Source organism: Dipodomys merriami, unplaced genomic scaffold (genome assembly GCF_024711535.1).
Source record: "Dipodomys merriami isolate MVZ:Mamm:240054 unplaced genomic scaffold, mDipMer1.0.p SCAF_718, whole genome shotgun sequence".
In the NCBI taxonomy this organism is placed as follows: domain Eukaryota; kingdom Metazoa; phylum Chordata; class Mammalia; order Rodentia; family Heteromyidae; genus Dipodomys; species Dipodomys merriami.
The window spans coordinates 293,883-402,688 of NW_027206311.1; the positions used below are offsets into that span (position 1 = coordinate 293,883).

Below are 108,806 nucleotides of genomic sequence, written 5' to 3' on the forward strand. Positions count from 1 at the left end.
GGGCCTGGGAACTGTCCCTCAGCTCTTCAGCCCAAGGCAAGTGCTCTACCACTTGAGCTACAGCGTCACTTCCGGTTTTCTGGTGCTTTCCTCCCCAGGCTGGCTTTGAACCGCGATCCTCAGATATCAGCCTCCTGAGTAGCTAGGATTACAGGCATGAGCCACCAGTGCCTGGCTTTTTCCCTAATACTTTATACACTCCTCTCACTGATCTGACCTATGGCCTAGCAGTGGACAAAGGATGAATGCGGTCCTCCTACTTCTTAAACCCCGTGACCAGTTGACTATTGCCTTTTTTTTTTTTTTTTGACACATAACAGAACTCAGCTTTAAATTCTAGATCCTGCCGGGCACTGGTGGCTCACGCCTGTAATCCTAGCTACTCAGGAGGCTGAGATCTGAGGATCGCTGTTCAAAGCCAGCCCGGGCAGGAGAGACCGTGAGACTCCTATCTCAAATAAACCACCAGAAAACCGGAAGTGGCGCTGTAGCTCAAGTGGTAGAGCGCTCGCCTTGAGCTGAAGAGCTGAAGGACAGAGCCCAGGCCCAGAGTTCAAGCCCCACGACCGACAAAAAACAAAAAAAAAACAAAAAAAAAAAATTCTAGATCCTTCCTTTATCTTTTCCCCTTTTTTGGTGTCGGTTATGAGGCCCTTACAATCTTACTTGGTTTTTCATTCAAGACAACTCTACCACTTGAGCCATCCCTCCACTTCCAGCTTTTTGTTGGTTATTCACAAGTCTCTTGCAAATGTCTGCTCAAGCTGGCTTTAAAATATTAGCCTCAAGTAGGACTACAGACATGAGCCACTAGCATCTTGCTTAGATCTCAGTTAATCTTCTGTAAAACCAAGAAGTTATCTTCAGCTACCTCCTCCCCTGCAGAAAAATAACCACATACTCTCACAACAAAGACCACGCCATTTATTTACAAAGGCCAGTGTGGGAGTTGGAGAAGGGAGGGAGGGAAAGGCAGACATCTTCTCTGGACTGTTTGAAACCTATTCCCACTTATGAGTGTATTCTGCACCTCCTGCCTCTGTATTCTCAACCAGGGAGTCCTCCAAGCAGCTGGGCCATACAGATGGGAGGGAGGTGACAGAGCCCCCTCCTGTGTTCCAGCAGGGCAATATCCCATTCCAGATTAAAGGCACCATTGCTATCCTCCCCTCTCCTTCCTCAAATAAACTTTTCAGCCTAGAAGGAAACTGAAAAAGTTCCAAGGCTGGCTCCAGAGGAGAAACTTCCCTATATTTCTCTAAAGAAGTGATGGTGTAAGGGTTCCAGTCATAGCTGCAATAGCTTCAAAAAGGGCTATCCATCTTGCCTTGCAGTTACTCAGAAACAATAGGTTCTAGGCTCACAGAAAAAATGTATGCGCATGTTTAAAGGAAGGCAGCCTATATTAGGTGCCTAGCTTCATCATTGGGCCTCATTGTGCTGGTTCATCTTGAATTCAGGGTTGGGTGCTGTCCCTGAGCTTTTGTGCTCAAAGACTGAGCTCTACCACTTGAGCCACAGCTCCATTTCTGGCTTTTTGGTGGTTAATTAAAGTCTCACAGTCTTTCCTGCCTGGGTTGGCTTTGAACTGCTATCCTCAGATCTCAGCCTCCTGAATAGCTAGGATTATAGGTGTGAGCTAATGGTACCTGACAAACCCCTTTCTTCAACTAGAATTCCATCATTCTCTCTAGTTTCCTCTGTCAAGCCTGGGCTCCAAAGAGCTATTAGTACACACACACACACACACACACACACACACACACACACACACACACACACACACCCCTCAGCTTACACACACCCACACCCACACCCACACCCACACCCACACCCACCCCTCAGCTTCCATGATGTGCTCAGGCTGGCTTCCTGATTCCTTCTCCAAATCTCTCTCATTTTTTTTTTTAATTGTAGGTGTGAGACCGGAACTTGAACTCAGTCCCTGACACTTTGGCTTATTAGGTGGCGCTCTACCAACTGAGCAAGGCCTCCAATCCCTTAATCCCTTCTCTTCTGCACCAGTCTCCATTGGATTGATCTAATCTGTCTTGTTTTTGTCAGTTGTGCCACTTGAACTCTAGGCCCGAGTGCTGTCCCTCAACTCTTCAGCTCAAGGCTAGCACTCTACCACTTGAGCCACAGCACCACTTCTGGTTTTCTGGTGTTTTATTGGAGGTAAGAGTTTCATGGCCTTTCTGCCCCGGCTGGCTTTGAACCGTGATCCTCAGATCTCAGCCTCCTGAGTAGCTAGGATTATAGGCATGAGCCACAGGCGCCGGGATTTGATTTGGTCTTGTTGATTCCTATCCAGAGTGCTGTGTCTCATCTCTTGCTTTGGACATGAACAGACATCTTTCTCCTTGCCTTTGAAGTCCCAAAAGAGCCCATGAAAGAACAAGCCCATGAAGAGGGGTTGTAGAAGAAAATCACAGCCTGTTTCACCTGCCCCTTACCTTCAGAGTATAAAATTCTAGCACTGGCAGGGCTGGGGCTGAGGAGGGGGAAGAACAAGGAAGACAGTTACCAGAAATAAATGTAAGGCAAGATGAACCCTAGCAGTACTGATGGAAGACTTTTCCAGTAAACCAAACAGCTGGGTCCTCTTTTGACTGAGATATTTGCAGATTGTAAAAGATGGTTGTGTGTGTGTGTTGGGGGGGAGCGGGGCAATCAACAGAACTGTGAAAATAGTTTAAATAGTTCTGCTCAAGAAGCATCAATAGAGAAGGTTCTGTGAGATAGCAGTAAAACCTAAATTCTTATAACTATGGGATTAAGGCCCATTCCTTTAAAGTCACCCAGTTGTTGGCAGAGAACAAGACAGAGGGACAAGCTGCAGAGGGGAAGGGGCTGACTGAGGAACCAAGGCTGGCCTTGAGTAGTGGGAGAGGCAGGAGGCATGGGCCTAGACATCAGGAGAGCTGGGAGCCCAGGAGTCTCTCAATAGCTGCATTGATGTCCCCTCCTGTGGCAATCAGGGCCTGCAGGTTGGCCTCACGATTGATGAAACCCATGGAGTTGAGCTGCTCCAGTTGCTGCTGAAATCTCACTTCTGGTGTCTGCACCTGGAGGAGACAGGCATTGTGAGGAGGGCATGGGACCCACTCAGGGGGACATTGGTTTTGTTTTTGGAGCTTCAACCTATCAATCCCTCTGCTTCAGCCTCCAGAACGTTGGGATTATAGGCGTGTTCCAACACACCTGACTCCCAGGGAGACTCTGTGAAACTGAGGTTTTATAAAAGACTAGTAAGACTGGGTGCCAGTGGCTCATGCCTGTAATCCTAGCTACTCAGAAGGCTGAGATCTGAGGATCACTGTTCAAAGCCAGCCGGGGCAGGAAAGTTCGTGAAACTCTTACCTCCAATAAACCACCAGAAAACTGGAAGTGGCACTATAGCTCAAGTGGTAGAGCACCAGCCTTGAGTTGAAGAGCTGAGGGACAATGCTCAGGCCCAGAGTTCAAGCCCCACAACTGACAATAAAAAACCCAATAACCAAAACAAAAAAAAAACTAGTAGGTCTTTAATGTCCTCTGTATCAATCAGTGGGACAGGAAAAAGTGCAAAACAAATGGACAGGGATCCCAAGTTCCAAGGTCATTATACCTGTAATTAGGTGATCTTTAAAATGTCAAAGTTGAGCTGGGAATGTGGCTTAGTGGTAGAGTGCTTGCCTAGCATGCATGAAGCCCTGGGTTCAATTCCTCAGTACCACAAACAGAAAAAAAAGCCAGAAGTGGTTCTGTGGCTGAAGTGGTAGAGTGCTAGCCTTGAGCAAAAAGAAGCTCATAGACAGTGCCCAGGCCCTGAGTTTAAGCCCCAGGACTGGCAAAAAAAAAAAAAAAAAAAAAAAAAGTCAAAGTTTCTGATAGGTACAGTGAAGCTTATATTCCTTATTACCTCCCATAAATACTCTGGAGATGTTAACAGGTGCTTCACAAGCCAAATGATCTGTGATCAAATAAGATGTATGCTAACCATGCCCCTCCTGACAGTTATCACACACAGCTCTTGTCAAGGCCTGAAAAGGGTCCCAGGAGAGAAATGATCTGTTTAATTTTGTTTGACTGATCAACACACACAATTTACAAAAGAGAAGGCTTTTCATTCTCCACACTCCTATAAACATCTCCTGGAAACATTTTCCTAAGGGATGCTTGAGCTCCTCAAGGCTAGTGCTCCACTAGCCTCAATCATGAACAAAACTCAGAAGAAGGTTGGCAATCACTATCTGCCTGGCTGTTGAGAAGAAAGTGTACTCCAAAAGTATATTCCAGAGAAAGAAAGGACTTGCCACCTAGGGTCAAAGAGCAAATCGTTCACCCAGACCCCAGGACCCACTGTATCAGGGGCACCTTCCAGTGTTCCATGTTGCTTATCCCATCCACAGTAGATCTTGGAGGTCATCAGACCAGCTTAGTGCTCTACACAGAGCCAGGAACCTGTGTGTGTGTGTGTGTGTGTGTTGGTAGTGGGTCTCTCCGGGAACAGTGTGTGTGTGTGTGTGTGTGTGTGTGTGTGTGTGTGTGTGTGTCTCTCCGGGAACAGAGAGAGAGAGAGAGAGAGAGAGAGAGAGAGAGAGAGAGAGAGAGAGAGAGAGAGAGAGAGAGAGAGAGAGAGAGAGAGAGAGAGAGAGAGAGTGTGTGTGTGTGTGTGTGTGTGTGTGTGTGTGTGTGTGTGTGTGTGTGTGTGTGTGTGTGTGTGTGTGTGTGTGTGTGTGTGTGTGTGTGTGTGTGTGTGTGTGTGTGTGTGTGTCCTTTACTTTGTTAACCAAAACTTTGTTATCCAAAACCTGGCCTTTACTTTGTTAACCAAAACTCTAGTCATTTTACCTTCCAGAATCCTTTCCAATCTTACATATAGAATGTGCTTTATCAAAAGAATCCTTGCAGGGGTTGGGGAGGGAGTTCCATAGTAAGGCATATGTTTAGTATATGTGAAGACCTGGGTTCAATCTCCAGCACTAAAAACAAAGGATCCTTTGCTAGAAATAGAATGATATAATACAGGATTTAAAGTGTAAATTTTTTCTTTTTTTTTGTTGGTCATGGGGAATGAACTCTGGGCAGGGGTGCTGTCCCTCAGCTCTTCAGCTCAAGAAGAGCACTCTATCACTTGAGTCACAGTGCCACTTCTAGTTTTCTTGTGGTTAATTGGAGATAAGAGTCATAGGGACTTTCCTGCCTGTGCTGACTTTGAACTGCAATCCTCAGATCTCAGCCTCCTGAGTAGCTAGGATTATAGGTGTAAGCCACCAGCGCCCAGCTTTTTTTTTTTTTTTTTGGTCGGTGGGGGGCTTGAACTCTGGGCCTGGGCGCTGTCCCTCGGCTCTTCAGCTCAAGGCGAGCGCTCTACCACTTGAGCTACAGCGCCACTTCTGGTTTTCTGGTGGTTTATTGGAGATAGGAGTCTCACAGTCTCTCCTGCCCGGGCTGGCTTTGAACCGTGATCCTCAGATCTCAGCCTCCTAAGTAGCTAGGATTACAGGCGTGAGCCACCAGCGCCCAGCTAATGCCCAGCTTTAAAGTGTAAATTCTGAAGACTGAATGCTTGGGTTTGAATTTTAGCTCTACCACCTCTCTAGGCCTTGATTTTCTTCATCTGTAACGCAGAGGTAATAATAATAGCTTTCTCTTAAGATTGTCCTGGGAAATAAGGGAAATGAGCGCTCCTATATAAAGCATTCACAACAGTGCTGTTACATGGTAAGTACTATTAATGTTCTCATCTCCACTTTACAAGCATAGAAATTGAACTCAGGAATGATTGGCAACCTGCCTAAGGCTAGTGAGTGGCAGATCAGGACTTAAAAGTGTTTGGCTGCCTGCAAAGCCTATCTTGGTGTATCTTCCCTCTACTGCTACCTTTGACACTGTCCAAGATGGAAAGGGCAGTCCTGGTCGCAGTTCCCACTGTCCCATGTACCTGTGAGTTTCCACCTCCAGCTAACAACTGGATCATCTGCTGCATGAGGTGCTGCTGGGTATTGGAAGCCCCAGTGGGAGGAGATGTGGCTGGTGTGGCTGGTGAGGAGGAGGGAGCCTCAGCTGTAGATCCTGAGTTGCCGCCTGAGGGGGCTGTGGTCCGGGACATCCCAAAGGAGCCAAGACTGTAGGCAGGAAAGATCAAGAGGTGAGAGACAGCATTCAAGAAAGGGAAGAGCCAGGCACCCATGGCTCAATTCTGTAATCCTAGCTACTCAGGAGGCTGAGATCTGAGGATTGTGCTTCGAAGCCAGCCCAGGCAGGAAAGTCCATGAGACTCTTGTTTTTGTGCCCATCCTGGGGCTTGAACTCAGGGTCTAGGAAAGTCTGTGAGCTCTTGCCTTCACTTAACCACCAGAAAACTAGAAGTGGTGCTGTGGCTCAACATGGTAGAGCAGGAAGTGGTGCTGTAGCTCAACATGGTAGAGCAGGAAGTGGTGCTGTAGCTCTAGTAGTAGCGTGCTCAAATTGAGCTGAAGAGCTCAGGGGCAGCACCCAGACCCAGAATTCAAGCCCCATGACTGACAACACCAGTGGCTCAGTGGTAGAGTGCTTGCCTTGCATGCATGAGGGACTGGATTTGATTCCTCAGCACCACATAAGCAGAAAAAACTGGAAGTGGCACTGTGGATCAAGTGGTAGAGGGCTAGCTTTGAGTTGAAGAGCTCAGGGATAGTGCCCAGGGCCCTACAACTGACCAAAAAAAAAAAAAAAAAAAAGTGGTAGAGGACCAGCCTTTAACAAAAAAAGCTCAGAGACAGAGCCCAAATCCTAAGTTCAAGCCCTACAACTGCCGCCCCCCCTCCAAAATAAAAGAATGGACTCTGGTGCAATGCTTGTAATCTCAACAGTTAAGAGGCTGAGGGAGAATTTTGAGTTATGAGGACGGGGTGGGGGGGGAAGAAGAGAAAGAAAAGAAAGAGAAAGAGAGGACAGAGGGAGAGGGAGACGGAGAGGGAGGGGAGGGAATGAATATCCAGAAGGAAAAACAGGAAGACAGGAAAGGAGATCATCAGGAATATGGGGGCTGCTCAGTGGCAAAGAGATAAAGGGGATAAAGGAGTGGAGCAGCCAGCCAAGACCTTGTTGCCCATTCCCTCCTCACCTGGGTACCAAACCAGGAGCCTCAGTCTGCAAGGTCTGTAGTCCCTGCTGGATCTGCAGTAAAGCCTGCATGGCCCGGGGATTAGTGAGGATAGAGAGGGACTCCGGATTCTGCATCTGATGAGAGAAGAGAAAGGGAAGGGGCAGAAAGGAGGAGGCATCCTAAAGCCAGAATCCCTACCTCCACTTCTAATCAAATGAGTCCACCTCTTGCCCTTCCTCTGCAGCCCTTGAGGCTCCCAACTTACCTGTTGTAGAAAGACAGGGAGTTGTAGGCGGAGCTGCTCCTGCAGCTGGGGGTTCCCAGCAAAGAGCGGCACATTCACCATCATCTGCCAAAGGGAAGTTAGGAGAGGGAGGCCTGGGTCTTCCCACCCTAAGAAACACCCCCAGCTGGGTGCTGGTGGCTGAGATATAAGGATTGTGGTTCAAAGCCAGCCTGGATAGAAACTCCCTGTAATACTCATTTCCAACTGGGAGCTATGGCTCAAAGAGGTAGAGCCCTAACTTGGACCAAAAGAGCTCAGGGATAGTGCCTAGACCCTGAGTTCAAACCACACAACTGACAAAACAAAAAAACCCACCCCCATCAGCCTCCCTTGATATCTGTCCTACTGTAAGAAATCTGGCCAGCATAACTATACTCGGAGCAGTGAAGAGCATCAGGAATCATACTACTCTATTAGGGGGAACCTCTTCCCCAGCAATATTCCCCTTATGAAAGTTTGATACCTGAGCAGCAAAATCAGGGTTCTGGGCAAGTGTCTGCATCATGCTGCGCATGTAGGGGGCTGAGATCACATTCTGCATCAGCTGGGGGTTCTCAGAGATCTGTTGGAGAAGTGCCTGCATTTCTGGGCTGTTGAACATTCCTAGGACAAGGAAGAAAAAAGACAGGAGAGAAGGGGTCCAAATGGAAACCAGATGCCTCACTTCAATCATCCTCACTCCAGACACTGAGTGGTTAGAAAACTCAGAAGGCACCCAAGTTCTGAGCCTGAGTCTAAGTCTCTTCTGACTCCAAAGTCAGCTCACCATCTATTTTGCTAAGGATAAGTCAGTTAGAAACTGGGTCCAATTTATGCCCCTCTGGCCTGTTGCTGCCACAAGGTCAGATAATATCTGAGTTGGAAAGGACTGATTAAACATACCCAGGCCAATGATTTTCAAACCTGTGCAGCTGCAGACACTCCTTCTTCAAGTCAAATCTTACTCCAAAACCAAGTATATCAATAGATAGTCTGGTTGGAGCTGGGGCAGGAGGCAGAGAGCCTCTTCTATAGCATCCCTCCTCATTCTAGAGATGGTTCCAAACCCCCAGGACTCAGGAATATAATTGGAAAGCCTTGAATCAAGTGCTAGTCCATATTTTGTAATAAGGAAGCTGAAGCACATAGAGGGGAAAGGACCTTCCCAATCAAGGTATCTCCCATGGTGCAGTGAAATCAAGACAGCTACAAAAGACATTCCCAGAGCCATGTGTATAGTCACAATCCAGATAAAGCATTCCCTAGGGTTGTGCAGTGAATAACTTGCACTTCTATACATGGCAGCCCTGTACATCCTTCTCGCCCTGCTTCACATCTGCCTGTCCCTGGATCTGCCCTGATTCTTCCACAACAAACCCTCCACCTCCCCATCTAACCCATTTATACTGGATGGTACCAAAGACACTCATGAACTTGCCTGGTTTGTTCATGAGCTATTACTCAGGTCACTCTCAGGGATAGCAGGACATGGTGAAAACAAACCTTCCACCTCTGAAGGGTGGGGACACTACCTGAGGCTGCTGAGCCTCTGTCCATAGCTTTAATAATCTCATCTCTAGCTTCAATGTCCTGAAGCAGTGTAAGCTCTATTCAGCAGTATAGCAGAGGAACTGCCCTAGTGACCCTACTAAGCTCCTTCCACCCTAAGACATACCTGACCCCAGGCTAGCCGCATTGATCCCAAAGGGGTTCGAGACTGTCGGGTGCACCTGGCTCGTCCCCGATCCTCCGGTGCCCTCCCCACCGGACCCGGGGGCCTGGGAGGTGGGGGGCGAGGGGCTCCAGGGGTTAGGGAGGGGCTCTCGATTCTCAGTCCGAAGAGGCTGGGAGGACGAGCTGTCGGAGTTCCCGGCCAGGGAAGAGAAAGGATTGTTGCCAAACTGGGAGGAGGGAAAGGTTTTGGGTTAAGGACGGAAACAAATCAGGGATAAGAGCTAGGCCCTTTCTCTCCTCTTACCTAAGAGCCTCCCCTTCCCCAGAAAAGGGAGAGAAATCTAAAATTCTGGGCTCAGTTCTTTGTCCACAAAGGAAGGCTCCACCCTCAGCCCTCACAGTACAGACCCAAGTGAGAGTCCTAACTTCATCACATGAACCTGAAAATCTCCTCCCTCTGGCCCCTAGAAACTAGGACAGAGCCTTGCCCAAGTGATGTGTTCGCTAAGGGAGTCCTGGACCCTATTTTACTTGCTCAGCCTTTCTCAGAGGCCGAAGCCAAGGAGCATCCCTTCTTGAGTTCCCAGGTAATCCTGAAGCAGGCAAGTAGGAGATATCTAAGCAGCTTTGGCCCCTCCCCATGTGGGTTTTTCACTGCTAGCCACTTTCCTGTTCAAAGTGGGCCACAAAACAAGGCTGATCAACCACTTGCCCACTCTGAGTTTAGTTCCTTCCATCTCAGTAGACGTTTATTCAGATAACAGGATTCGTAAGCCAGGGTGCGTGTACCAGTTTTAGTCTTAGTCCCTGCTTTAGATTTCTTGTTCTGACAGCATGTCCAGCATGGTCACCCCCATCTAGCTTTCAGCTCTGCTTTTTCTTACAGGTATATCCTAAGGGTTAAATCTCTTCCTGAACTCTCCAGAATGAGAGCAGCCATTATTCATTGAGTGCCATTGTGCCTAACACATTTATTTTAATACTTAGAATATTCCTTTAGTACAGTAGTTCTCAAAGTGTGGTCTTAGGATCCCTGCAAAATTTAAAATGTTTTTCATAATTCTAAGATGTTAATTGCCTTTTTCACTCTTATTCTCTTATGAGGCTATAATGGAATTATCCAAAGGCTACATAACATGACTAGAGCTTGAACTCAGAACCTGGGTACTGTCTCTTAGCTTTTTGGCTTAAACTGGTACTCTACCATGTGAACCATGTAACCAGCACCTGGCCTAAATAAAGTATTTAAAAAAACAAACAAACTCTCAAGCTGGGTGCCAGTGGCTCATACTTTAATCCTAGCTACTCAGGAAGCTCCCAGTTCAAAGCCAGCCTAGGCAGGAAGACTCTTATCTCTTAATCACAGAAAAAACTGGAAGTCGGGCTGTGGCTCAAGTTGGAGAGGGGGCCTTGAGCAAAAAGGAGCTCAGGGACAGTACCTAGGACCAGAGTTCAAGCTTCAGGACTGGCAAAAAAAAAAAAAAAAAAAAAAAAAAAGGGCTGGGATGTAGCTCAGTGGCAAAGCACTTGCCTAGCAAGTGCAACATCCTGGGTTCGATCCCCAGTACCAAAAAAGAAAAGACAAAAAAAATACAGTTAAAAAAAAAAAATCTTAGCTTTAATTTCTGTCACAGCAAATATTAGTAAGTATGACTTATGAAGCAAAAATGCCTTACAGTTTTCCCGTTTCTTTTCCTTTAAAAAAAAAAACTTGGGGTTTTACTAGGCACCAGTGGTTCATCCTTTTTTTTTTTTTTTTTTTTTTGTCAGTCATGGGGCCTGAACTCTGGGCCTGGGCGCTGTCCCTCAGCTCTTCAGCTCAAGGCTAGCGCTCTACCACTTGAGCCACAGTGCCACTTCTGGCTTTTTCTGCTGTACTGAGGAATTGAACCCAGAGCCTCATGCATGCAAGGCGAGCATTCTACCACTGAGCCACCTTCCCAGCCCCATCCTTATAACTATTCAGGAGGCTGAGATCTAAGGATCTTAGTTTAAAGCCAGCCTGGGCAGATAAAACTGGGAAGCCTATTTAAGGTGGAAATGGAAGTGTGGCTCAAGTGGTAGAGCACCAACTGTGAGCTAAAAGGCTGAAAAAGAGCACAGGCCTGAGTTCAAGACCAAGTACTGGCAGGCAGGCAGGCAGGCACGGGGGCACACACGTGCACACAGACACACATATTCATGGTTGATTTCTACTAACAACTTCTAAGAAAGCAATGCCTAGTCCAGTGTGTTGGTATGCAAATGTAATTTCAGCATTCAGGAGGTTCAAGAGTATGAGAAAGTGAGTGCCTATCATCCTAGCTACTTCGCATGCTGAGACCTGAGGATTGTGGTTTGAAGCCAGAACAGCAGAAAAGTTTATGAGACTCTTTTTTTTTTTTTAAATCAGCAGTGGGGCTTGAACTCTGGGCCTGAGCACTGTCCCTCAGCTCTTCAGCTCAAGGCTATCACTTGAGCCACAGCACCATTTCTGGTTTTCCAGTGGCTTATTGGAGATAAGAGTCTCATGGACTTTCCTGCCCAGGCTGGCTATGAACCTCAATCCTCAGTTCTATGAGACTCTCATCTTCAATAAATCACAGAAAAATCTGGAAGTCAGCCAGGAACCGATGACTCACACCTGAAATATTAACTACTCAGGAGGCTGAGATCTGAGGATCATGGTTCAAAGCTAAGCCTTGTCAGGAAAATTTATAAGACTCTTATCTCCAATTAACAACCAGAAAACTGGAAGTGGAGCTGTGGCTCAAAGTGGTAGTGTGCAAGGCTAGCCTGACAAAAGCGCTCAGGACTGTGTCTAAATCCTGGGTTCAAGCTTAGGTCTGGGGGGTGGGAGGAAGCAGTGTTATGGGGCTTGAACTCGGGGCCTGGGCGCTGTCCCTCAGCTCTTCAGCTCAAGGCTAGCACTCTACCACTTGAGCCACAGCACCACTTCCGGTTTTCTGGTGGTTTATTGGAGGTAAGAGTCTAATGGACTTTCTTGCCCTGGCTGGCTTTGATGGGGATCCTCAGATCTCAGCCTCCTGAGCAGCTAGGATTACAGGTGTGAGCCACCAGTGCCTGGCCTAGGATGTTTTTGTTTTTGAAGAATGGGTTGGTATTGTGTACGGTGGTTCAAGTCTGTAATCCTAGATGAAAACTGGGGAGTCATGATTCCAGGCCAACTTAGACATAAAAGTTCTCAAGACTTCATTTCATTCAATGACTGGGCATAGTGGTACACACTTGGTATCCTCAGTGATACAGGGAAACACAAGTAGGAAGACCACAGCCCAGGTCTGCCTAGGCAAAATATGAGATTCTACTTCAAAAATAATGCAAAAAAGAGCTGGAGGTGCCAGGCGTTGGTGGCTCATGTCTGTAATCCTAGCTACTCAGGAGGCTGAGATCTGAGGATCAAGGTGCAAAGCCAGCCCAGGAAAGATAGGCTGTGAGACTCTTATCTCCAATAAACCACCAGAAAACCTGAAAGTGGCACTGTAGCTCAAGTGGTAGTGTTCTTGCCTTGAGCTGAAGAGCTGAGGGACAGCTTCCAGGCCCAGAGGTCAAGCCCCACAACTGACAAAAAAAAAAAAAAAGAGGCTCAGTTCAAATGGTATAGCAGCTGCCTTGCAAGTACAAGGCCCTGAGTTCATTCCCATTACGACCTCAATAAAAAGAATGGAGCTGAGCGTGGTGGCTCATACCTGTAATCCTAGCTACTCTGGAGGTTGAGATCTGAGAATCTCAGATCAAAGCCAGCCTGGCAGGAAAGTCCATGAGACTCTTATCTCCAATAAACCACTCAGAAAACCAGAAGTGGCACTGTGCTAGCCTTGAGCTGAAGAGCTGAGGGACAGCACCCAGGCCCAGAATTCAAGCTTTTTGACTGACAAAAAAAAAAAAAAAAAAAAGGAATGGAGTGGAGAATTCATTATTCTACAGATACCAAGACTACTTAAGACAATGTGGATTCACCATAGGGACAAATCAACAAAACAGGAAAATAGATAAATCAGTAAATGACACTCATCTGGGAAATTTAGTATCGGACAAGACAAGAATGATCTGTTTAGCCGGGCGCTGGTGGCTCACGCCTGTAATCCTAGCTACTCAGAAGGCTGAGATCTGAGGATCGCGGTTCAAAGCCAGCCCGGGCAGGAGAGATCGTGAGACTCCTATCTCCAATAAAACCACCAGAAAACCGGGAGTGGCGCTGTAGCTCAAGTGGTAGAGCGCTCGCTTTGAACTGAAGAGCTGAGGGACAGCGCCCAGGCCCAGAGTTCAAGCCCCACGACCGACCAAAAAAAAAAAAAAAAAAAAAAAAGAATGATCTGTTTGTTAGGAAAGCATGGGCCACTCTGAATATAGTGTTTTCCTTATCTACTAAAGTGGAGTAAAGGAGATCCTGCCCTCACTTCACACCCAGTGGGTTGTGAAAATTCCTTAAGCTGTACAAAGTCTATAGTCACACATTAGTCTTCAATAAAACATTTCAAGAAGAGCAAGTTGAAGTGATAGAATCAGCACGATACCACTTCTATAATGTTTAAAAATATGCAAAACAATACTACAGATGTTTATGGACATACACAAAGGTAATAAAACAATCAGGATGATAAACACTAACTTCAGGATAGCAGTTAACTCTGGCAAGGGAATGAGGAATAGGACTAAGGAGGGAGATGTGAAGGCTACTACATTACCTATAATGACTTAACTTGCACATATATATGACTAGGAAAATATATAAGGCATAACATTAGTAACCAAGGAGAGTGTGTGTAATGGGATATAGCTTAGTGATACGAACATCTCCCTACTAGAAGGCTCTAGACTTGATCCCCAACACCACACACACACACACACACACACACACACACACTTAACTTGCACATATATATGACTAGGAAAATATATAAGGCATAACATTAGTAACCAAGGAGAGTGTGTGTAATGGGATATAGCTTAGTGATACGAACATCTCCCTACTAGAAGGCTCTAGACTTGATCCCCAGCACCACACACACACACACACACACACACACACACACACACACACACACACACACACACACACACACACACACACACACACACACACACACACACACACACACACACACACACACAGAGGGGAGGTGGCTCAGTGGTAAAGTGCTTGCATGCATGAGGCCCTGGGTTCGATTCCTCAGCACCACATAAACAGAAAAAGCCGGAAATGGTGCTGTGGACCAAGTGGTAGAGCACTAGCCTTGAGCTGAAGAGCTGAGGGACAGCACCCAGGCCAAGAGTTCAGGCCCCACAACTGACCAAAAAAAGAAAAAAAGAAAGAAAGAAAGAAAAAAAAAAAAAAAGGTAGAATAGAGATGTCTGAAAGATGGTAACTAAAAGATACCTTTTGTATATATTTTCAGCTTAGATAATGTTCTATACTTTTCAATTAGCTTCTGAAATTTGAAACATATAGATATATGTGTTTAATAGAAAACTAAATTTTGAGCCGGTGGCTCACGCCTGTAATCCTAGCTACTCAGGAGGCTGAGATCTGAGGATCGCGGTTCAAAGCCAGCCTGGGTGGGAAAGTTCGTGAGACTCTTATCTCCAATAAACTGCTAGAAAACCAGAAGTGGTGCTGTGGCTCAAGCGGTAGAGCGCTGGCCTTGAGCTGAAGTGCACAAGGACAGCGCCCAAGCCCAGAGTTCAAGCCCCACGACCAAAAAAAAAAAAAAAACGAAACAAAAGAAAACTAAATTTTGAGTAAGAACCAAAAAAGGCAATGAAATTATATAGGCCAACATGTTTAGGGCAACATGGGTAAAGGAGGATGCCCTTGAACTCAGGGCCTTGAGCTTGTTTACCTTTTTTGCTCAAGGAACTCTACTACTTAAGCCACATCTCTAGTGCTAGTTTTTTGTTGGTTTAGTGGAGAGAAGAGTCTCAAAGGCTCTTCTGCCTGGGCAGGCTTCAAACCATCTGAGATCCTCAGATCTCCACCTCCTGAGTAGCTGGAAATATAGGAATGAGCCACCAGTGTCCAGTCTACATTTTTTTTTTTTTGGGGTCTGGTTGTGGGGCCTGAACTCTGGGCCTAGGCACTGTCCCTCAGCTCTTCAGCTCAAGGCTAGCGCTCTACCAGTTGAGCCACAGCGCCACTTCCAGCTTTTTTCTTTTTTTGCTTATGTGGTGCTGAGGAATCTAACCCAGGGCCTCAGGCATGCAAGGCAAGTGCTCTACCACTGAGCCAACTTCCCAGCCCCCAGTCTACATTTTTTTTTTTTGGGGGGGGGGGGGTCCGGTTGTGGGGCCTGAACTCTGGGCCTGGGAGCTGTCCCTCAGCTATTCAGCTCAAGGCTAGCGCTCTACCACTTGAGCCACAGCGCCACTTCTGGCTTTTTTCTTTTTGCTTATGTGGTGCTGGGAATCAAACCCAGGGCCTCAGGCATGCAAGGCAAGCGCTCTACCACTGAGCCACCTTCCCAGCACCCCAGTCTACATTTTTATCTATACTTTTTGCTTTTAAACTACTAATCAATACTTTTTTTTTTTTTTTGGGTCCGGTCATGGGGCCTGAACTCTGGGCCTGGGCGCTGTCCCTCAGCTCTTCAGCTCAAGGCTAGCACTCTACCACTTGAGCCACAGCGCCACTTCCGGCTTTTTTCTTTTTGTTTATATGGTGCTGAGGAATTGAACCCAGAGCCTCATGCATGCAAGGCAAGCACTCTACCACTGAGCCATCTTCCCAGCCCCTACTTTTTGTATTTTGGAATAAATTCATTATTCATAAATTCATTATTCATTTTTTCTTTATGCGGAAGGGGGGGGTGTCAGTCATGGGGCTTGAACAGGGCCTGGGTGCTATCCCTGAGTTTTTCTGCTCAAGGCTAGCACTCTACCACTTTGAGCCACAGCTCCACGTCTGGTTTTCTGGTGTTTAAGTGGAGAGGACAGTCTCATAGATTTTCCTGTCCAGGCTGGCTTCCAATTATGATCCTCACTCAGATCTCAGCCTCCTAATTAGCTAAGCTTACAGAGCATGGGCCACCAGCGCACAGCTCATTAAGCATTTTTAAAAGTACATAATACTAGGCCATGACCTCAGAGATTTAATTTAAAATGCAGGTCAAATATGAAGTAAGAAATATCATTAACAAGATTTGTAGGTGATTCTGATGTGTGCAAGCCATGGACCACACTTGTGGCACACTGTACTAGGGCTACCTTTTGACTACAACCTTTGAGCCAGTGATACAAAAATGGATACTATGCCTCGTTCACTTTTCTAGGTACCTCTGCCATAATCTGCTGGCATGCCTCAGTCCACTCAAGTTGGACCATACCTGGATCTGCATTGTTGGGAATGCTTTCAAGCTAAGGCTCACTCTTCTGGGAGACAACACCCTGGGCTTGCCTTGGCTGAGGGCAGGGAATAACGAGACCAGACAATTCCCCCACTGTCCCCACCTGTTCCCGGGCAGCAGTGAACATGGGCTCCTGGATGTCAGTGTACATTCGGCGGAGGGCATTATATCCGCCGGGGATGCTTTCCAGGTTGCTCAGGGCCCGGTCTTGATTTCGCATCATTTCTTGCATCATTGCTGGATTCCGAGCAAGTTCCATTGTCTGGTGAAGGAAGAGAGACGGGATGGACCCTGAAACCAGGAGACCAAGATAGAAAAAGGACAGGCCCTGAGGAGAGGGTCTGTGTCAAAAATGCAGGATCTGCCCCACAGAGGCAGAGAGTAAGGCAAACCAGACTTCCTTCCTCTCCTGTAATCTAGGCCCCAGCCCTGCCTCCCTGTGGTTATTTCCGTTGGCTTTTCCTAGCAGAGGACCATGCTTCCAGATGGGGGGAGGCAGTAGCTTTTCTTTCTTAGGCTCTGAGGGTCCAGAGAGAAAATTAGTATCTATTGAGAAGCTACTACAAATAGCAGTCTACAGAATTCAAGTCATGCCATCCTCACAATGACGAGTAAGTATTCCTGTTCCTATTTTGTAAATGAAAAAAACAAATAACTAAGCTTAGAGATATTCAAGAACTTGCTGCCTAAGACACATAACCAGTTAATGGTAGAACAGGTTTCAAGGCCAGGTTGGCCTATCTGACCAAGACCACATTGTGACTCCTGACCTCACATCAGATAGGGGAAGGATCAGGCTGAGACAACGCTGACATCCTCAAACCCAATCCAAGGTCTTTAGCCTGACTGAACTTTGAGTAACACCAAAAATTGATGACAGTCGTCAACAACATCTTCTCCTCTCTCTCTTTACCCCTTCTTTGTCTTTTTCTTTTTTTGGTACTGGTACTGGGGCTTAAATTTAAGGACTTGTGCTCTTACTTGTCTTTTTCTGCTCATGGCTGGTGCACTATCACTTGAGCCATAACTCCACTTCTACCTTTTTTTGTTGCTTAATTAGAGATTAGAATCTCACAGACTTTTCTGCCTAGGTTGGCTTCAGATCTTAATCGTCTGATCTCAGCTTCCTGAGTAGCTAGGATTACAGGCATGAACTACCAGTACCTGGCGAAGCTTTTCTTCTTTGTAGGTAATGCAAACTTTTAATTAGGAGTCAATGGTATCAAACCTCACCAAGTTCAGGAGGGAGAATGTGAGCATAGCAGCATAGTAACTTCTTGTTCCCATCCCAATTGGCCTACTTCCTTCTTCCCAAATTTGTTTTATAACACTTGCCTCTTCTAAGATGCTTGCTTGCCTGCCTGCCTGCCTGCCTGCCTTCCTTCCTTCCTTTCCTTCCTTCCTTCTTTCCTTCCTTCCTTCTTTTCTCTCTCTCTCTCTCTCTTTCTTTTTTTGTTGGTCATGGGGCTTGAACTCTGGGCCTGGGCGCTGTCCCTCAGCTCTTCAGCTGAAGGCAAGCACTTTACCACTTGAGACACAGCGCCACTTCTGGTTTTCTGCTGGTTTAATGGAGATAAGAGTCTCACCAACTTTCTGGCCTGGGCTGGCTTTGAACTGTGATCTCTATATCTCAGCCTCCTGAGTAGCTAGGATTACTGGCATGAGCCACCAGTGCCCAGCAAGATACTTTCTTAAAAGATAAAAACAAAACAAGATAAACCCTCAAAACAAAACTCCACACCCTTTTGGACTGAGGTGCCCAGCGTCTTGGGACTCTGATCTCATTTCATATTCATTCATCCAATAACAATTGTGTAATTACTATGTATCAGGCACAGCTCCAGATAAGGCACTAAACACTCAAAACCCCTTGCCCAGCTGGGTGCCAGTGGTTCATGCCTGTAATCCTAGCTACTCAGGGGAGCTGAGATCTGAGGATTGTGATTGGCAGCCAGTCTCCACAGAAAAATCCCTGTGAGATTCTTATCTCCAATTAACCTCCAGAAAACTGGAAGTGGAGCTGTGGCTCAAAGAGGTAGAGTGTTAGCCTTGAGCAAAAGAGCTCTGAGTACAAGCCTTACAACCAATCAAAAAAACAAACAAACAAACAAACAAAACACTTGGGCTGGGAAGGTGGCTCTGTGTTAGAGTGCTTGCCTTTCATGCATGAGGCCCTGGGTTCAATTCCTCAGCACCACATAAGCAGAAAAAACTGGAAATGGCACTGTGACTCCAGTGCTAGCCTTGAGCTGAAGAGCTAAGGAACAGTGCCCAGGCCCAGAGTTCAGGCTCCACGACTGACAAAACAAAAAACAAAAAACACTTGCCCTTAGGGAAGTTGCCTTCTGGAAAGTCCAGCTCTGATACCCACAGCTCTGCTAGGAATACCATCTCTCCTTATCTCTTGGACTGGTCTGAGTTGAAGCTCCCAAAAACATCAATGGCAAAATGGCATCTGCTGGGCCTTCTTCCCCACCAGGCCTGCCCAGTCACAATGCTCCTCAAAATAACTTATTTTTTACTCCTAGGTCTTTGCTTTTCTGTCCCTTAGCCCTGATTTTTTTTTTTTTTCCTTTTCTCTGGCTCACCTGCCCTCCCTTTTTGAGTCTCAATTTGGTGACATTTCTTCTGGGCCCGGTATGCCCCAGGACCTCTTTTTTTTTGGGGGGGGGGTCCAGTCGTGGGGCCTGAACTCTGGGCCTGGGCGCTGTCCCTCAGCTCTTCAGATCAAGGCTAGAGCTCTATCACTTGAGCCACAGCGCCACTTCCGGCTTTTTTTCTTTTTGCTTATGTGGTGCTGAGTAATCGAACCCAGGGCCTCAGGCATGCAAGGCAAGCGCTCTACCACTGAGCCACCTTCCCAGCCCACCCCCGGACCTCTTACCCTCCCTCCTCTGTGATTCTGTGATATCAGGATCGTATACTGTATCTACTTGTTTACTTGTCCCACTTCCCTTTGAGACCAGAAGCTAGTCCTTCATCCTTCTATGACTCTGCCTCAAATATTCAAAATATAGCTGCTAAGTGAATGGATGAATGAATGAGAAAAACAAACCAATATGGGACAAGGCAGGAAAGACTGAAGAGGGCAGGGCATCAGGTGTTTTTCACCCTTCTAGCCTTTTTCTCCCAAACCTACCTGCCTCATAAGCTCAGGGTTGTTCAGCATGTGGCTGATCTCAGGGTTCCGTTCCATCAGCTGCTGCATCTGAGGGTTAGCCATGATCATGTGGCGCATCAGGTCAGGGTTAGACATCATATCCTGGACCAACGGGTTCTCCATGATTTGTGACAACATCTCAGGGTTGGACATCAGCTGCCTCTGCATCTGTTGCTGCAGCTCCATGAAGTTGGCAGAGCCTAGGCCCAGGCTGCCCAGCCCCAGGATGCCCCCAAAGCCAGCTGTGGGGAGGGGGCAGGGTCACAGTCTACCCCAAGAGTCCTTCCCCCATCTAGTAGAGCCAGAATTTGGGTCTCCAAGATGGGCCCAAACTACTTTTCCCATCTCCCTTTCCAGTCACTCCCACAGCCCCAGGTCTGATCCGCTTCTGGCAAAAAGGTGAGCTCAAAGGATTGAGACCTCTTTGACAGCAGAGACTGAGCTAAGTACAGAGTCAAGCAGAGGTATGACAATCAGTAGTGGCCTGTTAAATGAGTAAATAAACACTCCACATCTGCATAATTTTGGGAGTCACCTTTTCCCAGTTCACAGGCTCTTCCAATCTCCATGCCCAGAGCTCATATTTGGCTTATACTCCCCTCCTCTAGGAAATTCATGGACTCGTTTCCTTCCCAGCTTGGTCAAGCACTAAGGTCTGGAACCCTATGTCCAGGTGTCCCCAGTCACATAGAACCAGGAGTAGGACCATGTTTTTCCCTCCTTTTTGGCTTTCCCCCACTCCCTAGCCCAACACAAAATTGTGTTCTCCTTTCCAAGGGCTTACAGAGAATAGATGCAGTAGCACTGGGGGGTCCCTCCCCAACCCCTGGGGAGGGACCCCCCCCACTGCTCCTCCGGCTTCCACTGCCAGCATCTGAAGCAGCACTGCCAGAAGTGGAGGGCTGGGCAGGGGTGGCAGGTGAAGCAGGTGTGGTAGAGGGTGCTGAGGCCGGGTCAGGAGTAGAAGGGGAAGAAGCAGTGGCAGCAGCTGGATCCTGAGCCCTGGGGAAAGAGAAAGGAGAATGAATCCTGGTTGGACTAAGTACCAAAGAGGGAAGGTACCACAGCCATCTCTATGTGGGCTGTGCAGCTACTGCTAGCCCAAGCCACCTTCTGAGCAACCCTGATCCCAGTCACCTCAGGCTGAGGTGAGGCGATGCTGGCGGGTGGGCAGTCAGTAAACAGGGAGAGGGAGGAAGTCATTAATGTCATCTGTCTTCATCCAGGGCATCTCCTAGAGGAAGATGCAATTGTCTCTACCCAAGAGCCACCCACCTAGGCCTGGGCACAGGCCAGCTAGGTGTAGTGGAGGAAAGGCGAAGGAAGTATTGGACTGGGAAGTCCCAACCAGAAAACAAGGTGGGTTCCTCTCCTGAGCTTACTTCTGAGGGGTCTTGATGACCAGATGGACAGTGAGCCCGTCCTTGATCCCGTGCTGATTCAGTGTGTCTCCATCCTTGAGGATCTTGCCTGCGAAGATCAGGACCAGCTGATCCTGCTGAGCCTTAAACCTCCGTGAGATTTCCTCTTTGAACTGTGATCAAGAAGCAAAGAACATTGTGGAGGCTGCCTAGACACCACCCACCGGGGACCCTGCCACTTCTTCAAGAATGTCTGCATTCTCTTGCTCTGACCTCTACTTGTGGGAAGTCCTTTCTGCAGTCTCAACTCCCTCCCTCTAGCTACAATAAATAGCTTCTTTCTTAATTGCTTTTTCTTTTCTTTCAGCTCTGGAAATAGAACTGAGGGTCTGAGTTGCTAGACAAGTCTCTACCATTTGAGCCACACCCCCAGCCCAGTAGGTCTCTTAATTCTCATTCAAGGAGACAGACCAACTAGTTCTCACAGCTCTATCCCAGAGGCTCCTATCCTCACCTCTTGTGAGAATACTACTCAGGCAGCCCTCCCATTCCCAATCCCTTCAAATTGCCTTGAACCCAGGCAGAGTCTTGTTTCAGTCTTCTCTGGCTCCTAGTTTCCCCTTTTCTTCTTTATTCTTTGTGCCAGTCCTGGGGCTTGAATTCAGGCCCTGGGTACTATCCGTGAGCTTCATTTTGCTCAAGGCTAACTAATACTTTACCACTTGAGCCACAGTGAGACTTACTGGAGATGAGTTTAACGGACTTTCCTGAGATCCTTAGAGCTAGGCCTCCTGAGAAGCTAGGATTTCAGGAGTGAGTCACAAGCACCTGGCCTCACTTCTTTTTATTTCCAGCTTTCCCATAACAACTACCACAAATTCAGTAAGAGTCCTAACCATTCACAAGTTAGCAATTTAGTGCACTATCTTCCTCATCTCCTAAAGATTAGAAAACGGAGGACCAGAGAGTTTAGGTAATTTGTCTTGGGAAGACTGGAACTCAGGCCTTGATACAAATGTCTAGGCTCTTAACCAAACACATGTCTCTCAGTTAGAGCTGTTTTCAAATTCAGCCTTGCAGAGAACACTATTTAAATTCTGAGATTTAGTAATCTGATATGGAAGTGAGGAAAGAGATGGCACTGAGGGCTACTTTGGAGATAGTAAGACTCTCCAAATTCTATTGCCCTCCCCCCCACCCCAACACCACCAAACACACCTTTGCAATATAAACAGTGCACTTGCTGAGCAAAAGCAGCTTTCAGGTCTCTGGCTTTCAACCAGACAGCCTATCTTAGGCCCCACCTATGTGAAATTCTGGAGCAGTGCAGGAAATAAATAGTTCCTCATGCAACGAAATTTTATTGAGCACCTACAGAACTATAAATCCCAGAAGAGAGCAGTAACCACCTGCATTTGAGAGAGTGGGATGCCTCTGGGCAGAGGGGAAAGCGCCCTGGGTCGCCCCAGCGCTCAGAGACGCCAGGGCTTCCTCCTGGAGACACACAGCGGGCGCTGAGAACTCCGCCCGCACCACCCCCCACCCAGTGCGCTCCGGTTCAGCACCTCGCCCCAGTCCTACTCCGCCTCAACCCCCCCGCAATAAGTGGGACATAACTCCCCTCAAGCCCAGGGTCCTTCCCCGGTCCCCACTCTCCACCACCACGCCCCCAGCTCTGGCCACACAGCCAAACCCGCCCCCCCACCCCCCAGCACGCGCCGCGCTCCCCCATACCCACCCTCGCAGGGCGCCCCCTTCCCGCCTCTCTTCCCCTGCCACACTTTGGAGTGCCCGCCGGCCCCCACTCTCCAGTCGGGGACCTTGCCCGGGGCCAGGCCCTCACGGAGCGCCCCCCCTCCGCTGACCCCTCCTCCGCGCTCCTCCCTGACCACCCCCACCAGCGAACCGTGCTACCTCCTTGACCGAGGCGCGATCGCAGATCACGATTTCCTCCTTGTCCTTGGGGGTCTTGACTGTGACCCGAATAGGGGGCCTCGTCTCGGCCCCGCTCGGCTCCGCCATGCCGCCGCCGCCACCCGGCCGCCCGCCAGCCCGCCCGACTCCTCCTCCTCCCGGGCCGGCCCGGCTCGGCTCCGGCGCCTCCGCCCCCCCACCCCGCCTCCGATCCCCTCCCTCCCCCTCCCCAAGGCTTCGCCGCCCCCTCCGGACCCGCCGCAGCCACAGCGCCCCGGGCGGACTGGGGGGGCCACTGCAGCGGGGTCGCGCCTGGGCCCGGCCCGACCACGGGGCTGGGCCTCGCGGGGTGGTGATCCCGGCGGGGTGCGGGCAGGGGCGGGCTCGGGGCGGAAGACTCGCGGGTCCCTCGCAGCCCGGAGCAGCGCCACGTTCCCTGTGGCCCGAAGCGCCCCCGCCCCTCCGCGCCAACTCCCGCTCCGGGACAAAGGACTTTCTGTGTCTCCGCTTTTATCTCCGTTTTCCGAGATAACCTGGTCGCTTCCAGGCCTCCGGCTTCCCCTACTGCTAGCCGCCCGTAAACACCTCTTCGGGACTGAGTGTGTTTGTTCCCCGCGAGCTCTGGTCGGCTGGTCCTCAGGCATCGTTCTTAGAACGGGGCTTTGCCTACGTGGCCTTTCTGAGCCTTGATTTCCTCAAAATAACACTACCCGTCGCCTCTCCTCAGAATTGGGCGTAATGTAGAAGACCTGCTTTGAAAAGTAACCACAGGTGGAGCCTAACAAATACGGAGGGGGCTTGTAAATGACAGATCTCCAGGCCGACATGATGACTTTGCCCTCCCCGAAGGGGTTAAAAGTCCTTCCAACACTGCCACGATCCTTTCACTCCCGCTCTTTTCTCCCAAACCGCGTGGTCGCAGTGGAAAGCCGAACTACACTTCCCAGGGTAACTTGCGAGGCCCTAGGAACTACAATTCCCAGCGCCCTCGCGCAAGGCGGGGTTAAGTCAAGCCCGAGACTACAATTCCCAGGGCCAAGTAGGGTTTAGGGAAGCCTCAGTCAGGACCCGGCTGGTGGCGGCAACTCCTGTGATCTGGCTGCCCAAACCCGGGGCGAGGATCCGCAGGAATGCTGCGTCCCAAGGCTTTGACCCAGGTGTTAAGCCAAGCCAATACTGGAGGAGTCCAAAGCACCCTGTGAGTGTGCACCAAGGGCCAGAGCGGCGGCCTGGGGGAGGCTGGGGGAAGGATCGCCACGCCGGGAGGAGGCCTCCGAGGCGGGCGGCAGCAGAGGGAACCGGCCGAGAGAGGCCCCTCTCGGAAGGGGAAGTCCGCGAGATGGTGCTTAGGGCACAAGCAAGAGTTGGGATTGGAGCCCTGGCCTTTCACTCCTTCCTCTGAATGTGCCGCTGCCTCTCCCCGCGCTAGGCTGCTGAATAACGAGGGATCGTTGCTGGCCTACTCCGGTTACGGGGACACAGATGCCCGGGTCACCGCAGCCATCGCCAGTAACATCTGGGCTGCCTATGATCGGAATGGAAACCAAGCGTTTAATGAAGACAATCTCAAATTCATCCTCATGGACTGCATGGTATGGAAAAGGGAGCCAGACTTCCTCTGCTTCCCAGGGGGGAGACCAAGGGGCAACCTGGAACTCATCCTGGATGGTTGGAGGGGTAGGGACAGGATCTCCTGAAGATTACGAAGAATTGGTCAGCAGCAACATTTGTAATAGTCAGAACCCCATGTGCATCAAGTGGTGGTGAGGAAGAAGCCCTAGACTGAGGTCTAACTTGGGTCTCATTCCAGCCATCCACTTGTCAGTTGTGAACACTTGGGTAAGTCACTTAACCGTCCTGAGCTTCCTAACTTCATCTTCAAGGAAGAAACAATCATTTCATTCCACATCCCCTTACAGGTTGTGAAGATTAAATGAAAAAATTGTGGGGTCCAAACACAGAGTTGTCATCTCACCTTTACTGATTCAGAGAACCGTGGCAGAGTTTCTAGACTCCAATCCAGTACCTTCAGTTTACAAAGAAAGAAAATGAAATTCAGAAAGGGGAAAATTGGGTCAGGCTCACACCTGTAATTCTAGCTCAGGAGGCTGAGATCTGAGGATCATGGTTAGAAGCTAGCCCCATCAGGGAAGTCTGGCCCAGAGTTCAGGATCCACAACCCACAAAACAACAACAACAAAATAAAAAAAAAAAAAATCTGAAAGTACAATGAAGGAAAAAAAAAGAAAGAAAAGGAAGTGATTGACAGTGGCATAGGAGTCTGTGTTAGAAATATCTCACGGAAAAATTGACATTTTTATCCAAGATTTAAAGGAAAGTGGAGGATAAGCCCTGTGACCATCTAAAGAAAGAACATTTGTGATAAAACAGCAAATGCAAAGGCCCTGGGGCAGGTGATTTTTAAAAAGTTGGTACGACTGATATCATAAGAATGGGGGCTTGCCAAGCATGCATGAAGCCCTGAGTTCCGTTCCCCAGTACCACATACACAGAAGAAAGCCAGAAGTGGCACTGTGGCTTAGGTGGTAGAGTGCTAGTCATTAGCAAAACAAGCTCAGGGACAGTACCCAGCCCTTGAGCTCAAGACCCCAGGACTGGCACAAAAATAAATAAATAAATAATAAAGAGGGAGGATGGAAGGAGATGAGAGGGGATCAGAGAGGCATAGAATAGAGTGCCTAGTTCCTAGCACTTGGTAAGTGACCTAATGAATATGTACAGAGCTAAATTGAATGGGCCCTGAGGCTGAACTCTCCAGGAAGAATGGCTCCTCTAACTCAGGGTACCAACTCTCCCATCCTTTGCCCAACCAATACCATTTTGGTTCAACAAATAACACCTACTGGGTAGCTAGCCTGTCCTGGTACAATTAGACAATAGCTTCAAAAAAAAAATTTTTTTTTTGGGTTCAGTCGTGGGACCTGAACTCTGGGCCTGGGTTCTGTCCCTCAGCTCTTCAGCTCAAGGCTAGCGTGCTACCACTTAAGCCATAGCACCACTTCCGGCTTTTTTATTTTCTGCTTGTGTGGTGCTGAGAAATTGAACCCAGGGCCTCATGCATGTAAGGCAAGCGCTCTACCACTGAGCTACCTTCCCAGCCCTCAATTGTTTTTCTATAACCTAGTCAAACACATTTTAGGTTAAATCCTAGTGTGTATATACATGAGTGTGTACATTGAAAAGTTTCATGAAACAGTAGTTCTCACAACATACAGTGCACTTCATTCATTTTTTCATTTACTACTGTTCCTGGGCCTTGAACTGAGGACCTGTGTGCTCTCCCTGAGATTTTTTTTTCCTTTTTGTTTGGTCATGGGTCTTGAACTCTAGGCCTGGGACCCGAGCACTGTCCCCAAGCTCTTCAGCTCAAGGCTAGCTCTCTACCACTTGAGTCACAGGGCCACTTCTGGTTTTCTGCTGGTTAATTGGAGATAGTCTCACAGACTTTCCTGCCGGGGCTGGCTTTGAGCCGTGATCCTCGATCTCAGCCTCTTGAGTAGCTAGGATTACAGACATGAGCCACCAGCATCCTGCTTTTCCATAAGATTTTATGCTGAAGGCTGGTGCTCTACTACTTGAGCTACAGCCCCACTTCCAGCTTTTTTGGTACTTAATTGGAATCTCACAGACTTTCTTGCCCAGGCTGGCTTTGAAATGTGATCTTCAGTTCTTAGCCTCTTGAGCAGGATAATGAGCCACTAGTATACCCAGATTATTTTATTTTAATCAAACCTCTTAATTGATCTCCTGCTATTTAAAAAACAGCCATAAAGAAAGTGGAGAAATAAGTTGGGACACTGACCTCAAGCCCTGTCAGTGTCTCTAGTCTCTAGGGCAAACCCATAATAACAGTATACATTGGGACAACTCTTGGCAGAGCATATGTTAGAGCTTACAGAAGAGGAAATTGAATTTCTGGAAGACTGAATTTCCCGAGGGAAAACTTGTTTAGAAGGTGGCTTCGTCGAGGCTGAAATATAGACTCAACCTTACATCCAGGTCTGTGGCCAAAGCTTCCCATACCTCCTGTATGCCCAGAATGTAGAAGGAAGAGTCTTAGGGCCAGAGAAGGCACTGGGGGAGGAGAGGACTAAGTGTCAAGCAGAGTTTCCCATCATGTCATATCACCCCCCACCAGGAAGGTCGCGTAGCCATCACCCGAGTGGCCAACCTTCTGCTGTGCATGTATGCCAAGGAGACTGTAGGCTTCGGAATGCTTAAAGCCAAGGTGTGTATGTGCCCAATCCCCCCCCCACCTCCCCTCCCCCCCAGCCCTGGGCTCAGCTCCATCACCAGGTCCATTTTTCCCTTTCTTAAATTGTCCCTCCAATCCATGTCTGGCGTGGATTAATTCAAGAGCAGGGGCTGGGTGGTGGCTTGTTTAGGGTGATGTTGGAGGAGGCAAATGTGTGGTAGGCCACAAGTTACTTGATTTATGTTCCCCTTTTGCAGGCCCAGGCCTTGGTGCAATACCTGGAGGAGCCCCTCACCCAAGTAGCGGCATCATAATGGTATTGATGGAAGCTGAGGTCAGAGAAGAGAAATGAGCATTTGGAGGGGCAGGGTCCCTCAGAAAAACCCTGCTGGACTGTCTGGGTTGCGGGTGAGGGAGTTTTGTTTCACCCCAAATAAATTTCAGCTCCTGCCTTGTGTACCGACTATTTTTTTCCTTTCTTCCTTATTTCTTTGCCTTGTTTTTTGTTTTTAACTTTTCTTTTTTATTTGAGGCTGGATCTCACTATATATCCCAGGCTTGCCTTGAACTTGGCTATTTTCCTTCCTCTGGACCTCCAGAGTGCTGGAATTACAGGCATGTACAACCACATCCGAGTTAGCATCTTTCTCGGATGAGAGGAATCAGAGGACATGGGATGGTGTGGGGATGACTCAAAGGATTCTTCCTATTCACTACATTTTTTTGTTGTTGTTGTTGATCGTGGGGCTTGAACTCTGGCCTGGGCGCTGTTCCCTCAGCTCTTCAGCTCAAGGCTAGCACTTTACCACTTGATCCACAGCGCCACTTCCAGCTTTTTCTGCTTATGTGGTGCTGAGGAATTGAACCCAGGGCCTCATGCATGCAAGGCAAGCACTCTACCACTGAGCCATCTTCCCAGCCTGAGCACTGTTGGCTCTTCAGCTCAAGGCTAGCGTTCTAACACTTGAGCCACAGCTCAACTTACAGTTTTCTGGTCGTTTATTCATCCCTGCCTGGGGTGGCTTTGAACCACGATTCTCAGATCTCAGCCTCCTGAGTAGCTAGGATTACAGGTGTGAGCCACCAGTACCAGGCCTAGTTTTTCATGGCAGTGAGATTTCAGTTCCCTTGTTCTTTCCAGTGGCATGACCCCCACCCCCGCCAGCACCTGCCACTCACTTGTTTGGTGAAGCCTTGGGAATAAGCTCAAAGAGCAAAGTCTGATCCTGTTGAAGGTGGTATATCTTGTAATCCTTTCTCCTCTCAGGCATTCATAAATCAAATTATCTAGACCCTCTCTGGATCCTTCTTTTTTCCCCTCACAGTACGGAGGAATGAACTCAGGGCCTCTCTCTTGCTAGGCAAGTACTCTATCAATTTATGCACACCCCTGAACCTTTATTTATTATTTTTATTTTTGCCGGTCGTGGGGCTTGAACTCTGGGCCTGGGCACTGTCCCTCAGGTCTTCAGCTCAAGGCCAATGCTTTACCATGTGAGCCCACAGTGCCACTTACAGCTTTTTCTGCTAATGTGGTGCTGAGGAATCGAACCCAGGGCCTCATGCATGCAAGGCAAGTACTCTACCCCTGAGCTACCTTCCCAGCCCTTTATTTTGCTTTTGAGATAGGGTCTCAGAAGCATAAGAACTATGATCATCATCTCCACCTTCGAGTGCTAGGCTTATACAGTACTTCATCATGTTCCACTCTCCCTCTTTAATAAATCTTGAAGCCCATTAGCAATAAGAAACCTTTGCTGTGAGGCCTCAGGTCCTAGATAAAGAATAGACAAACCCCAGGAGACCTTTCAGGGCCTTTATCTCTAGATCCTGCCCCTGTATCCAGCCCAGCTGGCTCTTTCTGACCCATGCTTCCCCCTGCCCAGTGTCCTTAGAGCAGGTCTGTGTAGGGAGCTGCTAGCCCTTGGCTCATGGTAGAAAAAAGGATCCCTGCCAGCTGGGTAGGCTTAGCTCCACCCAGGGTGAGAAAGCTGCCCATCCCAGGCTCTGGGTTGTCAGCGAAGGGCAGAAGCTGCTTTTGTACTATAGCAGGGCCACCGGCATCAGCCCCCACCCCTTTTCCCAACAGTCTTTCTCTGTGGCCCCAGACTTTACTGTAACACTTTAACAGAGCCGTTGAGGGAAAAATAACAAGTCAAGTAGGTTTTTGCTTCCCAAGGGGCACTGGTTAGAACCCCACCTTCACCACAGGTCCTGGGAGCCAAGCATGGCACACTGGGGCTTTAGTGGGCTCTCTCCTAAGGTTCAGTACCCCAGGTTCCCCAATGTTACCCGCTGGAACTGGCTTCCTTGCTCTCAGGAGCCCAGGCTCATAACAGACACCCAACCTGTCTAACCTGTATGATGTCATCATCTCTCCACCCACCTGGGCCCCAGGTCCCCAGCGCTTGCTCTTCCTGTTCTCCGTCGGCTTCCGTCCTCTCAGCTTCCATACAGACAGCACCCCCACCTGCCAGAGCTGAGAGTCCCTAGGACCTGCTCTGCCTTGAGTTGGCCTTCATTCTCTCTGTCTGCAGAAGTCTCTTGGCCCCCAATGAGAGAAAAGGTGGGTGAAGGTCTCAAGAGCTGAGGGTTAGGGGCATTGAACTAACACACAGACTTGTGATCTCTGCCCCCGTAAAGCCACCTGCACCTTCCATGTGGAGCCAAGATGGGGAATGGAAACGAGGATGATTATAACTTTGTCTTCAAGGGTAAGTTGGGGAACCCTGAAGAGAGAGAGGAAGCCTAACAAACCTGAAAGAAAAAAGGGCAAGAGGGTACCCAGCCCCCCCCCCAACTTGCTTTTTATCTCTTATCAGAACCCCCTAGGAGCTGACCATTCCCTCCCCTAAGAAAGGTAGCTGCAGGGAGGGAGGGGAGAGCGGTGGGAGGGCAGGTTGCAGGGCAAAAGTTCTACTATTGTAAATAAAATGCTGATCATTCCTTTCTATTTGGTGTTAGACTCCCCTGCCTTGTTGCTAATGGAGGCCTAAATCCCTGGAAATAGCCACTGCAGTATAAGAGATGGAGGTCAGACTTGAGAAAGGACTTCCATTCTTGGGGAAAGAAACAGATTTAAGAGAGGGAAAAAAAAAAATCATTGGAGCTGGGAATGTGGCTTGCCTAGCCTGTATGAAGGAAGCCCTGGGAACTATTCCTCAGTACCACATAAACAGAAAAAGCCAGAAGTGGTGCTGTGGCTCAAGTGGTAGAGCTCTAGCCTTGAACACAGAGAGGCTCAAGGACAGTGCCCAAGCCCTGAGTTCAATCTCCAGAATCAGAAAAAAAAATCTTTGTAGGTTGTAACCCTACTTAAAAAAAATTAAATCTTTCTGAGCAGGTGTGCAGAAATGGACTTATCAGGGGCTGGGAAGGTGGCTCAGTGGTAAAGTGCTTGCCTTGCATGCCTGAGGCCTTGGGTTTGATTCCTCAGCACCACATAAGAAAAAAGCTGGGAGTGGCGCTGTGGCTCAAGTGGTAGAGTGCTAACCTTGAGCTGAAGAGCTGAGGGACAGCTCCCAGGCCCAGAGTTCAGGCCCCACAACCAGACCCCCCCCCCCAAAAAATGGACTTATCAGACATAAGGAAGATATAATGAATTTGGACCAGAATCTGATAAAATCCACAGGATTCTTGGCCCTGGAGCCTTGTTTGCCCGTCCCTGATCAGAGATATCAGGCACTGGGTTCAGCTTGGTCCCTGAAAGTGGGCATGTGCCCTTCCTGCTTCTTTGCCTTGGCCCTGTGTTTGATTCTTCTGTGGGTCCCCAAGCCAGGCTCCACACCTGCCTGAGGTTGAGGCAGACTGCTAGGCTCTCTTTTCCCACCCCACCCTACTGCCTCTCCCAGCCACAGCCTCACCCTCACTCAAGCTGGGGAACCTGTACACCTGGCTTCTTCCCTAGATAGGAGAGACAGGGTAAAGGTTGGCAATAGTCTGCGGTAATAATACTACTAACTGCCGTTTATTTGAGCTCCTGTTAGGTGCTATTAACATAGTACTCCACAAAGATGTTTTTGGTGATTTTTTTGGTGCTGGTCCTGGGGCTTGAACTCAGGGCCTGGGCACTGTCCCTGAGGTGTTTTTTTTGCTCAAGCCTAACACTCTACTACTTGAATCACAGCTCTACTTTCTGCTTTTCAGCGATTAATTAGCAATAAGAATCTCACAGACTTTCTTACCTGGGCTGCCTTTAAAACTCGGATCTTCAGATCTCTGTCTCCTGGCGGGTATGAGCCACCAGTTATGGAAAACTTATTTTTGTTTGTTTGTTTGTTTTTGAGATAGTTTGACCATGTAGCTCAGGTTAACTTTGAACTTCCTGTCTTTGTGTCTCTGAGTGCTGGGATTGCAGGTGTGAACCACCACTTCCAGCCAAAAGTCTTTCATTTCCAGAGGCAGCATAGATAGCATTGTGACCAGGTACCAGTTCAGAACTTAGCTCTGCCACTTACATATTAGTGGAGGTGGGGGTCTCTGAGTTCAATGTTGATTATGTAAAAGTAAGAGGAAGAAAACAAGATTGGACAGAAGCTAATTGCAACATAGACTCCATAAAGCCTGGGTATGTGGGGGTTGGTGGGGTGGGGAAGGGTTGAGGGTCTGGGATGGCCTCACTTAGGCACTGTGTAGGACTACCTAAGGACAGGTGTGACTGAGTGATATTGGAGGCAAGTTGGGAGCTGTCCCTGCGGTGAGGCAGGTAGAGCAAGTCCTTCCCTGAAGGTGGATCTGAACAGTTTGCCACATGTTTAGCATCTTGAGTTAGTCATTTGACCTCCCTAGTGCCTACCTTGACTATAAAAACAGTAATAGTGCATTTACCTCCAGACATGGTTGGGAAGATTGAATGAATTAATGTGTAAAGTTTTTAAGATGATACCTAGCCCTTAGTAAGCACTCAATAAATGTTAACCATTGGAATTTATCTCCATTTTACAGATGAGGAAATTAAAGCTTAGAAAGTAAGTAGTTTACAAAAAGCTACAAAGCCAGTAGTAGTTAAACCTGTCAGTCTGATTCCAAAAGCCCTTGCCCTGACCAACCTGAGCCTTTGCACTGAGAGGAATGGGATGGGGATGGGGAAAAGATGCCTAGTAGATTCTCTCTGTCTGTCTGTCTGTCTGTCTGTCTGTCTGTCTCTCTCTCACACACACACACACATACACACACACACGTCTTTTTTTTTTTTTTTTTTTTTGGGTCCGGTCGTGGGGCCTGAACTCTGGGCCTGGGCGCTGTCCCTCAGCTCTTCAGCTCAAGGCTAGCACTCTACCACTTGAGCCACAGCGCCACTTCCGGCTTTTTTCTTTTTGCTTATGTGGTGCTGAGGAATCGAACCCAGGGCCTCATGCATGCAAGGCAAGCGCTCTACCACTGAGCCACCTTTCCAGCCCCTAATATTGTCTTCTTGACAGTACTGGGGTTTGAAGTCAGAGTTGCTTTAGGATTTATTTATATATTTATGCTGGTACTGGGGTTATATGGATGGCACACTTTTTTTGTTTGTTTGTTTTGTTTTTAATCTGGAACTGGAGCTTGAATTCAGGGCCTGGGCACTATCCCTCAGCATTTTGTGTGTGTGTGTGTGTGTGTGTGTGTGTGTGTGTGTGTGTGTGTGTGTGTGTGTGTGTGTGTGTGTGTGTGTGTGTGTGTGTGTGTGTGTGTACACACCAGTCCCGGAGCTTGAATTTGGTGCATGAGTACTGTTCCTGAGCTTCTTTTGCTCAAGGCTAGCACTCTACACTTTGAGCCACACCTCCACTTTTGGGCTTTTTAGTGGTTCATCGGAAATATGAATCTTATGGTTTTGTATATCTGGGCTGACTCGGAGCCTTGATTCTCAGCTCTCAACCTCAAGAGTAGCTGGGATTGGGCTGGGAAGGTGGCTCAGTGGTAGAGTGCTTGCCTTGCATGCATGAGGCCCTGGGTTCGATTCCTCAGCACCACATAAGCAAGAAAAAAAAGCCAGAAGTGGTGCTGTGGCTCAAGCGGTAGAGCGCTAGCCTTGAGCTGAAGAGCTGAGGGACAGCGCCCAGGCCCAGAGTTCAGGCCCCACGACCGGACCCCAAAAAAAAAAAGTCTCACAGACTTTTCTGCATGGGTTGGCTTTGAACCTGGATCCTTGGATCTCAGCCTCCTGAGTAATTACAGGCCCCACCAGTGCCTGTCTGGCTTTAGTTATTTTTCAAATAGTTGCATGCTTTTTTTTTTTTTTTTCAGTCGGTTGTAGGGCTTGAACTCTGGGCCTGGGCACTGTCTCTCAGCTCTTCAGCTCAAGGCGAGCGCTCTACCACTTGAGCTACAGCGCCACTTCGGGTTTTCTGGTGGTTTATTGGAGATAGGAGTCTCACGGTCTCTCCTGCCCGGGCTGGCTTTGAACCGCGATCCTCAGATCTCAGCCTCCTGAGTAGCTAGGATTACAGGCGTGAGCTACCAGCGCCTGGCTAGTTGCATGCTTTTTTGCTGGACTAGTTTCTGCTTATGCTCTTCCTACCTTTACCTTCCTAGTAGCTGATATGCTATTATCCCACTAATCTAGACTACTTTCAGCCCTTTTTTGCCCTACACAAGTAAGTTGAAAGAGGACTTTCTAGACTATATAAACAAGGGAACTGAAACCCAGAAAGGGTGAGCAATTTGCTTAAATACAAACTGCTAGTTAGAACCAGGGACCAGAGCCCAAAATATGTGATTCCCAATTGTAGGTGCCAGTCTATCAATCCAGAACTATTCTGGGTGGCCTCCTCTAATTCTGATTCTCAGACCAATGTAGTATAATGTATAAGTGATGCTTACAGCAGCTTCTCATGCTCACTCACAGGGGGAATGGCTGAGTCTTAGGCCCACCAGGCTAAAGGGTCTCAATAACACATCTGGTGTATACTAATTCTTGTAAACCCAAGAAGCACTTGTTGGCCACAAACAATCAGATACATACCTCCTTCTATATCCTGGGCAGTATCTCATTTACTTCTTACCATAACCTATAAGGTAATACTATTGTCTCTCCCAATTTTCTTTCTTTCTTTTTTTTTTTTTTTTGGGTCTGGTCGTGGGGCCTGAACTCTGGGCCTGGGCGCTGTCCCTCAGCTCTTCAGCTCAAGGATAGCGCTCTACCACTTGAGCCACAGCGCCAATTCTGGCTTTTTTATTTTCCGCTTATGTGGTGCTGAGGAATCAAATCCAGGGCCTCATGCATGCAAGGCAAGCACTCTACCACTGAGCCACCTTCCCAGCCCCTCACTCCCAATTTTCATATGAAAAATTTATAGCTTGCTGAAGGACAGAGCTAGTCCAGCACCTCATCTCAAGATCTTTTATATATAGAACTGTACCTTACTGACAATTGATCCTAACTTTTACACACACACACACACACACACACACACACACACACACCCCTTCCTCTCACCCTTAGAAGACCCACAGGTATCTCACACCTGCTAATCAGGAGGCTGACATCTGAGGATGAAGATTTGAAGCCAGCTCAGGTAGACAATCCTAGAGGCTCTCCAACAAATCTCCAATTAACCATCAAAAAGCCAGAATTGTAGGTGTGGCTCAAATGGTAGAGTGCTAACTGTGAGCAAAAAAAGCTAAGGGACAGCACCGAGGCCCTGTATCCATATCTCTGTTCACATGTTCTCACCTCTTTCCTATTTGAATACACTTATCAACCTCTTCCCCCAGCTGTCTCTCTCTCTCTCTTATACACACACACACACACACACACACACACACACACACAGAGTTCTGGTCCTCCCAGATCTCCTATCATCTCTGTCCATTTTCACACTCCTGTCACCTCTCCACATAACACCCATACTCACACAGCTTACAGATTTCCTCTCTGTCACCAGCAACTAAAGCTGGTTCTGCATCCATGTTTCATCAGAGCAGGCCTGTAATCCTTACAGCCCCTTTGTTTGTTTTATACTTCTGGCCTTTTTTCCTCCAGGGCAGATGCATTATGTATCCAGAGTCTCTGCCAGGAGAGCTGGAGCCCTCTTGGTTTTCTGGGCTCAGTTCTCTTTTCTGTTGAAAAACCCTCTAAGCTCAGGTGGGCTTGGAGCCACTGTGCCGGGGTGCTCAGTCTTTATCTCTCCACTCCTTCAGTGGTGCTGATCGGTGAGTCAGGCGTGGGCAAGACCAATCTGTTGTCCCGATTCACACGCAATGAGTTCAGCCACGACAGCCGCACCACCATCGGGGTTGAGTTCTCAACCCGCACTGTAATGCTGGGCACTGCTGCAGTCAAGGCGCAGATCTGGGACACAGCTGGCCTGGAGCGATATCGAGCCATCACCTCAGCGTGAGCCTGGGCTGGGGGGCTGGGGGGTTGTGGAAGCCCTGGGAAGTCAGGGAGAGGTAGAAGAGGATGGGGAAACAGGGACTCAGCAGTATGCTCCCTGGGGGAGAGCACTGAAGCACTAGTGCTGTGAGCAGCAAACAGAGATAGGATATAAGAAGTAAGACTAACTAGTAGGACTAAACCAAGAGTCATTGCTACCCCTTACTAAGCTTTTGCCATATGCCTGGGAAGATACAAATCATTTGGCACATGTACTATAGTAGTAAGGTGCTCTAATAAATCCCTGTTTAAATACAAGCAAGGTAAAATCTAGGTAGAGCTGGGATGGGGCAGGCTGTGTGGGTTGAGAGTGCCCCTTCAGTTTGGCCCAGTGCTCTGTGCCTGGTAACATTTATCAAATGCCAAGAGCTGGACCCAGAGTGTACATTTTATAAAGTCTCAGAGAATACATAGGAAGTCTAGGCCTCCGAAAACCACATCCAAAGTGTCCTCTGGTCAGTTTCAAGTCCACATGTGTGCAAGATGGTCTATGCATGCATGTATGATGGGGACAGACTGGATCTACTAGGAGGCAGGAAGCAGTATCTACTCTTAGACTCACAAAGGCCATATACATTTCACTCTGTCATTTGACCTCTTATAAGCCCTGATTGCTTCAGCAATAAAACTTGGAAATAATTACACACCACCAGCCCAAGCACAACGCTTTCAACTCTGAGAAAGAGTCTGCCTGCTGGCAGGGATGCCTTGATGGTCAAGCCAGGTACTAGTCCTAGAAAGATGGCCACAGGGGAGAAGATGGCACTGGACTGAGGAAAGATCTCAGAGGTGGAACATCCAGGAGGCACATTTGGCCAGAGTACATAGATGGACTTTGGTGGGTAGTGGGGACTAAAATTGGGACACAGGAGAATGGAAGCAAAAGGGCTTTGAAGAGCTGGTAAGAGGTTGGGAGCAGAGAAGTACACCTTGGGGGTCCCAAGACCAGTGTTCCTAAATTGCACAGGAGCCCTGATCTTCTCAACCAGATTGGATGTCCTCAGTTTCTTTATTTACTAAAAATTGATATACTTTGACTCAGTCATTTTTGGCATGATGACTTTGCTTTGTGGCTGAACCTAATACCTGATCTTTGTCTGCCCACCTATCCTACTCCCATTCAGGTACTATCGTGGAGCAGTGGGGGCCCTCCTAGTGTTTGATCTAACCAAGCACCAGACATATGCCGTAGTAGAACGCTGGCTGAAGGAGCTCTATGACCATGCTGAAGCCACTATTGTCGTTATGCTGGTGGGGAACAAAAGTGACCTTAGTCAGGCCCGGGAGGTTCCCACTGAGGAGGCCCGAATGTTTGCAGGTGAGTACCCAGCCACACCCAATCTGACTCCTGCAAACTTGCCCACACTCAATCAGCTCCAGTTTCCTCAGAGTCTGCTCTACACCCAGCTCCCCTGTGTAGACTTATCTCCACTTCTCTAAGACATGCCTTCATCAGCAATCATAGCTGATTATAAGACAGGCCTACCAGGCACCAGTAGCTCATGCCTGTAATCCTAGCTACTCAGGAGGCTGAGATCTGAAACGTGGTTAGAAGCTAAACCAGGCAGGAGAGTCTGAGACTCTCTCTCTCTCTTTCTCTCTCTCTCTCTCTCTCTCTCTCTCTCTCTCTCTCTCTCTCTCTCTCTCACTTTTCTGTTGTTGTTGTTGGTCCTGGGGCCTGAACACTGAGCCTGGGCCCTGTCCCTAAGCTCTTCAGCTCAAGGTCAGCGCTCTACCACTTGAGCCACAGTTCCACTTCCAGCTTTTTCTGCTTATGTGGTGCTGAGGAATTGAACCCAGGGCCTCACGCATGCAAGGCAAGCACTCTACCACTGAGCCACCTTCCCAGCCCCTGCAAAACTTTTTTTTTTTTTTTTTTTTGTCGGTCATGGGGCTTGAACTCTGGGCCTGGGCGATGTCCCTCAGCTCTTCAGCTCAAGGCGAGCACTCTACCACTTGAGCTACAGCACTACTTCCGGTTTTCTGGTGGTTTATTGGAGATAGGAGTCTTACGGTCTTTTCTGCCTGGGCTGGCTTTGAACCGCGATCCTCATCTCAGCCTCCTGAGTAGCTAGGATTACAGGCGTGAGCCACCAGCACCTGGCTGCAAAACTCTTATCTTCAATAAACCATATACACACACACTCACAAAAGCGAGAAAGTCAGCTGTGGCTCAAGAAGTAGAGCATTAGTGAACACAAAAACTCAGGGACAGTGCCCAAGTCCAGAGTTCAAGTCACAAGATTGGCAAACAAAACAAAACAAAACAAAGCCTCAAACAGTCCCACCCCACAATTCTCCAAGATCCTGTTGGGTTCCACTTGGCTATCTCCTGCCCCATTTGCCCCAGGAGTTCTCTAGGTTTAGCAGTAATACAATATGGTGGTTTTGAGGGTAAACTCCAGAGCTCAGCTTCCCACTGCCCCTTGGTGAGTTCTTAGATATGGACCACAGAGCAGATTTCCTCTTCATTTTCTCTGCTTCTGGGTTTCAGTTTCCTAACGGAACATACTCATACACAGCTTTAAGTATTAAGTGAGTTACTACAATGTTTAGTACTTAGTAATGTATATAGTAAACATTAGGTAAATATTATTATTAATTATTGCCTTTGATCCCTCAATTAATGGTGTTTTTCTTCTTGGCAGAAAACAACGGGCTGCTGTTCCTGGAGACATCAGCCCTGGACTCCACCAATGTTGAGCTGGCCTTTGAGACTATCCTCAAAGGTTAGAGCCTGCCTCCATTTGGCAGTCCCTTTCATCCCTAGGGTCAGAAGCCTAATAGACACCCAGCTCTCTTCCAGCTGACTGCCTACCACACTTTCCCTGTGGGCCCCCAGCCTCCTTCTCAGCCACCATTGCCTGTCCCACTTTGGCACAGTGCTCTGCACTTGGTAACTTTCATCTAACTACAAATGCCAAGGAATAGACCCCAAGTATACATTTTGTAAAGTCTCAGGGAGCCTTTATAAACTCTCAGCCTCCCTCAGCCTGATGACAACTGGAAGATCATACTACCCAAAGGTGTGAGTCTTGGTTCCTTCTCCTCCCAGGTAAGTAGAAAGGACCAGATGCTGAAATTTCACTTCTTTCCAGTAGAAACTCCCACCACTGGGACCACTTCTAGTGCTTGGACAGGGCATGATGCATATATGTAGAGGTGGGAAATGGGTGCTAAACCATCTGATCTGATCACTGCCTTCTACTCTCTCAGAGATCTTTGCGAAGGTGTCCAAGCAGAGGCAAAACAGCACCCGGACCAATGCAATCGCCCTGGGCAGTGCCCAATCTGGGCAGGAGCCTGTCTCTGGGGAGAAAAGGGCCTGTTGCATCAGCCTCTGATTTTGACCATGGTCAACCCCGCTCCTCCAACCTTCTGGTACCTGCCCTCCAAACACTACAGGACATTTTCCTGGCCTTTAGTTCCTTGGTCACAGACACTCAGAGCCCTAGGGTCTTCATGTCCCACCACACACATTCATCATCTGTCCATGCCTTCAAATAAAGTTGTTTTGTACCCATGCCTAGCCATCCTGCTGCCTCCCGTCTGTTCTTCCTCTTCTGTCTCTGCCACCCCTCACCCCTCCAATTTTGGTCCCTCTTTTGAGTCCCTGATCCCCTTCTCCCCCTCTCTCTGTCTTCCCTACCATATCCACTGTCCCTCAGGGCCACCTCCCTCTGGAGTTCTGTGGTCTGGGGACAGTGCCAAGGGGGCGGAGGTGCCCATCCATCCCTCTGCCAACCCCTAGGGCAGGTGGGGGAGGTAGTACTACATGGAGGGAGGGGAGGGGTATGTGGAAGGCAAGACAAAAGAAACCATCGGTAGGCACCATCTGGTGCCCAAGGCCCTGGTGCCAAGAACTGAGGTCACTCCAATGCTGGGGCAAGAGAAGGAAGCTGGGGAACAAGCAAGGGAGAAGAGGTGGGGCCAGCCTTGTAGTATGCTGGGGTCCTCCAGCAAGTCCGTCTCCTGGTGCCTTCTTTGGGACAGTATTAGAGTTTTGAATTCAGGGCCTCACACTTACTAGGCAGGCAGGTACGCGACCACTTATGTCACACCCTAGTCCTTATCTAGTCTTTGTCCTGTCTTCAACAGGGATAGATTGATCTTTTTTCGCCTATGCTGCTGAGAGGGTGGAAGATGTCAATGCATTTCCAAGGAAAAGAAGGAAATATATGGGGAAGAAAAATAGAATTGAGTTGGGGGCTGGTGGTTCATGCCTGTAATCCTAGCTTCTCAGGAGATCTGAGGATTGCAGTTCAAAGCCAGCCTGGGCAGAAAAGTCCATGAGACTCTTTATTTTTATTTTATTTTTGTCCATTGTAGGGCTTGACCTCTGGGCCTGAGCTCTGTCCCTCAGCTCTTCAGCTCAAGGCTAGCACTCTACCACTTGAGCTACAGCACCACTTCTGGTTTTCTGATGGTTTATTGGATATAAGAGTTTCACGGACCTTCCTGCCGGGGCTGGCTTTGAACCTCAATCCTCAGATCTCAGCCTCCTGAGTAGCTAGGATTACAGGCGTGAGGCACCGGTGCCTAGCTTCTATGAGACTCTTATCTCCAATTAATCACAGAAAAAGCAGGAAGTGGTGCTGTGGTTCAAGTGTTAGGGTGTTAGACTTGAGCAATGTCCAAGCCGAGTTCAAGCCCTAGGACGGACAAAAAAAAAAAAAAAGGAAAAATAGGATTTAGTGCTTGAAGATTCATGTGGGAAACTGGGTAGAGCAGAGGGTAGCAAAGAACTCTGGAAACACCCACTCAGTTAAACCAGAGAGAACCTCAGACCACAATTGCTTCTACTTACCCCAAATAATATGAACTGACACGCAGAGACAAGAGTCTTAAGTAATAATACTTTTAATAAAATTAAGTTCTTAATAGCACATTTAATACATTAACCCTCCCCCTTCTTGGTTTCTCTGCATTTTGTGCAACATCACTTTGACTTGATTATTCATGGGTCAATTTCATTTCCCGCCTTTATTTTGCTTCTGAAATCTTTCCTTGCTGGATTTGTATGTGTCTTCACTAGATGCCTCAAATTAAGTCTGACCACAATCCTATTCTACTTTCTACAGTGGAGAGACCATCCCCCCCTGCCCCAGGGCTGTCTCCACCCACCTCCCCTACCCAACCTGCACCCTCGAATGGGCAAAGCCCATCCCAGACACTACCATCCCAAACTATCGAGGGTTCTAGGACAAAAAGAGCAGGGGGGTGGGTGGGGGGGTGGGAGTGTTTATCTGTCCCTAGATAGGGCAAGAAGAGTAAATTGGGAAGAGGGAGATGTGTTTGGGGTCTAGGGTCTGGGAGGGATGAGGCAGTCATTGATATAATGGAGCAGGCATGGCTTGCTGAAAAGAGAGCCAAGGGGCCTCTCCTCCCCCCAATAGAAGGGTTTGATCTGACTGCCAGCTGGGGCTAGAAGGCAAGTGCTTAAAAAAATGTGCATTCCTCACATGCAGAAACCAGGTTCCCAATTTTCTGTGAGGAAGGTGAAGTACCCTTGGGTGACCCCAATTAGAACATCTACAGCTCAAGGTGAGATGGAATAGAAGGGATCTAATAGAAGGGCTACCCAAGGCCTACTGTCCTTCCCCTACCTCTGCACTCTTGGGGATCTATTCCCCAAAGCCTTCAAGGGCAGTGTCTTAATCCTACCTCCCAGTGAAGGAAGTCCTTCTTGGAATCTAATTTCTATGAGATACCTTGCAAACCTGTGAAGCACCATACAGACTTAAGAACAGCTTCCAAGATTGCTACTTTCAACTGCCTCCATGGAGGACAATATTGACTGGAGTGCTGGGTGGGAGCAGGGATGAGAGACCAATCCCCTCAATGCTCATGAAGATCTGAGATGGGAAGCATGTGTATTTATTTGTATAATGGCTAAGATCTTGAACCAATCTATAATGAAGTGAATTGAGGTTACATTTCAAGGACTTAACTTACACAGGCCAAGGAGGAATTGGCTTGGAAAGGTTGGAGCTAAGCAGTCTCCATCCTCCCTGAGAGCCCCAGTAGAGGCTGGATCACATTAGAGTAGGGACTAGCTAACAGATACAATGGTAGCTGGGCCCCCAGCTCAGCCCCCAGCCCTGGTTGAGATGATCAGCATGCATCCTTTCAAAGACCTTAGGGACTGAGTTTCTCATTTACATATCCCACAGTGAAAAACTCAAGAATTCTCAGAATCAACCCCAGCAGACTGGAAGCTCCCAATCTTAACCTGCTCCATGACCCCTGAAGATGGAGTGGCTCAGGGTGGACTCAGCCACTTCCCTCCTCTATTCTTTTCCATACTTTTATACATTCTACTGGACCCAGGGGCCCTCAATGCTACTAAACTTTAAGCTATCTGAATATCATCTACTAAGTAACTAGTAATTCTTTTTCTTTCTCTAGGATTATATGAAATAAATTTGAATTATTATTATTTTGTAGTATTCTCTTCTTTTAAACCCCTCGGTTTCTTTTTCTTTCTCTCTCTCTCTCTCTCTCTCATTTTTTGGTTAAAAAAATCTATTTCTCTTAAAATCTCACCTCTCTGAGGGTTCCCATAGGCCTGCTAGGCCTCTGTTCTGGATTCTCCCTCCTCACTTACCCCTGTGGACAGGGCAGGGGAAGGGGAGGGGGGACACCTCAGGATCCTCAGTCCTTAGTCCCACAGCTTCTTTCTTTCTGGTTAATCCCTTTCTTTGTTTGGCTCTGCCGGCTCCCCTGAGGGGGAGGGGGAGAAAGGAGGAGGAGCCCACTGAGTGAAATCCAATCTACTAGTGGGGGCCCCAGAAGGGACCAGGTTCCCCCAGCCCCTCTCCACCATCCATCTCAGGATGCTCCCCGAAGAAAAGCAAATGACATTCCTCCCCAAAAAAAAGTGGGGGAAAAAAGGAACGTAAACCCGAACATATATTAAAAACACTTTTTTTTTTTAAGATTTAACTCTGAATACAAATGTATTTTTTTTTCTTCTTCTCTCCCTACATATATTCTAAACCTTCTAAAGTTTTTTTATTTTTTTAAGGATCACTTTATCATAAAATAAAATATCCTTTTCATATAATAAATTACCTAATAAAAAGTCTTTTTTTCATATTAGCCCAGGTTCTTTGCTACATTTATATGGTAATAAACGCCTTTATTAAAATAGAATATTAAATTATAAAGAACTGTTTTTTTCTTTTTTTTTTTTTTGCTATTTTTATTTCCTCTCCTCTGTGTTGGTTGCCAATCTTGCGCCTTCTCCTGCTCTCTGCTTTCTCTCCTGTTTTGTCACTCACTGTTTTGCGATTGTTTCTAGGTCTGGCTCACCCAGTAAAGGTGGGATTGAATCTGCTGAGCCCCCTAGTGTAACAGTCTTTTGCCTTTATGGGTAAGGACTGGAGAGGGGGAGGGGGATTGACAGACAGACATCCCTTCTTCCCACCCCCCCTCCCACTGAGCCTCTGGTAACTAAGGGTGCCCATTTGGTTTGGTTTCTATTGTACAGACATCTCAGGATGGATCACATTGGCAAGAAGGAGGGAAGTTGCCACAGGCCAGTTTTCTGGGCTGTGATCTCCTTCCTCTCCCCTCCCAGGCTGGTGGTCTGGAGGGGAAGGTTGAGGAGAGGTGAGTTAATTCACAACCGGTGGCAGAAGGAGTGGGGAATCCCCTATGCACCTCCATCCCTGCACCCCAGCTCCATCCAGGAAGAATGGGACTCCTGAGCGCTAAGTGCTCAGAGATCATGAGAACAGTTCCACCCCATTATATACAAGCATCTCCAGGGCCCCCTGGGCCTTCCATCCCCCATCCTCTCCTAGCCCGGCCAGCAGAACCAGGAGGGTGAGAGGCTGGTGGCAACCCCAAGTGAGCTGTAGGGAGGCAACACTGGGGGAGCCAGGCCTGTCACAATACAAGATTTGTGGAACAGGCCCTGCTGTACCCCAGTCCTGCTTTGCCCTGGTCTGACCCCTCTCTGAAGACCTGGCCTCTCTGCTCAGCCACAGTGGATGGAACAGAGACTTCATGATTTGCACACTAATAAGGATTCAATAGCGGTTCAGTTAGGTCCAGAGAGGGGTCAGGGAGTGGGTCATTGCAGGGGAGGGAAGTCCTTCTAGTCATCGGTCTCTCTTGTCCAGGCTTTCCTGCTTCTGGCTCCCCCCTCCCAGAGCCAGAAAACCAGGCCAAGAACTGCTCCCTAAATATAATGCCCATAGATGATGAAGGTAGGGGATTTGACCCTTTATATGTCCAGTTTTACTTCCTTCTCAAATCACCACTGAAAATGGGGATACATTCTATCAGGAATTGGAGTTGCTTCTTTGGGAAAGTGGGGAGAGGGCTTGCTGTCTAATGCCTGAAGAGGAACTGGGGGAGGAGGCATCAAAAACTTCTTCCCTCAGCTTCTCCACAGGAGATAGTGCCCCCAAAGCTGGGCTGGAAGGGTCAGGAGGGAGGCAGAGAAAAGGAAGAAAGGCAGAGAACAAGGGGCTGGAAATAACAAACCACCCTGGGAAGCAAAGAAAAAAAGAGCAGGAGGAAACAGAAAAAGCAAAGGGAGAACCCAGAGGAAGGAAAGACAGGGAAAGAAGAGTGAAGGGGAAAATTGCAGGGGACACAGGAGCCCCCCCTCTCCTGGTTCCTCTAGCCCAGCTTTGTGGGGACAATGAGTTTGAGCCCTTTATTGACATGTTTTTCCCACACCACATTCCTTAGGTGATCTATGCAAACTTCTGATAGGGCCCCAACTCCCTTATACTATTGGGAACTCTTAGTTTCCCAAACAGTATAAGGGGGGAGGGGGGACACTATAAAGGGTCATGTTAGGAGATTGGAGGTCAGGACCAGAGGGCTGGGAATCCCAAAGAGCACCTCTAGGTACAAATGGCAATTCTCCCTTTCCCTTTCCCCCACCCCCCACAAGGAAGGGATCAAGCAACACACAGTTGGGGAGGAGGGCAAAGGGGGTCAAAACGCTTTAGCGGCCACTTCTGGCATAACAAAAGTTTCTCTTAGCTGCTTCCAGATTTAAGGGTGTGTTGAGGTATCAGAGTTGTAACTCTAGTAAAATTTTCGGTCTGGCCCCCTTCCCAATCTTCCCAAGGCAGGGTAACCAGAGGCTCTGAAAGTGGCCCACCCTCCAGCCACCACCGCCTCCCTGTCCCCCCTCCCCAGCGAGCGAATATCTCCAAGCACACTGCCCCTCACAAATCATTGATTTCCAAAAGGCCCTAGTGGCAAACAAGTCCTGCGGGGAGGGGGCCCCAGGAAACATGAGGCAGGAGGCTTAGGAGAATATTCGGATGGCTTGCGTGGCTGTGATGTGGCAGACGGGACACTCTGGGTCCGTCCTCTCGCAGATGCGTACTGCACATTCCATGCAGAAAAGGTTGTGTCCACAGGGCACAAGGGCGGCAGTTACTTCACTCTCAAAGCACACCATGCAATCCCGCCCACCACCAGGGCTCCGCAGGCCGCCTCCACCAAGTTTGGAGAAGCCTTGGAGCGGCTCTCCCGGCGGGCGCCTCGGGAGTCCGGCCAGCTCAGGGCCTGCAGAGGCGGCAGGAGAGCGATGAGAGCCGGGAGGCCCAGCTCGGGCCTTCGAAGAAGAGGAAGAGGAGGAGGCCGAGGAGAAGAGCACTGAGGTAGGCGTGGCATTCTCCTGGCCCGCCCACAGAGGGGGGCTAGTCTCGGCCACGCCATAGTACACGTCCTGCTTGCCCACGCCATAACCCGGAAACAAGTATCCGCTGTAGCCAAAGTCTCCGCCCTGCTCGCCCAGGCGCGGGGCCTCAAAGCCGGAGTCCACTCCGCACTCGCCGATGCAGCCCAGGCTGTTCTGCCGGAAGGTAGACAGGGGCTTGCAACCAGGCGGGTGTACCCGCCAGGCATCCGAGTAGCGGCTATCTAGCGCAGCTTCGGGGCTCCCCGCCAGGAAGTCGTTTTCATTGTTGTATTCGAGGATCTTGCCGGTGCGCACAGCGATGTGCGTCTCGATCTCCTCGCGAGCCCTCTCCACGTTGCCCGGGGCACCCGTGATCTCGAACACTGGGTCACGGTCACGACTTGGCGTGATAATGTATGTGTTGGTCTGCTGCTGGATGCGCTTGATGGTTGCCCCCTTAGGGCCCACCACCAATCCCACCACGCGGTAGGGCACTCGCACACGGATGGTCACCTGGCCGGGCAGAGCTGGGGCCACACCAAAAGCAGCTCCTGACTTGTTGCGGGAGGCACGGATCATGGAGAAATGCTCAGCCGCGGAGATGATTTCCCGTCGGGCCGTGGCCACATCCTCCCGCCGCCCTGTAACCATGAATACTGGCTCCTCACCCCGCACTGGCGTCTTGATGTAGGTATTAGTCTTGGCCCTCAGAGCCTTAATCTTGCAGCCTGGGGTAGAGTGGGAAAAGGGAGAGTGGAAGAAATTCATAGGACAAGGAGGTTTGTGCTAGAACCAGTAAGTGCTTGATCCTTACCCAGATACCCAGCTTTCTAGGAACCCTTCAGTGGGCACAGTGAAACCCTCAGCCCACCTGACTTAAAGAATCCACTCATCTGCCCGTGTTGTTATCAACCACAATTTCCAAACGCACCGACTTTTCTGATGTTATATTCAGGACTTTCCAAGTCCATTCATTCCTCCAAAACCTCAAATAATTAGACCCTCCCAAAGAAGCTGCTAAGTTCAAATCAGTTCCCCAAATATTTGCTGTTCCCTCAATTTCTCTGACTACTCAAAAATTTCCAGATCACTTATCCCCACATCTATCAGCAATCCTGCACAGAACCCCAATGTACTCATAAACCCTACAATCTACTCAATTAATTTTCATTCATTAAGTTTCTTCTAGTGTCTTAGGGACACTGACCTTCATCTCTCTGTGATCTGCTCTATGCCTTATAACAACCCACAGTGTCTGGGGGGGTCCCCAGATCAGCAACTAGTCCAATGCAGTAGAGTGAGGAGAGTCTGACAATCAATTTCAAGGGAGGAAGAAAGAATAAGAAAATAAGGAAAATCACACGTGAAGGAGCATCACCCCACCCATGACACTCCTGTCCCCTCCAGTCCCTTGGGAGAGAGGTGAGATGGTCTAAGGGCTGAGCAGGATGAGGGAGAGGGCATTCTAGACCCATACTCCTGCTTTGAAGGAGGAGCTAGTTAAAACTCTGAGGTTGGAGAGGGAGGCAAGAAAAAAAAATGAGACAAAGAGACAAAGAAGAAGGGGAGAAAGAAAAGTGTGGAAGACTAGGGTGCCACATATTTTATCTAGTCAGAAAAGGCTACTGACCTTGATGGCTTACTGGACAACCTTCTTCCCATATTCCCCTTTCTTGCCCCTAGTTTCACACAGAGCCTGAGACTCACACCCTTCTTTAGTGTGAGTTTGCACATAGACACCTAAGAGCCACTGCTCTTTCATCTTTCATGTGTACATGGGATCCTTGTATTCCAGTCTTGCTTCCTCATCCTGCCCCACACACAAACTACACATTCCTATACATACCTACAACTTTTTTTTTTAAGATAGTCTCTGTAGCCCAGGCTAGAACTCATTCACATATAGATGCTCACATTTATATGTGACCAACCTTCTTCATCCTCCACACATACTACCTATTCACAAGCATAGTGATCCATTTTTCTGATTCAACCCCATTCTTCCAACAACAGGTCTGAGTTATTTTACCTCCCACCTCCCCCTTCTCTACTCCAACCCCAGTAGTTTGGAGCTGGGGAGATGGAGTAGGTTGGACAAGTCTTTAAAAGATATCAGGAAGGAAATTTTGCTCTGCCTCTTTGTCTTTGGACCTCTTGGCAGTTAAGAGGTGCTACCTGTTGTCCACATCCTGGGTGCTTTAATGTCAGTAAACTATTGTTTTATTTGTGTGGCTTGTGGAAAGTAAAATGTGCTTTCCTTCCACCTCTACATAACATACAAGCTCCCTGATAGGCACCTGGGTTCTGGCTCTTGAGTTTTGGGTCCATAAACTTAAGTGGAAGCTAGATAACACTGAGGGCCAGGATGAGGATGTCAGACTACAGCATAAGGCTAAGAAGAAAAGCTGAGGCCTGTGGGTGAACCTCATCTGGGGCTCTGCAACCCTGAAGCATCTCTTGAAGGAAGACCAGTGGGTCCTCACCTTCCTAGAGGTCAAACAGAAGCACTAACACTGCAGCAGGAGTGGGGAGGTCAGTCAAGAAGGAGGACTTCCAAATACTTAAGGACCAAGGGGAAGGCACATTTCTAAATAGGAAAAAATCCCCCTACTTTATGAGGGACAGGACCATCTGATGCGGAGGCAGAAGACTAAAGAATGACTCCATTACATTCCGGGACCTCCCAAGGCCACCCCCACGTCCAAGTAAAGATACTAGTGCCCCCACCCAATTCCAGGCTCGGAATCCCCAGTGTCTGGCAACCAGAGGAAATCCAACTTTCTCAATCAGAAATCTCAAGAGAGCCAGCGCCTTGGGATGGAGGGCCGCACAGGGGAGTGGCATCCTCCCCTCCTCCATTCTGTTTCCCTTCATAATCCCCCAACACCTAGACTCCAGTTGGATGAGGTGGGATGTGGAGCAGGGCCCCCCCAGTCTGCCTCCCCTCCTCCTTGGCCAGGAGCCGTCCTCCTCCCTCACTCCAGGCCGGAATGCAGCTCCTCTATTGTTCCCCACTGTGGGACAGCTCCTCCCCCACTCCTCCCCCACCCCCCACCTCCCCAGCCCAGTCCCTTTGCAATTTCTGAATCCAACCCCCCCCACCCCTTGGGAAACCAGGAGAGAGAAGGGTCGCTGAGATGCCATCTGCTCAATCTGGACCTTTACCCAGCACACCCACCCACCCAGGGATGCTGGGCTGAGGGTGTGGTATCAGACATACTACACTGAATTAATTCTACACCCCTCCCAACACATCCAGACACACACCCTCCACCAAATTTCCAAGTGATGTTTTCTCATCTTCCAGCTTTATTGCCTTCTTGACCTGTCCCACTCACTCACTCACTCAAGAGACCCCTCTTCAAGCGCCTGGCCCCAGGCCGTGGCCAGCCCAGAACAAAAGCCAGAGAGGGAAGAGGAGAGGTCCACGCCAGGACTAGTACTTCCTTGGAGACAGTCTTTCCAAAACCCCACGGACCCTCCAACTTTGGCGTGTTGGTGACCACAGGACCCCCTCTTTCAACAGTTCCCCCTTACTACCTCTCCCCCAGGGCTGGGACCCTCCCCTGAGCCACACCCCCTTCCATTCCTACACTCAGCCCAACAAAGAGACAAATACTCAGTCTGGCTTTACGGACCACGTCTTCCCCAAAGTCTGTAACTCTAGGAGACTGGGGGGTCCCAGTGGTGTCCCCTCCCCAATCCTCAAGCAGATACTGGAATAGAGGATTCTGAGTAACTCTGTACATTCCATCAGTTTTGCTAGCTAGGAGTAGACACCCCCTCCGGACAGCATCCCAGGATTGGAGACTGCTCCCCCTCCCCTTTCCCACTCTCAGTTCGAGGATATTTCTTTGTTTAACCGCAGAGCCCTGGGGGAGGAAGGGTCTGGAGAACAGTCCCGACTTAGGGTAGCGGGGAACTTTGTGGCACTTGGAAATCAAGAGTAGGGGGGCGGACCCTTTGTGGAGAAGGGACCGAGCCAGAGGCGGGCAAAAAGGGAAGAAATGAACTTTCCGCGCTGGGGACGGGGTGCCCCCCCACATCCCCACTCCAGCCCGCTCCGTGGTCCCGGCGCCCGCTTACCTTGCCTGCCCACGATCTCCGCCACGTGCTCAGAGGTGGGCACCGGTACACACTCCGTGGTGTTGCTGCTGCCCTTCAGGCGTAGCTCGGCCTCTTTGTAGAGAGCGCAGAGCTTGGCGTCGCTCGCCCCTTTGGGGGCGGTGGGGGGCTGGGGCGTCTGCGCCGCGGGGGCCGCTGTCGGGGCGGCCGGGGGCGCCGCGGGCGGCGGCGGCGGGGCCGGCTGCGGGGGGGCGGCCGGCTGCGCAGGGGCGCCGCCCCCCCCACCTCCCCCGTCCTCGCCCGCCGTGGGGGCGGGGGGCTCCCCCAAACCCAGGAGGCAGAGTTGATCGAGAGCCAGCTGAAGGGCGCGCTCGTCTTCCAGCAGTCCACGGTCCTTAGCGCTTCCCCCGAAACATCCTAGTTCTCCAAAGCCCCCATTTCTTTCCATTATTCCAGATACCACTAGACTAGGCATGGCGAAACAAAAGCTGGGGGAGAGAGAGAGAGAGGGAGAGAGAGAGGTGGTGGAAGGGAAAAGAGGAGAGAGGAGGGGAGGGGAGAGGAGAGGAGGGGGTGTGTGGGGAGGGGGAACAAAGAACTGGGGAGGGGGGAAGAAAGCGAGATAGAAAGATAGACCCTCCCCCTAAGCCCCCCTCCCCAAGCACCCTGTAACCCGACTCCCCTCGCCCCAGCCCCCGGGGTGGGGGTGGGGGAAAAGAGAAGCAAAACCAAGAAAGCAGATCTCCTCTCCTCTCCCGGGGTGACGGGGGGCGGGGGGCTGCAGTATCTCTGCCCCCACCCCTCCCTCCTCGGACCGTGAGTCTCTAGCCTCCGCTGTCCAGACGCCCCCTTTAGGCTCCCGCACCGAGCCCCAGTCCTGGAGCGGCGCTCAGTGGCCCCCAATAGAGCCCAGCCCCTTCCAGCGCTCAAACTCTTTTGTTTTAAATGAACTGGATGGAGCAGCATGGAACTGACGGGAGGGGGGCGCGCCGGGGGCGCCCGGGGCATGCCGGGAGTTGTAGTTTCCCGCTCTCGGGCACGGGGACGAATTCCTTGACCCGAAGAGGGTCGGGAGGTGCCCTTCCGTATCTACCCACCGCTCTCGGGCCAAGCTAAGGGTAGGATGGAAGTCGAAGTCCCTCTTTTTTTTTTTTTTTTTAAGAAAAAAATTATTTTAAGCGGAAGGATAGGCGGAGAAGGAGCACCGGAAGAAACGGAATGGGTGTTGAAAGGGCTAATGCAGCACCCCCCTCAGGAGCCGGCTCCCTCCCCAGCCCGGAGGGTCCCGAGGCCCTCTTTCTTATGGTAATGAGGGGGCCGAGGCGGGAGGGGCCCCGATCGGTCACTGCGGCTCCGGCCCTCCCTCGCGGCTCCCCGCGGCGACGCTCGCTCGCTCTCCGCTCCCCCTCCCGCTCTTCCCGGAGTCGGTCGGGCTCCCGGCCGTGGGGGAAAAGGTTCTCTCTCGGCCGAGTAGACAAAGCCCGCAGCCGCGATGGGGGAGGAGAACAGTCCTTCCCGCTTCGAGGGGGCCGGGGAGGAGTATCGCCCTTGCAAAGGATGGGGTCCCCCTAAGCCCTAAGCAACAAACCATCTCCCCACTCCACCCTTAGCCGCCCCCCCCTCGCCCCCAGCTCCCCGATCTGAGAGGCACTGACTGGGAGGTGAGTTAGTTCGCGTAAGGCGACCCTTGGAGGGGGGCAGGGAGGGCTTCGGAGGGGTGAGGTGAGGAAGGCGAGGCGTGGAGGGAGGGTGGGCCAGAGTGGAAGGCAGAAGAAGTCTTAGGGGCGTGGTGTGACTTAACAGATTGGGGTGAAGAACTTGAAGTTAGGTGCGATCCGAGGGAGGAGAGACGAGATCGGGAGGCCAGGCTTCCTTCAGGCCTGCGCTGCGAGGACAGTTTGGAGGCGCTGTGTTTCTTAGAGCTCATCATTCTCCTCTGTTTCACTCACCCCTTCCGTTGGACACTCCTATTAATTCAGTCCGTTAAATGATTTTGGTGAGTGTGAAAATGCTTGTAAAGCTGGAGTTGAACACTTGGACACTTGAGTAAGCTGGAGGTGTGTGCATTCGTTTCTTTTTCCCTTCTCCCAAAACTTGACGTTTATTTTTTTACCCTTTTTATGCTTGTGTTTTTCCCAAGAGAAGGAATGACCTGCATTTTAAGGGTTTGAGGTCAGACTTGACATTAAAAGTTTGAAAACAATGTGTGTGTGTGTGTGTGTGTGTGTGTGTGTGTGTGTGTGTGTGTGTGTGTGTTTGGAAAGGATTTTCTTGGAAAAGGAAAAGCTGAGCTAGTTTTTAAGGTGAAGTACTATTTGGAGGCAGGGAACAGAAGTCCACAGACAAGATGAGACCCTTTGAGGCAATGAGGGTTGAACTTAAGCCTATTTGGTTCCCTAAAAGTGATTCTTGGTAGGAGTGAATTTGCACACCAATGGTGGGTCTCTGGAGCGAGTGAGGGTTGGCATACTGACACACTCTTTTCTTTTCTGGGCTGATTTGGAAGAACCTTAGAAAGAGGTTCTTCTCCTTTTTCTCCCTCTCCCTCACTTCCTCCCTCCCTCCCCTCTCTGTCTTGGGGCTTGAACTTGAACTTGAAGCCTAGGTACTATCCCTGAGCTTTTTTGCTTAAGGTCAGCCCTTTACCACTTTGAGCCACAGATACACTTCCTGTTTTCTGGTGGTTAATCGGAGATAAGAGTCTCGTGGACCTTCCTGCCTGGGCTGGCTTTGAACCTCTATCCTTGGATCTCAGCCTCTTGAGTAGTTAGGATTAAGGCATGAGCCACCACCAGTGCTCAGCTGAAAGTGCTCTCTTGAGTCCTTGCCCCATCCAGAGTTGGAGGAGTGCCCTGTAAATCAAGGATTTAACACTGGAGTAACAACAAAATATTGTGAGATTGGGTGTTACTATCACTGAGCAAGAGTTAGGAAGAATTGGAGAGATGGAGTCCTAGAGAGTGGGCTGTTTGTGACTCTTGTTCCTCTTTGTTTGTCCCAGGAACCTTGGTTGGAGGATCTGTGCTACTGGGGCTCTTTTTGAGAAAGAGTTCCTATTGTGGACAAGGTGATTGCTTTTCATACTAATAGTGATGGCAAACAGTTGCCTAGGATTTATTCTGGGCCACACATTTGTGGGCCACCAGCTGGCCTGAGCTTTCCTATCTCCATGAAATGAGATTCCCCCCAGATACCCACCTTGAATTTGCTAGGGCTCTGCTTTCCTCCACCACTAAGCCAATTAAAGGAGGAGGTTAATGACCAAAGAAACCTTGGGGATTTGGTCTGGGAGGAAAACAAAGGGCAGAAACAAGTATGTGTTCATGGGGAAGGGAGCAAGCTGAAGACGTGAAGGATAGGGTGGGCAAGGTGAGGTCCCTACTGGACCCATATCATAATGTAAGAAGAATGAATCAGCCCTCTGGCGGTTAATGTCCATTCTCAAGGTCACAGTACAGCTCCAGACAAATATTCTCCAAGTCAGGAGAGGGCACATGTGAACCTGGCACTTGGAGGGCAGCAGTATGAATGTGAGTGTACTTAGGTGTAAGGCTTTGTGCATGCATGAGAGTGTGTGCTTGCCGATCTGGTGGACAGGTGCTTATTTTTTGAAACTGGGACTATCACTTGAGCCACACCCCTAGCCTTTTTGTATGTATGTATGTATGTATGTATGTATGTATGTATGTATGTATGTATGTATGTTGGCCTGGCTCAGTCCTCAAACTTCCTCCACTTTGCTTGTTCATGGTTGATATTCTACCACTTGAGCCATACCTTCAGCCTAGCTTTTTGCTGGTCAGCTGGAGATGGATTTCTAATTTCTGCCTGGGCTGGTTTCAAACTGTCATTCGCCAGATCTCACTCTTTTGAGTAGCTAGAATTACAGGTGTTATAACCCTGTCTCTATTACACCTGTAATATGCAAGGTCTCTATAACTTTTCCTGGGCTGGCCTTGAACTCCTGCCTCTGTCTCACAAGTAGCTGATTACATTTGTGAACCATTATCCTCCAACCTGGCTGCTCATTGCCCAGCATAAAAGCTACCTGGAGCAGAGACTCAGTAAGGGAAACTTCCTGATATAAGACAAAGGGGAAGGCTTCTGGAACCAAACAAGCTGCCTGTTAGTTTTGCCACCTTAAGTACTCATGTACCTCTGAACCTCAATTTCCTCATGTCTAAGATGGAAATAATATGTGAAGTTCCTAGCATAGTATCTGGTTCCTCTAAGGTGTTCAATTAGTGTCAGCATGCTGGCCCTGGTTGTTCTCTCTTTGCAGTTGATTTTAGCCAGACTGTGGCTAAATTAATTAATTTTCATTTATTCCTGTAGCTAACCAATTCCTATTGAGCTCCTAGGATGGGCTGAGTAGCATAGGAGAGAGTCGGACTCAACATGTGTCACTCAAAGTCACTTCTAGGTCAACTTGCTGAAATAAGATGATCCAGACAAACAGCAGATAATTCCAAAAATAATTCCTGCTAAGCATTGGAATGCAGCCGAACTTCCAGCTGAACTCTCCTCTCCTCTCCTCTCCTCTCCTCTCCTCTCCTCTCCTCTCCTCTCCTCTCCTCTCCTCTCCTCTCCTCTCCTCTCCTCTCCTCTCCTCTCCTCTCCTCTCCTCTCCTCCCCTCTCCTCTCCTCTCCTCTCCTCTCCTCTCTTCTCCTCTCCTCTCCTCTCCTCTCTTCTCCTCTGCTTCCTTCCCCTCCTCTCTCCTCTCCTTCCCTCTGGACAGCCCAGGTGACTGTGTGGAAGGTGGAGGTCAGGACACTGGAGGACAGGAACATGGTATAAAATCTAGACTATATACTTGTATCCTTTCTCTCCTTTGAGATATCCTGAGCACCCATCATGGCTGTCTATACATTGAGTGCCAAGGAATGAGGCTATATCTAACACTTGCCTTTCTCCAGCCTCATTCTCAGAGTCCTAGAGAACAAGGGGGTCGGGGCTGGGAAAGAGGCTCAGTGGTAGAGTGCTTGCCTTGCAATGTATCAGCCCCTGGGTTCGATTCCCCAGCACCACATAAGCAAAAAGAAAAAAGCCGGAAGTGGCGCTGTGGCTCAAGTGCTAGAGTGCTAGCCTTGAGCTGAAGAGCTGAGGGACAGCGCCCAGGCCCAGAGTACAGGCCCCATGACCGGACCCCCTCCCCCCCCCAAAAAAGAGAACAAGGGGGTCACAGGAGGCCAATACCAAGGCTGCTCTGCCAAGCAGGCTAGCTTTAAAGAACTTACCTCCTTCATCACCCTGTTCCTTGTACGATGCCTTCTCCAACTGTCCAAGTCAGCTGAGCCTCCTCCCCATTGAAGGACTTGCCTCTCCCCTCTTGCCCTGGTCATTTTATGTATTTAAAGATGGAATATGAAGGATTGACTCCCCCCATCCTATTGTCCCAGGCCCATAGAGATGCCAGGCAAAATGTCAGTTATGTGCGAACTTGTTTGATGTGCTGGCAGGGCAATCTACCTAAGCCCAGTTGTAAACATCACATTGTGGGCCCAACTCAAACTCCCCACCTCCCTTGACCTAGTGGCTTTTTCATTAACCCCTGTCTTCTTGCTCAGACCTCATATAAAAACCCAGCTCCAGTCCCAACTCTCTGGCACCGGAGGGAAGGTCTGTGCCCTTGCTGTTCCTCAATAAACAGTCCCGCCTGTTGATGATGGAGTCTGGCCTCTTCCTTTTCCGTTCTCCTCCATTTTCCCAACACCCATGTTTATGGCCATTTTCTTTTCTTTTGGTTGGTCATGGGGCTTGAACTCCAGGGCCTGGACACTGTCCCTGAACTCTTTTGCTCAAGGTTAGTACTCTACCACACTGAGTCACAGCTCCAGTTCCAGTTTTCCGGTGGTTAACTGGAGATAAAAGTCTCACAGACTTTCCTTCCCAGGCTGGATTTGAACTGTGACCCTTAGATCTCAGCCTCCTGAGTAGTAAAATTACAGGTGTGAGCCACCTGTGTCTAGCCCCTTCCTTCCTTCCTTCCTTCCTTCCTTCCTTCCTTCCTTCCTTCCTTCCTTCCTTCCTTCCTTTCTTTCTCTCTTTCCCCCTCTCTCTTCCTTCCTTCTTTTCTTTTTTTCCCCAGCAGTAGTGGAATTTTGCTTTGCTGCTTAGCCATGCCTCCAGACTCGCATTTTGCTTTTTTTTGGGGGGGGTGTCCGGTCATGGGGCCTGAACTCTGGGCCTGGGTGCTGTCCCTCAGCTCTTCAGCTCAAGGCTAGTGCTCTACCACTTGAGCCACAGTGCCACTTCTGGCTTTTTTCTTTTTTGCTTACGTGGTGCTGAGGAATCGAACCCAGGGCCTCAGGCTTGCAAGGCAAGCACTCTACCACTGAGCCACCTTCCAGCCCCTTGCTGGGTTTTTTTTTTTTTTTTTTTTTGGTGGGGGGGGGTCCGGTCATGGGGCCTGAACTCTGGGCCTGGGCACTTTCCCTCAGCTCTTCAGCTCAAGGCTAGCACTCTACCACTTGAGCCACAGCGACATTTCCGGCTTTTTTTCTTTTTGCTTATGTGGTGCTTGGGAATCGAACCCAGGGCCTCAGGCATGCAAGGCAAGAGCTCTACCACTGAACCACCTTCCCAGCCCCCTTGCTGGTTATTTTTAAGATAATGTCTTGCTTCCCATCCTGCAGGCAAGAACCTGAACCACAATCCACCTATTTTAGGCTTCTTGTAAGATGTTGAGATGACAGGCACAGACCAAAGTCTCAAGAACTTTTCTGTCCAGGCTAGCCTCAAACTGTGATTTTCTCATTCTCAGCCTCTCACGTACCTGGGATTACAAGCATGGGCACTGGTACTTTGGCTCCATTTTCCTTAATACCTGTTCCTTGTGACAAGTTTACCTAGCTGTCTGACTATTCTTCCTGCTGACTATGCAGTCAGTTTTCTTTCTTTCTGGAATGCATTCAACTTTCTCATTTTAAATAATGAGAATAAATGGGGCAGAATTCTGTAGACCACACAAAATAAATATTCCTACCCTACTGAGACATAAAACTAGCCTACATGACCCAGAGAATGTGGCCAAGAGGACAAATGTGAGAGCAGAGTCATCTTTGGTAGAGAGCCACAGAGATTGAAGGAGAGCGTAGGCCACTGGGCCTCTCCTACAGTGCATCTATCTGATTATCCAAGGGCTTTCGAGGCCCAGTCTGGGCTTTGGACCTGGACAGACAAACATCACTAATCCTCCTTTGGGACCACCCCAGCACTACCCCTACCAGGTCTTCTCCACTGTTTGATTTCCCCAGGGAAAGCAGCTCTGAGGGGTTGGGGTGGAGTCTAGGTCCCCCAGGACAGCTGGCTGACAGGGCCCCTCTGGGATCCAGGGCTGGACCCAGGCGTCCAGGAGGCGGGTGATACTGGAGCTGTGACAGTTGGTCCCTAGATTCCTCACCTGGTGGCGCCAGCTCTGGTTTCGGGTTGGGTTGAGGGAGGGGGAGGGCTGCTTGGTGCCAGCCAGCGCTGGGTACTCTCTTGGGGCAGAGAGGGGAGACAGTAAACAGGCCTCTAGAAGGATGTTCAAAAGATTTCTCCACCATTCTCCTTGGGCCAGGAACTGTGCTAGGTGTTAGATAGAGATTAGAAGCACAATATAGTCTGGTAAGGTGAATTGATGGGTATGGTGTGTAGAATAGAACACTGTATAGAATACCAGGACTGGAATGGAAGTTGAATGAGTGAGAAAGTGAATGAATAGTTCATCTGTTAACCAATGACCTCATTTTACATAGAAGGAAACCCCAAGCCCAGAGAACCCAGGTCTTATGACTTCTACTTTTGGTTCCACCATACTTCCTTTTTCAGGAAAGGGAAGAGGAATTCAGAGAGAAGGGTGGGAAATGAATTGCCATTTCTTTATATATATGTATATATATATATATATATGTATACATACACATATTTACATATATATGCATATATATAATTTTTATTGAGATTAAGTGTTTGCATAAATTTCACAAATTTCACAGTATTGTGAGATAGTGATACTTAAAGTCATAAACACATTTTAACCTTCATGAGGGAATTGCCATTTCTTTTTTCTTTTTTTCTTTTTTTTTTGGTTGGTTGTGGGGCTTGAACTCTGGGCTTGGGCGCTGTCCTTGCGCTCTTCAGTTCAAGGCGAGTGCTCTACTGCTTGAGCCACAGCACCACTTCCAGTTTTCGAGTGGTTTATTGGAGATAAGAATTACAGACTCTCCTGCTGGCTTTGAACCGTGATGATCCTCAGATCTCAGCCTCCTGAGTAGCTAGGATTACAGGCGTGAGCCATCAGCTCCTGGCTTCTTTAAGCCAGATTTTTTTTTTTTTTTTTGTCAGTCATGGGGCTTGAACTCTGGACCTGGGCACTGTCCCTGAGCTCTTCAGCTCAAGGCAAGTGCTCTACCACTTGAGCCACAGCACCACTTGGGAATTGCCATTTCTTAAGAGCCTGTTTTATGCAGACTCTGTTCTTGATCTTTTTTAGACTTGGTATCATTCAATCTTCATGATTACTTGAAGCTGGAATTGCTGTCTCTGCCTACCATGACACACCTGAAGGTTCCGAGAGAATAATTTGCTCAGGTAACACAGCTGAGAAGTAGAAACTTGAGTATTCAAAACCAGAGCTCTCTGATTCCAGAGACTGGATCCCAGAAGTGGACAGTGGCACTCTGAATGCATAAGGGCTGCAGAAAGAGTGATTGCTGAGGCTGGAGCAGTTTGAGGTGGCTTCCTGGATAAAGTGGAACTAATAGGATGTCCACATATTGAGTAAGGCTTATTTAAAGGGAGATATTGGAGGGATATCTGGAGCTGGGTGTTGGGGGTCGCCAGGGAGGCTTGCTGGGTTAGCAGGTTGTCAGCTTTTACAGATTCTAGGAAGCAGATGATAGGTTTGAAGAAACTTGTCTTTGAACTGTGGCCACCAGGCGGCGCTGCAGGCCATTTGCCAGGAGATGCTCCAGGCCAGGCATTGACTGACCTGAGGGCTCAGGTACTTCTCCCCTGCTAAGCCAGGGCTCCATATTCCACCCTAAACTACTTGGTATCATCTCAAGTTTCCACATGACTCTTCAGTTTGGATGTAGCATCCAAAACGTAGGGGACAATAAGGCTACCAATGTACTCCTGATTCAGGATGAAAATATGAGTAATTGAGACCTGGGAATTCCCATGGGTCTGACCAGCTCCTCAGATCATCCTGAATACCCTGTGTGGTGCTTATACTGGCTTCCTGCTGAATTTCTGGAGAAAATGGTCAAGAGGTAAGGTTAAGGACACATGCCCAGGTCTGAAGGGGAATAATAATAATATCTGGCTAATATATATTTAAAACATTTCATCCAAGCCAAATGACTCACATCTATAACCCTAGATCTGAGAATCTTGGTTCAAAGCCATTTCAGGAAGAAAAGCACCCAAGACTTTTTCTTTTGTCACTTGTGGGGCTTGAACTCAGGGCCTGGGCACTGAACTTTTTCTCCAGGCTAGTACTCTACCACTTTGAGCCACAGTGCCATAAGAATCTCATGGACTTTCCTGCCTGAGTTACCTTTGAACTATGATCCTCAGACTTCAGCTTCCTAAGAAGCTAGGATTACAAGTGTGTGCCACCAGCACCCAGCTGTCCCTGAGACGCTTATTTCCAATTAACCACTAAAATGCCCAAAGTGAAGATGTGGTTCAAGTGGTAAAGTACTAGATTTTTTTTGTTTGTTGTGGGGATTGAACTCTGGGCCTGGGCACTGTCCCTCAGCTCTTCAGATCAAGGCTAGTGCTCTACCACTTGAACCACAGCACCACTTCTGGCTTTTTCTCCTTATGTGGTGCTCAGGAATCAAACCCAGGGTCTCATGTATGTGAGGCAAGCACTCTACCATTGAGCCACCTTCCTTGCCCTAAAGTACTAGTCTTGAGAGAGAAAAAAAGTTCAGGTACAGCACCTAGGCCCTGAGATCAAGCCCCAGGACAAGCAAAAAGAAAGAAGGAAAGGAAAACAAAAAAACAAAACCAAACTCTTTTTATTCAGTAAGGATAATTTAGTTGCTATTTTAGACATGGGGAACACACCAGGAAAAAGTCAACATGGTCCCTACATCTTGTTTACTCTATGCCTTTCTAAACAAGTAGATGATGTCCTTTCTGGTAGAGATAACACTATGAAGAAAAATAAAAGGGATTGAAGGCATGGCTCAATTGGTAGAGTGCTAGCCAGTGAGTGAAAGCATCAGGTACTGAGACTGAATCCGGTCTGAGACCTAAAAGAAAAAAAGCCTGGCACCAGAAGCTTGCATCTGTAACCTTAGCTGTTCAGGAGCCTAAGATCTGAGGATCAAGGTTTGAAGCCAGCCCAGGCAGGAAAGTCTGTGAGACTCTTATTTCCAATTAACTGGCAAAAAAATCCAGAAGTAGAGCTATGGCTCAGGTGGTAGAACACTACCCTTGAGCAAAAGAAGCTAGGGAAATTGCCCAGGCTGAGTTCAAGCCCCAGGACCAGCAAAAAAAAAAAAAAAAAAGAAAGAGAGAGAGAGAGAGGAAGAGAAAGAGAGGAAAGAAAAGAAAGAAAAAGAAAGAAGGAAAGAAAACAGGATATGTAACCCCTATACTGAGGGAAAAAAGAAAAAAAAAAGATGGTCATGTTGTAAAAATTTCACTGGACAGGTATAAAGTCTGTATCACTAGCTAGTGCTAGCTAGTGCTGCTACAGTTTGTTCCCTTCTTTCTGACCCATACCCCTTTCCCATATCCTTCTTCCTCCATTCTGAATTCTCTGTGCCTTTTCCCAGTAGTCTCTACAGAGAAAACAGGTGCTGGCTTGAGAACTAAGAGCCCTGAGGTTTTAGTTCCAGCTCTGTCCCTCATAGTTCAAACCATTTCTTCCTCTAGCTTCCCAGCTTCTGGTAAATGACATCACCATTCACCCAGTTGCTTAGGCCAGAAGTCTGGAACCATCTATGATTCTGCCCTTTCTTCTAACTTCCTCCCATCTGCTCTATCAACAGTTCTGTCTATTAAACCTTAAAATATTTCCCAAATCTATCAATTTCCCACCGCCTGCTACCATCCTGATCATCAACTCCTGCTGTAATAATTTCTATTTGGCCTCCCTGCCTGTGCTCTTGCTCTCCCGGTCCCGTAGCCAGTGAAATCATTAAATACACACACACACACACACACACACACACACACACACACACACACACGTCATCCCCTCCCCCAAGTCACTGCTGGTAAAAGAAAATTTGTACAAAGACTTAAGTATGTCTCCATGTTCCTGCCACGCCCTCCCTTTGCACTCCTGGGCTTTTGCATACACACACACACACACATACACACACACACACACATACACACACACACACACATACACACACACACACACATATGAGCACCATCAAGAGAGCTTCAAGGTGCGCATGACCCAGCAGCTGCGCCCCATCTTCTAAGGGCCGCTCCGGTTCCCCCTTTTCTGCCCGTGTTGGAGGAAGAGCGACCAGCAGCCTCCCTTGGGATCCCAGAGGCCGCCGGCCACCGTGGAGATGACTCCATCCTTGCCTTTGAGCCTGTTGTTGTAAGGCAATCATGTTCATGTGTTTGAATTACTGCCAGGTTATTAAAAACAACATGATTTGAAAGAGAAAAAAATATATATATATGCCAAGAGTGATGGCACACACCTATAAACCCAGTACTCGGGAGGTTGAGGCAAGGAGAATAAGAATTTTAGTCCAGGGGCTGGAAAGGTGGCTCAGTGGTAGAGCGCTTGCCTTGCATGCATGAGGCCCTGGGTTCGATTCCTCAGCACCACATAAGCAAAACGAAAAAAGCCGGAAGTGGCGCTGTGGCTCAAGTGGTAGAGTGCTGGCCTTGAGCTGAAGAGCTGAGGGACAGTGCCCAGGCCCAGAGTTCAGGCCCCACGACTGGACACCCCTCCACCCCCCCCCCCCGCAAAAAAAAAAAAAAAAAGAATTTTATCCAGCCTGGGTTCCATAGTGACACCTCTCTCAAACAACAATTTGGTCATAAAATTCTCCTGCTTAAAATTGTGTTAGCTCCCCGTTGTCAGTAGATTCAGACTTCTTGGTAAGGTTATAATATCCTTTGTGGTCTGGCACTTGTCCACCAATCTCCTCCTATTCTCTACCCTACCCTTCACCTGAATAACACTTGTTCATCTTTCAAGACTCAACTTGTATGTCATTTTCTCCCAGAAGTCTTTCTTGGTCACATTGAGTGTCCCTCATCACCCATCTTGCTGTACTGAAACTGTTTACATTTCTGTTACCACAATGTGCTGGAAGCTCCTTGAGCACAGAGACTGGAGCTGGTCTACCTGTGCATTCTCAGAACCTGGCTCCACAGCAGGTGTTTGCTGTTTGGAAGCTGTGCATGTTCATCTATACTTCTGTCTCATACAAACACACTGCCAAATATTTCCCTTCCATACCATACCTCTCCATTCTCCAAACCCATACCTGGGCCCTCTTAGCCAGCCCTCCTTTGACCTCTAAAGGGTTGTTTTCTGTATGAGGCTTGGCATATACTAACTAACCTTGGGTTCCTCTGCCCTCCAGCACCTAGACTGGGAATCATATACAGTAGGAATGCAGTCTCACCGCTATGGCTTTTGGCTAATGGCTCAGAAAGGATCTTTTTTTTTTTTTTAATATAGTAATTTTTTTTATTGTGATTAAGAGATTACATAAATTTCACAAATTTCACAGTATTGTGGGATAGTGATACTTTAAAGTCACAAACACATTCTAACCTTCATGGGGTAAATTGTCTTTATTGTGGTCTATAAAGTTTATGAGTTCTTTAAGCTTTGACAATACAGTTATTTCTTCCACATTGGGTGATACTTACATTTCTTTCTTTCAGAAAGGATCTTAAACGTGTCAGCCCCTCCCCCAAGTCACTGCTGGTAAAAGGAAATTTTCACAAAGACATAAGCATGTGTCAGGTGTTCCTGCCACTCCCTCTGCACTCCTGGGCTTTTGCATGTGCTTTCCCTCTGACTAGAGCACTCATTTTGGCCAGCTCCTACACATCCTTCAGACCTAGGTTAGCAGCCATGAGAAGCCTCTGGTTATCCTAATGGACTTAGGTGAATTTCCCCAAGGCTGCTGACATTATGTTTGCCCTTAGCTCCCAGTGCTCAAACCACTTCACATGTTCTGTATGCTACAGAATTGGAGCAGTACAGGGATGAGTCTCTCTAAAGCTTAATACAAATTAAATAGGGCTTATACAAATTAGTTGAGTGACTGAAATGGAATAAAATGGAAAAAAAATGATCATGTTCTCTAAACATGTCATTCATGTTTGGATTTAAGTTTCCTCTTCTGTACAGTGAGAACAGGAGCATGTAGAGCAATGGTGTGCTGGTAAGTCTTTGATAACCAGGAGGGAAAGAAGCCCTGATCTCTGGTATTTGTGAGTTTCCATGATGTATATCCTCCCTCCCTCCCTCCCTTCTTTCCTTTCTATCTTCCTTCCTTCTTTCCTTATTTCCCTCCCTTCTTCTCTTCTTTCTGCCTTCTTTCTTCCTTTCTTTTTTGAGACATGATATTGCTATGTAGCCCAGGTTGTGCTTGAACTCCAAATATTCCAGCCTCAACTTCACGATCACAGGGATTACAGGTAGTATCACCACCCTGGCCTACCATGATGGATTTTAGTGCAGACAGTAGACTCTCACCAGCAGATACAAGCCACCTTTAGCTCACCATTGCAGATGAAATGGCTTGAGCTAGAGATGGTCTCTGATGTACTTTCTGTCTAGCTCCACCATCCTTTCATTCATCCCCTTTGAGGAACCCCCAGTTACTTCTGCCTATAGTCCCAGAGTTGTAGAGGCTGCCTGATGCTCCTTATTTCCCATATCCTAGAAGCATGTGCATACCCTTCCATCCAGATGGTTAACTATATGTGTTTCTCCAAGGCAGTCTTCACAGGCCTGTTGGTTGGCTCAAGTCTTGCTATTCATCCTCATGCAGAGAGACCACCTCCTTTAGTCTCCCTGGGTCTGTCCCCACCTGTCCACACTATCTAGGGCTCTCTACCAGTAGAAGCAGTGTCCATTTTCAGTTTTTATCTCCTTTGACTTCTGACCTCTGACCCTGTAGGTGTCTGTCTCCTTTCAGAATGTTTTATTCCCTCCATGACAGTCCATCTTCCTCTCTACTTTCTTCATTTTGGTCTCCTTTGCCTATTTTTCCTTTTCTGCCAAGCAGGAACTGATAGATGAGGGCTGGCCTGCCTACTACCCATGAACCCTCTGCAAATTACTTGGCATCTCTGAACCTGTTTTCTCCATCTATAAAAATGAAGATAATAGTAGCAATTACTTCATGGGATTGTTGTGCGATTAGTGGGAAGGAAGCATGTAAAGTATTGACATAGTGTCTAGTACACAGAAAGTGCTTAATAAATGCTTTTTTTAAAAAAAATGTTGGCTATTCAGTACTCAGCTTAATCACTTTTCCCCAGGGAGGCCTGTTCCATACCCAGACTGTGGCAGGCACCTGGGTCTCTGCTCCCGGCCACCCTGGGCTTCCCCTTAGGAGAAATTTCCCCATTTGTATTACAAGGACACACAGATTATTGAGTAAACACTTGTGAATGAAAAAATGATATGAATGTCTATTTCCTGAAAGGACGGATACACACAATCTGGGCTATCTGCCATTCAGCTTTGACACACCCAATGGCAAAAAGGTGGGGCTGCTCCCTGGCCCTGGACAGCAGGTGGCGCCAGTGCCTGCTATTCTCTCCTAGTGGCCACCTCCCTTGCCCTTGCTCTTTCTCTCACCAAGCATGGTGGAGTCTCAACAAGCTCAGGAGAAATGAGGCCTTGAGGCTGGAGGAAATCATAGGCCCTCGATAATCAGAGCTCACTCCTGCTCACCCCACCTGGAAAGATGTTTTCCAATGGGGTGCCTAATGAACTTGGCAGGGAGCATGGGGACTGCTGAGGGAAGTAGCTTGCCAGAGGGGTTTGGGGCACAGATCATGAGAGTCATAATGTTGTCTTGGGGACAAGATATAAGAAACACTTAAGTCAATCAATGAGTCAAAAGCTGAGATCTAGGAACCAGACACAGTGTGGGAGACCATGTGGTGAAATCAATCAGCCAAAAAGGAAGGGGAGGCCCGGTTTCCATGACAGTGGTAGTGTTTGTGGCAAGCTGGGGACTCCTGGGTCCCCAGGGCCCATAAGCAGTGATTCACTGCAGAAAAAGGAAGGCTGCAGAGGGACCAAGTGCTGGGACCGGATGCCCTGTGTTTTACATACTCCCCACTTCTGGCCCTTGGGCTTTTTATCTACCTGGTAGAGGAGGGGACTAGCCCAGGCAAGGGACAGGCTCTCTGCACATCACACTTTTGGCTCTTGATAGCCTTATGAGCTCACACATTATACAGAACTGTTACCCTAACCCATGGTGGCAAAGCCATAGTGAGTAGCAGAGTCAAGATTTAAATGAAAGCTAGTCTGGGTAGCCTTGAGCTGAAGAACTGAGGGACAGCACCCAGGCCCAGAGTACAGGCCCCATGACCGACCAAAAAAAAAAAAAAAAGAGCTAGTCTGACTCCAGCCATGATTAGGAAGACTCAGAAAGCATAAAAGGATGAACAGAGTCACAGGAGTTAGGAATAAGACTGTGGCTAAGACCTGGAATGACATGAGGAAGGGTTCTTTCATCTCTCCAGTCTCCTTTGCCCATTTGCCCTGTGTAAGCCCAACACAGATAGGGAGGGAGGCTGGCAAATTGTGTGGCCTGATGTGGGCCAGAAACTGCAGCTAGCCCACTTCTAGGTGGGCTGCCAAGACAGCAGGCCCTAATTCCTGTCCTTCTACATCCCCTGTCTTTGCCCTGGTCTGGGGACAGAAATAACGTGTATGTATTCTATCATGTCAGCACATCTCCAGTCTCGTAGTCCTTATCAGAATAGTTTCATTTTGTCAGCTGTGAGGATCCCCAGTTCAGTACAAAGGAGTATCACAATTCCACCCTAGGCCTTGATGTCATGCAAGGGGAAAGTTCAGCCTCTCACCCTGTCTCTCCCACAGAAGAATGGATGGAGGTAGGGAAGGGCCTTACAAATATTCCACCCTGGCCAGGTGCTGGTGGCTCATGCCTGTAATCCTACCCACTTGGGAGGTTTGAGATCTGAGGATCTTAGTTCAAAGCTAGCCTGGGCATGAAAGTCCATAAAACTTATCTCCAATTAACAACCAGAAAAACAGAAGTGGGACTGTGGCTCAAAGTGGCAGAGTGCTAGCCTTGAGCAAAAGAACTCAAGGACAGAGCTCAGGCCCTGAGTTCAAGCCCTATGATCCATTACAAAACAAAACAAAACAACAAATCCCTGAGTCTATTATCTTCAATTACCCCCCCCCCCCCCCCCCCCGACACACACACACAGAGTCAAAAGTGAAGGTGTGGTTTCAAGTGGTAGACCTCAGCCTTAGATAAAAAAGCTAAGACCTCCAGTTCAGGCTTTGAGTACAAGAAAGAAAGAAAGAAAGAAAGAAAGAAAGAAAGAAAGAAAGAAAGAAAGAAAGAAAGAAAGAAAGAAAGAAAGAAAGAAAGAAGGAAAGAAAGAAAGAAAGAAAGAAAGAAAGAAAGAAAGAAAGAAAGAGAAAGAAAGAAAGAAAGAAAGGAAGGAAGGAAGAAAGGAAGGAAGGGGAAAGAAAGAGAAAGGAAGGAAGGAAGGAAGGAAGGAAGGGAAGAGAAAAAAGAAAAGAAAAGGAAAAAAGAAAGAAAAAGAAAAACCCTGGATTGGGGATTTGGCTCAGTGGAAGAGCACTTGCCTGGCAAGTGAGTTTGATCTTCAGCTCTGCAAAAAAAGAAAAAAAAAGTTTAAAAAAATCCATTATGGCCAGGTACTATTGGCTCATGCCTGCAATCCTAACTAAGAGGCTGAGATCTGAGGATCACAGTTTGAAGCCAGCCCATGCAAAAAAGTCCATGAGACTCTTATCTCCAAATAACCACTCAAAAACCAGAAGTGGAGTTGTGGCTTAAAGTGGTAGAGTGATAGATAGCCTTGAGAAAAAGAGCTCAGGGACAGAGCCTAGGCCCTGAGTTCAAGCCTCACACTAACAAAAAAGAGAAAAAAGAAAAAAAGAAAAAAAATCCATTCTAGGCCTCTTGTCTTACAAGATTAGAAACTGAGGTCTGTAGGAAGTAAAAGATTTTTTTTCTGAGATCACAGAACAAGTTAGTTAGTAGAAGAGTGAACTAAATTTCCTGTCTGTAGACCCCAAGTTCTGAGAACCCAGAAGGAAATTTGGTGATGGATTCTTGGAAATAGAAGCAGACAGATTACCAGAGTGAGAGAATGCAGATTAAATAGGACAACCTAGCATGTGGAAAGGTATACCATTCACACTTACCTGTCTATCCTGTTCTGTCTGGACTCATGGAGGTGAGCTCATTGGAAAACTTATCATGTATGTACATTTGGGAGCAAAGTGGGCTGTCTGATTTCATTCAAATTATTTATCTTCTTTCAGTACCCCACCTCCAGGCTTGCATGGAGACTGAATGGTATGGAGGCAAATACCTTGTGATCTCTGAAGTGACATAAATGTCAGTTGTCACAGGGAACCAATCTTTGATACTGGACCTGGGAGACACCTGCCATGTGTTACAAAGGTTGGGGAGAAATCAAGTTGCTCATCTTGTGGTTCTTGGAAGATCCAGAAAGGAATATGCAAATAAACTTTCAACATGTTCCATATACTCAGCAATTCTCTCTGGGGCATAGGGAAGGTGGGCAGCAGGTGCCTGCGGACCCCAGGGGTGCCCAGAGGCTGTGGGAAGCTGAGTAGTAATTAGCACTGTCTCCCTAATTGGACTTAATCACCTCCTTGTGATAGGCAATTAGGAAGCTGCATCATTTCCAACAGGGAAGTGACAGCTCAGCTAGGGCTGGTCAGGACTGTGTGGGAGGGGAGGGAGGTAGAAGAAGGATAGCCACAGGGAGAGGCCACCCCTCTGCCCAGCCCTTGGAACCTCTAGGCCTTCAGTGGACTGTGGTCTCTCTGACTGTGGTTAACCTGATTTCACCAGCTCTCTGCTTTTCTTCCCAGAGAAAACCTAGTATCCAGGCCTAGCTCCATCACTTTCCCAGTTGCAACTTAGATTTGATAGGTATGGAGTTAAAGTTGGGAATGTGGGCTTTGAAGCCAAGTGTCTAGGGTTTGAACTTCAGACCCACCCACCATTTATTGTTGTGATTCTGGACCTATCTTGCTTTGTTTTCTCATCTGAATCATGAAACTAATGACAATCCCTGCTCTGAGCTATACTCTAGTCCCCCCTTTGGTAGTCTTGAAATCTACCTCCCCCAAGCAATTTTGATGCCCAACAAAGGTTAAGGATCCTGAATATATGGTCTTGAAGGATTTCCTCCATCCTGGCACAGTCTTCCCTGCCCTAGGCCACACAGGTCCTTTCTCTCTAGTCCCTGAAGGTCTGCAGTTTGGAAAAGAGCCCATTACCACCGGTGCACTAGAGCTGGGTTCTCCCCACACCCCTGGATGGCATGGCATCCTCCTCTATAAAATGAGAGTAATCACCTTGTCATTTTTACCTCCCAGGGCTGCCCGGAAATTATGTTTTATAGAACCTGCTATAAAAGCAAGCAATTATATTGTTCCTCCCCTCGATAAACATTTATTGAAGGCCTAGGATATACCCCCATCTCCTTTACCCACAGTGATTATGGAATTACAACTTGGAGCACCTATCTGAACCATCAGAGAAATTAGGTCCTTGGGCCAACCTTATTTTTCCCCTCTTTAAGCTCCTGTCAGGAATCAAATGAGCCAATGAATGAGAAGCCTAGAACAAGCCCTGACATATAAGAAGCGTTTGTTACTATTGCTACTGTGACTATGCCCCAGGCTGGGTGTGGACTGGGGCCTAGTTGCAGTACACCCAAATTCAGGTGGGGGAAGGCAGAGGAGGTGAGGTGGGGCACATGGGCAGAAAGTAGTGAAGTGTAGGGTACATGGAAAACTGTAGAGGAGGGAGAAGCTGAACATTTTGAGGGTACTTGTTCATCAGGGTCATAGGGGAAGATGCTAGCTCAAATGTGTAAAGAATGGCTAAAGACATGGACCATGCAGTAGCGCATGTACCTAGCAAGTGCCAGGCCCTGGGTTTGATCCTCAGTACTGAAAACCAAACAAACAAACAAAAGCCAGACATTGGTGGTTCACACCTGTAAACCTAGCTACTCAGGAGGCTGAGAACCCCACAACCAACAAAACAACAATAATTCATGTACTGAGTAAGGACTGTTCCAGGTACTGAGAATACAGGAGTAGGCCAGACCCATTAAATCTCAACTCTCAAAGAGGTCCCCGAATGACAGGAGTATACAGGTAGTATCACTGTCACATGGCAAGGATATTGGCTCAGTGAGAACGCCTAACCCAGATTCTGTGGCATTTAGCTGAGCCTGGAGGATGAGTGGGAGTTGATCAAAGAGAAAGTATGTGCCGAGTCCAAGAAGGTTGGCTAGAAAGAAACAAGAGGCTGAGATAGCTGGCAAATGGCGAGGCTGCCGATGCAGGCAGAGCCCAGGTCACAGAGGGTTTTGCAAGCCAGGGCAAGGAATTTGGGCTTCATCCCAAATGTAGCAGGGATCCATTGTTGGTTTGAAGTCTTGTGGAAACATGAAGAGGTTTTCTCTTCTGGACAGATCATCACTGAGGTTTAGGGAGGATAAAGGATGGGCAGAGGCTTGGCTGGAAGGAAGCAGGAGGTGGTAGGATGTACCTGTGGGCACCCAGGTAAGCCAATGGTGAGCAGAACCAGAAGGATGAAGGCAGGGCACAGAGGAAGATAATGTCTGAAGAACCATAGGATGTGGGGGTTCCTTGGCTGAGAGAGATGGAGGGGATGGGGCCGAGGGAGCAGCATAGTGTTGAGGAGACATGAAGAATTATCTGGGGCTGGAGAGTTAATGCATTAGTAGAATATTTGCCTAGCATGGATGAGACACTGGGTTCCAACTTCAGCACTAGAGAAAAGAAATTAAAAAAAAAAACTTCCGGGTGAGGCAACAAGGAGGGATGGCAAGGTGGGAATCACTCTTGGCTTGGGAATGTGTAGGGTATCCTCTCAGAATTCTCAAGTGGAAAGACATTCAGCCTTGGCCCAGTGCCAGCCTTCCCAGCCTGTCTCTCAGCAGTTGGGAATTCCTGGCTCAGAGACACCTTGTTGAAGCAGGCTTGTCTGGTTCTTTTCTAATCCACAAGGACAGACCACCTGTGTGCCCACTCCATGACACATGTTGGGGGGCAGTGGAGAGGTGAGCAAGTTCAGAGAAACTTCCTGATGTCAACTTCTGGAGTCTCTGGCCTCAATTGTGGCTTGGGGAATGAGGTCCAAGGTGGAGGGCAAAAAAAGCAAACTCTCTGCACTTGGGGCACACAGGAAAATAGGGTGTCATGGATATACTGTAAAATTGCAGGTAGAACACCCAGGATTCACTCCTGTTCCTGACCTCTGGTTAGGAGACTGAGCTCCATGGTGTCCATTCTTGTCTTACCACTGGGTCTTCAAGGTGGTTTGATTTAGGTGGTGGTCATGTGACTGAAACTTTTACTTCTGCTCTTTGAGGGGCTAAGTGAAGTTGGTAGGCAAGTCACCACATATATGTACTGCCCAGTAGGCACCTCTATTTCCAGCCTTTCTAGGCGTCTCTCAGCCTCCTTTAGCCAGATCTTCGCCCTCCCTCATCAAGCTCTGGTTTCTGTGAGAATGTGCCTTGAATTAACTCTGGGAGAAAAATCACAGAAACCAGGAAAGCAGGGCCCTGGGGGTGGCAGGCGGTGGGGGGGGGGGGAGGAGGGGGAAAGCAGTGAGTCACATCTCCATGTGTATTTTTCAAACTTTCCAATGAGAGTTTGAAAAACAACAGCCTTTTGGTTGCCAGCTTAGACCTGCCTTTCCCAACAGAGCCAGCCCTACATTCTTTTTCTATAGGTCCTACATCTGCAGTAGCTTGGCTTTGTTTCTTCCTGGGATCCTCCCTTACTTTTTTTCTCTCTGGGCATGTGCTGATGTTGAGTTGTTGGGGAAGTCCCTCCTGGGTCTAGTTTTCATGTCTCCTTGAATCATTTCAAAGTAATAGCCCTTCATCTATTCCTGCTTCTGGTGGACCATGGAGGCTACAGTGGAGGATAACTTGTTCCTCTAGTCACTCTGGCCAACCCTCTGGGGCCTAAGAACCTCCATTGGCACCAGGAGCCCTGAGCTGCTGGGGCTTGTTCTCCCAGAAATTTCTTCCTTCTCTGTGTTCTTCCTAATTCTTTCCTCTGCTTCCCAATGCCCACAGGCCTGTAGCTGTGGTTGAGAGCCTTCCAACCTCTAGGGAGTAGCCCTGCAGAGCAGAGGTCTCACTCTGAGGAAGGAGTTAGGCAAGGAAGAGAACCTATCTTATGGCCCCCTTGGGTGCTGGACACTGAGCCAGTTCTTTAGCACATCATGGCACATTTTGTGCCAGGGACTCTTCCCACAGGCTCAGCCAGGGAAACAGTGGGATCAGAAGGTAGCGGGAGGAGGCCTATGCCCACTACCCAATCCCTCCTTGAGGCCCTGAGCCCTCTGCCCATCCCTTCATCTTCTTTGGGGAGGGTCCTAGACTAGCTGTCCCTCTCTTCATTGTCCATTCTGGGGGATGCCTCCTCCCAGCTTCTGACTAATCCTTTCCAGCTGCTGTGGCACATCCTGCCCATGTTGTGCCCAAGCCAACGACAGCCCACATCACATGGGCCACATCTGGCTCCAGTTGAGCACATCCTGCCCTCCCCTCCCTTGTTCTTCCCCCTCTTCTGCCCAGGGGCCAGAGCAGGGAAGTGCCCGATGTGACTCTTTCTCTAGCTTCTCCAGCTTCTCCCTGCTCCTTTGAAACTCTAGTGGAGCACCATGTTTTCTCCCACCCAGCCTCATCCCTCAGACATCTTGGATCCACCCATCAGCAGCCCCTCCCTCACTATATGTTGATGCTGCCTTTCTGGCAATCCCTTCCCAGTCCCCACTGAGCAATGGATTGGGAAGACAGTATTTTGCAAGCTCCAAGTCCCCAGAACTGTCCTGGCTCTAGGGATGGTTTAGGTACTTCAATTCCCCCTAGCCTAGCCCTCTGGCCAGTTGCCAGCTTAGGAGGGGGCAGGTAGCAGAGGTAACCCTCTAAGATGTATGTACATGGAAGGATACAGTGGAGCCTGCAAGGTGGGGGTGTGGGGCCTAGAAGAGCGGGTGGCACAGCCTCTCTAAGCTCTTTTATGAGAGATGGGGAGGATCCTGGAAGGGCCTCCAGCTACTGGCCTTGCTCCTCCTTCCTTCCTGCTTAGCAACCGTTGTCATCGGGTAAATATTTGCCCCACAAAGATCTGGGGCTGAAGCTTTGGCGCCAGCCAGGGTAGTTGCCCCTCTCCTCTCTTTGGTGCCTCTCTGCCATCCCCACTCCCACCTGGAAGCCAGATGGAGGTCCATCCCTCACAAGAGATTTCTTCCCCAGCCTTCCCCTACTTATACTTCTCCTTCATTCCCACTCTTGACTCTTCTGGTACTCAGCCTTCTGGTCTATCCCCTGATCCATCCACCAAGGCACCAGAGTGGGCTTCTACCCCCAAGCCAGGCTGGAAGCACAGCCTGGCTATGGTGCCTAATACATTGTCAGTGCTCACTGAGCCCCCAGAACCTCACCCATTTTCTCCAATAGGGTACATATTCCCTCCTCTATAACTCAGCTCCTCTCCATGAAGCTCCAGGAGAAAGAAGAGAGAATATAGAAGAATATGTTGCTGGACCCCATCTTCCATCCCCAGGCCAGGAAACTCCCCATTAGAAATCTAGCACCATTACCTCCTCTGGGAGGGGACCATGGCCAAGAGGAAACAGCCTCTCACCTTGCCCTGAGCAGTCTTAAGGCCAGAGTAAGAGCTAGTGAGCCAGGACTTTCATTCTACCCCTCCCAGTCAGGCCCATCACCTCTCTCCTTCCTCAGTGACCTTCTCATTACCTGTTACAGTGATGAAGAACTCCTCAGGGATCAAGACCAGGATGAAATGTATTCTTGGGGTGCTCTGTAAGCTTTGAGCTTACTGGACAATGTGCTAGTGGGGTGTGTCTAAGGGGGCAGGCCTGTGGGCTGGCTGAAGGACAGTGGATAGGGAAATCTGGGGAGTTGGACTAATAGGGAATCTAGAAAGGGGGGAGGGGCTGGGCTTCATAATCCCCTGACTCCTCCCGGCGCTGAAGTTCCTTTTAACTTCTAGGCAGGGAATGTTTCCACACTGGCTCAAGTACAGGCATCCTCATGCCCATGGTCCTGTTCATCTTGAAGAGATCCTACCCGTCTACTGAACCTGCTTGGCACTGTGCCTACCCGCTTCTCCAGAAAGCGACCCTTGCTCCACTCAATGGGTCAGGAAACCTCCATCACCCTCCTCTTTGCTGAGTACCAGGAGAGTCTTTAAAGGGAACCCTGAGGAGTTTAGAGGGTATAGGGGCTGGGGACAGCAAATGTACCCCAGAGATAAGAAAGCAAAGCCTTGGGGCCTTGGAAGGAATTGAGACATAGTCATATGTCAGTGTGACATTTGTAAACCATATGGTTGTATTTCTTAAAGAGGGCCTCCCCATAAAACTGCGTGCGTTAGGTAGGATGATGAACAACCATTCCAAATTTAACACTTAATGTCCCCTGTCCTAGGAAATCCCTCGATTACAAGCAGACCAGGGCAATTTTGCACCCTAGTTTCAGGCCCCACAAACATTTGGACTGGGGTTGGGGGTGTGTGTGTGAAGTTAAAATGGAATCCTATTCTGCCTCATTTCCTGGAAGTGGGAGCAGGGGGAGGGGACCCTTTTCTCCAGCTTGCCCAGGAGTTGTGGTGCTTGTTTGTTTCCCTGACAACAGGGAAAGGAAACCCCCATTTAGGAGGCCGGGGAGGCCCCAGCAACCACACACACAGATACACACAGACACATGCTACCGCCCACACAGCCGCCTGCGTCAGCACCGGCCTTCAGCGCAGACGCCACCGGGTGTGGAGGAAAGGGGGCCCCGCCCCAGCGCCGCCAGACTACCCACCCCAATGGGTTGGCCCTTGGACAGGGATCGCCGCAAGCCCCGCCCCCAAACCTCCAGGTGGTGAGGGGCCAGAGCTGGGGCTGGAGAGAGGAAGGCTGTGGGCACTGCTGAATGTCTAATTTCTGTTGGCTGTAGTTATGGGGTGTCGTGTCAAGTTGTGCAGTGAGTGCTGTGACAGTTCAGGAAACCCCGCACACAGGTGGGGTGACTCCACCAGGTAGGGTTCCTCTGTCTGCCAGGTAGGGTGGGGAAGGTGGTTGGAATGCTGGGACAGAGCTCCTGGGCAAGACTTTCTACTCTAGAATCTGCTGTTCCTTGTGATCTGGACAGACTTTCAAAGCGGCAGAAACCTGGGGGTTGAGGCCTGCTGCTGTGACCTGTCAACTATGTGGTCTTGAGCAAATCAGTTAACCTGTCCAAACCCAGAGACTCTTATTTGTAATATGGTTAATGGTATTTGCTTGTGCTTCTCAAAGAAAAAGTTAGAAATGTTCATTAAGGTTTAAAGAAAAAAAAAAAAAAGGAAGTGGTGCTGTGGCTCAAGCGGTAAAGCGCTTGCTTTGAGCCGTAGAGCGCAGGGACAGCGCCCAAGCCCAGATTTCAAGCCCCATGACCAACCAAAAAAAAAAAAAAAAAGGCTGGAGGCTCAGTTCAAATGGTATAGCAGCTGCCTTACAAGTACAAATCCCTGAGCTCATTCCCATTACCACTTCAATAAAAAGAATGGAGCTGGGAATAGCGGCTCATGCCTGTAATCCTAGCTACTCAGGAGGCTGAGATGTGAGGATCGAGGTTCAAAGCCAGCTAGGGCAGGAAAGTCCATGAGACGCTTATCTCCAATAAACCACTCAGAAAACCAGAAGTGTTGGGTTGGGAAGGTGCTCAGTGGTAGAGTGCTTGCGTTGCATGCATGAGCCCCTGGGTTCGATTCCTCAGCACCACATAAGCAGAAAAAGACAGAAGTGGTGCTGTGGCTCAAGTGGTAGAGCACTAGCCTTGAGCTGAAGAGCTTATGGACAGTGCCTAGGTCCAGAGTTCAAGCCCTACGTCTGATGAAAGAAGGAAGGAAGGAAGGAAGAAAGAAAGAAAGAAAGAAAGAGGTAGCAGCTTTAATTGTGAAAGAGTTGTCATCTAGAAGACCTGCCCAGGGGTGAGGTGTGCTATCCTTCCTGCCTGGCTGGAGAAGTGAGCTTAGCTGCCTCCCACACCACAAGAACAGCAATGCCAGTGACTGTCTAGCCACTGCCCTGTCTCCTGAGATATCAGGGCATGTGATCAGAGCCCTATCTGGGGTGACCTTGGACAAATCTTTCCTCTTCTGGCTTCAGAACCTCACTTACAAAGAAAAGACCTTATTCCTCAGATCCCTAAGGGCTTCCTGGGAATGGCAAGGGATTACCAGGAAGGGACCCCAAACAATAAAACTGGAGAGGCTCTGCTTCTGATTAGTTTTTAGCTTTTCTTTTTTCTTGGTCATGGGGCTTGAACTCTGGGCTTGGGTGCTGTCCCTGCGCTCTTCAGCTCAAGGCAAGGACTCTACTGCTTAAGCCACAGCGCCACTTCCGGTTTTCTGATGGTTTATTGGAGATACGAGTCCCATTGACTTTCCTGCCCTGGCTGGCTTTGAACTGTGATCCTCAGATCTCAGCCTCCTGAATAGCTAAGATTACAGGCATGAGCCAACTGCACCCAGCTTTAGCTTTTCCTTTTTGTGAGATTTTTGTTTAAGTGAAGAATGAGGGGTTCTCAGACTTTACATATAGTTGTCAACCACTTGTGTCTTCTAAAGGCCTTCCACTGCCCCATTTCCCAATCAGCTATAAGTCTACATCATTCCTGCTTGCTGAGTCCCAGTGGGAAGAGGGCCTGGCACTAGAAATACTATCTCAGACCAATTACTCAACCTCTCAGAGTTAAGAGCTTCTGGCATATAAAGTATGGATAACCATACCTACCTCATAATATCAAAGTGAAGATTAAATAAATAGAATTCACCTCTGTAAGGGCCCTAGCCTGGTGTCTGGCACATGGGCAGCCACTTAAAGAATGGGCGAGGTCTCCCTGTTAAGGTTAAAACTATCACCTGTGCACAGATGACTCAGCCATTTAACATTGTTTAGACCTAGACTCTGTGATCAAAGAAAGAATAAGACAAGGACCAATCCTCCAGACCTCACTATAAAGTGGTTCCCAAGCCATAGTCTTAGATTTTTTATTCTCCTCCTCTTCCTTAGGCCCTCCTCTGGAGAGTCATCCCTTCTCATCCCTATGAAGGAGCCTAACTACCTCCCCAGTGGCCTAGGATCACATCTGACTACTTTATTTTTTGACCATTCTGGGGCTTGAACTCAGGGCCTAGACACTGGTCTTGAGTCCAGTCTTTTTGCTCAAGGCTAACACTTTACCCCTAGAGCCACAGCTCCACTTTTGGCTTTTTCTGTTTATGTGGTACTGAGGAATTGAACCCAGGGCTGCATGCATGCTAGGCAAGCATTCTAACACTGAGCCACATTCCCAGCCCTGACCACTCTTCTCTCTGACTTCTACCTGCCCAGGATTATATAGCCTGATGGTAAGGCTTCGCTTCTGGAATCAGCCCAATCTGTGCTAAAATTCCACTTCTGTTACTAACAATATGACTTTAGACAACTGGCTCTCAGATGAAAGTGATGTTTTGCCTTCTCTTGGGCTTAATCTCAGGTCCTCATTTTCTCCTTTTGCTTGCTAGCTCACAGCTGGTTCTTTACCATTTGAGCCAGACTTCCAGTCTGGTATTTATGCAAGTTAACTGGAGGTGGAGTCCTGAGGACTTTTCTGCTTGGGCTGTCTTCAAACTTCAATCCTCTATAGATCTTAGCCTCCTGAGTAGCTAGGATTATAGGTATGAACTGGTGCCTGGCTGAATATTTTCTTGATTGTCACAACTGGGGACAAGGGTAACTGGCATTATATGAATAGAAATCGGGGATGCTGAAAAACATCTCACAGTGCACAGAGTCTTCCCCTACAGCAAAGCATTATCTGGCCTGAAATGTCCATTGTACCAAGGTTAGGAAACCCTGCCTTCCATGAATAATTTAACCTCCCTGGGGTTTAATTTCTTCATTTGTAAAATAAGTCTAATAACAGTACCTTATACATTTGGCAAGGTAATGCAAATACTTAGTGTCTAGAACTAGTAGGTGCCCCACAAATATTTTCTATATGAATCATTATTATGCCTCTGGATGTCTTTAAGTTGCATCCCTCTGCGGAGCTCACCCCACTTTTGGCTTTCTTGCCAAAGCCAGTTGCCCCCCCCCCACCCCATACTGAGCAGCAGGGACAACTGGTATGTGCCACTATGTTCTGTTTCTGCTTCTACTTTCTTCAGTCTTTCTTAGTCTTTTTTATTATTCTTTTTTAAAATTGAGATTAAGTGATTACATAAATTTCATATATTTCACAGTATTGTGGAGTAGTGATACTTAGTTAAAGTCACAACCACATTTAACCTTAACAATTTTCTTAGTCTTTCTCTGCTTAGTCTTTCCCTTCTTTCCCCAATCCTATCAAGAAGCTAGAACCTTCTCCCTCAGACTCTAGTCTAACAACAGATCCTTACCTCCACCACCCATTTCTCTCCTCCTGTCTATCTATCCCTGTCTATCTTTTTTTTTGGGGGGGGTACAGTCATGGGGCCTGAACTCTGGGCCCGGGTGCTGTCCCTCAGCTCTTCAGCTCAAGGCTAGCGCTCTACCACTTGAGCCACAGTACCACTTCCGGCTTTTTTTTCTTTTTGCTTATGTGGTGCTGGGGAATCGAACCCAGGGCCTCATGCATGCAAGGCAAGTACGCTACCACTGAGCCACCTTCCCATCCCACCCCTGTCTATCTTGTGGCTTCTCATTCTCCTCCAGCATGTAAGGCTGCACATTCAGCCCTTTCCTACTTGGCACCTCTGCACAGACTTCCTCCTGGCACCAGTCCATGACGTGCACCTCCCACATGTCCAGCCAAAGTAGCAGAAGATAGTGAAATGTGTCTGATTTGGACTAGGCTGTCCAGTCCAAGATCTGAGACTTACTATCTAGTTTTGGGAACGTTAGCCTCACCTGTAAAGTAGGGAAACTATTTCAAACCCATGAAACTAGGCAAGCACTCTACCACTAAGCCACATTCTCAGCCCTGGCATTGTTTTTTGTTTTGTTTTTTCCTTTTGTCGGTCATGGGTCTTGAACTCTGGGCCTGGGCATTGTCCCTGAGCTCTTAAGCTCAAGGCTAGAGCTCTGCCACTTGCACCACCGTGCCACTTTTGGTTTTCTGGTGGTTAATTGGAGATAAGTGTCTGTCTCATGGATGTTTCTGCCCAGACTGGCTTTGAACCTCGATCCTCAGATCTCAGCCTCCTGAGTAGATAGGGTTACAGGCATGAGTCATTGGTGCCAAGCTAGCATTGTTTTTTTTGTTTTGTTTTGTTTTTTGTTTTGGGTCCGGTCGTGGGGCCTGAACTCTGGGCCTGGGCGCTGTCCCTCAGCTCTTCAGCTCAAGGCTAGTGCTCTACCATTTGAGCCACAGCACCACTTCCTGCTTTTTTCTTTTTGCTTATGTGGTGCTGAGGAATTGAACTCAGGGCCTCATGCATGCAAGGCAAGCGCTCTACCACTGAGCCACCTTCCCAGCCCCTGGCATTGGTTTTTATAGGTACCCAAACCAACCCTTAGACTCAGCACTATCTTCTGGTTTTACTCACTAATGATCCAGCTCCCAGACTTCTGGGATTCATTTGGAATTTGTTATCCAATTTGGAGCTCTATGCTGCTCTTTAACCATTTGTACTTTTTGGTTTTACCCCTCCCTTTGTCTTCACCAATGGGAGGCTCCCTTGAGAGTAAGCATAGACTATGGAAAAACTTTGCATACTCTAGAGCCCAACCTCCAGGTCTTGGTAGTGACTCTGCCCATGTGAGATGGGCAAATTGGGTAAAAGTCATACATCCAATGAGAGGCAGGATTGAAACCTGGTCTCTACCTTGTCACAACTCCTATACTTCCAGGCCCAGAAGGCCCAGCTTCTCTGGCCTCCCACTCTCTTCTGCTTCTTCTGGAATTGGTGATCTATGTACTGGCATGGGGAGGGCATACTGAATTGCCAGGATACCAGGTGTCAGACTGTGGTTCTGTGAAGGTCCTATGAAGGACTCCATTTAGAGTCCAGAGTTACAATGGAGTGTTTAGAATAAAAAAATCCCCTCTGAGGTATAGATTGAGGATTTAGGTTACCATGATAGTGGTGGCTATGTGAACATGATGGTGGTGGTGATGGCAGAGGCTCTTTAGAAAAAGCTCAGAGTAGCTGGGCATCAGTGACTCATACCTGTAATCCTAGCTACTCAGAAGATCTGAGGGTTGCAGTTCAAAGCCAGCCTGGGCAAGAAAGTCCATAAGACTCTCATCTCCAATTAACCACCAGAAAACTGAAAGTGGTGCTGTGGCTCAAGTGGTAGAGCGCTAGCCTTGAGCTGAAGAGCTGAGGGACAGAGCCTAGGCCCAGAGTTCAAGCCCTACGATTGACCAAAAAAGAAAAAAAGAAAGAAAAAAAAGAGCTCAGAGTTAAAGATAGTGAAAGCTATTTTTTTTCCCTACTCCTTCTTCCCCCCAAAGATGGAGAGGTCTCAGATAGGAAGGGTTAAATGTGGTTTTGTTTCCTTAGCCAGGAGGGAAGGCCAGGCCAGGCAGGGGGGTGGGGAAGGGGTGGTTAAGACTTAGTGCCAGGGAAGGGGCTGAGACAGCGGGAACAGCACGAGCCCAGCCCCTCACGTTTCACTGCTTCACTCACTCCGCCTCTGCTTCTGGTTTGAGGAACAGAAGGGGGAGAAGCAGAACAAGACTTAAAAAAAAATGTTTTGTCTGGAAAGCTATGTTAATGCCACACCCTGGGAGAAAGGGCTGTTGGGGAGGGGGGAATGAAGCTATGTCGTGGGTCCTCTTACTTAAGTGTACCCTGGGTTCTCATCTAGCTAACCAATCACCTTCCCAGAAGTGAGTACCTAAGCATCCTCTTTATAGTGTCTCCTTAAGGGATCCAGAAGCCTTGCCTTCATTCCACTCAAATCAGCGGTCCACTTGGAGGCCTGGCTCAGAACCCAGAACTGAGGAACTCTGGACCTGTTCATCCCTGCTTTCCTGTTCATAGGACCTTGTATATCTTGGAACTATAGGAATTACCAGTATATCCAATTCCCCAGGTTCCTCATCAAAAGAATGAACTGTGGGAGGCCTTGGGGCAGTTGTACATAGATGGACTCTCTAACCTCTGTACTGTCACCTTTTAGAGATGATGCAGTGGCTGTTGGGGTCTCAACCAGGATTAGCAGAGGGTGGATTAAGGGGGGGGTCTTTGATGAGAACTGAGTATGGAGGTTCCAGAGCCTGGAAGAAAACCTAGGGGGCCATAGTAATACTACTTTGTGAGATGACCTGGCCCAACCCCCTCCACAACACTGCAAATCAGACCTACAGTGCTGGCTTTCCAGCTATCAATCAAGGCTGAGAGATTTTTGCTACTGCTGCTGCTGCTGCTGCTGCTGCTGCTGCTGCTGCTGCTGCTGCTGCTGCTCCTCCTCCTCCTCCTCCTCCTCCTCCTCCTCCTCCTCCTCCTCCTCCTCCTCCTCCTCTTCTTCTTCTTCTTCTTCTTCTTCTTCTTCTTCTTCTTCTTCTTCTTCTTCTTCTTCTTTGTCTTCTTCGTCTTCTTCTTCTTCTTCGTCTTCTTCTCCTTTTTTTTTTTTTTTTTGCTAGTCCTGGGGTTTGAACTCAGGGCCTGGGCACTGTCCCTGAGCTTCTTTTGCTCAAGGCTGGCACTCTACCACTTGAGCCACAGTGCCCCTTCCAGCTTTTTCTGCTGCTGTGGTACTGAGGAATTGAGCCCAGGGCATTCATGCTAGGCAAGCACTGTACCACTAAGCCACATTCCCATCTTTGCTACTACTCTACTACTCCCTTTCTGGCTGGAACCAAGATGGAGCCCCTATGTTAACTGGCCAGCCTGGGCTCTGCTCCCCCTTTCAGGCCCTTCTTAGAACCACAAATATCTGGGACTTGGTGTCCTGGCAATGTGACGAACACACGCACAGCTCTGGTATCTGTTTTAAATTATCCACTAAAATAAGTACAGTTCTGGAAAAAAAAAATAAGTACAGTGTTGGAGCGCATTGGGTGGGGCAAGCAGTAGGAAGAAATTGAGGGGAGGAACCTAGGTATCATTTTTTTTTTTTTTGCCAACTGCCTGAGTTCAAAGGAAGGAGGCTTGAGGTAGGAGACAGTTCCTAGAACCTATTCTTGGCTTTCTTTGGGGGACTGAGATTTGCTGCTGGGTCTAAGACCCAATATTTGTTATTGAAGGAACATGAATTGAGAAAGAATTGAAGATTTTTGGTCCGTGCTCCAAAACTGAGAGTAAAAAGGAATTTAGGTTCTAAAACTGCACAGCCCTGCAAGGAACTCAGACATTCCTTCCCCACCCAACTCCTGGCATATTGAGCTGCAGCTTTGAATGGGCAGCCCACGTGTGGGGGTTGGGGGAAAGGTGACTCACTATTACTACTGGGAGGGAAGGGGGAGCCAGCGTTGGAAGGGGGTGAGTCACTCGGATGGGCACCAGCCTCAGCCCTTCCCCCCATTCCTGACCAGCTCCCTGGTCCTGCCTGGTCCTCTTCCTTGCTTTGCACCCACTTCCCCTCTCCACTCAGCCCTGCCCTTGGCCCACCCACTCTCATCCCTTGGCTCTGCACTCTATTCCAGAAGGCCTGAGGCAGTGGGAGCTAGCTTGGAGCTGAGAACACGGAGAATCAAGACGGGCGAAAGCCAGGCAGACAGGGGTGATCAGGAGGGGGCGGGACCGGACTGCCACCGCACAGCGGTCCTGGCCCCTCCCCACTGCTACTGCTCCGCCTCCGCCCGTGCCCCGGTCCCTGCCCATGCCACTGCCCCTGCCCCTGCCCCTACCGGCCTGTGACTGCCCCTTTAAGAGCAGTGGATCCTCCCCCCAGTAGAGGAGGACCTATTAGAGCCGCTGCCCCGGCGCCGGTGACTCAGTGTTCGCGGGATCGCCGCAGCTACCCCAGCCAACCCAGGTCCCGAGGTCTGACAGCGCCCGGCCCCGATCTCCACGCCTGCCAGGAGCCAGCCGCCCGGCGCGCTCCGCCCCTGAGCAGTCTCTGCCCTTCGGTCTGAACCCCGTGCCCTTCCCGGGACCCCTGCCCCGAGGGCAGCACTGCCAACCTGCCGGCCATGGAGACCCCGTCCCAGCGGCGCGCCACCCGCAGCGGGGCGCAGGCCAGCTCGACCCCGCTGTCGCCCACCCGCATCACCCGGCTGCAGGAGAAGGAGGACCTGCAAGAGCTCAACGACCGGCTGGCGGTCTACATCGATCGCGTGCGCTCGCTGGAGACGGAGAATGCCGGGCTGCGCCTTCGCATCACCGAGTCTGAAGAGGTGGTCAGCCGCGAGGTGTCCGGCATCAAGGCGGCCTACGAGGCCGAGCTCGGGGACGCCCGCAAGACCCTCGACTCGGTGGCCAAGGAGCGCGCCCGCCTACAGCTGGAGCTGAGCAAAGTACGCGAAGAGTTTAAGGAGCTCAAGGCGCGGTGAGTGGGGCCAGGTGGCGGTGTGCCTGGCGCGGGGTGGAGAGGGCGGGCGGGCCGCCGGGCGCCCAGGGCCGGTTCCAGAAAGGGAGCCGGAGGGCCCCCGGTAGCTGATAACTTAGCTGTATAGTCTCCTCCCTCTCCAGAACTGCCCCCAGCCTGTGACTGGCACGGCCAAGGGGAATTGTCAAGACGGGACCGAGAGGGGAGGGGTCTCTGGGAGGGGCCGGTTGGGGGCATCCCGGGCAAGTAAAGGCTGGTGACTAGGCGCCATTCTATCACGATGAGAATTTAACAGCCATTCCGAGCCTGGGGAACGGGCTAGAGGCAGGGCAAAACTGGCCCTGCCAGGTCTTGGAACTCTGGGCACCCAGCGGCACAGTGGAATGGGTGAAAGGGTCCTGTTATAACTTGCTTGGCACTGTGCCAACTTTATCCAAGCTGGCTCTGAACATATGATGCCCACTAGGACTGAGTTCCAGGCTGGCATCTGTCCAGTGGTGCTGGAGAAGAGTCACCAAGGCAGGACAACCCCCTTGTCCTCTGCCAGGAGCATGGTGATGGCTCCTTTGGCATGACCTTTTCTTGGTTCTTTCTAAGGGGCGGGCAGCTTTCCCTCCCCCGTGAATGCCTGGGACCTCGCTGGGGCTCTGTCAGGCCCACCAGAAGATCACCAGGAGATCAGCTCCCCCGCAGCTCCCACAGCCCTTGGCCTGCCTGACCCAGGAATGCAAAGGAGGGAGGGAGACTGAGGGCAGAGGCTCCCAGCTCAGGAAGTTGTGTTATGCCCTGGTCTGGGGCATCCCCCTCACTTGGCCCTTTGCCTGGTGTCTTTCGAAGGCTGGGGGGCTCTGTCTTTCCCTCCCCCTTTGGGGTGAGCCACTTTTATTTTTTCCAACCAAGCTTAGAGCAGTCTTTGCTTTGGCTCATCTTCAACCTCTGACGTCTTGATCTTTGTCTTATTAAACTGCTGGAATACAGTGACATTTTTGAAATCCAGCCGTTGGAAGCTTTAGGCCACTCCTACTTCACCCATCCCTGCCCCACCCTACCCCACCCTACTTGACTCCACCTTCTTTTCTAAAAAGGCCTTTGGAAGCCTGGAAGTTTAGGCCTTCTTCTTTCAGCCTTTAATAATTTGGCTTCCTTCTCCTTGCGCCCCTTTCTTTGTAGATCCAAGCCAAAGAGTCCTGAAGGATCTTGGAGATCCTTAACAGACTGATGGCTTTAACATCTCCTCCTTCTCTCTCTCTCTCTTTGAATTACCTTTAAACTCATGCTGTTTCAGGAGCCCCTCTAGGTAACCATGGTCATTCTACCCTTAATAGCCCCAGGTGATCAATGGCAGATTCATCAGCCTCCTGAAGGATGGATGAAAGTTGTATGGGGAGATGGGGGTCAACCTTTATTTCTTCTGAAAGGGATCACCTGCTCTTTCCATTAGCGGTATAAACAAGTTAGCAAGAAAGGTAAGGAAGTCCCAGTGAGTTAATTAGTGTTCTAAACTATTCTTCTCAACTATCAACTGCCCCCTGCTCCCCATCTCTACAAAGGATATTCATAAAAAGAGCTGGGAAAACAATGTGGGATGGGGGTCTGTGGAGTCTATAGCCTCTTGGTTGAGCAGCCATGCCAGTCCGTTTTCTGGGCCTCCTGGTGCAGCTGTCCAGGCCTGGGACACCAGGCATGTGTGTATGTGTGCATGAGCACATGGGGTAGAAGTGGGGGTGATGTGTGTACTTGTTATATTTAGCAACCTGCTTCTATTCTTCCCCAACGATCTTAACTGGAGAGGCTGGGCTTCCGGAAAAGGGGGTGGGTTTGAACACCTGGATCTTGAAGGCTGGTGGGGGAGGGATAGAGAAGACTCAGGTTGAGGTGTCTGTCCTCCTAGGTCCACAGTAAGAGAAGCCAGGATTCTTGTTTTAGTATTTGTGGTGCTCAGATTGATGTGGAGAAATGGCTAGAATGAACAGTTTGGGGAAGGGAAAAAGACATTGTCCCAACTCCTCCCACGAAAGCCTGGAAAGAAGGTCTCTAGTTTAATGTTTAATTAGAACTCAGAGTTCAGGGTCAGACTTGGAGTTGGGATGCAGAGCTATCTGTGAGATTTTGTGACAATCCTTGGGCTCAGCCTGGGTACCTCAACCACACCCAGGAATTTGGGGTCTCTTCTTGTCTAGTTATAATGTAACCCAAAAAAACCACTTCCTGACAATATTATCGGACACTTTGTATTCATATACTGTTTTGTACAACTACTTAGAGATAATAAAAAATTTATTTAAAAAATCCTCCCTCCCTCCCTTTCGCTCCCTTTTCCTACCTCTTCCCTTCCTTCCTCTTTTCTTCCCTTCCCTTCCCTTCCCTTCCTTCCTCTTTTCTTCCCTTCCCTTCCCTTCCCTTCCTTCCTCTTTTCTTCCCTTCCCTTCCCTTCCCCTATCTTTCTCTTCCCCTTCTCTTTCCTTTCTTCTGGAACCCAAGGGATTTAGACACTTCAGTGTGGGGAGAACGGGAAGGTTGAAAGCATGAGGGAAGTCCCACCTGGGGTTCAGGTTTGGAGCTGGGCCTCACCACAGGCAGGACAGCTGTGTGAGTGACTCATGCGGTCTCCTCCTTCCTTTTATCCTGGTGGCTTTACAAGAGACCAAAGAGACAGGGTGGAGACCACAGATACCTTAAAAGGGAGGCATGGAGGCCTGAATGTCTGTATCTTCTGTCCCTCTTCTCACTGCAGTCCGAAGCTCTGTTTCCTGCTTCCTTCTGTAGAATCTCTGGTGTAGTCTGGAACCAGGGCTGTGGACAGGCATTGTGCACAAGTAAAAGAATACCAATTTGATTCTAGAGAATGGCTGGGGCTGCAGAATGGTGCCAGGGTCTATGCCTTTACAAACAGAACCACTGGAGGAAAGCTGAGTCAGAAATGGGGAGATCCCATGCCCTCAAAGCAGAAGCATCTCTTCCCCTCAGGAGGCCCTTATGCTGGACAACTTCCTGGATTGCCCGCCTTATTCAGCCCTCATGTAGACAGGCAAGAAAATGCAGGTGCAGATTCATGGAGGCTCTGATCACAGCAGGAATAGCAAAGCTTGTCCCATGACATACAAGGGGTGATAAGTAATGACTTGAGCTTTCTGACTTTCATTAAGCCCCTGGGGGTAAGGTAAGGAGGGGTGGCTGAGGCTTTGGGGCTCTGGTGCCTTAATGACACTTCTAATGTCAATGGCCTATTAACACTGATCAATAGCCTTTGCCCTAGTCTGTACCTACTCTACTAGGCCATAGGTCATGAGATAAGAACTGTGGGAGACTGGGATTCAGGTCTTAAGATTGTCTTGGTTAAGGACATAGCCCAGCAGTAGAATGCCTGTCTAGCAAGTAGGGGTGAGAGGGTGAGGGGGTTTGTGGGGATGCCCTGTTCAATCAAACTCGAATACCATTAAACACACACACACACACACACACACACACACACACACACACACACACACACACAGGGTTTGTGGGGATGCCCTGTTCAATCAAACCCGAATACCATTAAACACACACACACACACACACACACACACACACACACACACACACACACACACACACACACACACACACACACACACACACACACACACACACACACACACACACACCAGGCACCTGTGGCTCATTCCTATAATTCTAGCTACTTAGGAGGTTGAAAGCTAAGGACTGAGGTTTGAAGACAGCCTGGGCAAGAAGGTCTCTGAAACTTTCTGTGTGTGTGTGTGTGTGTGTGTGTGTGTGTGTGTGTGTGTGTGTGTGTGTGTGTGTGTGTGTGTGTGTGTGTGTGTGTGTCTGTCTGTCTGTCTGTCTGTCTGTCTGTCTGTCTGTCTGTCTGTCTGTCTAAATCCTAGGGCTTGAATTCAGGGACTGAGTGCTGTTCCAAGTTTGTCAAGACTCTTAGTCCACCATTTGAGCCATAGCTCCACTTCTGGCTTTTTTGGTAGTTAATTGGAGATAAGAGTCTCCTGGACTTTCTTGCCTAGACTGGCTTCAAATTGCTATCCTCAGATCTTACCTTTCTTTTTTTTTTTTTTTTTGGGTCTGGTTGTGGGGCCTGAACTCTGGGTCTGGGCGCTGTCCCTCAGCTCTTCAGCTCAAGGCTAGCACTCTACCACTTGAGCCACAGCGCCACTTCTGGCTTTTTTCTTTTTGCTTACGTGGTGCTGAGGAATCGAACCCAGGGCCTCAGGCATGCAAGGCACGCGCTCTACCACTGAGCCATCTTCCCAGCCCCAGATCTTACCTTTCTAATTAGCTAAGATTATGGGTTTGAGCCACCAATGTCCCCCTAAAGCCCTTTATCTTTAATTAATCACCAAAAAGCTGGAAGTGGATGTGTAGCTCAAGTGATAGAGTGCTCGCTCTGAGCAAAAAAAGCTAAGGAGCAGGGTGCTGGTGGCTCATGCTTGTAATCCTAGCTACTCAGGAGGCTGAGATCTGAGGATCACAGTTCAAAGGCAGCTGGGGCAAGAAACTCTGTGAGACTCTTATCTCCAATAAACCACTAAGAAAACCGGAAGTGGTGCTGTGGCTCAAGTGGTAGAGTGTTCGCCTTGAGCTGAATTGCTGAGGGACAGCGCCCAGGCCCAGAGCTCAAAGCCCAACAAACAAAAACTAAGGTACAAGCCAGGCGCCCATGGCTTATGCCTGTAATCCTAGCAACTCAGGAGGCTGAGATCTGAGGATCAAGGTTCAAAGCCAGCCCAGGCAAGGAAAGTCCGTGAGACTCTCATCTCCAGTTAACCACCAGAAAACTGGAAGTGGTACTGTGGCTTGCATGGTAGAGTGCTTGCCTTGAGCTGAAGGTCTCAGGACAATGCCCAGGCTCAGAGTTCAAGCCCCACTACTGACCAAAAAAAAAGTGAAAGGATAGTGCCCATGCCCTGAGTTCAAGTTCCATTACCAGTTAAACAAAACAAAACTGTCATGAGAATTACCTAGATTGGAAGGAGCCTGTGCTCCTTGGGTTAATGGCAGTGGGGCTTTTTTTTTTGGGGGGGGGTCCGGTTGTGGGACCTGAATTCTGGGCCTGGGCGCTGTCCCTCAGCTCTTCAGCTCAAGGCTAGCGCTCTACCACTTGAGCCACAGCTCCATGTCCAGCTTTCTTCTTTTTGCTTATGTGGTGCTGAGGAATCAAACCCAGGGCCTCATGCATGCAAGGCAAGCGCTCTACCGCTGAGCCACCTTCCCAGCCCCAGGCAGTGGGGCTTTTTGAGGATGCCTCCTGGTATTAACTCTCCTGCCTCCTTCACACCAGTCCATCTTGTCACTGAACGGGGAAAAAAGAAAAAAGAAAAAAGAAAAAAGCTTAGGCTGGGAAGTCTTAAGGAATCCAAGGGAAGTCAGAGTCAAGCCTCACTAGGGCCCCCTAGTGTCTGTCCCTGCCCTTCAGGAGTATTGCTTGGGTGAGACCATTGCCTGGGCTAGTCTTGCCTCCAGTGATTTAACAGCACAGTGTAAAGGCTAAAGCCTGGGACAGCTGGGATGACAACTGCTAGGAGATGCCTTCATCCACCAACTGTGCCCTTTGCTCCCTTCTCCCCCCTCCTCTTTTGTAGCCCCTCACTACTTAGCAGCTGCAGAAGCCAAACCTGAGGTCTCAGAGGCCAGGACACAAGTGACTTCTTTTCATCCTTTCTTCCTAGGCTCCCAGAAGTGTACTGAAAGGTGACATGGACCAAGCTCTAACATTCTTTGGAGACATTGTGAAAGTCGTAGGATCTTTTGTCCCTTAGTAAGAGTAAGCATGATTCACCAACAAAACTAGATTGTGTGAGTCAGTGTCCCTAGTTCCAGGCTTAGCTCTGTCACTAAATTGCTATATGGCCTTGAGCTAATAGCCTCCCCTGTCTGGATTTCCTGGGCCTTGGTGGTTCATGCTGTAATTCTAACTATTTCTGAGGCTGAAACCTGAGTTCAAAGCCAGCCTAGTCAGGAAAGTCCATGAAACTCTTTTTTTTTTTTTTTTTTTTAAGTCCATGAAACTCTTATCTCCAAGAAACTACCAAAAATGTAGAAATGACACTGTGGTAGAGCACTACCCTTGAGCACAAAAGCTAAGGGACAGCACCAAGGCCCTGAGTTCAAGCCAGATGGCACAAAAAAAAAAGAAAAAGGAAAAAAAGACAACCTAGGCTGAATATCAAAGACCCTATCTCAAAAATAAATACATAAATAAATAATAAGAAAAGTGAGTTAAAGCAGAAGATCTCCAGAGATTCCTTAGTTTCCAAAGTAGTACAATAGTACAAAGTAGTACAGAGCAAGAAAACAGACCTTCAAAATACTAAGGTATTAGTAGTAAATCTAAATATAATCAATGCGAATATAGTAGCCACTAGAATTCTCACTAGAATTATTTCCCACAGTGGTGGAATTAAAACCACTAGTGCTCAATTTTCCAAAGACAGAAATGGTTAATTATTGGGACATTACTCTCTTGGCATATGCTTTGTTTTTGTGGCTGGTAAGAAAGGACAATTCTCTTTCAGTTGCCTCTCCTTTCCGGCCAGTGCAAAGGGCTGTATCATGTAGCAGGACAGGGAGTATCAGCCCTGGAACAACTGACTGGCAGAGATTCCCTTGAGTTGGGGGCTGGAAGAGAGGCCCTAGAGGAAAACAGTATCTTGAGCTGGCCAGCTAAGAGCATATGTGACTAGAGACCACAAGCCTGGAGCCAGAGGGAGGTGCACAGCGACCTTGACTTGCCCATTTTCTACCTATATTGATTCCCTAACCTGAGGCTAGGCTATGAGGAGGTCTTGTCCCCTACCAGTCCCTTAAGAAAGAGGGCAGTTTGGGGGAATGGGGGTCTCCCTTACTTGGTGGAGAGTTTAGCTGTGAGAGAGAAAGCCAGAATCCTGCATGCTGTAGCCAGGAATAATTCTGGCTAGGATCCCAGGCCCAGCATGGGAGCTGAGTCACGGTAGAGGGCAGAGTGCAGAGTGACCACAGACTCAAAGCTTGTCCAAACGGGAAGAGTTGACTGAAGGGTGGGCTTTCCTTGATAATTCATTCAGGTTACAGCAAGAGAGACCATAGAGTGTTTTTGGTGGAGGACAAGTGGTTTCCCTTTAGGGCTGGCATAGGGGAGCTACAGACTCTATTCTGGGGGTGGGGTGGGAGAGGGGTCCATGCTCTGGGGCGTGGCCAGGAGGTTATCGGGATAGAAAAGACTTCTTCCATAAGCTCTTCCACTGCCACCCCTGCTGGCTGGGTGAGGTGGCTACATCTTCCCAGGCTTAGCTGGAATGCAGCGAGACCAGAACTTCTAGGCCCTCCCTCACTTCCTGTCCTGAGCTTGGGGTGTGGCTCCCATTCTCTCCTGGAGCTGTTAAAGCTAATAACTACGTGCCACCAGATGGGAGGCTAATAAGTCCCCAGAAGGGATTGCTGAGTGAGCTTCTGGTGAGGATACCCTACCCTTTGGCCAGGGGCATTCCTTTCTCCTCGGTTAGGACTTCTTAAGCTATCCAGCTCCACCTTCCTGCTCATTTCTCTTTGGCCCACCCTTGCATTTTTGTGACAACGCAGGAATGCTTTTTAGAGAACTGGACTAGTCAAATGGGAAGTAGACTTTGGCTGGGGACTCTGCAGAATGGAGTTGGTGAAGAGGCCCGCTGCCTATATCCTCCAGGACCCCTGTGCCCTAGCCTCTGGCTCTAGACTTCTCCACTGTACAATGCCACGTTGATACACCCAGCAGTTGTGACTCAGGCCTGGCCCCCTGCCAGACCCAGGGCTTCTGCTGGAGTTGTCTGAACATGTCAGCAGGCCTCCTAGCCCCCTCTGGGCACCATTGCCCCCTTCCACAGTCTCTCCCTCTGCAGGAATTAAGACTGGCTTTGTTTTAGGGAGGACAGCTGCGAGTCTGGCTGCTCTGGAAGGTGATCTGAGAGCCCTCAGACCCCAGGCATGGTTGGCGGGTGTCATGCTCAGGAGAGGCATGTGGAAACAGAGCCTTGCCAGCTGTAGGCACATGTGTCTGTGTGGGGAACTCGGGAGTATCCATACAGGGCACCTGCCATGTGCTCTCCAAGTGGAAAACATTCAGAACTTCACAGAGTGAGGTTTAGGGAAGTCTCCAGAGGTTTCTAATTCTCTGGAACGCTTGCTCCTCTCTGTTCCTGTTTTCAAAGTCTCCTTTCCAGAGCCAGTGCCTTGAATATCAGAGAGGGGAAGCTGGTTACCCACATTCTGCCCTTACCTGAAAGTGGTCACAGACCCACAGACCAGCCAAGAAACCAAGCACACAGTGATAGCACACAGTTGTGGATGTGTGTGATATTTGAGGGTGGACAGAAGTGTTGAATTCACTAGGCCTTTGTTACTTTGGAGTCTCCCAGCAAGGCAGAGATCGAGGCTTCTAACTAGGTCTGGCTGTTATTCTTGGCTTAGCTTGCCTGTTTTGTGCTTTTTTTCTTTTTAAACACGCAATCTTGCTATGTCGCCGGAGCTGACCTGGAACTCAGATTCTCCCACTTCACCTTTTTGAGTGCTGAGATTGCAGATGTGTGCCATCACACCCAACCATTTTTTTCCCTTTCCCCTTTCCTTTTCCATTCCTCCCCTCCCTTTCTTTTCTCTTGCTGAAGATTGAACACAGGGCCTCATACATTCTTTTGTTGTTTTTTTTTTTTAAATTTTTTTTGAGGGGTCCGGTCGTGGGGCCTGAACTCTGGGCCTGAGCGCTATCCCTCAGCTCTTCAGCTCAAGGCTAGCACTCTACCACTTGAGCCACAGCACCACTTCCGGCTTTTTTCTTTTTGCTTATGTGCTGCTGAGGAATCGAACCCAGGGCCTCAGGCATGCAAGGCAAGCACTCTACCACTGAGCCAACTTCCCAGCTCTTGGGCTTTATACATTCTAAGTGTGAATTCTATCACTGAGATATACCACCACTTCTGCCTTTTATGTTTAGCCTGCTATGAATATTTCCAGGTAACTGGGCCAGCAGGTTTTTAGTATCTGAGTCTGCTCTTTCTCCAGGCCTTGGTTTCTTTATCTGTAAAATTACAGAAATTGGCCCCTAAGGAGGTCTCTGTAGCAGCCCTGAGCATATGAACTATCACATTGAAGGTATTCAGAGGAAATATGGAAAAAGCCTCAGACCCCATAGGTAAAACACTAGCTAAAAGAAGCAGGGAAAGCCTGAGTTCTGAGGTATGGAGAATGGGTATATAAGGAAGGAGGGAGGGAAAAAGTAGAGGGGGGAGTTGCTGAACAAAAAAATGAAGGGATGGATCAAATATATAGTTATCTATAGGGAATATGCATTATAAAGGTCACATATACACACACATATATATACTAGCATTTGAACTCTGGACTTTGAGCTCTTGCTTGTTCATGGCAAGAGCTCTACAACTTGAGCTATGCCTCCAGTTTCAGCTTTTTGATATTGTTAGAGGTAAGAGTCTGCTGGGCTGGCTTCAAACTGGGATTCTCAGCACATACAATTTTCAGTAAAAGGAAATTACTATATTTTTTTCTTGGGTGCTGGTCCTGGGGCTTGAACTCAAGGCTTGGGTGCCGTCCCTGATCTTTTGTTTTCAAGACAAGCCTTTTACCACTTGAGCCACTTTCAGCTTTTGGCTGGTTAATTGGTGACAAGGGTCTCAAGGACTTTCCTGCCTGGGAGGCCTTTGATCTTAGCCTGTTGAGTAGTAAGAATAACAGGCAAGGGCCCCTGGTGCCTGGCCTTTTTTTTTTTTTTTTAAATACATGGTCTTCCTATGTAGCCAAGCCCAAGTATTCTCAAACTTTTTTTCCCCCTTTTATTTTTCTCCTGGAGACTGAATCCAGGACCTCCTTTTGGTTAGGCGTTTTACCACAGAACTACATACAACCCAGCCTCTCTCTTTAAACAGGATTCTGTTGCCTCAGTCTCCCTAGTGCTAAAATACCAACAACAGCAACAACCCAAACAGAAAACAACCACCACCACAACAAAACGCTTGCATTAGCACACACCAAACCAGAGGGGTGATAGGAAGTTCTGGCGCTTAGGGTGATGGTCGAGGTCTGTCCGGTCTATTTGGGAATTTCGGAGCCCCCCAGCTCTGCCCAGCCACAGGGGGCGCCCTTCCGCGTGAGGCAGGAAATACCCAGGGGCTCCGAGACCTTTGCCCTCCCCAGGTGACTGCGTGCCCAGCCATGGGGAACACTCCGAGCTGGTGAGGCCGGGCTACTGCGGGATGGGCGGTCTGGCCGGCCCGGCGAAACGGGTGCAAAGGAGCCTGTGCCGGGCGGGCTGGCTCTTTCCCCGCCCCTCGTCCATCTTCCCCTCCCACTTGTTATTTTTAGCTGGTCTGGAGGCTGTGGCGCCTTCCCTCTCCCAGGCCAGGGGAGGAAATACAGGCCTCTCCCGCCAGGCCTAGCACGTTGCTCCTGGCAACCAGGCCCAAACAGGCCTGCGGCCGCCTGCCTTCCATATCTGGCATCTGTGCTGGGTTAAGGAGGATGACTCAGTGGGCGGGTCAGAGCCCAGGCCTGGCAGGGTGCCCACCCAGCGTCTTTGTGGGCACTGGTGCCTTTCTTCCCCAAAGCAGCCTTGAAAGAAGCCGGACTCCCTACTTGCCAGACTCAGCCCAGCACATCTCAGCCTTGCTCTTCTTTGACTGCCACACTCGACCTTTATCTTTTTCTTTGTTGAGATCTGGTTATGCTAGGCAGCCCAGGCTGGCTTGGAATTTGCTATTCTCCTGCCTCAGCCTTCTCTGAATGTTGGGACTACCTGCTTGGGCACATACCGCCATGCCCAGCTGCCTTATTTTTTTCCCCTTCTGCTCCCCACCACCCCCTTTCAGCTATGGGACTTGCCAGGTTTGGGATGGGTTAAACAGGATGCCCTGCCCTTCTTGCTTCCAAAAGCATCTGGGATTCAGCCTCTCCTGTGCTTGGGGTACATGGAGGATGTGTGAGCAGGAAGAGCTGGCCCTCTGTAGCATGGCACCAGGCCTGGAGCAGGACTCAGCAAAGCAGGGTCTCCCTTGTGAGCACTAGAGGATTTCCCGACCCCTGCCCTAGTATTGTCTGTCTGAACATGAGTCACCTGAGGATCCCCAGGCCCCCACCCCTTCCTACCTCCTCTGGCCTGCCCCACCCTGTCATCCCTGCCAAACCAGCCCAGGGCCACAGTGCTGAGCATGTGTCCAGCTTTCCCCCATGCCACCCTCAGTGCTGACTGGGCAGCCCCACTACTCAGGGGCTGAGTGCCAGCCAGTACCTGTTTTGGCCCTGCTAGGTATGAGTACCTCTCTTAAGAAGGAAATGGTGTTTGGTAGTGGCAGGACTAGGGAGGAGATAGGAGAGGCTAGGTCTGCTTAGCCCAGTGGCTTCCACGCCACAGTTTCAGAAGTCTGAGTCATGAGCCCATGGGTAGATAGTGGCTTCTTCCCCACAGATTGTGTGGGGGGGAGCTCCCCATTTCTGACTAAGGAAACCACAAAAGCTCTTGCTCACCTCCCTTTGCACATGGTGGCTCTCATCTGCAGGCTGTATCTTAGTCCTCTTAGTCTCTCTCCAATGCTAACCAAATGTCCAAGATGGAAAGAGAAACAGACCCCTTAATTTAGTTGGCGACTAATATATCATAGCATGTGTGGCACTGACACAGCATTGAACTCCAGTTCTGCTATCGACCTGCTGCAGTCCTTGGGTGAAGCTCACTTTCTGCCTTAGTTTCCACAGTTACATAGTAATTATACCCTCCGAGGGTGGCTGTAAAGATTAACTGAGTTGGTGCTATAATATTTAGAGCAATACCTGGTACATGATAAGCTCTAATAAGTGTTTGTTCTGACAATCATGCACCACATAATGGTGTTTTAGTTAACAACTCACCATATAGATTATAAAGAGTGGTTCTGCATTGCCCCATAGATTCTATCTGTTGTCTAGTGACAGCTGTCTGTTTGTGTAAGCACACTATGATCACATGATGACACAATCAACTAATGACACCTCTTAGGAGATAACTTCATTGTTAAGCAACACACGACTGTATATTATTACAATTACAAATACCACCAACTTTGGGAGTGGCAGAATGTAATGAGACAACCCTGTAGCCAAGTGCTTGTGTCTTACACATGTAATCCTAGCTACTTAGGAGGCTGAGATATGGAGGATCACAGTTCAAAGCCAGAGAAGTCTATAAATAGATTAGCTCCAAAAATAACCATCAAAGAGCCAGGTTGGAGGCATGGCTCAAGTGATAGTGGGAGAGCTGAACCAAGAGAATTTGAGGCTCCAAGTTCAAATCCTGATACCAGCAAAAAAATATAAAAAATATATATATATATACATATGCTGGACCATAAGATCCCAGAGGACAGATACTGTACATTTTAGGATCTACTGGATTTTATTGAGGAAACTATCACCAAAGAGAATCCTAGAATTTCCTTCACTGGTGGATGGGAAGGCAGGTTAGGGAGGAGATCCCCATAAGACTTGGTTCTTCCTTCTTGCCTCTATGTCTGGCTGGGCCGGGGAATGTGCTGCACAGGGTCTGTTCTCTTCAACCTCCTGACTTCTGCATTCTGTGTAGACATTGTGACTTAGGAAGGTAGTGAGGTAGATGCAGAGGAGTCCTAGATCAGTGACCAGAATAGACCGGGAACACTGCCTGCATGGGTTTGCAGCCCTTGACACAGGGCCATCTACCCTCTGTGCTTCGGTTTCCTTATCTGTAAATGGAGGAGGTCTAGAGAAGGGACTCTAGATCTCTAAATTCTGAGTCTACACACAGCCATCTGCAGTCCATTGGCCTTGAGGGTGGAGAGGCCTGTTTTGGGAAGCCTCTGCCAGTCTTGGAGTCAGTCCAGGAAGCTAAGAGTCTGTGTCTGCAGGGTCGCTTCACTTTACCAGCAGTTTTTCTTCATTTTGCCTCCTCCCCCTGCTGCTGCCTGAGCTTCGGAAAAGTTCTGAAGTCATGGAAAGTTGGGGCTGTGCTCCCAGCCAGGGGCTGGGCCGGATGGCAGCCAAAACCTGAGCTGGGTTTTTGACTTTATTTTTAGCTTTTCAGGCTGAGACGGAGGAGGGGAGACATCTGGTTCTGGAAGGGCTTCTTTTTCTGCAGGAGAAGCCACAGTGACAGACACAGTCACCTTAAGCAAATTGTCCGGAGGGGTAGATAGGCACATAGGCTGGGGAGCTCCCTTCCCCGGTTCCTCTGGGTGTCCCTCTACACCTCTCCAAACCAGTGAAGTCCAGTTGGCTCTTTGTAAAATCCCTGTGTAAGAGTCTAACCTTCTCTCTCTGGCTTCACAGGGAACAGCAGGGCCTCGTGGAGCTTAAGGCTTTTGCGATAGCAAAACATTGGTAGGACCAGGCTTCTCTTTCTAGGTGTGGATCTTTCCGGCCTGCCCACTTGGGGTTTTCCTTTTTCCTGCCTGCCCTGGTGGGCTTGTACTTGAGGAGGACTGGATGTGCTAGAGATGGCAGCTGGAACCCGGCCCTTGGATCTTTCTCTGTGTCTACGGACTCTTTCACTGTATATTTGTGAAGCGATTGTAATGTTGGGAAAGTTCCTGGGGTCCCCCGAGGTTTTTGTTTTTTAAGAGAACAGTGTCTCCTTCTCTTTCTCTCTCTTTTTCTTTTTCAGTTCACCAGCAAAAACAATCCAGAAGGCGAGGGAGGCAAAGGCAGTCTTTGTGGTGGGGTCCAGCTAAAGTTTTGCCTACTTAGAGGAATAAGGAGGCCCAAGACCTGGAGGTCTGGGGAGGCCTAAGGCAGGATCTGGAGGCCCAATAGCCACACCTGGAGCCAGTTGCAAGGCTTAAGGGTGATGGCTCAAGTTTAGACTTTTCTCAGGGCCCTAATGGAGGCTGGAACCCCTCTGCTCTGCCCTGATAAGAGGATCCAGACTGGGTCCTAAGAAAGAAAGTTCAATACCATACCTCATGTCCTAGGTCTTCCTAAGCTGCAATCCCCTTTCCATAGGACAAGGACAGGGACCAGTACCTTTGGGACTCAAATGTTAGGGACTTTGTGGCTCTCAGGACTGAGAACCGAGTAGTCTGTTGTCCGTCTTCTCAGAGGGTAGGAAGCTTGGCTGAATGGAAAATGGGTGGAGTCCAGGGAGGAGAAAGTTAAGGCCCTGTGTGGGAAGGGGACTGGAGACAAAGGTGCCCCTGTCTCTTTTGGAGGGAATGGGAGGCGAGAGAGGGAGACATTCTTATCATGGGATCTAGCTTTGCCCTTGGCCCCAGGCACGTTCCTGAGTTCTGAGTCATGGGAAGGGTGGAAAGCTAAGAAGGGGCTTTTGGGGGATCCTGGGAGCTAAACCCCAGACAAGGAGATGCGAAGAATGTAGTGCATGGATGCCCTCTCCTGGCAGTTAGGAGAACAGCAGTCATCCTCCATTGAACCTCGGGAACATGCACATCTCTGAAACCCATTCTTCCCTCTTTTCCTTAGCAATACCAAGAAGGAAGGTGACTTGCTGGCGGCCCAGGCCCGGCTCAAGGATCTGGAAGCTCTGCTCAACTCCAAGGAGGCAGCACTGAGCACTGCTCTCAGTGAGAAACGCACATTGGAGGGCGAGCTGCATGATCTGCGGGGACAGGTGGCCAAGGTAGGCTATCCTCTCCGGCATTCCCATGGTCCCAACCTGATGAATTACCCCGGACAGCCTCTGGAGGTGCCTGGTCTGACCCTGTCACATAGTCCCAGAACCATTCACCTATCCTACTATCACTTTGCTCATCCTGACCATATCTCCCTCTTGGGCCACTTACAGAATCTATTTCAGAGTAATTTCCATTTAACCTTGCAGTGAACTGTGCCTGGCTTTCCCTCGAAAGGAAGAGTGGAGTACAAGTCCACAGCGGGGAAGTCTGGCTATGAAGGGAGATAATGGCTACGGATGGGGTATATGTTAATAATGCTTTGCATATGTATGACAGCCTTCACTTTCAAAACACTGTTCTCTCATTCCTCATGTTGCAAGCGAGGGCAACTGAAGAAGTTGGCTTATTCCCAGTTTCAGAACCTGGTCTGCTCAGAGGGAACTGGCAAGCTAAGCCTCTACCTCCCATGCCCTGCTCCCATAGTATATCATGAAGATCCCAGAAAAACCCATCAGGCTGATCCTTCAACCAAAGCTGGATCCTTCTTCCTGAAGTCCCAGACCACACATGTGCCTTTTTTCATAGCTCTTACTTTTCTTTTGCACATGTCTCTGTCCCTGCAGTCAGGACAGGGCCCCTCCCCTGGTCTCTGAAACCTCAGCCTTTTGAAGGCCTTCCCAGATCCCCTACCCCAACAGGTACATTTTGGTTCCTTTCCTCATGTTCCCATTTGTGCAGATTTTCTTCATGGCAACTTTTTTTTTTTTTTGGTAGGTCATGGGGCTTGGGTGCTATCCCTCAGCTCTTCAGCTCAAGGCGAGCGCTCTACCGCTTGAGCCACAGTGCCACTTCCAGTTTTCTAGTGGTTTATTGGAGATAAGAGTCTCATGGACTTTCCTTGCCTGGGCTGGCTTTGAACCGTGATCCTCAGATCTCAGCCTCCTGCGTAGCTAGGATTACAGGCGTGAGCCACCAGCACCGGCTCTATGGCAACTACTGTATTATGCCAGGGCAGGGAAGCCTTATGATGGTGAGGGTTTATTTTTGGTTCTGCAGCACAGTACTGCCCCAGACTACTTAATGTGAATGAGTGGATGGCCTTACTTCCCTGGGCACCCATAGCCATCACTACCCCTGGACCTGTTAGTCAGGTAGAAAGGATTCCTGGGAACAGCCCCTGCTCAGCTTCCTTCCAGCTCATTCTTGGAAACCCTCTCCTTAACCTCTATCTACTTCCTCTCAGCTTGAGGCAGCCCTTGGTGAGGCCAAGAAGCAACTTCAGGATGAGATGCTGCGGCGGGTAGATGCTGAGAACAGATTGCAGACCCTGAAGGAGGAACTGGACTTCCAGAAGAACATCTACAGTGAGGTGAAGAGTGTGCTGTGCAGGCCAAAGGCTGGGATAGGTGGTGATTGACATCTGTTGTAGGGATAGGGATCAGCTAGCTGGGGATCAGAACTCATCTGCCTGAACCCCTGAACCTGTGTGAATGGAGTGAGGAATGGCCATCACCCAGGTTAAAGTGGGGCTGACAGGGTCTTGTGGGTAAGGTCAGGGGAGGAAGCTTGGCTTTCTGGATCTCAGCTGTTAAGGAACCAGTTCTGACTTTGGTCTCTGTGTCCTTGCTTCCCTACTTCCAGGAGCTGCGGGAGACCAAGCGCCGCCATGAGACCCGGCTGGTGGAGATCGATAATGGGAAGCAGCGTGAGTTTGAGAGCCGGCTGGCAGATGCCCTGCAGGAGCTGCGGGCCCAGCATGAGGACCAGGTGGAACAGTACAAGAAGGAGTTGGAGAAGACTTATTCTGCCAAGGTGTTTGCTCATCCCCATTTTCCTCCCTGCCACACTGGAATATGCCTTACTACCAGTCAGATGGTATCAGGCAGTGAGCTCATCGTGGCTGAAGCTCTGAGGTGCAGCACTGATGCTGTCCTCAGACAGACCCCCTTTCTTTCCATGTAGTCTTAACTTTGTGTGCTCCCTGCAGCTGGATAATGCCAGGCAGTCTGCAGAGAGGAACAGTAATCTCGTCGGAGCTGCCCATGAGGAGCTGCAGCAGTCCCGCATTCGCATCGACAGCCTTTCGGCCCAGCTCAGCCAGCTGCAGAAGCAGGTAAGCCCAGCTCACCCCTCCCACCAAGGGCCGCTGCTCTGGGTGGATATGGATGGACATGGAAGCCTCCTGAAGAGGAAAGGGGAAATGGAGGGACAGAACAGGCTCAAAGGACCACAGATGGGAGAGAGGGCCTGGGATTTAGAGCTTTGATTTTGTTTGAAATGGAGATTATTCACATCCTCCCTAACTCACAGACCTACCATAACACTGTGCACTGTGAGGTATTAAGAGCTTTGTGTTATTCCTATTTTATTATTCTAGCTGGCTGTGTCTTGTGTGACAGGAGGAGATGGGGTCTAGCCGCAGAATGAGATTTCAGTTAGATATTGGCAAGGGCTTCCTGTTCACTGGCCACAGCCACATTAGCTGCTATGGGCTCTGATAAGAGCACGAAGATCTTGGAGGGGTCCAGGTGCTCCTATACCTTACCCACAATCCTCCATACTCTGGGCCCTTGGGTGCTCATTAGACCTTCACTCCCCACTTCCCCCCACCCAGCTGGCAGCCAAGGAGGCTAAGCTTCGAGACCTGGAGGACTCACTGGCCCGGGAGCGGGACACTAGCCGACGGCTGTTGGCGGAGAAGGAGCGGGAGATGGCTGAAATGCGGGCCAGAATGCAGCAGCAGCTGGATGAGTACCAGGAGCTGCTAGACATCAAGCTGGCTCTGGACATGGAGATCCATGCTTACCGCAAGCTCCTGGAGGGCGAGGAGGAAAGGTGAGCTAGGAGGAGCTAGGAGGTTCTGACAGTGGCCTTTGGCCTCTGACTGACCTTGACTAAGCCCCCTGTCCTGTCTCCCCTCCCCAGGCTACGCCTGTCCCCCAGCCCTACTTCACAGCGCAGCCGTGGCCGCACCTCCTCCCACTCATCCCAGACTCAGGGTGGGAGCAGCGTCACCAAAAAACGCAAACTGGAGTCCACCGAGAGCCGCAGCAGCTTCTCCCAGCATGCTCGTACCAGTGGGCGTGTGGCTGTGGAGGAGGTGGATGAAGAGGGCAAGTTCGTGCGGCTGCGCAACAAGTCTAATGAGGTAAGCTCCTAGGTCAGGGTCTAATGGAACACAGCTGAGTTTCACTTCTAGCTCCTGAACTGGTTGGCTGTGAGACCTTGGCCAAGTAATTTATCTTCAGCGAGCATTATTCTCCTCATCTATAAAATGAGGATGACTAGCCGTCCCTAAGTATCTGAGATGTTAGGAAGATGAAATATGAAAGTATCAGGGTAGTGGGGTGCTGGTGGCTCATACCTGTAATCCTAGCTACTCAAGAGACTGAGGTCTGAGCATCATGGTTGAAATCTAGCCATGGCAGGAAAGTCTGTAAGATTCTTATCTCCATTTAACTGCCAAAAGGATCCAGAAGAGGAACTGTAATTCAAATGGTATAGAGCTAGCCTTGAGTGAAAAAAAAAATAAACTCGGGAGACAGGGCCCGAGCTCCTGAACAAGCCCCAGGACCAGCACATACATACACAAACAGTATCAGGGTATGGCATAGCCTAAGCATCCATGAACATAGCTGTTAGCCTTGAGGGGGAAGGACAATGATGGGTGGGGGCAGCTGGTAGAGGGAGAAGGCATTAAACGTGGCAAGTCTGCTCTGGCTTTCTAATTATTATTATTATTTTTTTTTTTTTTGTCGGTCGTGGGGCTTGAACTCTGGGCCTGGGCGCTGTCCCTCAGCTCTTCAGCTCAAGGCGAGCGCTCTACCACTTGAGCTACAGCGCCACTTCCGGTTTTCTGGTGGTTTATTGGAGATAGGAGTCTCACGGTCTCTCCTGCCCGGGCTGGCTTTGAACCGCGATCCTCAGATCTCAGCCTCCTGAGTAGCTAGGATTACAGGCGTGAGCCACCAGCGCCCGGCCTATTATTATTATTATTATCATTATTATCATCATCATCGTCATCATCATCAGTTGCAGGACTTGAATTCAAGGCCTGCATGCTGTCTCAGAGCTCTTTTGCTCAAGGCTCATGTTCTGGCACTTCCAGTTCCACTTCGAGTTTGGGGGTATTAATGAGAGATAAGAGTCTCATGGACTTTTCTGCCTATGCTGACTTCAAATCTCGATCTTCAGATCTCAGCTTCCTGAGTAGCTAGGATTATAGGTGTGAGCCACCAGTGCTTAGCTATTATTATTATTATTATTTTATTTATTTGTTTTTTGGGTCCGATCGTGGGGCCTGAATTCTAGGCTTGGGCGCTGTCCCTCTTCAGCTCAAGGCTAGCGCTCTACCACTTGAGTCACAGCACCACTTCTGGCTTTTTTCTTTTTATTGCTTATGTGGTGCTGAGGAATCGAACCCAGGGCCTCAGGCATGCAAGGCAAGCGCTCTACCACTGAGCCACCTTCCTAGCCCGCTATTATTATTACTTTGTGATGGGGGTAGCACCAAGAGGCCCAGGCTGATTCTGAACTCCTCAGCTTTCCAAGCATCTGGGACTACAGGCGTAAATCACAATACTCAGCCTACCTTGGCAATTGAGATGAACTTAAGAGCTGATTTGATCCACCCTCTTTTTCTTTCCTCCAACTTCCTGGCAGGACCAGTCCATGGGCAACTGGCAGATAAAGCGCCAGAATGGAGATGATCCTTTGCTGACTTACCGCTTTCCACCAAAGTTCACTCTGAAAGCTGGGCAGGTGGTGACGGTGAGTGGTAGGATGCTCAGGATTCTGGGGTGACCTTTGGAATGGACTTAGGGATGGATTGGGTTAGGACAGAGACACTGAAATGAGCAACCTTTTCTAATCGTCTTTCTTCAGATCTGGGCTTCAGGAGCTGGGGCCACTCATAGCCCTCCTACTGACCTGGTATGGAAGGCGCAGAATACCTGGGGCTGTGGGAACAGTCTACGCACAGCTCTCATCAACTCCACTGGGGAAGTGAGTATGCTGTCCCTGACCTCTTGTTGGGCAAAGCTCCCTTTCGTGGCCAAAAAACTGGAGCAAGCTACCAACTCAAGTGTCATTTTCCCTGAGCTCTCTGTGTAGGTGGGATTCCCCCATCATCTCCATGAGCTAACCAAAACCAAAACCAAAACCCCCCCCCCAAACTCTCCCAGGAGTAAGTTAGCCAGTGAGGATTGTTAAGAGATAGAGCCATGCAAGCAAGTTCCATAGCTTTAGTACCACAGAGGACAGAATGAGCAGCAGACTCCCCAAGACAGGCCACACAGAAAGGTACCAGGTGAACAAGATGGAGAAACATGCTGCACATCCCTTCCCAGACCTCACCCCCAACCTTCAGGCCTAATTGTCCATTGTCCCTGCAGGAGGTGGCCATGCGCAAGCTAGTGCGCTCAGTGACTGTGGTTGAGGATGACGAGGATGAGGATGGAGATGACCTGCTCCATCATCACCATGTGAGTGGCAGCCGCCGCTGAGGCTCAGCCTGCAGCGGGAAACCCAGCCAGGCCTGAGCTAGCCTTCCTTGCCTTCCATGCCAAAGTCTTTTCATTATTAAAGAATGTTTTGGAACTTCACTTGCTGCCCTGGCCTTTCTTCTCTCTCCTCCCTATACCTTGAACAGGGAACCCAGGTGTCTGGGTTCCCTTCTCTGGTAAGGAGGGGAGTGGAACTATTCCCACAGGAGCAATGAACAAGGGTTTAGATTTGTCTCCTGGGAAGGGGGGGACAGGAGGACAGAGGTGGGGCACCCAAGCCCCGCCTCTCTCCCCCAGTCCTGTTGCATGCATTTCCTTGGCTCCTCCCATAGTCCTGTTGCATGCCAATCTCTTCATTTCACTCCTTGGACCTGGGACAATGTCTTCTTTCATTCCCTTTCCCTTCTCAAGTTAATTTTGCATGTCTGCTGTCCTGTAAGCTTGCTCTCCCCCACTTTCCTCTTAAGCTTAGAGGATTTAAAATTGAGTCAAAGTGACATCTTTTTGTCCCTAAGTCTTCCTGACCATTCTTGCCTTCCATGTCCTCCCAGCCTCTGCCCGCCCTCCCTCCCCCCAGTCTCCATTGCCCAATGGTTTCCCTGGGTGCAGAACCCCAACTTCCTGCCCAGTGGCTGGGAGCCTCCACAGCCTAGTCCCTGGGAGTCAGTCCCAGACTCGCTGTTCCGCCTGAGCCTTGTCTTCCTCCCCAGGGCTCTCACTGCAGCTCGGGGGATCCTGCCGAGTACAACCTGCGCTCACGCACCGTGGTGTGCGGGACTTGTGGGCAGCCTGCCGACAAGGCATCTGCCAGCAGCTCAGGAGCCCAGGTGGGCGGATCCATCTCCTCTGGCTCTTCAGCCTCCAGTGTCACAGTCACTCGCAGCTACCGCAGTGTGGGGGGCAGTGGGGGTGGCAGCTTCGGGGACAACTTGGTCACCCGCTCCTACCTCCTGGGCAACTCCAGCCCCCGAACCCAGGTGAGTCATCTCAGTTACCTTTACCTCCTCTAGGCAGAATCCTGGTCATTGAACATGAGGACAAGTGGCCCTCTGGTGGGGAGTGCCTTCTCTTCCGCAGCCCGGAGGAGTGGGAGCCCCCACCCCTGCAGCCAGAGTCCCGGGCATCTCACTCTTGAATCCTGTCTCTCCTGTCTGAGCCCCCAGACTGGAGCGCAGGGCTAGAGTGTAAGGGATGAGGAGAGGACACCCCCCCCCTCCTGGGATGAGGGAGGGAGAGGATGGACCCAGGTGCTGAAGCTCATGCCTCTCCCCTCTTTTCTCTCTTAGAACCCCCAGAACTGCAGCATCATGTAATCTGGGACCTGCTAGGCAGGGGTAGGGATGGAAGCTACTTGTTTCCTCTTTACGTCATGCCTACCCCCTGCCCAACGCCTCATGGGAGCAGGCTTGAAGCCAAAGAAAAATATCCCCTTTGGTTTTCTTCTATATATTTTTTTTTTTCTAAGAGAAGTTATTTTCTACAGTGGTTTTATACTGAAGGAAAAACACAGCAAAAAAAAAAAAAAAGGCGCCTCTATCTCAATGCTAATTTCTCCCCCTTCCTTTCCCTGATTCTGGGGGAACTCTACATCTGCCTTAAAACCAAAGAGGGCTTCCTCTAGGAGCCAAGGGAAAGGGGTGCTTTTACAGAGCTTAGTTTCTGCTTTATTGCCCTGGCTGCTGCCCCCCCCCCCCCCCCCCCCCCGCCCCGGGGACCCTGAGACATGGTGCCTAAGAGGCCGGATGGAATTGTCTCCACCAGCCTCCTGCAGACAGCTGGCTCACTGCCAGACCAGCCTCCAAAGGAAGAACCGCTGAGCTAGGCCCAAGGGCCTGGTCTCCAGGTTCTGCTTTACCTGGCTGAGGCTCCTCCCCCTGCCCTGTCCCCGGTCCCCACCCTTTCCCCTGACCCCGGGGCAAGTCCATTCTCCCAGGTACAAGCTGCACTTGCTTTTTCTGTATTTTATTTAGACAAGAGATGGGAATTGAGATGGGAGGTAGAAAAAAGGGGAATGAAAGAAGGAGGGAAGCCTGCCTTCTCCCAGCTTTAGAGTCCCAGTGGCTCTGTCCAGGCACTGGAGGTCAAAGTCAAGTGGGGTGCGGAGAGGAGAAAGAGGAAGACTATTGGAAAGTGCGAGACCATGCTGGAGCCCCACTGAAGGAAGAGGAGGAAGGTGAGAGAAGTAGAGGGCTATGGCAGTAGTTAACCTGGCAAACACTAAGGAGCCTCCTGCCTCCCCGCTTCCCATCTGCACTCCTTTTCCCCTCCCCAAATCAATACACTAGTTGTTTCTATTCCCGGCTCTGTGGTGTCTGTTTGTTGATGGGCGTCTCCATGTGTCCTGAGGGGGGGACACACATACACAAGTGCCGCATGGTCACCTCATCTTCATGCTCATTGCTGACTAGCTGCTCCCCTGCTTCACGATGCATGTTTGGTACTCTCTGGACTGACAGGGGGAGGACTGCCATGTGAATTTCCCATACACTGGAGGCAGAGTGGAGGAGAACATTTCCTTCCTAACCTCCAACCAGGGAGCACTTTCAAAATGGGAGTCCCTGCCTAAGCATGAATATAAAGACATGATATGGACCCAATCTGAGAATGGCGTCATTCAGAACCTAGGCAAGGATGGATGAAGAAGACAGCAAAGGGGGCAGGCAGAAAGTAGAGCTTACTTTGCAAAGGCAGTTAATGTCCCTTTGCACCAACTTATGCTTGGCTTGAGGGAAAGGGAAATGAGCAAGACAACACATTGCGTGTCCTCAGGGAGGTTCCAGTGGGAGTCAGAAGACTCACGGCTGGGACAAAGGGATGTGCCAGGAAAAGTAGAAGCCTCTGGAGCAGATGGCTTATGGCCTCCCGGCATGAGGAACCGACCCAAGGGAAGCTTCCTACTAGCCCCCAACAGGGAAAATGAGCTGTAGTTGTCACTTTGCTTCATCCTTTCTAGTTACACACGTGTGTGTGTGTGTGTGTGTGTGTGTGTGTGTGTGTGTGTGTGTGTCCTGAGGCTTGAACTCAGGGCCTGAGTGCTATCCCTGAGCTTTTTTGCTCAAGGCAAGTGCTCTGCCACTTGAGCCATAGCTCCACTTCCAGCTTTTTTGGTGGTTAATTGGAGATAAGAATCTCAAGGGCTTTCTTGTCCAGGTGTGGACACTATCTTATTTAACCCCTATACTGTCTTGAGAGGTAGTTAATTGTCCCCTTTGACCCAGAAAATGGAGTCTCAGTAAATGTACCCAAGGTCACATAGCAGGTGGCAGAGATCCTAGGGTCTGGCAGCATTGTGACATTATGCTCTTGTGACATGCTCCCTTCTAAACAAAAGGGTAGCTGGTGCCAGACATCATGGTGTATACCAGTAATCCTAGCACTCTGGAGGCAGAGGTAGGAGGATCTTGATTGAAAGCCTAGCCTAGGTTATATGCATAACAAGGCTGTCTTAAAAAAGAAAAATAAAGGGCTGGGAAGTTGGCTCAGTGGTAGAGCGCTTGCCTTGCATGCCTGAGGCCCTGGGTTCGATTCCTCAGCACCACATAAGCAATAAAAAGAAAAAAGCCGGAAGTGGTGCTGTGGCTCAAGTGGTAGAGTACTAGCCTTGAGCTGAAGAGCTGAGGGACAGCACCCAGGCCCAGAGTTCAGGCCCCACGACCGGACCCCCCCCAAAAAAAAAGAAAAAAAAAGAAAAAGAAAATGGGTGTAAACTGTAAGTTTTTGTCCTCTGGGCAGATGAAATGAGGCTGTAGTCAAAGCCAGGATTGTAGCTCACTGGTGATGAGCCTTTCCTAACATGCCAGGATGGTCCAGAGAACACAGGTGGGGCATTTCTAGCTAGGATAATGGGGAAAATTAAAATTAATGAAAAGAGAAAAGCCTTTGAAGTCATGCTGGAAACTCTGGTGTCCTCTAAGCTGAAAACCCATGGGTACTAAGGAAGGGAGTGAAGGGATCAAAAGGGATCTAAAGAGTTGACAGGGCCGGGAGACCGAGACTCACGCCAGTAATCCTAGCTACTCAGGAGGCTGAGATCTGAGCATCACAGTTCGAAGCCAGCTCTAGCAGAAGTCCTTGTGAGATTCTTATTTCCAGTTAACCACTCAAAAAATCGGAAGTGGTGCTGTGGCTCAAGTGGTAGAATGCTAGCCTTGAGCACAAACAGGCTCAGGGACAGTGTTCAGGCCCTAAGTTCAAATCCCACAACCGACAAAAAGAATAAAAAGTTGACTGGATGGGCAGCTTTAAGAACAGAAATCCCAATAGGCACTGGGTCATTACCGTCTAAGACCAACACCTGGGGGCGCCAGAACTCCCCTTGCGACTGGAGAGGCCCCGGCGCACCGCGGGCAAGGATCTGTGCGGCATTGCAGAGCCCTGAGCCCGAGCGCAGGCTGAGAACCGCGAGGCTGCGTGGGGCGCTGGGGCTGGGGAGCCCGTGGCCCCTTGGCAAGGAGGGCCTAGGGCCAGAAAGGCAAGTCAGCAAACATTGCCGAAATCCCACCCCGCGGGAGAAGCTGCAGTTACATGGGCGCACGTGGCTCCGCCAGGGGGTGCTCGGCCCCCACTCTACTCAGCCGGCCTCCTGGGATTTCTTTGAATCTATGTTTTAATTGTTACAATGTAGCCCATCCTCTGTAGGAAAAGCCGAAAACCCAGATACGACCTTTCAAAATGACTTTTCAATCAGATTTTCCAGACTTTCTAACTCAGCTTGTAGTTTACTTAGTTAAGACCTCATGGCGGGCCTCCCTCCCTCTTTCCCTCTGTCCTTCCCTTCCTATCTCCCTTCCTCTTTTCTTTCCCTTCCTTCTTTCTCTTGCTCTCCCTCTCTCCGTTCTTTCTCTTTTTTTCCTATTTTATTCTCTTCCTCCCTTTCTCCTCTTCTGCCCTTTCTCTCTGCCCTTCCCTGTTGTTGTTGGTGTTATTATTTTGTTGCTTATGGGGCTTGGACTATGGGCCTTGCAGCTGTCTCTGATCTCTTCACTTCAAGGCTAGCACTCTACCACTTGAGCCACAGTGCCACATTCGGTTCTCTGGTGGTTTATTGGAGATAAGAGTGTCATAGACTTTACTGACTCGGGCTGGCTTTGAACCTCGATCCTCAGATCTCGGCCTCTTGAGTAGCGAGCCACTGGTGCCTGGCTTCCCTGTTATTTTTGTTGGGCAGGGTCTCCTATGTAACGCAGACTGGCCTTCAAGTTGAAATCTCAAGTGCAGACATTATAGGTATGTACCAACAAGCCTAATTTCACTGTGGTTTAAATTTGAGTCTGATTTTCTCAATTAACACTTATATTTTCCAATGTCACTTCAAAGTTTGTTAATGTTATTTAAAAATAACATTATTTTTTCTGTTTTTGTAATATTTGGCCATTACAGAGTGTAGAAAAAAGAAAAAAAAATTCCACAAACTTCACAATGATTGCCCCCCCCCTTTTGTTGTTGTTGTTGGATGTGGGGCCTGAACTCTGGGCCTGGACGCTGTCCCTCAGCTCTTCAGCTCAAGGCTAGCGCTCTACCACTTGAGCCACAGCACCACTTCCAGCTTTTTCTGCTTAAGTGGTGCTGAGGAATCAAACCCAGGTCCTCATGCATGCAAGGCAAGCACTCTACCACTGAGCTACCTTCCCAGCCCCTCTCACTTTTTCTTTTTATGGTGATATTGGGGTATGAACTCTGGGCCTTGTGCTCACTCAGCTTCCTTACTCAACTGGTGCTTTACTACTTGAGTCATGCTTTCAACCTGAGTTTTTGAGGGCTGTTTTAAAGATAGAATCATGGACTTTCCTGCCTGGGCTGGCTCTAAACCTGTTTTTCCATCCCAGCCTCTGTAGTAGCTAGTCTTACAAGCATAAGCCACTAGTGCCCAGCCTCACACTCCCAGCTTGAGGCTTTGAACTCAGAGCTTTCTACTACTTGAACTACACTCCCAGCCTCACTCCTTTTTTTTTGCTTTGATTATTTTCAGATAAGGTCCTATTTCCAGGGCCAGTCCCAGACAAGATCATCTTACCCATACCTCCCTTATAGCTGGGATTGCAAGGTTGAACCACTACATCTGGCCTGCTGGTTAAAATTCTGGCCTTGCTAAGTTTTTTGCCCAGGCTGGTCTTGAACCATAATTCTTCTAATCTCCATCTCCTCTCTGGCTGGGATTACATGTGTGAACCACTGTACCTGGACCCTCAGCAATCAATCAAGCTATAAATTATTTTTCAATTTTCAAATACTTCATACATGTATATGTAAATGATACATATGTATGTATTCAAATAAGCATATTTCTGCTGGCTGTTATATATAATGTTTTGTGGGTTAGGACACAGGGCATTTGCCTAGCATTTATGAGTAGTTGGGTTCAATTTCTAGTACTACAAAAATGAATAAAAAATAATGCTTCCTGGAATATATTTCTTTTTTTTTTTTTTTTTTGGTCCAGTCGTGGGGCCTGAACTCTGGGCCTGGGCGCTGTCCCTCAGCTCTTCAGCTCAAGGCTAGCGCTCTACCACTTGAGCCACAGCGCCACTTCTGGCTTTTTTCTTTTTGCTTATGTGGTGCTGAGGAATCGAACCCAGGGCCTCAGGCATGCAAGGCAAGCGCTCTACCACTGAGCCAACTTCCCAGCCCGGAATATATTTCTTTGCACACATCTCTTGAGCATTTCTATGAAATAAATTCCAAGAAAAGGGGCTAAGAATGTGGCTTAGTGGTAGAATAATTGCCTAGCATCCATAAAGCTCTGGGTTCAATTCCTCAGTACCATATAAACAGAAAAAGCCAGAAGTGGGGCTGTGGCTCAAGTGGTAGAGTGCTAACCTTGAACAAAACAAGCTCAGAGACAGTGCCCAGGTTCAAGCCCCAGGA

The 108,806-nt window shown here is 49.1% G+C and overlaps 5 protein-coding genes across 6 annotated transcripts; 3 read left to right on the forward strand and 2 right to left on the reverse strand.

Annotated features, from left to right (window-relative positions):
• Nucleotides 1-903: 903 nt before the first annotated feature.
• On the reverse strand, nt 904-22,964 carry LOC138818149 (ubiquilin-4). Its single transcript, XM_070009076.1, has 11 exons — nt 22,793-22,964; nt 20,900-21,051; nt 20,302-20,519; nt 19,497-19,759; nt 16,461-16,619; nt 9,016-9,241; nt 7,825-7,964; nt 7,341-7,424; nt 7,094-7,209; nt 5,930-6,113; nt 904-3,068 (listed from the first exon to the last, which is right to left on the reverse strand). The coding sequence occupies exons 1-11, from the start codon at nt 22,898-22,900 to the stop codon at nt 2,916-2,918; spliced, it is 1,803 nt and encodes a 600-aa protein (XP_069865177.1). The 5' UTR covers nt 22,901-22,964; the 3' UTR covers nt 904-2,915.
• Nucleotides 22,965-23,824: 860 nt separating this feature from the next.
• LOC138818134 (ragulator complex protein LAMTOR2) lies at nt 23,825-27,458 on the forward strand. Its single transcript, XM_070009047.1, has 4 exons — nt 23,825-23,990; nt 24,222-24,384; nt 26,952-27,041; nt 27,266-27,458. The coding sequence occupies exons 1-4, from the start codon at nt 23,923-23,925 to the stop codon at nt 27,320-27,322; spliced, it is 378 nt and encodes a 125-aa protein (XP_069865148.1). The 5' UTR covers nt 23,825-23,922; the 3' UTR covers nt 27,323-27,458.
• A 1,982-nt stretch (nt 27,459-29,440) lies between these two features.
• Nucleotides 29,441-38,887, forward strand: LOC138818144 (ras-related protein Rab-25). The gene is made up of 5 exons (XM_070009068.1): nt 29,441-29,722; nt 35,130-35,325; nt 36,489-36,682; nt 38,013-38,093; nt 38,581-38,887. Exons 1-5 carry the CDS (start codon nt 29,680-29,682, stop codon nt 38,706-38,708), a joined length of 642 nt encoding a protein of 213 aa, XP_069865169.1. The 5' UTR covers nt 29,441-29,679; the 3' UTR covers nt 38,709-38,887.
• A 5,401-nt stretch (nt 38,888-44,288) lies between these two features.
• Nucleotides 44,289-49,559, reverse strand: LOC138818141 (RNA-binding protein MEX3A). Its single transcript, XM_070009066.1, has 2 exons — nt 49,106-49,559; nt 44,289-45,747 (listed from the first exon to the last, which is right to left on the reverse strand). The coding sequence occupies exons 1-2, from the start codon at nt 49,557-49,559 to the stop codon at nt 44,642-44,644; spliced, it is 1,560 nt and encodes a 519-aa protein (XP_069865167.1). The 3' UTR covers nt 44,289-44,641.
• Nucleotides 49,560-81,226: 31,667 nt separating this feature from the next.
• On the forward strand, nt 81,227-104,236 carry LOC138818140 (prelamin-A/C). Of its 2 annotated transcripts, none has more exons than XM_070009064.1 (12): nt 81,227-81,826; nt 96,287-96,443; nt 97,682-97,807; nt 98,080-98,250; nt 98,426-98,551; nt 99,053-99,273; nt 99,364-99,586; nt 101,101-101,208; nt 101,323-101,442; nt 101,832-101,921; nt 102,653-102,919; nt 103,229-104,236. In XM_070009064.1, the coding sequence occupies exons 1-12, from the start codon at nt 81,471-81,473 to the stop codon at nt 103,253-103,255; spliced, it is 1,992 nt and encodes a 663-aa protein (XP_069865165.1). In that variant the 5' UTR covers nt 81,227-81,470; the 3' UTR covers nt 103,256-104,236. The 2 variants fall into 2 exon arrangements, with proteins under 2 accessions (XP_069865165.1, XP_069865166.1); XM_070009065.1 differs by lacking the exon at nt 81,227-81,826 and adding an exon at nt 91,974-92,037.
• The last annotated feature ends 4,570 nt before the right edge of the window (nt 104,237-108,806 follow it).

Excerpts from the sequence above, each read along its gene's own strand:
- LOC138818149 (XM_070009076.1), bottom strand. The coding sequence starts at position 22,900 with ATGGCGGAGCCGAGCGGGGCCGAGACGAGGCCCCCTATTCGGGTCACA. Across the intron at positions 21,052-22,792 it reads ATCGCGCCTCGGTCAAGGAG|TTCAAAGAGGAAATCTCACG; the intron begins GTAGCACGGTTC and ends TCTTGATCACAG. Across the intron at positions 6,114-7,093 it reads GCTCCTGGTTTGGTACCCAG|TCTTGGCTCCTTTGGGATGT; the intron begins GTGAGGAGGGAA and ends TCCTGCCTACAG.
- LOC138818134 (XM_070009047.1), top strand. The coding sequence starts at position 23,923 with ATGCTGCGTCCCAAGGCTTTGACCCAGGTGTTAAGCCAAGCCAATACT. Across the intron at positions 24,385-26,951 it reads TCATCCTCATGGACTGCATG|GAAGGTCGCGTAGCCATCAC; the intron begins GTATGGAAAAGG and ends ACCCCCCACCAG. Across the intron at positions 27,042-27,265 it reads TCGGAATGCTTAAAGCCAAG|GCCCAGGCCTTGGTGCAATA; the intron begins GTGTGTATGTGC and ends CCCCTTTTGCAG.
- LOC138818144 (XM_070009068.1), top strand. The coding sequence starts at position 29,680 with ATGGGGAATGGAAACGAGGATGATTATAACTTTGTCTTCAAGG. Across the intron at positions 36,683-38,012 it reads GGAGGCCCGAATGTTTGCAG|AAAACAACGGGCTGCTGTTC; the intron begins GTGAGTACCCAG and ends TCTTCTTGGCAG. Across the intron at positions 38,094-38,580 it reads CTTTGAGACTATCCTCAAAG|AGATCTTTGCGAAGGTGTCC; the intron begins GTTAGAGCCTGC and ends CTACTCTCTCAG.
- LOC138818141 (XM_070009066.1), bottom strand. The coding sequence starts at position 49,559 with ATGCCTAGTCTAGTGGTATCTGGAATAATGGAAAGAAATGGGGGCTTT. Across the intron at positions 45,748-49,105 it reads GGAGATCGTGGGCAGGCAAG|GCTGCAAGATTAAGGCTCTG; the intron begins GTAAGCGGGCGC and ends ACTCTACCCCAG.
- LOC138818140 (XM_070009064.1), top strand. The coding sequence starts at position 81,471 with ATGGAGACCCCGTCCCAGCGGCGCGCCACCCGCAGCGGGGCGCAGGCC. Across the intron at positions 96,444-97,681 it reads TGCGGGGACAGGTGGCCAAG|CTTGAGGCAGCCCTTGGTGA; the intron begins GTAGGCTATCCT and ends ACTTCCTCTCAG. Across the intron at positions 97,808-98,079 it reads AGAAGAACATCTACAGTGAG|GAGCTGCGGGAGACCAAGCG; the intron begins GTGAAGAGTGTG and ends CCCTACTTCCAG.